Source organism: Mya arenaria, chromosome 9 (assembly GCF_026914265.1).
Source record: "Mya arenaria isolate MELC-2E11 chromosome 9, ASM2691426v1".
In the NCBI taxonomy this organism is placed as follows: Eukaryota; Metazoa; Mollusca; class Bivalvia; order Myida; family Myidae; genus Mya; species Mya arenaria.
Genome location: NC_069130.1, coordinates 19,209,120 through 19,329,466, shown reverse-complemented (window position 1 = coordinate 19,329,466; position 120,347 = coordinate 19,209,120). Strand labels below are relative to the sequence as shown.

General features: G+C 34.8%; 2 protein-coding genes and 1 pseudogene across 6 annotated transcripts; 1 reads left to right on the top strand and 2 right to left on the bottom strand.

The window, feature by feature from the left end:
* Positions 1 to 3,267: 3,267 nt before the first annotated feature.
* Positions 3,268 to 38,594, top strand: LOC128202735 (protein mono-ADP-ribosyltransferase PARP12-like; annotated as a pseudogene).
* A 5,301-nt stretch (positions 38,595 to 43,895) lies between these two features.
* LOC128202734 (protein mono-ADP-ribosyltransferase PARP12-like) lies at positions 43,896 to 84,475 on the bottom strand. 5 transcript variants are annotated; one of them, XM_052903816.1, is made up of 14 exons: positions 84,339 to 84,475; positions 74,162 to 74,362; positions 70,746 to 71,529; positions 69,173 to 69,478; positions 67,678 to 67,790; positions 64,572 to 64,701; positions 63,892 to 63,976; positions 62,995 to 63,167; positions 62,125 to 62,299; positions 59,758 to 59,975; positions 59,429 to 59,543; positions 58,697 to 58,836; positions 52,425 to 52,561; positions 43,896 to 51,543 (listed from the first exon to the last, which is right to left on the bottom strand). In XM_052903816.1, exons 3-14 carry the CDS (start codon positions 71,489 to 71,491, stop codon positions 51,254 to 51,256), a joined length of 2,628 nt encoding a protein of 875 aa, XP_052759776.1. In that variant the 5' UTR covers positions 71,492 to 71,529; positions 74,162 to 74,362; positions 84,339 to 84,475; the 3' UTR covers positions 43,896 to 51,253. The 5 variants fall into 5 exon arrangements, with proteins under 5 accessions (XP_052759776.1, XP_052759777.1, XP_052759779.1 ...); XM_052903817.1 differs by lacking the exon at positions 74,162 to 74,362 and having other exon boundaries at positions 84,339 to 84,417; XM_052903819.1 differs by lacking the exons at positions 74,162 to 74,362; positions 84,339 to 84,475 and adding an exon at positions 78,223 to 78,404.
* A 7,045-nt stretch (positions 84,476 to 91,520) lies between these two features.
* LOC128245824 (uncharacterized) lies at positions 91,521 to 91,880 on the bottom strand. The gene has a single exon (XM_052964049.1). The coding sequence runs from the start codon at positions 91,878 to 91,880 to the stop codon at positions 91,521 to 91,523; it is 360 nt and encodes a 119-aa protein (XP_052820009.1).
* Between the last annotated feature and the right edge of the window lie 28,467 nt (positions 91,881 to 120,347).

Below are 120,347 nucleotides of genomic sequence, written 5' to 3'. Positions count from 1 at the left end.
TCGTTAAAAATCTATCTAGCAGCGTTTCAGGAGATAAGGAAATGTAACAGGACATTCTGCCTATAAGAGAAAATCAATGAAATTTGGATCCATATACATGTACCCAGGACTTTCCCCATACAAACGTTCATGAAAAAAATCATGTTGATTGAGAGTTTGAGATTTTGTTAAGGTTTCTTTTGAAATTGGACCTATTTAAAGAAACATTTTTCTTCGTTGTGTTTTCCTCCTAAAATCATATAAGTTTAATTATTTTGATAATCATATTAGTTTTATTTATTTTGATTGATTCATCGTGAAGTCAACTAGAAACAAACTAGAAGTAAAGCTAAATAGGCAAAAGAAGTTGACGCCAGACTTAAAACTTAAAATCTGTTTACCCTAAAGTTACCTGGGTAGAATTAGTGTCATCGTCAATAGATACACAGATTTTATAATTATGTTTTCCAGAATAAAGACACATCTTACAAATGTTTAATATTTATGACAATGATTATTTTGTTTCTCGAAAAGAAATCACTTGCCACTCCGTTCTTTCGCCGTACGTCCGTCCGTCATACACTTGTCCAGAGAATAGCACTACCGATATGATTTAAATGAAACTTTGTACATAGGCAGAAGGCAATATGCACAGATGGAGTGTGCTAGCTCCATTATCTTAGCTTCAATCATGATAAAGGAAGCTGCTTGTTCAGACCACACAAAACGTACGATAGAGACTTAAATGCAAATGAGATACTAGACAGACAGCAATGTGAGAAATTTCAGTGTTTAATAACATTAATGCTACCTTCCATATTTACTGAATTATCTTCCTTTTGTCATATAATAATTCATCTTTTGTGCAAGCATAGCTCCAAAAGCTCTTGAGATATTGACTTTTAATTTCATAAATGTATATTATAAAAGGGAAATGCAGGGCAAAGGAACTTCAATTCTGTCTTTGGTATCATTAATTGCCCTTTGTTCATTTTCATAATTATTTTTTGTCTGGAAATTTACTCCAAAAGTTATAATGAAATCGAGAAGAAAATTTAGTGCAACGGAAACACTTCTGTGGTATGTTTAGGGTTTTCCCTTTGTTCATTTTATATTTAAATTTTGTCCGGGTCACAACTCTAAATGCTTTTTCGTTATTGACTGCAATATTGATATACAAATATATCTTATTGCAGAAAAGTGCTGTTCATAGGAACCATAACTCTGTCTTCTTAAACTTCAAAACGTGATAAAAACCAAACTCAAATAAAAAGCAATAATTTGCAATAAGCATACTATTCTACATTTTCAGCAAATGAAATTGCAGATAGGCAATCTTCAAGTACTGGGCTTCATGACATCTAAATATAAATTAAAAACGCCTTTCCAATGATGTATAACTCCCTATGTCTTTTTTTAATCTTACTGCCATATGAATTGAGTCAATATTTGTTGCTCTTTAAAGACTCGGTCAAAAATAAAATACTATCTACAGGCATCCATGACAGAAACCCGTCATGCAACTTTTGCTCGTGTTACAGAGTTGGAACTACGTTAACTACGTAACCAGGTCACCTGGTTAATTCTATGCCGTCTCTTTGCTTGGGTACTCTGGTGTCGGCATTTTGTTGACTTTTCCAACTAACGACAACACATGTCAATCCTGATTGGTGCATACCTGTCGTTAGCTTTTTGTCTAGGTAACAGAAGACTTGTACCTTAAATTACATTTGGTAAACAGTGTTTTGGAGAAAATCTAACCAGGTTACCAGTCTAAGTTAACAGCTGTTGATACAAACTACAAGCAGTGTGACTTCTCTTATAGTACAGTAATCAATACCGTAATTATATATCATTTTGGTAAAGAGGTTATCTTTATTTTTTATGTATCTTAACCTCAAAGCAAAACTTGGTTCGACACAGCGCAGTATAAATTTTATATGATATTGAATCAACAAACATATTTATAACTAGAAGAATTCTGATTAATGTTAAACATATAGAGCAGAATGGAAAATATATCGTAACTGTACACATCAACCGTCATGCATCGCTGACTTCCGGTGTAGTGAGTTGGTAGAATCCGTTACTGAAGATAACTGCTGACCATGTATTGAAAAATGCTGACAACATAGATAAATTTAAAAAAAAAAACTATTGAAATGTTTTGATGGGTAATATATTTGTCAAAAGTGATATAACAATATATTATAAAAGCGTTCAGTTAAAAAATTTATGACTTTTAAACATTAAAAGATATAAAAGTATGCATCTAAATCCAGGACACATCACGTGAAGGTTATCTTGTCATGGCCCGTATGTTGTTAAATGCGTAATGAGTTAATCGGTGAATTTGTGAGTGAGGGACTGATTGACGGAGTGCGTGAGTAAGTGAATTAATGTGTGGTTGTAGTCAGTGTATATGATAACGGATGATGAAATGATAAACAAATGAATGGATCGATGGACGGACGGACGGGACGGACTGACGGACGGACGGACGGACGGACAGACAGACAGACGGAAAACACACGCAAAGGAAATAATGGATGAATGAATATGTATTATTTATATAATAAGAGTGGGCAAATGAATTTAATATCAATATGTAATTGGTGTTTTAAGCAGTGTTTATGGTACCATTAGGAACACTTATTACACTGTTTTTGGTCTGGCTGGCAAGTTACATACACAATAGTTTTCAGTTGATGTTCTTATATCTTTCCGCCGTTCACTGATAGTCTTTGTTGTGCATTGAAATTTCTTATTGTTTCAAACATCATTAATGTTCTCGGAGTTTAAACGAATTAAATATACAGTCAGAACAAGGTTTTTGTCGAATACAGAAATATGTAGCATGTTCCATTGCCTAATTATTATCCACAACCTACTACATCGTTTTGTTTTTTAATGGTAGGTCTGAAGATATTTTTTGTAGTCCTGGTTCCCGTATTCTTAAATGATCATTTATACTAAACTTGAACACTTTAAACAATCTATTTTTTTGCCCTTCAAGTTCTCTTATTTCTAGAACTCGTCCATTGTGATCAAAGGCACACATCCAGGAGAGCGCATGCGAATCCCTCAAAACCCTTCCTAACAGTCGACTTGGTTACATACTTCCACTATTCGGACTAAATAAGTACATAATAGAACATAAAATAAGTCTTCAATAAATATTTTCATTTTACTAGTAAGAATATATTGACAGCAATTTTGAATATATGGTCAGCAGTTTTCCTCAATTTATATTTCGTCAGTTAAATTGTCAGCATTTTAGTATGGATAGGATAAGTCACATGAAAGTGTACGTGTCGTTTTCAAATCCTATAGGTAACAATATTTAAGATGAATTTTTGAAAACGATAAGAAAAATAATTAACAATGTTTGAGTGTAAATTAACGTGTCATGCCATAACGCATGCCTTGAAATATTGTTTGATGTCAATTCGTTTTCTTTAGGTATACGTTTGGGTTTTTTCTCCACCTATCTAAGCTACTTTTGATTTCGATGAAAGCGAAAGTAGCTTAAATATGTGGAAAAAAACACAACTAACGCAATTGACCTATACACCGATTATTGGTCAGTGTCAATGGTTATTGTTTTTTTTGGAATTCGATTCATTGTTGTTGTTGTTTTTTTTCAAATAACGGGTTCAGTTCAGTCTTGTACTGATAAATTAAATTTATGTTCAGTTGCTTTGTTTATTCATTCTTAGGAGCTATACATTTTTAGGAGATATCTCGTAATGGGCTGTCTGTCTCACGGAACATTCTTAGGAGATATCGTTTCAAATAATCAGTCTGCCTCACGTGACATTCTTAGGAAATATCTTAGTCAAGATGTTTGGTAACGTCAATGCACTCTATTCAATATTGTATCCAGTAAAGAAATGAGACAATAGCATTTAGTTATTGGACACAGATAATAGATTCATCTCATTTGATAGTCTTTAGGTCAGATAAATATTAGTTCAAATTAGTTGAATGTAGCCATAAGCTAGAAAAGAAGAGGAAATATAAAGACGGCTAGTATACATACATTAATTTTTCTGAGAGAGTTCTTTGTCCGATGGGACTCAGGAAATGTACTGGAAAGTGTGGGTACATAGCGGAAATTCACCAGAAAAGAATGGTTGTCCATGAAATTTCGAGTGATTTCCGCAGATTTCAAAACATTCTTCACCTTCAACATTTTCTGCTTATATTTGGGAAACATGTAAAAACTATATAAAAACTATATATGGTAAATTTTGACTTTTTTCTGCCTATTTTGCTCTGATAAAGAACTTAAATCATTTGTCTACAAAAGTTGGACTGACCTTTTTTCTGTAAAGACTTCTTTTTTAAAGTTTATCTAAGCAAATATGAAGTTATCCCGTACGAAATAAATGGGAACATTCTGTTAGAATTTGGCATGTATTGAATGCATAATGCCCTGACTATGGATGAAATAAGTTTTCCATTTAATTAAGACAACGCATAATTGCTTCGGGACCGAGAATCATCGACAGTTCCGAGCATAAAAAGATCCATGCGTGTTTTATACATATTTGCAGATTGTAAATTTGATCTTCAGTCAACAATTTATTTCAGAGACAAACCAAAAAAAGCTGGTCCAGGATTCTGCAGACACTGTACCGGGAATAGAAACACAGACCGAATGTCCATGTAAGTGAATACAGTATTACTGTTTAGAACTTATGTACGGTAATGCATGCCTTTGGTAAAATTCTGCCAATTTATTCAACATTAAGGTCATAAAAGGTATGTCTGATTTAATACGCTTAACATGCATGTCTTATTGTGTGTAGTCAATGACCTCACAAAAATCACAACCAGTAATGAGTAACTGACCTTGCACTTGCAACTCTTATGAAATTTTCGAGGAAGAAGTCTCGTATTTCATCCCAAGCATTTGATATGGTCATATTTCTAGCTGAAACTGGGCGTTTTATTTCCACTTTACCACACATACCTGTGTCGCACAACTTCCCGTCAGGAGTTGCTCCTAGAAACCTCATTATATATAATGAATCCAACTTCATTGAAATGCCGTAATATATATTTCTCAAGATACCTCTCCTTTGTGGGTTTTTCATGTCGTATTCCATATTCTAGAGACTGGGCCTTGATAGTTCTATTTTCAAACATTGAATTCAAAAAATGCTCAGATGGAGCAGACCTCCTGGACAAGACTTTCCCAAAGTTTCAGGCCGTCAAACGTTTTAATCTTTCCTTAATCCAGCACTCTGATAATGCCTGTGATCTTGTTGTCTTTTCTGTGTTACTTGGGTCTTCACAGTTTGTGTGGTCATTTAATGGTATGAACTCTTTCAGTAAATCAAAATGTGCTGCATTTAAAACAAAGGTAGTCCCACACTCTTGAAAATTGGTAGGCGTCTGTTTTACACATCTTGTCCAAGATATAAAAGAACTGCTATGCATTTGTTTTAAGGGACATCACCATTGGATATGTTTGCACTAACCGTTGAGAATGCTTCCCTAAAATCCTTTGTCACAAAAAAGTTCAAGTTAAAGAATAACAGTCTGCACTTTCATCAAAGTGTAGTGAAATTCAGAGTTAAAGGAAACTGGTGGGAATTAAACAAACTTTGATTGTCGATATAGCTCTGCTCAAAGAATCAAGAGTTAAAACTTTGTTTAGATATTATATAGGAATTATATTTACACGTGTTTTTAGCATTATTGTCATTTTTAAAACCAGAAGGTTTTGAAATGAAATATGAGTCTGGCAAAAGAGAGCTTAATGATTTTCAACCAAAAGATGCATTGTTTTAACAGACTGCGACATGGTTTCGGGTTAAAATATATGGCTACACGATTTGGGATTTCTACTATTGTAGTATAAAATGCATGGATTGATATTATTTATTTAAAGTTCGGTCAGTTATCCATTTGGCCACATAAGGACACAATTATAAAAAAAAACATGCCAGAAGACTATCGAAATGTCTTCTCATCAACATTAATAATAATGGACGGTACAGAGGTGAAAACTCAATAACCCAGTGCACTGTCATTACAAGTTCAACTGTACATTGACTATAAATCTTCAACAACTTTAAAAGGGTTTGATAGGTTGTGATCATAATGGTTGTTTGATGTTTGTGTCAGAGATATTCACTGGTTCTATTTTTGATAAGGCTTTAACTAAACAATCTTGCATTAAAAATTAACATTCCACCATTTGGTTTAAGTGGTATACAGTTTAATGTTTCAGAATCAACACTCACAAACAAAATAGCAAAACATAGAATTCATATTGAGTGTCACATTTGCAACCTTAACACGTACAAAATATTGTCACATTGCATTCCAACTTCATTATTTAAACGATTAAATAAAATCTGGACAGTTTGTTGTCCTCTCACACTCTTCCATGATACTTTTGTCAATGATAAGAAAAAATCCAACTAATACACTTTTGATCAACGAAACAATTGACCTGTAAAACGATGAATCTTTTGGTAAAAATCATGGGATCATAATATATATATTGTAATATGTGTGTGTTGAACCTTTTATTATCTGATATGTTATATTACCTGGTACATAGTAAAATAATATTACATTGAATAAACCTTTACTATTCATTACTGGTGTATTATGACAATTTTCACAATGTCACCAGAACATAGATGATTACCTGATATGATAAAGCTGATTCAATCTGTACATCACCAAGTGATGTTGAAACTGTAGGAATATATCGTAACATTATACACTCCAGCGGGGTTCCTTTTAGATTAGACAGATGTAGCGTGTCTTTAGGCTCTAGAGTTAACATATGAGGCTTGTCGTTTTTCTCATTGAAGATCAGCATCTCGTGGTTACATGTCAGATACTTTCCTCTTCTAAAACTTAAATATCATGAATATAACCTTGTAGAAAGTAATTTAATCCCTTTTCTATGACCTTTTCCGATAATTTGGCTTGATCTGGTAAAGATTTAACCGATTTATTGTCCGGAATCGGTATCTGATGCTTTCTTGGCTGCGAGTGCCGCCATTTTGATTTTACGCTTGGAGTGCGTAGTAACAATATCTAAGGGGGCGGAGCTTATCTTGGTACTTCGTATTGATGTATTCTGTTAATTTAGAACCATATTGATTTAAATTAAGGAAGTGGTGTTATATTGATATTACTATTAAAAAGGTAATAACTTAACACAAATAATCACCATAATTAAATTAGGGCATGGTATAACCAAGCTCTGTTTAAGGTCAAAGTCAAACTTAGAGGTCAAAGGTCGTTTGACAGCTTCATTTTCTTGAACTACTTGAATGATTTTAAAATAACTACCCACACATGCTCACCATAGTGAGACAATGTGCAGAGCGCATGTTAAAACCAGCTCGCTTAAAGGACAAGGTCACACTTACAGGTCAAAGGTCAAATGACAATATTCAACACATTGCTTCGATGTGCATAGGGGGAAACATCAGTTTTAGATTACAAAAACAATCGTCTTGTTTGTTATGATTTAAAAAAATAAGTAAAGTTTCCAACAACTTGAGGCTTGCAATAATATATTTTCCAGATTCATTTTATTAATTTTTTCTTTGAATAAAAATAATAGTACTGTGGAATGGCTAAAAAATCCATTGAATCTCCCCAGTATTCCGCAATGTCTTCCGTTTTGATTCCTGAGACATTTTCCATGGAATATCCAGGGTATTTAAGTACAATTTCTAGAGTGTTTCCAGCAGTACTTGTTTCGCATCAAATTCTCATATGCCCCGCCCCCCCTTTCCAGCATTTTTATCACCCAGACAAACGAAGTTTGAAGGATGTATATTTGAGTCACCTTGTGGTTGGCCGGTTGGATGGTCGGTTGCCCGGAGGAGAACTTGTAAACTACTGGCTGGAATTTAATTTATTTTTTAACTTCAAGCAATGACAGAACATAATGAGAGAAAGTGGAGTGTAAATGAACCATAACCCTATTTCAACTAATCACAGAAATTTGTTATTTTCCCTTTTCCGAAGCATAACTTGAAAACTACGGGGTGGAATTTAAATTATTTGTATACAACAGTAAAACTCTATTTCAGGTAATCACAGAGTTATTGACCTTTGCTATTTTTCCTTTTCCGGACCATAACTTGAAAACTACTTGATGGAATTTAATTAATTAAACTATATTCAATGGTAAAGCATAATAAGAGGAAGTGAAATGTAGTGTACACGAACTATAACTCTATTTCAGCTCAACACAGTTATTGCCATATGATAGTGTTTCTTGTCCGGAGAAAAACTTGAAAACTTATAGATGGAATTAAATCAAACATCATACATTGGTAAAGCACAATGAGAGCAAGTCCAGTGTACAAGGAGAACCATAACTCTATGACACCAATTTTACGTTTTCTTGTCTGCGTAACTTAATTACTCAATTAATGTTAATTATAGAACACATTTAGGTCAAACATGATGAATGGAAACAATCGGAGTTATGGCCTTTTTCAAAAAAAAAAAATAGTTCCCGTGTCCAAACGGCATTCGGGGTTATCCGTCACTCCTGTGACAGCTCTAGTTCCACTGGTAAGGACTGCGTAAAGTAAGTTCGAATACTCCGTTATTCCGCATGGAATTTCCAAGGTCAATCCGGAAAAAGTACAAATGTACAGCAGTTGCAAGATACTCATTTGTGTCTTCTTATGTTTTTGCAAGTAAATTATGACATTTCAATGATGTGATTGAATACATATTTCTAAAGTACATGAATATAAATGATCTTTGAAAACATGATAGTTCAAGGAACTTTTTAACATGGGTTACAACGCGTCATGACACTGTTTGGTGAAATGTACAAAAAGCATTTGCTACATCAATATGTACACAAATATATAATTCAAGGTATGCAATAACGAAATTCTTGATGTTTCCGGTCTTGAATTGAAAGTAGGTCCCTCCGCCATGCTGCATACAAGCTTTACTAACGTGCCCTTGGTGGGGTTATTTCGATCTGGACTGGAAACATATGATAGATTTCATTATTGAACTATAAATCCAAGGTCAAATTCGCTGAATTTTAAATTCCAGTCTTGAAGTTCAGAAAATTTTGTTCGCAAAAAAATAAAGCAAGTTCACAATTTATGTCTCTTTGAAGGCTTGAGAACCATTCATTTCTAGTTTGAACTAAGACCTAACAAAATCAATTGTATGTTTTGGAAATCCTGATCCAAATGTTCCATTTCTAAAAGGTCGAAAATGACTGATCTGTATTGCCTTAATTGATTTGCTGCGGAAATTCACTGTGCAATCGAAATCACACTTTCAGAGCCATACAAGATACGAAACGTGAAAGAAGAATCTAGCTATAAGTTGTTATTCTCTAATAAGCCCGAAATTTCTTTTAAACATCTCCTGTCATCAATAGTTGCCCGTATAAACAGCAATATTTGTAAGAAAAGATAACATTTGCAAGAAGATGATACAAAATTATAGTATTTCTTCTAAAAAGAAATCAATGCAAAAAAACCCTACCTTTTATACCTATAACTTTTGGATAGTTTACCTTAAACCGAAAAAAATGTTCTGCCTAATGGGAATCATCATTCTTAGACATATTTTGTTTCACGAAATATACGTCAGCTAAAATTGACCACATGCTGTATTATAAGCAAACTACTCACTTCTCAAAGACTACTTTATATATCCAATCTATGCCACGGTAATTTTGCAATGCACTTCCTATTTCGTATCTCTAGCAAGATTGTTATCTTAACCGACAGTTTTAAGTTCTGGTGTGAAAAATGATCTTGAAGAAAAGTTGTTCGTTACAGATATATTGGTTAACTTTCATAAGGTCTATTAAACATTCTCTTTATTTAAAACGTTATACATGTAGGAATTGGCATTATATTATAATATTAAAAGAATCATCTTATTGAATTCCCTGAGATCGAAAAAGGAATGATTTTTTACAATTATATATCGTTTCATAAAAGACAATTAGGTTTATTAGCACTTTAAACTAAGATGTTGAGGCTAGAATGACATGGCGCTGTTATTTAGTGTTATTTTTATATTCACAAAAGTATTTCTGTGTTTATATGTATGGTGGAAAAAAAATATTAATTCAGTTTCAGGTCACGCATAACTTGCATCATTCATCTAATGTTTGAAAATGGCGATGAAAATGGACCCAGAGTATGATGATTTTGTTCGCGATGTGATTGAAATACTGGTGTCACAATGCAACAAACAGATGAGATTGACAGATTTGCATCAATGTTTGAAGCAACATATGAACATAAAGCAACTTGAACTTCTTCTAAGAAACTATGGCGAACAATTTGAGTCGTTTGAAGATGAAGTTTTATTTGTCCGTCTTGTTATCAAAGTTACGTTATGTGAAATGCATTGTTCAAAACAGACTTGTCCCGGAAAAATCCCATTCTGCACAGGCTTACATGTTTGTAAGTTTTTTATTTTATCTGGAAACTGCAAATTCAGTTGTTGTCATTTTGGTCATGACCTAACAACTTCTCACAACATGGAAGTTTTGAAACAACACTTACTGGATCAGTTACCAACGTCTCTTGTAAAAGATCTCCTGAAACATTCCGACACAAGAAACGCTGCAGCCATTCCAAAGTTCTGTAAGTTTTACAACGTGGGGGGTGGATGTAGGAATGATGAAGCTGGAACACCATGCCCGCATCTGCATCTATGTAAACACTACTTAACAGGGGCATGTAAATTCGGAAAAAAACTGCAGAAGAAACCATAACCTTCTTGAACGTACAGTAACAAGTATCTTGGAAAAGCATGGTTTTGATACGAAAAGAACACCAAAGGAGATGTTACCGGAACTAATAGAAATAATGCAGTCAAATGACGGGAGTGACTCGGAATGTGTTGGATCTGCTCCTAAACAGATGTTTGCAAGGTTTGTACATTGGTGTTGGGAATCGGACCAAATTTAAGTATCGAATATCAAAGAATACAACCCATCAATGATCCATTGAATATCAATAATTTTCATGCCGGTAGAAACACTTCACAGTTTGAATTTAGCTTCATTATTTTGAAATTATAACAACAAATTTCGTCACTTGAATAGTTTGGTGGAACCTAATATTTAAAAATAAAAGTGATTTTTTTTTCTAAAATCATTTTTATGCCCACACATAAATGAGTGGGGAGTGGCATACATATTTGTTATTTTTGCCGTCCGTTCGTGCGTATGTGCTTGAGCCATGCATATGTTATTCCGTCCGAACTTGTATCGCTCAAATTTGCAAAACTATTTAACCAAGAGTCATAAAACCTTAGGGGAATGCCAATGTGGTTCATGAAGTTGTGCACCAGGGATTTTGTTTCCCGCTGCACTTAGTCAAACCTGAATAAATAATATTACCTAGAGGAATGTTACCTTAGAGGAATGTTACCTTAAAGGCATGGGGTGATGAAATAGTGCACCTAGGATTTCGTATCCCGCTGCACTTAGAAAACCAGAGTTTTAGTCTTTGAAATAACAGTATTTGGCGTTTCTAGACTTACGTCGCTCAAAACTCCAAAACTACGTTACCTACAGTCATAAAACCTAAGGGGAATGTAATTAGGGTAATGAAGTTGTGCACTTGTAGTATTGTTTGCCGGCATACATAGTTTATCCAGAATAATGGCTATTGAATAAGCAAAAATTGGCATTTTTTTACTTATGTCGCTCAAAACTCCAAAACTATATTACCTACAAAATGGAACCTAAGAGTAATGTAATTGGGGTGATGAAGTTGTGCACTTGTAGTATTGCAGCTGCACATAGTTTATCCAGAATTATGGCTATTGAATAAGCAACAATTGACATTATTGGACTTTTTGAATTTGTGTCGCTCATAACTTCAAAATGATCAGTCATTCACTCATGTGATCTTTAAGGGAGGTGTTTGATGCTATTAAGTTTTGGAACATAAATAAATTGCCCTTGCATTGTAACAAACGCGGCATATGGGGGCATCCGTGTCCTAATGACACATTTTTAGTTTTGTATATAATGTCTGACCAATAACTTTAGAAAACTTTTGTCCAATCATCAACAAATCATATTTCCAACAAGTTTTATAACCAGTCTGTCTTTGTATGGGCATGTCATCATTTAAAAGTTTGTAAACAAGCCATATGGCTCGATTTACTTGAGGGTTATCACCCTTTAACTTTAAAAATTACCATAGATCGGTCTTGTCCGATCAATTTCTTTAGAAGCCAGTGTCTTATCATCTTATTTGGTCAGAATGTGTATGGGCAAAATATCAATATACTGGTCAAGTTCAATAACCAACCATGTCGCTCTAGTCATCCCAGAGTTATGACCCTTGAATTTTCAAAAACTAAATTAACAATGTCCTCTCTCTAAATTGAGCTAACGTACTAGCAGTTATCATAAAAAATAGAATGAGGGTATTTTGCAACAGATTGCGCTCTTGTTAGCACTTCTATGAAAAACCCAGACCTCTCCGGAAAACATATTGTTCTAAGCAGACTAACATATTGGTATGTTTTATTTTAATTATAATATTGTGTTCTTGTTTGCACTTACATGAAATTCCTCCGATTAAGAAGCTAAAATACATACCATTAATCAATAAAAAAACAGAATTGGTTCCAAGCAATAACTTTCTATATCGGATATTTCTCTTTTTCAACAGAGGCAGGCAACTCCCGGATACCCTGACAAGACCGATGTCAGGCATGACTATACAGGGCAGTGGAGTTTGGCCAACTTTCAGAAGACCCCCTTTGTCTCCTGCACAATTAGGCGGAGGTAAGAAATAGTTGTATATGTCAATTTATTTCTTGATAAATTTACGTAGTCAAGTACCAAAGCAGTCAAGATATTTTAATATGTTTGAAGTCATGATTGTCAAGCAAAATCTACCCATGTCCAGAACGCTAATAAGGTCATGAGTTAAAAGCTACATTACTACGGCAAAAACATACCTATGCGCCTTGGTGAACTGAGAAAGGCGTCTGAGATGCAAAAATGCTGAAAAGGTTGAATTATAAAAGTAATCTTTCAACAGTATTCATAGATCTGGGGCAATATGCAATAATCTACTTATATTCAACTTTATTTTAAAAGTAAAAATTTCAGTGTTTTGATTGGACTGTAAAATAAATTTGCCAATTAACTGAAGTATAAAATCTATTTTGATTATGGTCCCTGATCTATAACATTTGACTTATATCATATATATCCAATAGTACGTGTGTCCCATGTTCTTCAATTTAAGCAGTACCAGTGGCGCCTGGCAGACGAATCCAAAACCCAGCGATACCTTTTTATTGGCAGAGGACTAGTTCAAGTCCTGTTGTCAGGTATGCCTTAGGGAGGTTGTATATCGTATTCGGGTTTATGGGCACATCCAAGTCCTGTTGGCAGGTACGCATAATGGGTACCTAAAGAGTGTTGTGTATCATTGGTCTTATGGGCACACACAATTCCGTAAATCGTATACGGGTTTATTGGAACGCCCGAAACCTGTTGACAGGTCTCCCTAAACGGTGTTGTGTATCGTACGCCGGTTTATGAGCAGGTACTGTTGGCAGGTATGCCTAAACGCTGTTGTGTATCGTACACGGGTTTATGATCACGCCCAAGTCCTGTTGGCAGGTCTCCTTAAACGGTGGCTGTGAATAGTATGCAGGTTTATTGACAAGTATGCATAACGCGTGTTGTGTATCGTACCCAGATGTATGGGCAGGTATGCGTAAGGGGTGTTGTGTATTGTATGCTGGTTATTTGGCAGGTATGCCTTAAGGGGTTGTGTATCATATGCAGGTTTATGGGCAGGTATGCATAACGCGTGTTGTGTATCGTACCCAGATGAATGGGCAGGTATGCGTAAGGGGTGTTGTGTATCGTATGCAGGTTTATTGGCAGGTATGCCTTAGAGGTGTTGTTTATCGTATGCAGGTTTATTGGCAGTTATGCCTTAGGGGTGTTGTTTATCGTATGCAGGTTTATTGGCAGATATGTCTTAGGGGTGTTATTTATCGTATGCAGGTTTATTAGCAGGTATGCCTTAGAGGTGTTGTGTATCGCATGCAGGTTTATGGGCAGGTATGCCTTAGAGGTGTTGTTAATTGTATGCAGGTTTATGGGCAGATATGCCTTAGAGGTGTTGTGCATCGTATGTATGTTTATGGACAGGAATGCCTTAGAGGTGTTGTTATCGTATGCAGGTTTATGGGAACGTATGCCTAAGAGGTGTTGTTATCGTATGCAGGTTTATGGGCAGGTATGCCTTAGAGTTGTTCTGTATCGTATTTAGGTTTATGAATAGAAGTGGCTTAGAGGTGTTGTGTATCGTGTACAGGTTTATGGGATGGTATACCTTAGAGGTGTTGAGTATCATATGAAGGTTTATGGATAGGAATGCCTTAGAGGTGTTGTGTATCGTTTGCAGATTTATGGGCAGGTATGACTTAGAGGGGTTGTGTATCGTATGCAGGTTGATGGGTACGTATGCGTAAGGGGTGTTGTGTATCGTTTGCAGGTTTATGGGTAGGTATGTCAAAGGGGTGTTGTGAATGGTTAAAGGTTTATGGGCAGGTTTGCCTGAGAAGTGTTATATATCTTTTACTGGTTTATGGGCACGCCAAATTCCTATTGGCAGTTATGCCGAATGAGTGTTGGGTATCAGGTTAGTGTTTATGGGCACGCCCTAGTCGTGTTGGCAGGTATGCCAAAGGGGGCTTGTGTATCGTATGCAGGTTTATGGGCACTTATGCCAATATTGTGTTGTTTATCGTATGCAGGCTTATTGGCAGGTATGCCTAGGAGGTGTTGTGTATCGTATTCAGGTTTTTGGGCTGGTATGCCTAAAGGGGTATTGTGTATCGTATGCAGGTTTATGGGCAGGTATGCCCAAAGAATGTTGTGTATCGTATACAGGTTTAAGGACAGGCATGCCTAAGGGGTAATGTGTATCGTTTACGGGTTAATGGTCTGGTATGCCTTAAGGGTTGTGTAAGGTTTGCAAGTTTATTGTCAGGTTTGCCTTAGAGGTGTTGTGTATCATATAAGGGTTTATGTGTAGGTAGCCGAAAGAGGCTATGAATCATATAAGAGTGTATGGGCAGGTATGCCTAATGGGGTAGTGTATAGTACCATATGTTATTGGCAGGTATGCCTGGGGAGTTGTGTATCGTATAAGGTTTTATGGTAAAGGGCATTGTGTATCGTGTTTGGGTTTATGGGCACGCCAAAGGCCTGATGGTGGGTATGCGTAATGGGTGTTGTGTAACGTATATGGGTTTATGGGCATGCCCAATTTCTATTGGCAGCTTTGCCTTTGGTGTGTTGCGTATGCGGATTTATGAACACGGCCCAGTGATGTTGTCAGTTATTTGGGGTGTTGTGTATGGTATTTGGTTTATTGGCAGCCCAAGTCCTAATTGCAAGAATGCATATGGGCATGTTGTGTATCATATACGGGTATATGGACACGCCAAAGTCCTTTTGGTTGTCTATGGGAGTTTGTGTATCGTTTACGGGTTTATGGGCATGCCCTATTCCTTTTTGCAGGTATAACTTTATACATGTGTGAATCGTATACGGGTTTTATGGACACACCAAAGTATACACATCGTGTGATATGTACTGTTTACGGGTTTGCAGGCACTCCAAAGTCCTGTTGGCAGGTATGTGTAATGAGTGGTGTGTATCGTAAACGGGTTTATGGGCACACCAAAGTCCTAATGGCAGGTATACATATCAAGTGTTGTGTATTGTAAACGGGTTTACGGCCAAGCCCAAGTCCTGTTGGCAGGTTTGCCTGTGTGATGTGTTTCGTATACGGGATCAAGGGCACGCCCAAGTTCCATTGACAGTTACGCCAATGGGATATTAGGTATCGTATAAGGGTGTATGTGGAGCCAATATCCCATTGGCATGTATACATATGAGGTTTTGTGTGTCGTTTACGGGTTTATGGGCAGGTCCAAGTCCTGTTTGCAGTAATCCCAATGGTGAGTTGTGTATTGTATAAAGGTCCATGGGCAGGTACGCCTAAAGGAGAGTGTGTATCGTATTTAAGTTTTTGGGCAGAATTAGAACTAGTTCTGGATTCTTATTGTATTTTCGAACTTGAATGTGATATCTCCTTTCAGGTTATAAGGCTCGTATGTTATTTTCTACTGCATTATTTTGAGAGGTTATAACTATTCTAACCAAAGTAAGAAAACATGGATTTGGCATAATTAGACATAAAAATCATTGACGTAACATTGCATACAGACAAATATCATAACGGCCAAACATTTGAAAATTTGAGACTCCGAGTTTTTATTCATGTCATCATGAATGTAGTCATTTCGAGACTAAGGGTTTTTAATCATTTTACCATGAAAATGAAATTGAGTTATTTCTATCCCCAGAATGGTATCAAAAACTGACATCCTTAACATGAAGATATGTATTTACAATTTGAAGGTGAGTGTACACATGTTTCTCTGATTTTAAAAGGGAAGAACTGCAAAAATTATTAGAAAATGAACAATAAACATGGTCATGAATAAGGTGCGTATTTTGACAAGGAATGTCATGACTAGAAACTGTGCCGGATTCACTGGCGTCATCACCCTCCGAGTCTCCCTAGATCAGGTCCTGCAACCCAAGTTGATTAAGATCGACATCCATTCCGATATGGAAAAGATCATCAGGGGAAGTGATAACGACATGCTTATCCTTGTAGGTACAGTGAACGTTGCCATCCTTTGTAAAGACCTTTGATGTGTCCAGATTTGATTTGACCAGCTCACGCAACTTCATTCTCAATGGTGTGAGATCATCGGTAATTAAAACATCACTAAGGCCCTCTGCATATTTAAGATATTTCTTTAACTTGAACACTCTCATGGTGGTAGCTCTTGAGATGAAACGGACAATGATCTGAAGTTTTTTGTTAGATGGATTTATTTTGCTTCAAGGGGTGGCAAGATTGATGTTGATAGTGGACGTTTTGACTAACAGTTTAAGAAGGTTATTTAGAATACAGATCTCAACACTTAAAAGTAATCAGAAGTAGAAACGACAAAACTGTTGTCTGCCGCTGAATGTATCGAATTACCAAGACAATACAGAGGAGAATACAAGTAGTTGGAGGATCAATTTAAAAGAAAATCAAGTATGACCGTATGTAAGATTTACAATAAAAGAACGAAATGATACTCTTATATAAAATTATATATTATATGTTTTTCATTACCTCTTTTTAGGACCCATAGCAGATAAGCTAATCTATTGATCCATAGCATGGAATTTGCCTAAATCAGACGAGTTAGATTAATTATTATTTCAGCTTTTGGTGAATAAGTGTAAACAGATAGTTCACTCTTACTGATGGTAGATAGCCAAGCATCCAATAGTTCGATAAAGGCTCGTTACACAATTTTACATGTTGATGTAAATATAGCCTAATTTTTACTGGTTCTATAAACTGTCAATACCAACTTTCACGTTCTGCGTGACTGTAAATAGCCTAACCATTAATGTTACAATATACTGTAGATGCCAACTTTCACGTTCTGGGTGACAATTAGAAGCCAAACGAAGACTTTTGAGTTGCAGCCAACAGTTTAAAAAATAGAAATCTTGATACTTTTAAGACTAAAATCTGTATACTCAATACCATTTTTGGAAAAGGTTACAGGAAAACCCCAGGGAAGTGTACGTTTTGTTTTTCGCATCATTTATTGGGAGCATTATCTAAAATAATTTTTCGAAGACAATATGTAAATAAAAAGCAATGTACTTGTCATTTATAAAGTATGCATTGACATCTTAAATTTGTTTTCTTTCGGTATACGTTTGTTGTTTTTTTCTCCACATATTTAATTAAGCTACTTTCGTTTTCAATGAAATCGAAAGTAGCTAAAATATGTGAAAAAATACGCACAACAAAAGCCACAGATCTATAAACCGTGTATAGGTCCGTGTAAACGTGTAAGCTACATGTTTGTTTTTTGAGTTAGATTCATTAGTGATTTTTTTCCAAATAACGGGTTCAGTTCACAGGGACAGGTTGCGTTGTTTTGACAAACCCCTTTGACCACGCCCTCACTCCCCATTTTTTTTTAAATCCCAGGCTTATTAAAAATGATGGTATTACCAGTGATAACTTACACAAACATTACATACCTTGTAAAGGAAGAGCTCCAGTATCAAATCTTATCACAGATGTAAATGGATTAAATATGGTTTTCAGGAACGTCAAATGATAGTCTTCTTAGTCGGTCGTCAGTCAAAGTCTGCCTCTATCCTTTTAGTTTGTTTCCTACATCAGCTTCTATAAGACCGATTTATTAAAATAGATAAAGTGATTTGTTCCCAGATCACTACAGTAAGTTATCACTAGTAACAGGTCCCCCATCATCATTTATAAGCCTGGGAATATTTTTTTTAAACTGGGGTGGGGGGGGGGGGGGGGTGGGGGAGTGGTTAAAGGGGTGTGTCGAAACAAGGCACCCCTGTGGTTCAACTTAGCCTTGCACTGATTAATTTAAAATGATTTTGATTTGCTTTGTTTCATACACTCATGGATGATATAGATTTTTAAGGAGATATCTTAGTAAATTATCAGTCTGTCTTACGGTATGTATACATTCTTAGTAGCCTAAAAATAATAGACGTTCAATACGGGAATTTTACCTGCTGGTAAGCCAAAATCTTTATGGGAAAGCCTATATTTTGTATCTGAACTTGACATTGCATTTCTTGATATTGGTAGCAATGATTATGTGACCATTCTTTGTCCACTGATCAATTAGTTCACAACGTAATCTTATTTGCGAATTCTTTAGTCCAAACCGGCAGCAAAAAGGTTGTCATTTCTGAGATGCTGGAGCGTTGTGATTAAGTTTTTTAATAAAACGGCAAAGTGTTGTTGGCCTAATATTTTGGTATCATTGCAGAAACAACTTCAGTTCACGGTTCACACAAGACTTTGTTGTCAAAGATGGGACCCTGGTATACACAATGACCTTGGCATGCCTCGATATTAAATGTCCATACGCTGTGCCCTATTTTGCAGAACGGCGTCTGAAATAATCTAGACGTTGTCACATTTCGGACGTCTGGCTACATTTCATAACAAATGTGTATCAATTTTTGCTTTGATTCATGCTTATAATTTGCTGTAAATACATTTCCAGAACACACCCAAAGGTTGATGCTGACATCTCCATTGTCTTTCGTACCCTCAACACGGTACAACAACTCCGTGAAGTCAATTTTGATAGACAGTGCCCTTGTTTGTGTGCCTGCATTGTTCATAATCCTAAGGGCAAGTATTTTTTTTTTGGTAATTATAATTACCAAGTCAGATGAATGCTTATCTTTATGCGCGATCGGTCAAGGGTCTTGTTACTCCCCCCCCTCCACCCCCAAAAAATTTCTGACCTTTTAGAGGGTTAATTTCGATGAAATTACTAACCTATAACAGTAAATTATTGCAGCAGCATCATGGGAAAAACAAATGCAAACACAGCGATTGGTGGAAAGAGAAAACTGGGACAGTCTTCACAACCTCTAGGAAAGAACAGCAGACTGGCTACTTTACTAGCAGGGTCTATAACTAAAGACAAGAGTGTGCTGGCGGAGCTCGGGAAGCTTATATCGACAACTAAAGCTGACGGTACGGCCAAATCAACCTATAATGTTTGTTCTTCTAACTCTTCTCAGGCTGATATGTCGTCTGTTGAGGAGAACGAGCACAAGAGCGCAAATATAACATGGCTCATTCCAACAAAAAATAAAAAAAAGTTTCAAAAAAATTCAATCTGTGAGAGTGCAGCTTTAAGTTAATTATAGGAGTAGAATCTGAGTGTTTTGATTGGATGAACTGTAATATTAATTTCCCAATAGACTGAATGCAGTTTGGGGGTTTCTGACCAATTCTCCCAGACCCATTTCGAATGTTAAAAAAATCCAAAAGGGGAAAATAAAATTCCCAATATTTATTTATCTTTTAAACTTTATAACAAGTTGGATCCTTAAACGAATTTTGTATGGAAGAGATGGCGTTGTCTTAAAGAAACTAACTTAACTCACAATATATCTTTTCTGTCTTCTTTTAGAAGCATTCTTGAGGCAGCCGAAATCGGATATGACATCAACATCTGCAGCAGGCAACATCCTTAACACGAAGATATGTATTTACCACTTGAAGGTAACAGTGTTTCATTATCACATCTGTTTTTGAAAGAAAATAAGTCGTGTAATCATCATTGCTTTTTAAATAATTAAGTTGTGTCATATTATTGGTTACTCAAAAACTGTAATCTTAGGTCATAACTCTAAAAATATAAGATCCTTATAAAAAAGTATAAGCATTGTTTGTGCGCTTTTTTACTGGGGAATTTGTGGTTATGTAGCTTTTAATTGATTATGAAATAAAGGCTAATAACTTTTCATCTGTAAACAAATCATATGCCCTTTTGCTTGATCATTAAAGTAAAATGAGTAAAACATAGTAAAGCATTGAATTTTCTTTTTTTATCTTTTTTCATCAACTAATATACACCCTGAGGTGTGCAATGTCAAAACTGCATACGTCTCTGTAAACACATTCTGTTCTATACTAACATATTTCATCAATGTTTTTTTCATGGTAATGTGAAGTCTTTTTATTTGTTGCAGAGTCGGTGCGTGTACGGGGCACAATGTTCGGATATCCACTGTGAATTACCGTACCAGTGGATATACAAGTTTGATGACAGTCCTAACTGGGAAACAGTCCATCCCCAGGAAAACGAATATATTGAACTACAATACAGCGATCCAAATAACGATGAATACGTCATTATAATTATTAAGTATGTTTGTCTCTTTAGTTTGACAAAAGTGTGAAAGAATATTTTAAAGAATAAAAAATGTTAAATTATGGAACTGAAACTGTTCTGTAAAACTGTCTGATTATTTCATCAGCTAGCCTGTCTTAACAATAAGAAAACTCTAAAATTTTGTGTTAACCTTAGTGTTGTTTTCAGCATTATTGTGTAAAAACCTTTAAAGGGCCTAGACACCGGATGTTTGAAAAATCGGCAGATTTAGTATTTTCTCAAAACAAGCCTAGAATGTTCAATGTTTTCTACTAGGAGGCCGATGATACATCACTTAACATGGTTAAAATAATAAACGCAACACTCGTGTTGCAGTCCCATCTGTGTTTACCGTTTAAAATAGCACATACCGGTTTCCCAGTTTAAATCATATCTGTTTAGATACAAGATACAAGAATCTTTATTTAAAGTCGCTTACATGTTTTTAGTACAGATAAATATACGGACGATATTTTAAAACTTACTGGGATTTACGTGGTAGTCAACCGTAGTAAATATCGAATTGGAAAGATGCGCGTAAACTGCATAAGATGCATGTGTCGTAAGCGATGTTATGCATCAGTAATTAAGATTCAACGATGGCAATGTAAGTTTTTGACAATGTACTTTTTCTCTTGCACTTGTATTATCTGGTGTCTAGCCCCTTTAAACCTTAGTCATAACTTTAAAGTCGTTAGTAAAATTCAAATGAAGGTGACTTAACATGTGGCCAGAGAGAATACACAAACATGTTCAGCAGGGGCCATATGACAGAAGCATCTTAAGTTCAAATTGAACATTTTCCTTAAATTAAACAATTTCATTAAATGTTTTATTTCACTGGTAGAAATTGAATTGTTTGTGTATATTTTGCATTTAAGATATTTAGATTTAAGTTAAATGCATTTTAAAATATAAGGTTTTTTATTCGGGAAATATAACAATTCCAATATTTACACTCTTATGAAGTTATGATGCTTCAGTTATACGGACCCAGGTCCGATAACTCTAGCTTTAATAATTGTGGATTAATCCGCCATGTTTGACTGGGGCGAGCATTGACGTTCAATCCGCAGTTCTCCTGTTATCATACATTTATCACTGAACTGCAGTAAAACGAGTGCGTAAATTTACAAACTACATTTTAACTGGCTATACCACCTAACCAAGTGTCAGCGTCAGCGCAACGAAAAAACATTTTTAAGTCTTTATTCTGAGAAAACCATTCATTTTCCACAGAACTGATCACTAAATCAATAAATTTGCAATACTTTCTAAAGCGTTTTATGCTGACTGCTAAACATGGCAGGCACATGTTCGTTACTTTGTCTGACAGCGTTGTCCTCGTGCACATGGTCATGGTCTTTGTCACATTTGCAAACAGTGTTTTTTCCAGTTTTAAGGAAATGGTGGTGTAACAGGGTCGTTTTGACAAAAAGAGGAAAATACTAAGAAGTAACAGTATTCATATAATGTTCAATTTGTGTTTAAAACTTTTAGTCAACAAACATACAGCATATTCATGAATGGAACAATATAGCTACATTTGCTGTTAAGAGGTCAAAATGGAATCACATATATGTTTTCATGAGGGGAATGGGGCTGAATGTTCTCTATAGATAATTGGGTCAGTTGGTCCAAGGTCATTGCGACCTATACAAGAACAATTATGATGTAAATTCTGGACATGCAACATATCCGATTCTAAATTTTGTAGTAACTATAGTTAATCTTATTACGACTCTATCTTACGTTATTTGTCTTCCGCCACAGTGGCGTGTCGGTGCAACTGAATTTCAAGACCATGAAAGCACAGGATGGAGACAAGCAACTAACATTCCTTCGGTTGTCAACAGAGACGTCGGCCATTTTGGATACACAACCCTTAGCAACCAGTTGGGAGTGGTTCTGGAAGGATCCGATGGGTGATTGGAAGAAATATGGTGATGTAGGTGTAAATTTATGCTTTATGTTTCCTGCTTAATGTTTGAATCCTATATTCAAGAGACATGTTAGCTTGACTATTCGAAGAATTAGGAAAGCTATATCACCTACCCTACCATCGGCGTCGGCGCAACACCTTGGTTAAAAATCTGCAACAAAGCATACTAAGTCAGCATCTCAATAAATGGAGTTTAAGACAAGCGTTTCCAACCATCCAACCCATTTAATTTATCATGTGACATAACTCTATCTTAAATTTAATGTAAATTCTTGACATTTATTATTCAATTTATAAATTTTAGTTTTGCTTGTAAGTACACATAAAGTAATCTCTCAGTGAATACCTTATGTATTGCATTGAAACCTAATACAAAAGTACTCAACTATCATCCCCACTTAAGCAATCAAGTAAGATAACTCTACTTTGCATATAATGCAAATTATGGCCTTTTGATATTTGACTTAGAAAGTCTTGTAAAATAATTTCAAATAACCACATTTAAGTCAATAACTCATCAAATACTTCATGTATTGGATTGAAACTTTAGCAATATGCTCTCAACTATTCTCAACCTATAGACCTACTTAATGATTCATGTTAGATAACGCTATTTTGCATCTAATGCAAATATAACCCTTTATATTATTTGACTTAAAATTCTGGTTACAGTTTTGCATGTAAGCGCACATAAGATTAAAAATATCCAGCAGCTACTTGATGTATCCATTGAAACTTTATACAAGGACCCCCAACCATCCAACATTCTTAATGAATCAAGTCAGATAATTATCTTGCATGTAATGGAAATAATGGCCCTTTATTATATGACTTAGGAGTTTTGGTTAAAAGCGGTGAAATAGTCAAACACATTGTCTGTTTGACAGCTCATCTTTTCTGTATTGCCTGCAAAGCATGGCGTCATCCATGGTGTTGGCATCACACTTTCGCTTGAGATAAATAACATATATTTACAATCGCCTAGATCTTTGTCTTGATAAAACTTGAAATTCATATTGTATAACAAACGAAGTAGTATGATGTCATTGTTTATTTCAATATCAAGCTCTAATTGGATTACAGCGCAATGTCATTTAACGAATAATATACGACGTTACAAAATCAGCTTTTTCTTTTATACAAACAGATGTTGTCGGTTACACCTCTTTGAATGCCTAGTTTAAGCCTTCTTTAAGTGACCCCCACCCCCCCCCCCCCCCCCCCAAAAAAAAAATGTGTTATACACAACTTCCGTGTACCGTGTATTGATCTTAATCTGTATTGCCTTATGCTGTCTATCAGAACTGCGATCTGAGTATCCTGCTGTGCAGTTCTAAAGATTTAATTATAGAAATAGATAATACATCTTGTCTTTTAGTTGTTGTATTTTACAAATAAAATTTGTATTATTATTACAATTCCTTAGAATAAGAATAAGAGTAATGTAATATATAAATAGGTCATTAATATGATTTAACCAGGATGCTTCACAATTTGGATATAACAATGGTGACCATACATTTAAAGTGGATTTAAATATATATGTTAAATGACTAGTTAAAAAAACTTATCACTTTTATTTTTTAATTATTTATTTTCAAACAGTTTGATGAATAAATAGATGAGCTATGCACATTGTTTATATATATTAGTGTGGCAATGAGATTATCTACTCTAAAAGTGTCAATCCTAAATCTCCCTGAGCCAATATACAAATACACAGGAAATTGGTCCCTACTGTGACACCAGAGCAATAAGCAGAAGATGCACAGCAGACCCTACCTATTAAAAGCCGCGGACTCTTGTATTTTTTCAAACACACAACATAAAAAATTAATCGGTCATCCCGCCATGAACGTTTTTCTTTTTAAACATAAAATTTCATTAATTTTTTGACAAAATAAAGCTTCATAACATCAGCAATATTTCTCCTACCTTAGATAAGTAGATCCAAAATTAAACAATGCTCGAAATTCTTATCTTGCCCACGAGCAAAGATAAAACAAGTACCAAAATGGAACTCCTTTTTAATGGTCATCACATTGTAATTACCTCCTTTGTTGAAGACTGTCGTCTGTAGCATCATGTCGTGTAGCAATATTTAGAATGCTAATTAATTATATCTGGCTTCAAATGTCACCATAAAAAGGTTTCCACGCACCTTTCAAGAACGATGCTTCACCCTCCTCAGTACTATTTAAAGACCGACTTGACTATTAACATTATCTGAATCACTGCGCGCATATTCATGACAACCACGAATTATCCCATCATTATCCATACGCATTTATTTTCACTATGCACAAAAGATTTCCAGCAAAAATACATTGTTACCTCAATTTTGTTGAACAGAGGTGGGAGAAAAAGCATCTTCCTTAGCCGCTCGTGTAAGATAGGTTCATCCCAACCCTCTCGCAGGGTGTTTTGCGGAAACACGGTAAACCTCGTTTCCGCAAAACACCCTACGCTCGGGTCGGGTTGTACCTATTTTTCACTCACGGTCATGGAAGATACTTATAATCAGGGATATTAGCAAGAAATAGCGCTATTACCCAGAAATTGATCCTGGCATAAAGTATATATATATTTGAAAATAATTATAAAAAAAATAAACCGACCTACCCTACCTTGTTCTTTTGGCGATGTTACCCAAAACAAATCAATGTTTAGGCCCTATATAAAAATGAATAGTAGCAGTGAAATTAATCTGATTATGAATTCACCGAGAAGCATTAAAGATGCATTATCTAAATCTGCAGTACCACAATTAATGCAATTGTTTTAATTTACCGGAAAGGATGAATAAATATCGAAAACAATGGTTCGTATGAATGATACCGTGTTTAATTTGAATGAAATGTAAAGAAACGCGGTACGACTACATTATGCGACGATAGTTTAACACTGAACATTTTTAAGGACCCACCAGCCATTTGATTAGTTGTTCGTTTTGATAAACCCCGGCATGCGTCGCTCCATACTGCATTTATCTTTATTAATGTAAAATATATGTAATTCATACTTACCTTTGTCTATTCATGGAAAGATATTTTGAAGTTTTCAAACCCGCAGTCCAACAGTCTTACTAAGTGTTCTCTCTCCCGCTGCGTACATGCTGAAAGGCTCTGCAGCGTATACATCCAGATCCAGATCCAGATCCAGAACCTTGGCATTTTAGGCCAGTGCTTAGCGCCATCCTGATATTACAGACGGGCTAGCCCTGTGTCCATCATGCCAAGATCATTAATAGTCACTAAGTGTTGTTAGTAATATTATCCTGGATAAAGTCCATTTTTTCAAGCATTGTTCATGCAAAATATTTAATAAGTACCAAGTTATTCAGTAAATTATTGATGTACAGGTTTAACATTATTTGCATAACATGTACTGATCTCAAACCTGTTGTTTTATGGCACTAACACAGCAAAACGTAATAACTCTTGTCGGGAATTTCACAAAGTTCACATATTTTCTTTGTAATTCAGCGTGTACACCGCCATTTTACCTTTGAATCTTGGGTAATCGTGAGATAGTTTTTGACCTTTCAAGATTTCAAAACTTGACAAGTTATTCTTACTTGAGCGTTTGAATCATGTCGTTCCACAAGGTGATAATGTCTCTTAGTTAATAATCCATTATTCACATGAAATGCACTGATAATTTATTGTTGTAATCCAGTGTGATGTTTTAAATCCTTTTTCGGAAACTTCACGGTCATTTGACAGTTTGTCCGCCATCTTGAATATTTTACAATGGCTGTCAGCCAATCGGGTCATTTGACCCGATTCTGGGTCATTTTCGGTCGGGTCAATTTGGGTCAGGTCATTTGACCGAGATTTTCGGGTCATTTAACCATAGGAGTATATAAGGCCGTAAATTTTCAGTCTCAGGACAGTCGAATTTGGATCATTGAACAAGCTGCCTGCATATTATTCTTAAAAGGTTAAAATCAACCTAAATATTTAAATAGACAATAAATAAGTAAATAAACTACTTACAAGTAATAAATTAACAGGCAACGATTTTATATTGAGTTTGTAAACAACTTTATACTGATAATACTATTTTACTGTCTTACTTCGACGTGCTGTGCCAACGTTCATATAAGCCAACACGTTTTGCTGTGTACGGTGCCGCTGATTACTACCGTATATTATATCTGATGTTTGATGTCTTGATGCATATATTTATTTGCTCCAAAAATAAAACGTAAAACGTTCATTGCGTCGTCATTTTGGCTAGGTCGTAACATTTATTGCTTCAAATACTTGGTCACCCTAAAAGGGACAGTTGATAGCGTTGACGGACCACGGGGCTAGGTCGTAACATTTATTGCTTCAAATACTTGGTCACCCTAAAAGGGACAGTTGATAGCGTCGACGGACCACGGGGCTAGGTCGTAACAGTTTTCACCTATGAAATACACGGTTGATCACTCAAAATTTATGTTTTTGTCTAGATTTTAAATACGATTGTCTCTGAATTTTCACGATGCATATGGATTCCGTTCCACAATCTCGAGCCAGGACATAGAACAAGCTTACATCTCAAACCCTGATGGCCAGCTTCAGTTTAGTACTCAAGGGAATGTGTATGTACTAGACTTTGTAAGAATGTTGCAGTGTAACCTTATCTTCAAGACCGAGCGAGAAGTATCAAGGCGACCAAAGTTCGTTTCAAACCATGAGTTAGAAAGTCGCAAGAAACAGTAAGTCACTTTTCTTTTACAATAAATGTACATTTGGTATTTTACTTCAGACATACATAGGTATAAAATGAAATAAATATGATCAAAGTTTGCCGATCATCTATGGGATAATCAGCAAATTCTTAAAATCGATTTTCTCCCACCTCAGATAAGTAGATCAAACAAAAAAACATGCAAGAAATTCTATTCTTGCCCACGGTCAAAGAAAAACTAGTATATTTAGGATGCTAATTAAATATTTCTCGCTTCAAATGTCACCATAAAAAGGTTTTCACGCACCCTTCAGGAAATAATGCTTAACTCTCCTCTGAACTATTTAAGACCGATTTGACTATTAATACAACCTTAAACACTGCGCGCATATCCATGACAACCACGATTTATCACATATCTATAAGCTTATATTTTCACAACGCACAAAGGGGTCCAGCAAAACATACATTTGTACTTTATTTTGTTTAACTACTATTTTATGTTTGTTGAATGCAAGAAAGAACATGTATTAAATTTTAAGTACACGTTAACACTATCATACATACCCTTAATTTCCTTTAATAGCCTTGGTTACTTGCAGTTATCAAATTGAAGAGAAATGTCACCTAAAGCATTATACAAACACATGTATAACAAACATAGATTTTAATTGATAAACATTTAACGACTTACTAAAAACATTTGTTCATCCTTTTTGGTATTTAAACAATTGCATTAATTGTGGTAAATCTTATTTGGGAGTAAGAGTGCATCTTTAAGATATATGTCCAATAATCAATTATTAAAAAGAAATGATTGATAGTGGCCGATGATCGATCAGTTTTTCTATTTTCATCAATCATCAGAATATCACAATATAATTACAATACCTTAATGTCAAACACTTCAAATTAATGATATAGAGTTTAACAGCATCGTTTGTCCATGCCAGACAAGAAATACAGAAGCCTGCAGAAGCTGCTACATCAGAGTTTGTTCCTGTCGCTCCGCCACACTGGAATCTGAGACCGACTGATGAACTGTTGAGCCATTGTAGGCTCGTTCCAGTAAGTTGTTATTTGCTTATGAAAAATTGAATTGAAGAGAATATTCTTGACATTTGGATCTCAAGACATTGTATCTGGTAAGACTTTAAGGTAAACTAAAAGTACAGTTGACTGGTGGCTTGCTGTACTCATAATTTGCATTGTATGATATGACTTGATGTTATTGCTGGCATTGTCGTCGTTGGTGTGCGAATTCTTTCAAAGTGACCATAACTCAAAAACAGTTTTTGACGACTGTTGAAGGAAACTTTGTACATATGTTGTCAGAGACGATTGCTCATATACAGCAATGCTCATTACTCTGGAAGTCGAGCCAGCTTGTGGTGAGAGACATAGTTGCCACAATGGTGTTTCCGTGCGTGTGTGAGGGTCTGTCAGGACTGAATTTGTCCGGGCTGTATCTTGGCAATGAATTTTAGGATTTTCAAAAAATGCAATAAAGTTTCACCATGATAGGGTGGTAGACCCATATCTTTACCTGAAAGGTCATGGCCATGCTTAGAGGTCAAAGGTTCAAATAATTCTTGTCCAGGCTGTGTCTTGATCATGCACTATATAAAAAAAACTTCTCCATGATGAGGCAACGTGTCATGCACAAGACCAAGGTCTGTACCTAAAAGATTAAGGACACACCTATAGGTTAAATGTCAAAATGAATACCGTTAATAGGACTGGTCTGGATTGAGATTACCCGTTTAAAAATAGCCCATAAAGTTTATAGTGTGCACATTTAGCATGTAAATGTCACGTGATTAGTAGATAAACCCAATAAATTGCGAATTAGAAAAAAATCACACAAAAACTTCGAAAGATATATGCGAAAGATACATCAGTAATTTTTATTAAATGTGTTGTACACGATATCAAGTTATGTAATCTTTTGAATTTTTCTGTTTTTATTGCAGCCATCTGGTGTCTAGTCCCTTTTGACCTTTGACCTTTAAGCTAAACATATTTAAGATATACTCATAACCGTACTACTCATTTTAAAATTAAAAACATGCATAGTGCTAATACCTCTGACTTTGTTGAGTAATACCGCTTTAGGAACTAAGAAAAACAGCTTGTTGTGTTAAATGTAGTGCTATGTGGAACTGAAGTCTGCAAAGTCAAGTGTGACAGTGTCGTGATTAGCTGAGTGAGATGGTTCATATCATAATTATACTTAAATTTATATTAGATATCTCTGTTTTCAGCTGGAAGAACGGAATCCAAGTATGAAGACTGAGTACAAAAAGATTGAAAGCATGTTTTCTAAAACCATGCCTAAAACCGTGACTATTGTGTCGATCTCCAGGGTGGAAAATGGTGACCTTTGGCATAACTATCTGAGGTATTGACAAGTTATGGCTTGGTCGTCCGCCTTTCAAAACTTCTGTAATGACAAAATGTATTTATCACCGGGATGAGTTTAGTATGCATGCAAAGCCCTTTGTTAGAACACCACATAGGACTAAAGCCTAAAAAACCTACTGGTTCGGGTTACCAGAATCTTCCTACGAAATAGTCTCCGACCCTACATGTTTTTAATTTGCCTTATTAACAACTTTCTCAGGTACGAGTGGGTTGTATAGCATTCAATAGTGAACAAATTTAGCAACGCATCCCTGATTTTTCTTTTTAATTACACTAAGAAATGCATTATGTTGTTAAAATTTGAAAGTACATGTCTAATCTATGAGGCATATACAGCTGAGGCTGCATCATTTATTTTAAATTATATCTCATTGCTGCATCTTATGCTGTCTGTGTTCAGACAAGACTCTCTTATTATAATGTGATTTTTACTACATTTATTCGAAAATCTCTATACCTATTATCTACATTTACCTCAGTGATCTCCATGCCTTACTATCCAGATTTACCTCAGTGATCTCCATGCCTTACTATCTTCGTTTACCTCAGTTATCACCATGATTTACTATCTACATTTACCTCAGTGGTCTCCATACCTTACTATCCACATTTACTTCAAAGACCACCATGCCTTGCTATCCACATTTACATCAGTGATCTTCATGCCTTACTATCTACATTAACCTCCATGATCTCCATGCCTTACTATCTACATTAACCTCAGTGATCTCCATGCCTTACTATCTACATTAACATCAGTGATCTCCATGCTTTACTATTTACATTTAACTCAATGATCTCCATGTCTTACCATTTACATCTACCTCAGTGATCTTCATTCCATGATTTCTACATTTACCTTGGTGCTCTCTATGCCTTACCATCTACATTTTCCTCAGTGATATCCATGCCATACTATCTACATTTACCTCAGCGATCTCCATGCCTTACTATCTACATTTACCTCAGTGATCTCCGTTCCATGCTTTTACATTTACCTCAGTGATCTCCATGCCTTACTATCTACATTTACCTCAGTGATATCCATGCCATGCTATCTACATTTACCTCAGCGATCTCCATACCTTACTATCTGCATTTACATCAGTGATCTCCATTCCTTACTACCTAAATTTACCTCCATTATGTCCATGCCTAACTGTCTACATTTACCTCAGTGATCTCTATGCCTTACTATCCACATTTACCTCAGTGATGTCCATGATTACTTTCTGCATTAACCTCAGTGATATCCGTACCTGACTATCAACATTGACGTCAGTGATCTCCCTGCCTTGCTATCTGCATTTACCTCAGTGATAATCATCCTGACAATTTACATTTACCACAGTGATTTCTATGCCTGACTACCTACATTTACCTCAGTGATCTCCATGCCTTTCTATCTGCATTTGCTGCAGTGATCTCCATGCCTTACTATATACGTTTACCTCAGTGATATTCATGCCTTACTATATACGTTTACCTCAGTGATATTCATGCCTTATTATATAAGTTTACCTCTGTGATCTCCATGCCTTACTATATACGTTTACCTCAGTGATATTCATGCCTTGCTATCTAAATGTACTGCAGTGATCTCGATGCCTTGCATTCTAAATGAACTGCAGTGATCTCCATGCTTTACTATCTACATTTACCTCAGTGATATCCATGCCTTACTATATACATTTACCTCAATGATCTCCATGCCTTAATATATGCATTTACCTCAGTAATCTCCATGCCTTACTATGTACATTTACCTCAGTGATCTTCATGCCTTACTATCTACATTAACCTCAGTGATCTCCATGCCATACTTCTTACATTTACCTCAGTGATCTCCATGCCTTACTATCTATACTAACCTCAGTGATCTTCATGCCTTACTATATACATTTACCTCTGTGATCTTCATGCCTTACTATCTATACTAACCTCAGTGATCTCCATGCCTTACTATCTACATAGACCTCTGTGATCTCCATGCCTGACTATCTGCACTCACCTCAGTGATATACATGCCTTACTATCTACATTTACTTCAGTGATCGCCATGCCTCAAAATCTACATTTACCTCAGTGATCTTCACGCCTTACTATCTACATTTACCTCAGTGATCTCCATGCCTTACTATCTACATTTACCTCAGTGATCTCCATGCCTTACTATCTACATTTACTTCTTTGATCTCCATGCCTTACCATCTGCACTCACCTCAGTGATCTTCACGCCTTTCTATCTACATTCACCTCAGTGATCTCTATGCCTTAATATCTGCATTTACTGCAGTGATATCCATGCCTTGCTATCTACATTTACCTCAGTGACCTCAATGCCTTACTATCTACATTTACTTCAGTGATCTCCATGCCTCACAATCTACATTTACCTTAGTGATCTTCACGCCTTTCTATCTACATTCACCTCAGTGATCTCTATGCCTTAATATATGCATTTACTGCAGTGATATCCATGCCTTGCTATCTACATTTACTGCAGTGATCACTATGCCTTGCTATAGATCTGCATTTACACCAGTGTTTAAAAGGAGAACATGCCCGTATTCACAAACAAATCTAGGGCATGTATAAAATGACTATATTTTGTTATATGTTTATACGTTAATTGTTGTAGGTTCTTAGGATAATATGTTACATATTGGTGAAAATGTTCGTCGAACTGGCTCATGCTAGTTTTTCCCAGTTTCTCCTGGTCTTGAGGGGTCGTTTTTCCAAAACATGTAAATACAGTAAGATTTTCAGAGAGAGGGGGGGGGGGGGTGTAAACAAAAAGTAAGATTTCTCAAACTATTTTGAGCGAGATTAAAATGATCTCGCAGGTGCTTGTTACAGCGTATGTATGTTTTATTTCGTTTACGGGAGATCACAGATCTTTTTGTTCGATTCCGAATATACATATCTTGACGAAAATCTTAATTAGATAAGTTTGACTGTTTCAGTAAAAAAGCTAAACTGAAGAAGAGGAACAAGGGCGTAGATGTGGAGGAGAGACAACTCTTCCACGGTACCAAGAGTGACACCGTGGAGGCCATCTACAGACAAGGGTTTGACTTCAGGTTGAGTGGAACTGCATCAGGTAGGAATTCATATTGTAAAAGTTCGCATGCTTTAAACAATAAGTGTCATACTTTTTACAAACATTTTCATGCTTTTATCATTAACAATAATTCCATGTTGAAAATATTGGCAGAAATTGTCATTGTTAAAAGACGATCATGCTTAAAATACTGATTATATTTGAATCAATGGCCTATGTAGTTGTGCATGAAATATTGGTACTTTTTTCTGCATGAAATATGGTCAAACTTTATCCAAATTAGTTAAAATTTCCATGCTGGAACAATTAGTTAGACTTGTTAGAAGCATCGGTCAAAATTGATACAATTTTGAAGCATCGGTGTAAATTTGTTATTCTTGAAGCATTGGTTGAAGTTGTCATGCTTGAAGTATTTGGCAAAAGTGTGATGCTTGAATGATTAACCATACTTATCAAGTTTGAGACATTGGCTTGATATTGAAATATTGTTCATAATTGTCTGTTTGAAACATTGTTTGCAATTGTCATGCGTGAAGGTAAACACTGAACATAAGCAATAACTGTTATGCTTGAAGCATTGGTTATTTATAAAATTCCTATCATGCTTGACGGATTAATTTTATTGTCATGCTTAAAAGATTGGTTAAAATTGTCAGGCTGGAAAGATTGGATTAAATTTGCTGGAAATATTGGTTAAAATTGTCATGCTGCAAAGAGTGTTTACTTGAGCGTTCATGTACACTCCTTGACCCTCTAGTGACTAAGACTAGGAGTAAAATACTACTTACATATTCATTCACAGGTACAGCTTATGGGAAAGGCAGCTACTTCGCAACCACTGCATCTTACTCTGACTGGTACTCGGACGTTCAGAACGGAACCATGCCGATGTTCATTGCAAAGGTACTAGTGGGAGATTACACAACGGGACACGAATCGTACACCAGACCCCCACAGAAAGATCCCCGTGATATGGCCAGTCCGTTGTACGACTCTTGCGTTGATATTGTTACAAATCCAAATATTTTTGTTATCTTTGAACTGTGTCAGGTGTATCCAGAGTACTTGATAAGATACAAGTATAATTTTTGAGTAAAAAAAATGTTTCATAGAATCGTATTTTGAGTATTTATTTTATATTTATCACATATTTTATCAAATCTCAAATAAGATTCTCTTCATGATATTTTTACAGTTATAGATTTGTGTAAGTGGTGTTTATTTGATTGTTTTAAGTTCATTATAGTTTGGGTCGTGACGTGCGCCTCTAAACGTGGTCTTTTTTATGCCCCCACAAAGTGGCGGCATATAGGGTTGCCCTTGTCCGTACGTACGTCTGTCTGTCTGTCTGTCTGTACGTACGTACGTCCCGAAGATTGTTTCCGATCTAATTCTTGAAAACTGTTTGTCCAATCCTCACCAAACTTTAAACACATGTTTGTGACCATAATATCTTGATCAAGTTCGATAGTCATGGAAATCGCTTTAGTCATTTAGGAGTTACGGCCCTTTTTTGCCAAAAATACTTCAAAAATATATGTTTCCAATCTAATTCTTGAAAAGTATGTGTCCAATCCTAACCAAACTTTACATACATGATTGTGACCATAATATCTTGATCAAGTTCGATAGTCATGGAAATCGCTTTAGTCATTTAGGAGTTACGGCCCTTTTTTGCCAAAAATACTTCAAAAATATATGTTTCCAATCTAATTCTTGAAAAGTATGTGTCCAATCCTAACCAAACTTTACATACATGATTGTGACCATAATATCTTGATCAAGTTCGATAGCCATGGAAATCGCTTTTGTCATTTAGGAGTTACGGCCCTTTATTTGCAAAAAAAGACTTGAGATTATCCTGAATAATCATTATGGCTTATTTTCTGTGACAAAAAATCGAAGTGGGGGCATCCGTGTCCTATGGACACATTTCTAGTTTTTATTTTTTCATTGTTTTAATGTTTATGTTTTTGTCTCGACAATAGACTGTATAATACGGGTCCATCTTTTGTTGACTTTTTGTTAAGATTTTAGTAGTACTTCATAGTATATATGAGTTACATTAGATAAAGTGTGAGTGACAACAAGCAGAAGTTGATGAAATTATAATAAATATGACATCAAAGTTTTCTATGAATGAAAAAAATAAAGCTGCACTCTTACTCCCAAATAAGCAGTACCGCAATAAATACATTTGTTTTAATTTACCAAATTTACCGATTTATTGAAAACAATGTTAATTATGAAGGAAACAGTGTTTGATATATACGAAAGGTGCAGAAAACACGGTATTTTCACCTTATGAAATGATATACTTTCAAATTGCCTGCCATCTTCCGACCGTATTTGGAAAATGCTCAATTGCATAATGTATGCCAACCAGAAATTACAAAGCGAAACGACAACACACACGAAACATACAAAGCAAAAAGAAAGACATTGATACATCGCCACGATCGTCGGTATATATGTTTTTGTATGTTTCTTTGTATTTATGCAGTTTATATAAAGATGTTAGAATTTGCGTTGTTATTTCCAAATATTACGTTGACTTTCCTATCTTACTTCGAAATCAGCTTTCAGCGAACACAATTTTAGAGACGTCATATCTAAAATGACGTTATGTTGCATACAGTTTGGATTGTTTTTCTGCAAAACTTCATGTAAATGTCATTTCCCAGTCTTTTTAGACATGGTATATCAAGAATAATTGTTGGTTTCAGTGTAATATTGGAATGCATTTAAACTCCTGATCACCAAAAAAATAAAATTATCGCATGTGAATATTCTTTCTAATGATATGATATTTCACTGGTTCAAAGAGTGATATTACATTTTGATATTTTTCACTGTTTTGAAATTTTAGCCCGCTCTTAATTCTAAATCAAACATCAGCGGGTACAGGGCAGGGAAAAAACAATGACATCCTTTTCATATGATGTTATGTTCGCATCTCATGGAGCGTTTTGCTGAAAAACTACAAAAACTGTCATTTAAAATCCTTCTGAACATAAAATAAAATTGAAAAATTGTTTGTGTTTGTTACAGTGTTTTATCACATGTATATTTCATCTCGTGAACACCAAAGGTAATCGTGTCTATGCCACTCATGAAATATAGCTTTTGGTGCTCACTCGGTGAAATATATTACGGTTTTACATTGAAACAAACAATTAACCTCTATATCATTCGTGGCTAAGCTGCTCGTAAAATATAACTTTTGGTGGTTACTCGGTGATATATGTTATGATCTTACACTGAAAGAAACAATAATCCTCTATTTGTTTGTATGTGAAATAAATTTTAAATGGTGTCTAACTGGTGTCCAACATAGAATTTCAACTTAGTAACTGTTAGACTTATTTTAACTTGTTGCTGTTCAATTATTTATGTTATAGCCTTGTGTGTATAGCAAATAATATGTAATTATGCAATATTTATAAAATTATACAAATGGCAATGAATATATCATATATTATTTATTTTTTCATTATATTGAGACATTGTAAAAAGCAACGCATATCAGTAACAAAACGTATGTGTTCAATTGATTCAGCCATAGCCTGTTTTTTAAAGACAGGTACACAAATAGCTCCATGTAAATTCAGGTACACTTTACAATACCAGGTATACGCCACATATATCATTGATTTCGTCCTATTGTATAATACAAGATTTGCATATAACACCATGTTTATCATTGATTCTGTCATATTGTGTTATTTATACCAGGTATGTAAATGACACCATGTAAGTCGTCGATACTGGTATATTGTAAAATTTAAGGTTTGTATATAAACCATGTGTACCATTGATTCTGTCATATTGTTTAAGATCAGATATGTAAATGACACAATGTAAGTCGTCGATTCTGTCATGTTGTAAAATACAATATTTCCGTATAAACCATATTTGTCATTGATTCTGTAATATTGTTGAAGACCAGGTATGTAAATGACACCATGTAAGTCGTCGATTCTGGTATATTGTACAATTCAAGGTTTGCATATAACAACATGTTTATCATTGATTCTGTCATATTGTAAAATACCAGGTGTGTAGATGACACCAAGTTAATCATTGATTCTATCATTTTGCAAAATACCAGGTATGCAAATAAATATATTTAGCATGTGAAAGTCACGTGATTGATAACGCATTACCATTTTTCTTCATGTGTTTATCAAACTTCACATACATGTCAAACATGCCATTCATGCTTTCCCCTCAAAGTTCAAGGTCATACATAGAGGTCGATTAGCTATCACTCTGACAGGGCCTGATCGAGCATTTTTTGCGTTCCTACATCCCTTGTTTTATCAGATGTCTCATTTTGCACAACAGTCTAGTTCTTTCGTAACAGTTGATTTTCAGCCCCAGTTTCTCAAAAATTAACTATTAATTACTCGTTAATTTAGTCAACCTATTTAACCACTTTACAATCTGTGACGGTTTAAAATCTTAAAGCTGCACTCTCACATATTTAAGGTTTTGACACTCTTTTGTCCTGGAATGAGCCAATTTTGCGTAAATATCTTACTACCAGTGCTATGCGACTGCTGACAAAAGATCAGATCGCAGATTTTCATATTTCCGTTAGAAACATTGACTGAATATTGAAACAGGAAGGTGGTCTAATACTCCACGAAATGAAAGACTCTGTAGTATATGTAACACATTAAAAGATAAAAATCATTTTCTTTTTGAATGCAAGTTATACGATGAATTACGGGTAAAATATATTAAGAAGTACTATAGATTAAGACCGAACATGTTCAAATGTACTGATATGACACTGAATATACACAGCCACTCAAATTTAAAATAGAATGAAACACAAAGAATCGCATTCAAATAGCATTTTGAAAATATTTTTTTCTTATACAAAATAATAGTATTTACAGTATAATTATAAATATAGTTTGTTCTTTTACTGGTTATAACATCTGGGACCTATCCTACTCCCAGTTAACATTCAATAAAGACGGGTTATTAATTATTAATAATAACATATAAACATTTTAAATTATCCATTTTAATTAATGTCATTTATCTCTGACTACCATATCCTTCAATTCTGAAGAATCTCATCATTAAATGTTGTATTCAATGATAGACAACTGTACTAAATTCCTTTTATCCGCTATTAATCAGTTTATAACTTATCTGATTATACATCGTAAACTGAACTGTATCTACTGTCTCGAATTGATAATAATCCTTGTTAAAACGGAATTGCACATCTCCCTTTGTTTTCCCTGGAATTCATTTTTACACTTTCCATATTTTTGTATCTATTATATACACATGACACTTATTATTTGTTGCGTTTTGAATAATCTTTACTTTACCACATGTGTAAACATCCTGAATGTAAACACACAATGTAACCCAAAGAACTACTTACGAAAAGAAGGTCGAATTTAACTCATTGTCAACCAGAAATTTATATAAAAGAATAAATCATACACTGTACAACTATTAAATTTATAGAAAAAAAATATATAGAAAACGTATTTTTAGATCAGTAAGGTACAATAAGCTATTTAATCGAGTCCTGTAATAGTCTCAAGAACTTTCGCTTTCGATTTCAAATTTAGACTATAGTGAATGGATCGTTAACTTTCTTTTTCCTACGGTGCGGGCGGGCGTTTGGGTGGGCGGTTTCCAGTACAGTGTCCGATATTTAACTTAGAACCTTTTGTCCAATCGGGTGATTGATATAAGAATCTCTTGTTTGTTATGTTTTTTTCATGTTTGTAAATTATTTACCATTATTATGGCTAAAATATTTCAAAAGTATATATATCGATGTGATTGTTTCAATCTTGATTTGTGACACAACTAGTGTTATATTATACCTGTTGATCCCGTCTAACTATTTAAGAATCGTTAATCATATCATTCTTAAATGGTTCTCCACATACATTCCATGTGCTTTTTGCCTAACACTATTTCTCCCATTTCTAAAAGCCAAAATGATTATGATTTATCTGCTTAGACAAATATATACAATTTATTATAATCACGATAAAAACATATCACTTAAATGTGGCATGACATAAAAGGCTGTATTGGCCATAATAAGAACTTATTCAAGATTTTAAGAAATTAGCAAATGGTGATTTTCTGATCTTGATATTCCATATACATGAGCGATTATTCCAATATTTGTGTTGAGTTCAATGTCTTTTTATACAACAAAAATGGGTTTAAATGCCAGCGGTATTCCTAAATGTAAAAACACGTATCGTTAATAGTACATTTAGATATTTATAGACTCTCCTAAGTAAAAAAGACGACTCAAATAAGGAATATTGAGGAATTGTTTGTCATAATTGATGCATATAACCAACATTAACTTTATGATATCATAACGAGGTTATGTAGGTCTGTGAACGAACTTAACATGTGTGACTGTAAATCGTTTGGACTTCGGTGACTTCTGTCTTTAACTTGCTTTTACTTTGGAAAAGGCTGGTGGAATTTTGACAAGCTTCGCGAAGAGATTGAATAAGTGAAAAGTAATTTCAGCTATTCTATCAAATATGGCGAAAATGAAATAGGACTTCAATTCAATTTACTTCAATGATTACTTCGTAAAGAATTAGATCATGTCTTTGTTAAACACTTTGGAACTATTTAGCAACAAAAGTTAACTTTTGAATGTAATTCGGTATGCAGTACCGGCCAAATATATACGTTTTCAATATATTTTATATACATGTACATGATTTTATTTGCATTAAGGTTAATATTGCCCCCTCTCTCCACCGCTCCCACTGTTTATCAATATATTTTTTGCATATATGTGTAGTATATACAAGATATATTTTTGTCCTGTTGAACAGAATATTAAATATAAATCACAACTTTCCTTGAACATGTACATCTTTAGTGAATTGTTGAAACCCCAAAACTTAGTGAAGGCTTAGAAAGAAAGCTTTTTATACAGTTTGTCAAAACGGTGATAATCAATACTTACTTTCTAGCCCAAAAGTCTCTATTTCTTGGATAATTTTAGTGCACTATTGTAAGAAATCATCTTTTAAAAGGTGATTGATCCCGATGTACTATCTTACCTGTTTGGTCATGCTCGTGAACACTACAAGACGGAATAAAACCATTTCGAAATAGATAAAAAACAGTCGGAAAAAGTTATTCGAAGCTGATCCAAAAGCTTCCCGCCTAAGGGGGTACATACACAAAGTGTTATCACTGCCCTGAACAAGTAAGTCACGTCACTATATAACTATATATGATTCAATGAGGACTGTACATTGCCAGGGAAGAAACTTATGTGGTTGAAAAATGCTATCAAACAAGTGATTCCAAATTTCCCATTCATATATAAACACCTTGCAATCATTACAGAAGTGGGTAAAGTAAACGGCCAAACGGTAGCATCAACATTGATTCATGTTAATAACGAAACCCATCACGTCTCAAAAAGCATCGTTAAAGTTGACCTGAAAGAAGATTACCTGTGGATCGTGAAGTACAAAAGAAAAACACTTGATAATGAATCTATCTAAGAAGTGGCTGAAAGAGAGAAGAGCCAGGGCAATATCAATTATTGAAAAGAACAGCGAACACTTTGCGACATCTTGTTTTTTAGGCGAAGATCAAAGTGTACAGGTAGAAAACCTTTTTAGTGTTGAAGATGTACATATATCTAGGCTTATACCAGGATGCTAAGGTCTGTTCAGAATCATCACAGCGATTCTCGACGAAATAGGCACAATAATATTTGGATCAGTGGCCTTTGCTGGTATTGTCCTTAGTGTCGCTGGTTAAGCAAATGTTCTGTTTACAATTCTTATGACAGTTGGCTATCGACAGATGGAAAAAGAAAACAAGCTTTGTCCATGTTGTTTCAGAAGAAAGATGCTAGGGTTATGGATAAACTTGGCTGTTTTTATCCCAACATCGGCTTTAACCTTTGTCTTACGTAACTTCGCTGTGCCACCAGCCACTTTGCCTGCCATCGGAATATCCATCGTTGTCAGTTTGCTTTCTTTGTATACGCAATGGAATATGTCTAGAATAATAGGTGCGATTTACAGCCCGTTTGCCACTAAGGGATCCTCTGTACAAATTATTGCCGAAATCAATTCTGGCGACGCTGTGTCATGCACGTACTGAAGCAAAATCTTCCCTTAAATGTGTGTATTATGCTACTAGCCACCTATTTGCAACGCGAGAAGTCGTCGAAGAGCAAGTTGAGTTTTCTAAAGGTTCGATGAGTAGGTATGACTGTAGCCTTTGGGATACCTATTCGCCAGATGAGACGGTTGAACGGACCAGGTTTAGGATCAACGAGAAGAACTGGGGTCCGTGGGAGAATAGATCAGATCACATGTGCTTCTGGGCCAAGGTACGGGATTTCAAACCGAGTGGTGCAAACCTACACATGATTCGAAGCGGATATGATGCTCGGCACAACTTCTATCCATCTTGCACACGAGATTGAGTTAGGAGACCATGTCTTCCTGCACAAAATAGATGGCATAGTCATTGAAAAAAAAAACATACAAAAGCAAAGAAAGTTTTACCTAAGAATGGTTTGTTTTATGACTTTGTATTGCATAATACATAGGTTTTGTGTCAATCTTGATTACAATTGGGTTAAGGTTCAACATTACCATCCATCGAAATGCAGGCCAAAATCTGAACGTGCTGTTATGGCTATGAAGATGCTTGGACAAATGATGCAAAAAAATAAATAATTCTGGCAACCGTTGTGAAACAGAATGCGTGATCATGGTTAACTGAGGTAAAGTTTCGATAGATTTGGGGATATGTTTATTCCCCATGTAATTATTCCTAAAGGAATATATTGGTACAAATCCGTTGGTAAACGCTTTATTGACGTTTCTCTATGAGTACCATTTTCAAATTTCTAACAAAGAAATTATTGTTACATTTTAGGCTTTGCATAACAAAGGTAATATATGACGAATGACGTTATTCAGAAAAAGACGTCATAATATAAAAGTACGAACAAAGACCTAGAAAACAGGCCCTAGTTCCATGAAAATCATAACAACATACTTAAATATCTTATTTCATTTACCTCTATTACTTACACTTATTTAACAAAATGAAAAATGGTTTATATTGATTATCAACAATCTTAGAAGATTTTTAAATACAAATATTGCACATAATTTACTAAAGCAAAACTAAAACTAAAGATATTAGCTTGATGAGAAGAGATAATAAAATAATTAGAGATCGTGAAATCAGGGCCAGTTTAAAACGTTCGCTATGCTAGTATTTTTCATAAATTGCTATACATTGGTAATGTTGACTATAACATATATATTTTGATTGCAATTATATTTTTTTAAATAACACCCAAAACGACTTTATATTATGATCAAAAAGTCGAATCTTGTGTTCAATCAGTCATTATAAGCCGGTTGGTTTGCGGAAATGGGAAGTTACTGCCGCCTTATTGTTTTCTTTATTCGTAAAGGAACTTGAGTTGTATGTTGTGAAATCGTCATCTTATTATAATTACTAATTGCTGATGATATGGCCATTGAAGGTAAATTGCATGAGATAATTCAAAGCAATTGGGATATTTTGGCAAATGATTGCAATGCCTGGGGATGTAAAGTAAATATTAAAATGGCTTCGATGATGGTGTTTCCTAAGATGTTCATAATTGCCCCATGGAAGATTTAAAAAGGCTATGGTATACACGCTTTTAATGATTTTGATGTTGATTTATTTTAATTATTTCTCACTTTAGTATAGATGTAAATACTAACAAAATACACTTGGAATTTAACGTTTTTGTATATAAATATATGAACTCATTTATATTTGTTTGTGTTTTACTATAATGTTGTATAAACACGTTGACGTTTTTTTAGCGTAAACAGTGTTGTCGACGACGTGCATTGCCCAAATCGGAAATAAAGAAAATATCTTTCAGCCTGTCTGTCTGACTGACTCTCTTTACGATTATCTATAAGGCAAACTAACACTGTGATAACTAAAGAGTTAAAAATACTGTTTGTAAATATTTAAATGCAGTACTGAAGCATTCATTAACTGAGGTAGGAAATGAAACATCAAACAACTTCTACATTTGTCACTAATATATAATAATAAATGCAAATAGTCGTATAAGGAAATGATATTTATAGTAAACATGTATTAGGCATTTGAATGAAACAATTGATACTATAGGACAAAAATTAAACCAATACACATATTTTTACTATAAAAAAATACATTAGTTTGTCGAGGTAATTGCCTTAGAATGGTCATTGAAAATTAAGTAAGAACTCAATTGAGGTTTCTCTTAAGTCGTCTACGTTGCGTTGAAGATTTGATAAAGATAATCAAAATAGCGCGCATGCGCAGCTAGGAAAACAATATGCTACTTGTGATATTACTACAGATATATGCCTCAAGTTTGAAACGGGAGGATGATAAGGTTAGTTGGAATATTGGTAAAATTTGGCCAAAATTAACAATATTCTAAAGGAAAACATTTGATTATACTTATTCAGTCTACGATAGAGTCCAATACAATTAAAATGAATAATAATGTTGCTGTGACTGATGTTAAACTGATGCGAACTTGTAATAGGGGTTGTGTGGATCCTATTAGTTACAATAATATCACGGGGTTGTTATAAGTCATGTAGTACATCTTGTTACGCATGTGCGTGGAATGTATCCTCTCCGGACATGTAGAAATTGTATAAGTCACAATAATATCACGTGGTTGTTATAAGTCATGTAGAACATCTAGTGACGCGTGTGCGTGGAATGTATCCTCTCCGGACATGTGGAAATTGTATAAGTTACAATATTATCACGGGGTTGTAATTATTCATGTAGTACATCTAGTGACGCGTGTGCGTGGAAGACTTTTGGAAGGACATAACGACTAAGGGAATAAAACTTCTCATCAACAGTGTTATATTTTATTTTCACTTCAAAGGCATTAATAAGCAATAAGTGCAAATATAGAGAAACGTATGGCATCTAATGGCTAACTAGTAAATACAGTGCATAAACCTTGCTTTCAGTGCATCAACAAATACAAAACACGTTTAAAACAAGTTCCTTATGGCGAGTATAGTGGTTGATCACTTACGATGCTTTAACTAAGAAACAATTCAATTTTCAAAACTGACCACTTCTACAACTACTTAATTTGTCATCGCATTGTATAAGCTAAAAAGTGAATAGATACATTTAACGCAATAAGTCGTGAATGTACCTTTAAAATAAAACTTTTTTGGATGTACTCGTACTTTAGGTAATCAACTCCGTTTATTACTAAAGCCAGGATGGCAACGGCGATAGCGCATCGAACTTATAATCGCCAATATCTATAGTTATGATTTCAAGTTCAGTGTGTATATGTTGTAGATTAAACTTTGCTTTTTTATGTTTGTTTTTTTTTTAAACTGAAAGATTTATGTTACAAGACAAAGACACCCGTGAAGATCTATAACGAACTTAAGCAATTGTGTCTGCAAATCGTTTGGGTGTAGCAAACCAAACCTGTTCTTTAGAGCTCCTAAGTTTAGTCAAAGTTTGAACATTGCTTTATTGGCAGTCTGAAGTCTTATTCCGACACAAGTAATCGGTCTGAGACAGACACAGCCTCAAAGGATGCAGTTTTGAATTAAGTGAAATGAAGAATGTTTCGCGATAAAATAAAAATCAAATACCAGCAAATACCCCAAACACCTCCAACACTATAAATAAACTACTCACACTTTACAATAACAACAACAACAACATCAACAACAACAACAACAGAAAAAGAGCTTTAGAGCTACATGGTTTCGAACCAGTTTCCTTCAGGTTCATAGCCCGGTACTTTGACAACTGTGCTATATCAGTTACTGGCAACACAGGTCATGCACTTAGTTTAAAAAAGTATGTTCGAAAGGGAAAGTAACTCTTGAAGCAAAATGACGTTAAAACGTGACTTTACCCAATACAGGATACTACTTTAGATAATACAGCCTTTTATTTCATGTCATTTTTTTGTTTAACGATTTTATCGATTTAATAATAATTTGTATTTATTTTTTTAAACAGGTGAATCATGCTCATGTTTTTTTTCAATGGGAGAAATTTTGATAGGCAAACACACACGGAATATACGTGTAGAACTATTTAAGATTGCTATAGATGAAATAATACAAGTCACAAAATCAACAATAAAACAATCACATCTAAATTTAAATTAGTTAAGCCATAATTATGGTAAATAATACACACACATAAAACCCCACAACCTTTCACTACAAAAGCATTAGTAGGTGTACACAACATAGATATATAGGATCTGACTTGAGTTGTCATTTAATACAAGATTTTATTAAACGAGTTTATGAAATTTGTTAGTAAGCGAGCCTCTGACGAGTTTAATTAAATTCTTGTATAAAATGACAACGAGTGTCAGATCGTTTTTATCACATGCTTAAAACGGTGTATGTATTACCAATTGAGTTCCACTTTCTTTTGTTTGACAGCCAAAGTACTCAGAGTAGAATGTCAACGATGCGCCATATAAATAGTTCCAAATTAAAATTACAAAAGTAGCTTCCAGTTATCAAATTTTAATTCTGATAGAGCTTACCAAGTCACAACTATAAAAATGTGTAGTAAAATATTCAACAGCATGAATAAATAACGATTTTAACCAAAACCCCCCAATAAGTACACAATTTGATGACGTCACACTCAGAGTACATGCATTTACGCGGTTCATGTGACCTACATCGGTCTGTCAAGTTTTACTGTGTGCACGGATTTAAAAGTTATTCGCTGTCGCTTTCTACGATGATTTTGCAGCGTTTTCTTAGTGTACATGGAGTTTCACAACATGCAGATGTTTACGGCGAAGCCTTTCTCTGTACTGCATAGATGTTGATGTTGAAAAAGTTCCACCAAGAATGTTTCCAGAGAACATGATGTTCTAGCCGCCATGGGATGTGTAAGGAGATGTCTGTGCTGCGGAATTTGTATTTGTGTTTTCGGTAACCGACAGCTGATTAAACTGGCAAGCAAATGACATTGATTGCATATTGCTTGTGTTGGTCAAGTTGGAAATATTTGAAATGTGTTTGTGGTGTTTGTCACTAATGTGGCTGTATTTGTTGACTGACAGGATATTTCTGTGACTAATGATCTTCATTATCTGGTTGGCGGAACATTGTTATCAGAAATGTTTTGTACAAGATGCTTTCTGGCACTATGATTCGTTAGCCATTTGTCCCCCCGAAGTCTTACAGCTTCATTATTGAGGTAAGTATTTGTTGGCATTTAAACCATTTTGTTTACAAAGAATGCGGAGGGATATCTAGGTTGCGTATGATTAGTCTAGCCAATAGAAATGTCTGATAGCTTATCTTACACATGTGTAAGATAAAAATATTCGTAATGGGTATATTACACGGAAAACAAGAGTAAGCATGTGATAAAAATGTATGGCATATATCGACTTATGAGTAAATACAGTGCAACAACATTCAGTGCATCAACAAATACAAAACGGTTACGTTTAAAACAAGTTTCCTATGGCATTACAACACCATAAAAACAGACAACACTTAATAAAAATAAAAACAACAGCAGCAACAAAAGAAAAAGAGCATTAGAGCTACACGGTTTCGAACCAGCTCCCTTCAGCTTCATAGCTTGGTTCTTTGCCAACTGTGCTATATCAGTTACCGTCAAAGCAGGTTATGCACTTAGTTTAAATAAATCTGTTCGAAAGGGCATGTAACTCTTGAAAGATAATCAAGCAAAATGACCTAAAAAGTGACTTTACCCAGTACATGCTTCTGCTTTAGATGATACAGCCTTTTATTTCATGTCATTTGTTGTTAAACGATTTTATCGATTTTGTATCTCCTCTTTTAAACAGATGAATCATGCTCATGTCTTTAAAACGAGAGAGATTTGATAGGCAAAACACGCATTTAACATATGATGAGAGCAATTTCAAAACGATATGATATGAAATAACACTTGTCACAAATCAACATTGAAACAATTACAATAATGCATACAATAGTTCAGCTATTGACAGGTTGTTGCTCCAGGGACAACGGATCTAATGACAATGGTAGCCGACTGTTGCTATACATGTATGCAAAATTTAAGGTATATTTTGTAAGATAATGATATATTCACTGCTCACATGTTAATATAAAACTGTTAGTATGCACAAACTGTTACAAGTTCTTGAAAATAGTTTTGTACATTAGTGAAGGTATGGTTCACAATCTGAATTAAATTGAAATCTTGTACTCTCGAGTATGATTTCAACTCCAAATGGACTCAACCATGTTTTACCCCAGGAACATGATTTGAACAATATTGGTAAAGAACCACTACATCAGCATACCAAATACCAAAAGTCTAGGCCATGCGGTTTCAGAATTATTTTTTTTTACTTTAAACGTATATTGAAAACCTGGGACCCCCATTAAACATGTGACCGTCGGAGCGGGGCTAATTTTTACCACAGGGACAGAAGTTGAACAATCTTGGTAAAGCACCACTACCTACGGCATCAAGGCGGTCTATGCTTTGCGGTTTAGGAGATGATATTACTATTTAAGTATATAGAGTACTGTTGCCCGGGCGGTAAAACTTTTGACACCACGTTCATAATTTGAACAATCGTGGTAAAGGACCATAACGTGAGGCTGCATTCCAATCAACAAGGGTTTAGGCCATGGAGTTTCAGAGACGAAAATGTTTAAGATTAGCTAATGTTGATGCTAGACGAAGGTCGGCTGATATATGACGATCACAATAGCTCATCCTAAGCACTTCATGCTCAGGTGAGCTAAATATTAGCTATACGTTATTAAACTAGATATAAGTATAACAGTTCATGAGATTTCAGCCTAAAAATATGCACATGAAACAACAATATGACATATTTAATAATATATAACACACATTGGTACTTACATCAAACACTTAGCAAACAATAGCTGTTGCTGAAAAGCCTTCCACCGTGTTTTCGTCCAGTTTAAGAAATGTATTCGCATTTTAATAACCAGGAAATGAATTGAATTCACTATTTTTTTAATATATTTCTTTTTTGAAAATATTATTAGGAAATCATAATATATTGTTGACTGGGGAGTTTGAAGCATTTCGACACAAACATATAATTATATTGTATATCAAAATCAGATAAAAAAAGTATTTTGTTAATATTGCTCAACTCCTTATCACACTAAACATGTTGTTAAGGATGCATGTTTTTTTCTCTTTATAACAGTTTAAATTAGTTAAGCCATAATACTGGTAAGTTCCTCAAAACTAAACAAAACAAGAACTCTTGAAAGGATATTTACTTTTGGCCTTCCCCACCCACTTTTGCACTGTGGAAAGCCCTTAAAATCAACACATTTCGTGTAACACATGCCGTTTGTAATTTAATTACAGTCAAAATAAAACTGCTAAGAGTGCTAATAAGTACATGACACATGAAATAATATTTCATAAGAGTAAAATATACATCATGTTATCTAAAGCTACGCTTCACAAACACAATAACAATATCAAAGAGAAGCGTCAAACACTCGTCTATTGTCTATTGTTTAAATGATACACGCATTACTCAACAACTATCAAATTCAGTTTTATTTGCCCTGCTTGACCATACATGTCATTTTTATTCAGAACATACATTTTATTGAATATACATGTAATATATTTGTATAATTCAGTTCACTTTATATATTTAATTTCTTCTTTTTTTGTAATGAAAGTAATGTTTTTCAAATAGAAAGGGAAAACTATTTAAAATTAAGAGGTTATATTATGCTTAATTTCAATTTCTAGCTGATGACAACTGAAATGAATGATTGATTAATTTTAAAATGAAATGATCTGTCATTATGATCAATGCATTGATTTAAAATTAACAGTTTTCACATCTGAGCAGATTTGACTCAATATATTTTTTTCCCTACCTTTATGTAAATGAGTATAATTAGATTTTTTATCTACTTTTTACGTATTTTAATTTTTAACATTGAAAAATAAGTATTACTGATCCTATCCTTTTTAAACCGAGTATGGCATAAAGTTTATTATTTTTTTTTGCATATTGAATAAGGGAAACTTTTACATATTTCATGGTTGCTTAGCAACACACTTATAAAATGCTACGTTCCTAAGAAACTAATGTTCACTTCTTAGTTATTCACTTAAAAGCTGTATGAGTCAAGTACGTAAATGAGTTGTTAAATTATATTTATCATATTATCACTAAATAATTTTAAAAACAGGATTCTTCTTCTAAATTTGGTTAATAATCCAATCTAACAATTCTTTGTTTTCCCTAACGTTTCACTGTAGTTAGAGATTTTTTAAACATTTTAGCTTGTGTACCCTGTTCATATATTTAAATGATGGCAAACGTATTCCATCCATATTGTTAATGCGTTTTTTTTTCTTGGACATGGATGTGGAATATTTGCTTGGTTTTGAAAAAAAATATTTGGTTGCCTAGCAACAACATCTTCCAGAAAATATGTTTTCCTATCAAAGCATGTGTTAACTCTTAATAAAACTTATTAATTACGTTCAATATGTCTTTCTTTGTGAGTGTTTAAATCAATAATTACTTAAGCACATTTCATGCTCTTAAACTTAATCATTTTATTGCGCAAAAATGTATTTAAACATGAGCAATTTGATAAAAAAAGCTATCACAGGAATGTGATAAATGCCACCGATCAGGTCTAGTCCGAGTGAGAGCCAGTTGACATCAAAGTATAACATTGACCATTGAGGCGAGAGTATAAGTGTCATGTGAGAAGCACCATCCCATACTGCTGGACATTTATATGAAGTTTGGTCCAAATAGGTTAATCACATCTTAATCCAAGTGAAACGGGCGTAGACACGGACGAACAGACAGTGTGACTACTTAGAATGGATGGGACCAATAAATTAGCTATTAGGAACAACAAAACCATAATTATTGACAACAATCACCCAATGTTTTAATATTAAAATGATCATTAATTACACCGACTGCTAAAGATTCAATATGAAGTCAAACATGATGAGGTTTGATACACTCATATATATTACCATATGAATAAATCAATGATATACATAGAGGATATATTTTGATTTCAGTGTACGATCGTATTTTATATCACGAGTGTCATAGAAAATATTGTTTTGCCATGATCACGAGTGAAATTAAATACGATCTTACACTGAAATCAACACAATGGTCTATTTCTTTTAGGGTTATTTTCGGATTTTTTCTGTATACCACCCCCCCCCCCCCTTGAAAAGAGAGTTGGTTACGCCGTTACCCATGGGACGCCCCTCAATCAAAGTCAACAGTTGATAACTGTCATTTTTTTTATTTTCGGTTCGTGGATAAATAGTTCCGTAAAAGTGTTTTTTATAGTTTATTGTTGAGTCGGGTTTTTGTTTTAATATAAATTGTTAATGAACATTAAAAATGAAGTTTTACTAATGCAACTATGTTCCAAAATATAACAGTTAATGCACGACTTTTAAATTAAACTGGGTATGAATACATGACCAAATTACTACGCCGCCATTTATTGAATGAAAATTTGAAAGTTCAAACGTGTTAGCAAAAGAATTGCGGGTTATCATTGGATTTAAAAGATTTTTCATAGTTTTAGAGTTTGTTACATGATACATGAGTATTCATTTATTATTCACTGTCAGATACTAGTCTAATTTGCTTGAAGACGGGTCGTTCACTGATAAAGAGTGAAGACCACGCTAGGTTGGTGAAAAAATTTGAGGCGTGGGGGGGGATAAAAATCATCAGTGAATATTGTGTTTATCTTAAGGGAAGTTCGTATTACAAAGTCAAACTGTTTGAATACATGTGATAGATAATATATTTTTATAACATAACAAATGTTCGAGCAGTTGTTTTCATTTGTAATTTGTTTTGTACGAAAACAAATGTTCGAACATTCAGCTTTAAAGTTCAATAAAACGTTTGAAGAATAGGATTACAATTTTTCTAATAAAAGGTCATTTTTCCAAAAAAAAAAACGTTATTTAAATTTAAGCAACCTTTCATAAATATCAAATTATTGGCAACATTTTCTGGTTTTAAAGTGATGTGTTACTTTTGATCTAGGGAAAGGTACTACAATGGATTTTCAATAAGGAGTGCTTAAAAGTGATATTTTCATTCCTTAGGCTAAATTCAAAAGATGCTTTGGAATCGATCAAATGATATTTGTCATCTTGAAATATAGCACAAAAACTACGGGGAGAAATCAGACTTTTTTAGAGTATTTTATCAAGTATTCCGGGTACACCTGACCAAGTTCGAAGATAACAAAAATCTTTGGATCTTTAACATTATCAACGCAAGAGTCATACAAAGGACTCGACAGATCAAGGGGGTCTTTCTGTGGTGGTCTAGTGTATGATTTATCTCCAATTGTGTAATCTCCAACTAGCACCTTAGCAATGAACATCCCCATGGTTTCCTTCTGTCTGTCTGTGTAGCAGTTTGAGTATTTGGCAGTGGTTGCAAAGTAGCTGCCTTTTCCATAAGCTGTACCTGCAAAGTAATAGGTAATATAATAATCACTTATTAAGTGTTCTTCAAAAAACATACCAATAATGCAAAATATGAGTACAACAGGCCAACCGTCAACTATATTTCGGAGAATTCTTTTAAAGGTTTCAAGGGGGCTAATAATCAAAACCTGTTTCAAGAATGTCAATTATGGCCAATAATTTTAACTTATGTTTCATGCATGGAAGTATTTGACGATTCTAGTATGGCAATTTTGGTCAATGTTTCAAGCTTCAGACTTGTAACCAATGTTTTAAGAATTAGAATTGCAACATATCCATCTAGCATGACAGTTTAAACAAATCTTTTCGGCATGACAATTATAAGGATTTCAACTTTGACAAATACATGAAGCATGAGAACTTCAACCAATGCTTCAACAATGACAAATTTGCACCAATGCTTCAAAAAAAATTTTTTTTAACAAATGCATCTAGCTGAACATTTCTGACCAATGTTTAAGCATGATTTTTAATATGGCAAAGTTTGACCAATATTTCATGCACAACAGTATTAACCAATGTTTAAAGTATATACAATATTTCAAACATGACTTTCTTTTAACCATGCAAAATGACAAAGGTTTTTAGCATGACAATTGTTGTCAATGTTAAATGCATGACAATTTATGCCAATGTTAAAAGCATGACGATTTATGTCAATTTTAAAAGCATGACAATTTATGTTTATGTTAAAAGCATGATACTTTATGTCAATGTAAAAAGCATGACTTTTTTTATAAATTTCGGCGGCATGATATGTTTTATCAATGTTTAAAGCATGGCAATTTTTAGTCTATGTTAAAATATGACATGTTTAAAAAATGTAAAAAACATGCAAACTTTTACAATATGAATTTCTACCTGAAGCAGTTCCACTCAGCCTGAAGTCAAAACCTTGTCTGTAGATGGCCTCCACGGTGTCATTACTGGTGCCATGGAAGAGTTGTCTTTCCTCCACATCTACGCCCTTGTTCCTCTTTTTCAGTTTATCTTTTTTACTAGAGCGGTAGAAGTTTATATACTTATATAAAAAGTTATATAAACTACAAACGTGAATGTACAAACATATTACATAACCTAGACATTTTTGGCATGCTGGCATGTTCGATTTTGATGACTGCGGCAGATATAAATAGTAGAGCATGACGATTTTTACTACTACAATAACTATAATAAGTTAGTCATGTTTGAACTAACTTTATTAGCTGCAGTAATGGGAAATCATTTAAATAAATAAAGCAACGGCGGCGGAACATGTGTCAGTATACTTATATTTTCAAATTGCAATTAGGTCATGTCCAAGTATTACTAACATAATCGACAAATAATTTTAAATTTTGATGCCAGGTGACCACATGTAATTGTGGTCTATTTTGAAAGAGTACTACTTGCTGGGCACTAAAAATGGGTAAATAAAATGACTAAAATTACATTACAGATAAAGTTAAGGCTGTTTGTCATTTTTTTCTTTAACTCAACTCAATTGAAAGTAAAATGACTGAATTTTCAATGTTTCATGGTCAAAAAAGCATGTTTGCAATATGTTTATTGGTATAATATTTAGATATTCTTCCTCAACACATTAAATACTTTAAACATAAGCAGAGAGTGCCACCTACATCTATTTTGATTCAGAAACTTACTTAATTAGTGGTACTTGTGGTACTCTCACATAGGGCTATGCATGCCGACACTAATCACCACAGTGATTATTATACTGGTCATTCCACAAATTTTAAAAAGACCGCCAACTGTCACAAAATACGCCCATTCTAATTCAAGGACACCAAGTTTGAAGAAAAGTGGTTGTATGTTAAGCCTAATTTAAGGAGCGGACCCTGTAAAGACAGTTTTCCTAATTTAAGGGTCATAACTATTTAGCGACATGGCTGGTTATCGAACCTGACCAAGATATTCTGCCCACAAACATTCTGACTAAATTAAGTGATTATTGGAAAAAAAGGCTTCTAAATTCATAGATTGGACAATAGATTGGGCAATGCAAGTTTTAGGTCATTTCTATAATTAAAGGGTGATTACTCTTGAGTGACTCAGCTATATGACTGGTTGACAAACTTGTCAAAGATATTATTCCAATAAACATTTTGACCAAATTTGTTGATGGTTGGACAAAGGCTTCTAAAGTTTTTGATCGGACAAGTGTTGCGAATAACGCGATCTATGAATTTGACACATTAAATGTATTATGTTAAATAGTTTTTTTTATTACAGGTGTTGTGCCGTTCAATGGGTTCATTTATTATGTATTGCTTCGTTAAAACCTTCCCGCCAAAACTTTATTCTCCACCTAAATTGACTCAACACTCAACGCATCAGTGTGTTTTTTTACTATTGAAAAGTATCGATGCGGTTAAAAGTTGTCCTTAGCCTTAGTTAGTTTTGTTATAACCTTTGGTTTTAGATAAGGTCGCCACAACAAGACTAATTTGAGGTCACTCTCGAGTGGCTTGAGCGATTTAGCTTGTAATCGAACTTATAACATATACTAATACCGCACATATTCAGACCAAATTTGGTGATGATTTGTCAGGGGCTTCTAAAGTAATTGAGAGGACAAGCCAACATTAAGTCTTTTTTCTATAATTAAAGGGCAATAACTCTTGAGTGACTCGAGCGATATACATCGTTATCAAACTATGCCCATTCACATTCTGACTAAATTTGCGGATGATTAGACAAAGGCTTCAAATGTTATTGAACGGACAAGACAACTTTGAGTTGCTTTCAATAATTTAAAGGCTATAACACTCGAGTACCTTTAGCGATATTGCTGGTTATCATTTAAGATATTAGGCCAATATACATCCTGATCAAATTTGGTGATGATTGAGCAAAGGCACTGGCACCGGATTTACAAACTCAAACATTTTTAAAAAAAAAATCAAATAAAATCTTATAATTCCTCACTAAAAATTACAATACCGAATATGTGAAAAAATATTGAAAAAAATATTTTTTTAAATATGCACTTTGTACTGTTTATTATACTAACATGGTATTGGACGTTTCTCTACCCGGGTCACGTAATCATCTTATTACTCAGTTCAAAAGTACTTCTGAAGATTAACAGTCATCGGAATTTAAGGATATGGTTTCTATCTTCAGAACACTCCACCTTAGCCCGCGAAGAAATTTGCCTATCATACGATTTTTTTTTACTTTATTCTCATTTTTCTGTTTTCCTAGATGTTCTACCACCCTTGACTTCCGGTTATAGAATAACGTTTTATAACGGCTCATTTCATTGGTCCATAAACTCCGCGAGACATTTCGCGTATAAGTGTCAACAACTGTAATTTTGGACCGAAAGTGTTAATCACAGAGAAGTCTTTGACATAAAATTCCACTTTGAGTTGACTTGAGCGTGCTTATTTCGGGTCAGACTGGTTTTGGAATTACACATACCATCAAAGCCGAATATGAAATTGCATGAGACAGCGGAAAGTGGCTTAATATGTACCACAGGATTGACTTGTTTCCTTGACATCGATCTCATCGCAAAAACGTTTCACAGGAAAGAAGTGCAAATTGTTTCATTTATAATAAAGAGCTGTTTACCAATACGCCGTGTTAACTAATAGAAACATGCATGTATTTTGTGTGTTTAAGTAACATTATATTTATTTATATATTATACTAATTTTCTTTCATGGACAATTGTGGAATATTTTAAATGACATATATTCACTATTTTGACAAAAAAAAATATTGATAATAAAAAGAAAAAAAAGAAATGTATTACTGTATCCATGCAGGCAATGTGACGAACAACTTTGATTATTTCATTTCGTACTTTAACTTAATGCTTTGTGTTTTATGCATGCGTACAGAAATGAGTGCCATCTCAAATTCCTTTGCAATTGCCAAAATGCTTTTAAAGGGACTTGGTCATGTTTTGTGGTAAAAATTTTTTTTGCTGAAACTGAAAATGATTAATGTTAATATCTGTATCACAATCACATGTATATATATTTCAATGATTGATATCATAATTGTAGAAAAAAATAGAAAATAAGTAACAAAAGAGACTGATCCCAAATTTGATTCGAGTCTTCTTGTGGAAACCAGTAAATTATTAGGAAAATGGATAAACCACTCAACTATACAGGCACATACCTCAACTTTTGCTGAAAATTTGAATATCAATAAATATTTTCAAAACATTTATTATAATGCAGATGCTACAAGTCTATGTGTACATTGATTAATAGATTTAAAATGAATGTACAGTTGTAGCTAGGTTAAAATAAACCTTTAAAATCAGTTTTTTATATCTTTGCAGGGAAGTGATGGATGGCAACACCGGTATCCGTGACGGTCATATGTATTAAAGTGTAGGCTTGTGGGCTGTAGTTCCACAGAGTGAGACACACCGGCACTATCTCCTATCCCACCGCCTAGATCTGGACTCAGTGGAGATGTTACATTGCGCTATTAACAGTTTTAACATGATATCGCTACAACCTGGAAACAATGACTTATATAATGACAATCTGCTGTCTTTATCTTTGCAAGAGTTGGGATTTTGTCCAGCTTTGTGTACTTTCTCTCAGTAAAAGATACTTACAGTTGCTGAAATAGTATCTTTAGAAATGCATGAAATGTTATTTAGGAATAATGCTTTGTAGGTATATAAATGTATGCATTTCACCTCAGCTCAATATAGGGATAGTAAATGTTTAGTTTCTCAGACCATTTTGTAACATTTTAGTAGGGAGCACATAATGCTATTGTTTTTACAGGATAATTGCTTTCAATTTGTATTACCAATTTGGCTTTAGAGCTGCACTCTCAAAGTTTGACACTGATATGAAATGTTTGGGGGGTTTTGTCTCAGAATACGCTCATGTTGGCATTAAAGCCTTCAATTCAGTTATCAATATAAAGGTAACTTACAATAGAACATATCTCAATTGTAAGAAAGTACGCCAAAATCTAAAAAAAAATAAGCGTTAATAATGCTTTTCACTATAAAACATCAATTTTCTAACATAAATATGAAAAACTACATTCAAATATTACCATAAAACATCAATTTTCTGACAAAAACATGAAAAAAACTACATTCAAATCTTTTGTTAGCAGTCTTATATCACTGTTTACCAGACATTCACTCAGCAAAATAAAGCATTTTTAAACTTCTTAAATGAATAAACGCCATTATAGAGCTCTATTGGAACTAATAGTGATGTATTGACTTTTAAATTTGCTATATTGAAACTTTTAGTGATTTGTTACCTTTTTAACTAGTTTTTATCAATAAGGAAATAAATTATTTTGCTCTCTCTATAAATTGTGACCAAGTCAGAAGTCACTATAACCATTTCATGTTTGTTTTTAATGTAGTTATGTTGTAATATTGCTTAAACTTATATTGCAAGATTTGTCTAATAAAACATATATATATATTAGAATAATTTGCTTGATTGTGATGAAATATGATAACTTAACAGCCAAGTCTGTTTGTAGGTAGAAACCAGGCGCGTAGCTGCCTATAAGCGAAATACACGGCTGAATCCACATGATTCTGACAAAAAATAAAACAGTTTAGCCAAAGCTACAGAATCACTATGTTTGTTTGAGTACATGATGTAACAGACACATGGACATTGTCAGCGATTATGTAATTATACAGTTCAACGGCAAAAAGGACAGACAATTAGACTTCTGTAAGACTATCTGAGTGTTTTTCACATTATCGAACCTAATTTGTTTGCTATTTTGTAGAAAAGATTTGCCGAGAAAATAAATTTGTTGATTTATTATCCTTAAACTGTCAATTTACAAGTACTAAAGGACCTAAGAACGCCCAGAATACACCAGATTGCTCCATTGTTTTCAAAATGTTCATATCCACCACCCCGCACAATCATGAATCCACATGAATAGAGGGCTAGCAACGCCCCTGGAAATCATTATTGTGTACGTTCAAGAGCCTCATCACAATGTTCCATTTGTCACCAGGTTGGATATAACCAAATAACTCTTGGATTGGAGGCAGACATCTTAATCCACCAAACCAGTCTCTCACCCTTCTTGACTAGTACATTTGAAACGTTATCAGAAGATGAATCCCTAGAACTTTTTATCCAATTATAGCAATATGTATTTATTTTAATTTTATTTATTATAGTTTAAAAAAAAAAAAATTTCTTTTAATTTCTTTTCTTTCTTTTTTTTTTTTTTGGGGGGGGGGGGGGGGCTCCAGGTGCGTTCCCCTATGGCTGTTAATGGTTAGTAACTTAAATACCAAGAACAACAAAGTTTCTTCATTATATTTATCGATTTTACTTCGTTTCGAACAGTAAGAATTTAGCAATACAGTGAACTCGTAAATAAGAAATGTATTGTTATGTTGAGTGCAGAGTGACCGTTGTTTTTTGTTATAAATATGCCTTAATCTGTATAACCATTGCATTGAATCATTGCAAATTCATATATCGTGTAGACTTTCATTCATGATTTGCTTGATAACGGAGAAGAAGGGCCAACATGTTAGAGTTTCAATTTGTTAACGATTTTAAATACGCCGCCTTTTCATTTGACCACTCAAATCACAAACTGAGCGAAAAAAACAACAACAAACCGGGAGTCAAGGGTGGTAGAAAATCCAGGAAAACAGAAAAATGGGAATAAAGTTAAAAAAATCGTATGACCGGCGAATTTCTTCGCGGGTTAAGGTTGAGTATTTTGAAGATGGATATCATGTCCTTAGATTGCGATGACTGTCAATCTGCAGAAGTTCTTTTGAACTGAGTAATAAGATAATTACGTGACCCGGGTAGAGAAACGTTCAATACCATGTTAGTATAATATACAGTACAAAGTGCATATTTAAAAAAAAAAAATTCAATATTTTTTCACATATTCAGTATTGTAATTTTTAGTGAGGAATTATAAGATTTTTTTGATTTTTTTAAAAAAATGTTTGAGTTTGAAAATCCGGTGCCAGTGAGCAAAGGCTTCTAAAGTTATTGAGCGGACAACATACTGGACGCCGAGCGAGAAAACGCCCGCCCGCCCGTATGCCGCTTGTAGAACTATAATAAATCTCGTTTTTTATTAAACAAAGCGTATAAAAAGATGACAAACCAGCTCTTACTCGTCATTACCTAAGATAGTTATACCAAAGGTCACCATTTTCCACCCTGGAGATCGACACAATAGTGTCCGTCATTCTAGACATGGTCTCAAAAAACATGCTTTCAATCTTTTTGTACTCAATTTTCATACTGGAATTCCGCTCATCCAGCTGAAAACAGAGAAATTTAAATATGTGATTAATTTTAATTCTAATATGATTAATCTCACTGAGTTATCACAAGAATTTCACCCGCAGGAGAGTGTTCAATTCTCAGCAGCGTCACACCAAAGGTGTTAAAATGCTACAGGTAAAATAGCTCTGCAAGCTTATGTTGTCTTTTATCAGAACAGAACAGTTCTGTTCTGTCTTTTATCAAAATTTTAAATAATACAATTTATTTACATGGAAGTTGAAGATTTGTCCTTTATGTAATGATTGTAATGAAGATTACGAACACTACATTAAACATCCAGTTCAATTGACAAATTTGTTGAATGTATGACATGATGTTTTGAAAAGAATGGAAATGCAGAAAGTAATTAAGAATATAAGATATATTGTTATAGGTGACACAATAAAAAATAATACACTATTGTAAACATTGTTTTAAATCAGATAACCTATTGTATTTACAAGACCTACCGTTAAATTGAAAGGAGAACTAAACCGATAAATATTATATACCATATAATATGTAATGTGTTGATAGTGCTTCAAACTCATTTGTTCAATACATTTTTATATAAAAAGAAATCCTTACTGGAATGAGCTTACAATGGTTCAACAGTTCATCGGTTGGTCTCAGATTCCAGTGTGGCGGAGCGACAGGGACAAACCCTGATGTTGCAGATCCTGCAGGTTTCTGTATTATTGGTCTGGTATGGACAAACAATATAGTTTATACTGTATACAGTATACCATAAGTTTGAAGAGTTTAACACATAGGCATGATAAATATACTGTGTTGTTTTGATGATTGTTTATAATAGAAAAAAATAATCGAAATGGTCAAGATCAGGCACTATCAATATAGTTTTTTAATAAGTGACAACATTAATTATATTGGCAAATTGGACAAAACAGACTTACTGTTTCTTGCGTCTTTCTAACTCATCTTTAGATACGAACTTTGGTCGTCTTGATACTTCTCGCTCCGTCGTATAGAAAAGGTTACGCTGCACCATATTTGCAAAGTCTAGAACATACTCATGCCCTTGAGTAGTAAAATTTAGCTGGCCATCGGGGTTTGAGATGTAAGCTTGTTCTAGATCTTGGCTCGAGATTGTAGAACGGTATCCATCTGCATCCTGAAAATTCAAAAAAAAATAAAAATAATGAACGCGTCTCGGTCAATTCTTTTGTTTATATCACTACTGTAAGTCCTTTTTATATTTTCACTGATTTGATATATATATTGGTTTCTGTATTGGATTTTAAAATTAATTTCAGCTCGCCAAGGTTGATTCTTTTAAATGGTGTCACAGAAATCATTTATGTGACATCATTTGAAAAGCAATGAACCTGAGGACTCATAATTCTTGAAACCTTGGAGCTTTCCCCGACTTTCGATACTTTGAAATACCCAGAGGGAACCCGGGAACTATTTTGTTCTGCAAATGCATCGTATTTATATTTCAGTATATGATAAATACTCACCACAGTGTATCATTAAAATATAAGTGAACTATATAGAAGCTGGGTACTAAATAAGAACCGACCTATATGGACGGTTCAAATGGCTTTTGGGCCGGTTCAAATTTGTCAAAAAAAGATTAGTCATCACCTTTCGCTATTAGGGGTACATTTTTGCTGATTATAGTATCCTTTCGCATCTTAATAATTTATCTTATCTATCTTATCTTAATATGCACCGACGGACTGGTTTAATTTATCTAATATTTTGATATTGATCTCTAAATCTGACGCTCTCTGTGCCCTCAGTCTGAATCGGATTGAAGCAAATCTAAGAAGTATAAATAAAACACTTTTTGACGTCGAAAACAATGAACTGATGCTCGTGCGAAAGTTATAAATGTTGATGGAAAAATATCCTCTAGGGCCGTATTCATAAAGCATGTTAGTGAAAATTGTCAACTAAGAAAACATGAGTTTTTTTCTAAGCTGATATTAAAGAAAACAAAAATGTTTTCACACTACAAATATGAAAATAAGCAAAAAAAAAAAGTAAAAATGATTAAGGCAAATGAAAATAAAATGTATTTAGACTATTCGTTCTTAAAAAAAACGGAAGTTAAAAAAAGCATTATGGAAACGGCCCCTGGTCTTATGTCATAACCCACAGCAGTTCTTAAAAATGTTCCAATTCCCTTGAATGGCCAACATAAATATTGAATGCATTGAAATAATGTCATAGTATTATGTTTTTCCTGATTTTTTTCCAATTACGCCAATCAAATTGTTATTATGTAATTTCAAAATTTCTTTCACTCGTGTAACAGAAAATTATACTTTCACTTGTAGCTGTGCCACGTGCAGACAAGACTGAACGAATTGCTTTCGGTGATCACATAGTGGATTTTTTTTTGAGATCTGACAACCAAATTAAACAAGTATTTACTATGTTAAAATACAAGGGTGTAGAAAAACAGTTCAAGCAAAACACAATAATCTTAATCAGAAATTAATTTTCAAAATTTTCTAAAACTCCTGAGGAGTGTACATGTCGAATTTAAGGAGCCAACAATGTGTTTACTGTAACAATTTTATGCTACCAATATTTCATATACAAGACAGTTCACAACATAAGTATTTACACATTTTAAGTATGTGCAAGTTTCAGCAAATTTAAGAGATTAATTTCGAATTAGGACTTTTCAAATCAGATTTATCACATGTCGTGAGAGCTCATTTTCCAGTAAAGGACTCAATGACCCTAACTTTTGACCTTATGACCCCCAAATCAGTAAGAGGCATATCTTATGGCCATGACTTATTATTGCACGCAAATGTTATTGATCGGAAACGAAAGTACGATGGTGACACCCGACAAAGTAAGCCTGCCATGCTTTTCAGGCAAAACAATTAAAATTGGCTCTTAAGCAGGAGCTACAAACATAAAACAAAGTTTGTGTAAAGGACAGGGTGCTGTAGAAGAGGGACCGGGTGTTAAGAGGGCACATTGTGTTGGGCTGTGAAAACTTGAACGTTACGAATTTGACAGAAAATATTAGGAGTTGTGTTTAAATGAAGTCATATTTAGTTTCAACTGCATAAAATATAATTACTGTATGCATTTATTATCATACTAAGTTAAATCAAAACAAAATAAATATTTAATTATCTTAAGCAATTATTTCTACAAAGGCAGACAGGTTCACATGCTGAATTAAGGGCAAAAGTGTGCTACCAAAAAAGGACAGATAGCAGCACCCTTCCATAACTCTTATACTTAAACGCTATAAAACATGAAACATAAAGGTTTACTATGACACTTACATCACCATATTTATTCCAATCCCCATTCCCTCCCATCCAAAACCACTGCCAGCTTGTTGCAAGGGGGTGTGAATCCAAAATTGCCGACGTCTCTGTTGACAACCGATGGAATGTCAAGTGCTTGCCTCCACCCTCTGCTTTCATGGTCTTGAACTTCAGTTGCACCGACATATCTCTGTGGTAGAGAACAATAAACATAAGATAGAGTAGTATTAAGTTTAGAATTTCGAAAACCAAATTTGTCACATGTCTGGAACGCCCATCACAATTTTTCTTTTTCTAAACGTCACAATTACCATCATCTGACCAAAATACTTATACAAGACATGCTATGACCACGACCTAGTGCATACCAAGTTTAAACATTCTATAACAATTTTTGAAAAATTATTGATCATAAACGCAATGTGACACAGACTATGACGCTGTTGACGATAATAACACTGTCTAGTGTTGTTGCAAACATATTTAATAAGTGATTTATAGAATGTAGATTGATTATCAATGGTTTTCTCGAATTGTAGACTAATATGTGCTACTGTTGTTGTTTTAATATTTACGCAGTTATTTAGCAACTGTTGGCTTTTGTGTTTTTTTCTCATTCTAACAATCTACAATTTTTAAACCCAGAGTGATGGCCCTTGCAACACATATGTTTCATTTAACTATCTTTAACAGTTTTTGAGTTATGACCAATGGTCTGCATAAATAACGCTAATAGACCCTTCAAGTCTATCACAATACTTAGACCTTTTATCTTAAAAAACAGAATAGCTTATAAAACGATCAGATAATTTCTTACTGCTACAGAAAAATATTCCATTAAATTTAAAGAATGCCAGCTTTGTCAAACTAAATAGACCAACATACTCAATAAACAAATTGTATTCAACGTTGGCTGGATCGCAATAGTGCAGTTCCATACGCATGTTTTCCTGGGGTTCGACTGTTTCCCAGTTATCACTGTCATCAAACCGGTAGAACCACTGGTACAGTAGTTCACAGTGGTAATTAAAACACCTTTTAAAGTACGCGCATCGACTCTGCAAAACAAGAAATCATCGAAAACTCAACGTTAAAGTTCAAGGCGCATGAAACTTGCTAGAATGTATATAGATGTGTTAACAGAGGTAAAGCCAATTTGGATGTTGCAAACTAGGGATCTTATTCATAAAGAATCATAGTGTATTGTTTTGCTCGAAGTGATCATTTTTTCACCAGATTTATTTTAATTTTCATATTTTGGTGTACAAACATTGTTAATTTTCTTCAATTCAACTAAAAAACGGCAATTTTCCTAAATGAAATAGTTAATCATAACTTCTTTTGGAACACAGCGCCATGAACAGGGCCCAGTCAAAGGCCCTTACCCACTTTTTATTTATTTTTTGAAAAACATTTCTATCACTTTTTCAACTAACGTACACAATGTGAGTGTCAATATAGCTGATTACCCCCTGGAGCTTTAATACGTGTTTATGTCAATATCTTAAAGGTTTTTTTTAAACAATGACCATTATAAAACTTTTGTACCACCAAACTAGGACAACAATACCACACTGTTTTTTATCTCTTATTTACATACACTAGTCTGTCGTGTGTTTTTTTAACAAGAATTAGCAAAGCCAGAGTAATGGGCTTCACCGCACAACGCCAGCGGCGACACCAAAGCAATGACAATAACTCAGCTTAATTATTTAAAAAAACCCATTGATGTTAACTTTAATAATTTTGTTCCAAAATTATACAAACTAATGGAACACTCACCTTCAAGTAGTAAATGCATATCTTCTTGTTAAGAATGTTGTTTGCCGCAGTTTCTGATACCATATCTGATTTTGCCTGCTCCATTCTGGAGAGAGAAAACAGTCTCAAAATTTCAAATGTTTGCCGTTATGACATTTTTCTGTATGCAACGTGGTATCAATGACAAAGAAAATAGGAAAGAACAAAAATATTCTCTGAAATAATAAAAAATGAGAATAACACAAAGTCCTATTACCTGTAAAGAGGTGTCCTTTTCAAGTTCGAAAGTACAATCAGTACACCACTTATAAGGTTGAGCATTTACTCCGCCCATAAACCCATTTACGATACACAATATCCGTAAGACATACCCGACAACAGGACTTGGGCGTGTCCATGAACCTTTATACAAAGCATAACACCCATTAGCCATACATGCGAACAGGACTAGTCATTTCGGCGTTCCCATAAACCCATATACAATACACAACACCCTTAAGCACACCTGCCAACAGGACCAGGACTGGCGCGCGCCCATAAACCCGTAAAAGTTAAACAACATCGCGTAGACATACCTGCCAACAGGACTGGGGCTTGCATACACATGTATGCGAAACACAATACCCCTTAGGCACACCTGCTAAAAGGGCTTGGGCGTACCCATAAACCCGTATGCGATACACAACACCCATAAGGCATACCTGCCAACAGGACTTGGGCTAGCCCTCCTGATATTGAATGGCACCACTGGGCTTTGGGATCGCATGGTTCTAGCTGGAGTCGTCGGGTAGGCAGACCTTGTGGCTCGTTTGCCTGGAATGACTGCTTCTGCTTAAATTTAAGAACATGTACACTCCTACTATTGGATATATATATACTAGATCAGTGGCCATAATTAATACAGTTTTTATACTTCAGTCTATTGGTAAATTGATTTGACAGTCTAATCAAAACCACTAAGATTATACTCACAAAATTAATTTCAATCTAAGTCGGTTATTCAATATGACCTCAGATATATGTATAATGTTCAAAGATATATTATCACATTCAAAATGTTCAGCAATTTTCACATCTCAAATGCTTTTCTCTGTTCACAAAGATACATACGTATGTTCCTGGCAGAGTTATGTGACTTATTTGTACTTATTGTCATTGTGAAAATGGTGTTCCAATTTTTAAGTTATCTTAATTAGATGTTTCATGACAATGATGCCTCCAAAAGATATAACAATTTCGTTCATGCTTTTCGAAAACATATGGAGTTTTATCAGTACAATAACAACAGTGAAAATATCAGGAATGAAAATATCAATTTACAGAACTACTTTTGAAATTCATTGTAGTAGTTACTTCCCTTTAATCAATACAGAACAATTCTTTTTGAACCAAAAAATGTTGGCAAATAAAATATCTAAAATTGAAAGAAATGTTACAGTAGTTTAATTTTTTTTTTTTATTTTTTTTTGGAAATTAAGAACTTGTTTATTAGAAACAGGAGCTGTCACAGTATGTGACGAATGCCCCCGAATGTGACATATACCTATGAACAAGGTTAGTACATGAAAAAATAATCTTGCCTTTACGTGTCAAATACATATGGCAAGTTATTTTATATTGTCTCGGAACATAAAAAATACCACCCATATTTGACAACCTACACTCTTATGACCTTATATTCAGCATTCCATTGTGAATAAACACTAAGTGTATCTTTCACCTTAGAGGTAGGGACATTGGTCTTGAAGGCGACACGTCGTCTTGGTATGTTAATAAACACTAAGTGTGACACATGTGGCAAGTTATTTTAAAATCTGTCAATACAAGGGAAAGTTACAGCCCAGACACAACGACCTACAATCTATGTCCTTATATGCAGCACTCCATTGTGAATAAACACTAATTTGACCTTGACCTTAGAGATAGGAAAACCGGTCTTGCACAAGACACGTCGTCTTGGTATGTCAAACACATGTGACAAGTTATTTTAAAATTTGTCCATAAAAGAGAAAGTTACAGCCCGGACATGACAACCTAAACTCTATATCCTTATATGCAGCACTCCGTTGTGAATAAACACTAAGTGTGACCTTGACCTTAGAGATAGGGAAATGGGTCTTGCACGCGACACATCATCTTGGTATGTGGAACACATGTGGCAAGTTATTTTAAAATCTGTCCATACAAGAGAAAGTTACAGCCCGGACACGACAGCCTATGCTCTATGTCATTATATGCAGCACTCCATTGTGAATAACCACTAAGTGTGACCTTGACCTTAGAGGTAGGGAAACGGGTCTTGCACGCGACACGTCGTCTTGGAATGTGGTACACATGTAACAAGTTGTTTTAAAATCTGTCCTTAGAAGGGAAAGTTACAACCCGGACACGACAACCTATACTCTATATATCCTTATATGCAGCACTCAATTGTGAATAAACACTAAGTGTGACCTTGACCTTGGAGGTAGGAACACGGGTCTTGCACGCGACACGTCGTCTTGGTATGTGGAATACATGTGGCAAGTTATTTTAAAATCTGTCCGTTCAAGGGAAAGTTACAGCCCGGACACGAAAACCTATACTCTATTTGCTTATAAGCAGCACTCCATTGTGAATAAACACTAAGTGTGACCTTGACCTTTGAGGTAGGGATACGGGTCTTGCACGCAACACGTCGTCTTGGTAAGTTAAACACATGTGGCAAGTTATCTTAAAATCTGTCAATACAAGGGAAAGTTACAGCCCGGACACGAGTTATTGAGCCGGACACACGGACGGACTGACGGACGGACAGACAGACGGACGGTGCGATTTTAATATGCCCACCCTCGGAGGCATAAAAATGGTTATCCCGTTTTTTAAAACGTTTTCTTGATCTTGAAGCTGAATGTTTGAACATTGGCTTTCATACCAAACAAATTACAGACAAAAACAATTGTTCGAACATAAATAGAATGTTATATCATCGTTCAAATGTCTTTTGAACTATTTGTCGTTGTAATACGTAATACGAACTTCCCGGAAAAATAACACAACAATTTACAGCTTTACTGATACTTTTCTACCCCACCCACGCCTCAAAATTTGTCAACAGACAAGCGTGGTCTTCATTATTACCTGAAAATCGACCTGTCTTCAAACAAAACAGACTGGTCTCTGAAAGTAAGATGACTTAATATCCATGTATCATGAAACTAATTCTAAAACTAAGATTTGTTTTCGACCTTTCCAATTTTCATTCAATAAATGGCGGCATAGTAATTTGGTAATGTATTCATTCCCCGCTTCAAATAAATGTGTTTTTGTTATTTTTTGGAACATAGATGCACCACTAAAACATCCACTAAAACAGCTGTCCATAAAATCTTTTCACGAACAAACGAGCGAATAATCAACTATAAAATGAGAAATCAGAGAAATTTTTCCCACAAACCGAAAATAGAAAATTGACAGGTACATCATCTGCTATTACATATATGGAGTTTGCATTATGGGCGTCCCACGGGTTGAGGCGTAAAAACACCATTTTCAAAAAGGGGGGTAATTAAGAAAATAAATTAAAATACTAATAAAACTCCAAAAATAAGCATAAAGGAAACAGAAAATATGTTTAATTTAGTGAGAGATCGTACATTTCACTCGTGATCATAGAAAAAAAATTCACACGATATATATCTTATATTCTTTGACACTCGTGCGAACTTACACTGAAAAAAACAAACTTCTCAATATTGACTGCTTTGGTTCTTGACAACGTAAATTAATCAAGATATGATAATTTGCAATAGAAAAACAATTTCTCACCTCCGCCTTGTGCAGGAAACAAAGGGGGTCTTCTAGAAGTGGGCTCAACTCCACTGTCCTGTAAAGTCATGCCTGACATCGATCTTATCAGTTTCCCTTGAGGTGGCCTACCTCTGTTGAAAAAGATATATATCTTAGCTAGACATATGGCTTGGGTAAAATTATGTTGTTGTTTTTTTATTTATTTATAGTACGTATATAAGCTTCCATACCGTAGATTTTCATGTAAGTGCAAACAAAAGCGCAACATGTCGCAAAATAAAAGTGTTCTATTTTAAGGGCACCAAGTTTGATGATAAATGGCTGTACGTAAGCCCTATTTAGAGAGCCGATACCGTTAATTTAGTTTTTTGCAAATTCAAGGGTCATAACTCTGACTAAGGCGTTGTAGCTGGTTATCGAACCTTACCGAGATATTGATATAATGCCCATACACACACTGACCAAATTTGATGTTGATTGGACACAGGCTTCAAAAGATATTGAATGGACAAAACGCTTTTAAGGTGATTTCTAAAATTACAGGGCGGAAACTCTCAAGTGGCTCTAGCCATATGGTTTCTTTTCGAACTTGTTCATGATGATATACAAATACTCATACACAATGGTTATGAAACTTATTGGAGATATTACTTTGTAATGATTGATCAAAGGCTTCTTAATTAATTGGTCAAACATTATATACAAAACTGGAAATGTGTCCATAGGACACGGAAGCACCCATATGCCGCGTTTGTCACAAAAGCAAGAGCAATTATTTTGTACATTCTCCATAAATTTGCATCAAAATTTAGTCTTCCACAACCTTATAACATCAAAGACATTCATAAAAGATCTCATGAGTCTATGACTAATAGTTTGAAGTAATGAGCGACACAAGTTCAACAAGAACCAAAATGACAAGTTTTGCATATTCAAAGGCCATAACTCTGGTTTTACTAAGTACAGCGGGAAACGAAACCCCAGGTGCACAACGTTATCAGCCCCATTCGTTATAGGTTTCCTGACTCTAGGTAATATAGTAATGGAGTTTTGTGTGACACACGTCCAAAAATGCTATTTTTTAATAATTCAATGGCCATAGCTCTGGTTTTACTAAGTGCAGCGGTAAACGTTTTATGACTCAGTGAAATAGATTTGGAGTATTGAGCTACACAAGCTCTGACGGAATCACACACGCATGGACCCATGCACGCACGCACGGACGGACAAGGGCAAATATATATGGCCCCCATTTATTTGTAGGCATAAAAAATAATAATATTTTTATAATATTGTTTTTCACTTTAATTTTACTTTAAAACAAAGTTCATTCAAGTAAGGAAATGCATACGTAATTTGTAGTATTAATTTAAAAATAATGAAGCCAAAATTCAAAGAGTAAAGTGTTTGTACAGGCATGAAAATTATTGATGATTAGTCGATCATTGTTTGGGATTTATTATTAATATTCGATAGTAAAATTGGGTCCGATTCCAAACACCAATGTACTAACCTTCCAAACATCGGTTCAGGAATAGGTCCATCTCTTCCGGAGTAATTCCCGTCATTTTCCCGCAGTATTGTTCTGAATACTGCTAAATTCTCCTTTGGTATTTTTCCCATACTGATATCATGCTTCTTTAAGACATTCCTTACCGTACTCTCGTGGATGAAATGGCTTCTTTGGCATTTCTTTCTTTTACATTCCCATATTATGTAGTTTTTACATAGATGCAGATATGGGCATGGTTTTCCGGCTTTATCTTTTCTGCATCCCCCATTCTTGTTGTATGACTCACATATCTCTGTGGCAGCGTTTCTGTTGTTTAAACAAGAGACATTGGTAACTGATCAAGTAAGTGTTGTCTCAGAACTTCCATGTTATTGGAAGCTGTTAAGTCGTGACCAAAAATGCAATGGCTGAATTTTGCAGTTTCCATATAAAATATATAACCTACAAATATGTAAGCCTATCCAGAACGAGATGTTTCCCGGACAGGCATAGGTTCATAACTCTGGGCTGACTTAAGCGACATGGCTGGTTATCGAACCTGACCGAGATATTGATATCATGCCCATACACAATCTGACAAAACCTAGTACTGATTGGACACAGGTTTCTAGAGTTATTGATTGGTCAAGACGGTTCTTAATAAATACTATATTTAAAGGGTGATAACTCCCACGTAACCCGAGCCATATGGCTTGTTTACGAACTTGTCCATGATGTTATGTCCATACACATCAGACATGGTTATAAAACTTGTTGGATATATAATTTATTGATGATTTGACAAAGGCTTCTTAATTTATTGGTTAGACATTATATACACATCTGGAAACGTGTTCATAAGACACAGATGTCCCCATATGCCGCGTTTGCCACAAAAAGTGCTATGTTTTCGCCCATTCTCCATCAATGCGCATTTAAGTTTGTGCTCCACAACTTAATAACATCAAAAGCCTTCCTAAAATATCTCATGAGTGTATGATTAATAATTATGAGTTTATGAGCGACACAAATTCAACAATTCGATTCCTGCTTATTCAAGGGCCATAACTCTGGATATTCCATGTGCAGCTGCAAAAAAAAAACACAAAACCATTTACATTCCCCTAAGATTACATGACTATTAGTACTATCCCCCCATGAATATACCACTAAGGTTTCATGACAGTAGGTAATGTAGTTTTGCAGTTTTGAGTGACACAAGTCCAGAAACGGCATTTTTTGATAATTCAAGGGACATAACTCTGGATTTACTAAGTGCAGAGGGAAAGGAAGTCCTAGGTATACAACATCAGCCATTATCATTCCCGTAAGGTTTCATGACTCTTGGTGAAATAGTTTTTAAGTTTTGAGCGACACACGTTAAGACAGAAGTACACACACACGGCTTCACACACGCACGCACAGACAAACAAGGGCAAATCTACATGCCCATACCCTAATAACGTTTGGGTATAAAAATGATGTATTTTATATACAACAAATATTTTTATTTTATTAAAAAGAGAATTTCTTCAAACTACTTATTATATTCGATAGCAAAATTTGGTTCGATTCCCAACACCAATGTACTAACCTTCCAAACATCGGTTCAGGAATAGGTCCATCTCTTCTGGAGTAGTTTCCGTCATTTGACCGCATTATTATTCTGAATATTGCTAAATTCTCCTTTGGTGTTCTTTCCATACTGATGCCATGCTTCTCTAAGACATTTCTTACTGTACTCTCATGAATGAAATGGCTTCTTTGGCAGTTTTGTGTCATACATTCCCGTGTTATGTAGTTTATACATAGATGCAGAAATGGGCATGGTTTTCCGGATTCATCATTGCTGCATCCCCCATTCTTGTTGTAAGACTCACATATCTTGGTGGCAGCGATGGAATGTTTAAGGAGATCTTCAACACAAGACATTGGTAACTGATCCAGTAAGTGCTGTCTCAAAACTTCCATGTTATGGGCAGTTGTTAAGTCATGACCAAATTGACATGTGCTGGATTTGCAGTTTCCATATAAAATATAAAACTTACAAACATGTAAGTCTGTGCCGAATGGGATTTTTCCGGGGCAAGTCTGTTTTGAACAATGCATTTCACATACCTTAATTTTGATAACAAGGCGGACAAATGATAGTACATCTTCAAACAATTCAAACTGATCGGCATACTTTCTAAGGAGAAGTTCGAGTTGTTGTTTTTTCATCACTGAACTGAAGTTAGCATGCAAATCTGCCAATCCTAGCACATTGTTAGGTTGTGATGCTAGTAGTTCAATCACTCTGCGAACAATGTCATCATGTACTTGGTCCATTTTCATTGCCATTTTTAAGCACTAGATGTATGATGCAAGTTTTATGTGAACTGAAAATAATAAAACACACAGATAAAGACCGAACGACTTGTTCATTGGGGATATGAAAACTACATGATAGAAGTTTCAATGCCATGTTAGCTACATTTATTATTATACCTTAATGTTTAAATATACGATATGTAATAGTACATCATTTTTTATGCGATCACAATGAATTCAATTCCTTTTTAATACAATTGTAAATATAAGACGACTTCATGAATTTAAATTAATATGGTTTTAAATTAACAGAATATTGAAGAGATCTAATAAATGTATATCAGTCGTGAACTTGTCTCCGAAATACTTTTTCAAACAAGAACTCAAAACTATCGGTTGGGATAAAAAAAAAATCTTGTTAGAGATATGAAATAGGAAGTACATTGCCAAATTACCGGGGATAGATTGACTCTAAAAAGTAGTATTTCAGTGAATAAGTTTGCTTATAGTACTGTATGTTGTCAGTTAAGCTGAAGCATATTTCATAAAACAAAATGTTTGTTAAAATTATGATCCACATAAGGCCAAACATCAGTTTTTTTGGTTAAGGGTAACATCCCTAAAATAATAGGTATGGAAGGTAAGGATTGTTTTATTGATTTCTTTTGGCAAAAATATATCAATATCATTCTTGCAAGTTGTACTTATTCCTGCAAATATTGATGTTTACTCTGTCAAATACTGGCAAATGTTAAAAATAAATTGCTGGTTTATTGCCGAATACCAACATATATATATATTTTCTTTCACATTTCGCATCGTGTATGATTCTGAAAGCTTGATTTCGCTTAGAGATAGGTATTTCAACAGCCAATCAAATTAGACATTGCAAATGCAGCATGCCGAGGGTCGGATTTTTCATTCCAGACCGGAAACACAATCATGTGTTGTTGTTTTTTCCTTTCTTGCATTCATTCAATCATGAATTCGTGACGTAGAAAAATATATTTTTTGTATATTTCACCAAACAGCGTCATGACGCGAAGTCGCTTTAGTTACATACTGAGGTAAAAATGTTCCTTGAAAAGTCGTATTTTCAAAGATCATTTATTTTCATATTGTACTTAAATTTCTTGTAGAAATATGTATTCAATCACGCTCCTTTTAAATGTCACAATTTACTTGCCATAAACAATACAGTTACATATATAAGAAGTGATACGTTGCGCTTGGGATACCAGCACAGCTAAATTGGCCGGAAATCCAGGGTGTTGCTTAAACCTGGTGTTCGATACCAGGTATCTGATATCACTTGTCGATATCAGGCTAGATGATACCGGGATAAAAACAGATGCTACATCTCAGTATCCCATGAAATGGTATTTATTGCATATCGAAGGCATCTGTAGTGGAGTTATTATCATGAATTATTGTTTTCTTTTGTGCCTCTATTGGTTTGAATGTTCTAGTAATAATGTTAAAACTGTTTTGATATTCCCGCTATTATATTTCTAGAATTTTACAAGTTTGATAATACTTATATCATCAAGTACGTGATACTGAACCTTCTTCTTTTGTTCAAATTAGTGCAAGAAATGATACCCATCGGGAATTTATCGGGGACATTAACACTAATTCTAATATTGCTTTCCTGTATGCATGCTTACTGTTTTATATATGTTCAATCGCTGTCATTGCTTGCGAAAAAAATTATAACAAAAAAGTAACAGATATACATACGATTTAAAGAGTTGCTGTATTATAATTTCTTCTTATCTAGACATGACACTCAGACTTTTTAATCTTCAATTACGGAATGCTAGCTCCATTATTAAACATACCAAACAATATTAATCACGGACAACGAACAAAAACATTTAAAGTGTTTTATATTTGATCTGATTTGGTATTACACTGAAGAAATGCAAAGGACAAAGTATAATAAACAATAACACTTATGTAAAACCAATTTTATCATGAAACGACATGATAACACTTGACAAACACAAAATCGTACTAATAAATATTACGAAAATTATTTATGAAACATCTTTTAAGTAACTATTACATTAAATGACTGCGGAAGCCCTCACATGCCACACAAGTTTTGAGTGACACAGATCCAAAAAATGTCAATTTTTGGTAATTCCACAAACAAACCACAGCCTAAAGAGCACAACCAGCAGTATTAAAAGTCTTCTTCACCACTCTTGTTGGCTTTAACATCTCATCAGTAATGCCATTCAGGGCAGCTGTCAAATCAATGTACTACTCAGAATTTAGGAAAAAAAGATCCATAAACATGATACACACCTCAGTTTCTCTCAGTCCTAAAGAAAAAAATAGTTCCACAAACTTTTCATCATTTTTTTAAATTAATTGACAAAGGGACATAATCAATCAACTGAAAACTGGAAATATTGTGTTTTCTACGCATAAACGTAAACAAATGCAGTTTTCAGTTAGCATTGGCATGTATTGGTTGACGCTTATCTTGCACTCAGTTAAATGTTAATACACTGAAATTGTTCAAGCAAAAAAAAACGATGTCAATGTCAGCGCCAGCACCAAAGAAAGGACAAAACTGCAGATATATTCTATAAGAGATATTTAAAAATAACAATGTATCAATGAAATATTTTCTTTCTATTAGACAAACAATTGACACACTTAGTGTTATGGCGAATATAAGATAAGTACCTTATATTATATATTTTTGGTAAGGTCCTCCTAGATAGGCCTCCGATCATACTTCATATTCGGCCGGCATCCTGTGAGTGTCCTGCCCTTGTATTTTGCCTCTTTATACAGTAGTCTGGATAGAAGTTATCAGTCATGGAAAAGTCTTCAATCCCCTTTATTTATTGTTTCCGTGTGTAAATAATTATTTCGGAAGTTATCCTGGATTCCAAAAATTCATAACCTTTGTTTTCCTACCTTTACTTTCACTTTCCATGTATAACAACACTTAAGAAAAATATCAGAACTTATCTGCAAACACACTGGTGTTTGAGAAAATAGTACAATATCATCGGCATATATTAGCAAACACCTTTTCAACAGATTCATCTCAATCCCTTCGTAGCCAATTAGTTAAAGCATTTCCTCAAATTCGTATAATGAGAAAAGTAAAGGAGATAATCATTCTCCCTGTCGCACTCCTAACAAACAATAAAATAATGTATAAGAGTATTGCGTACTTCAAGTCTTGATTTGATATTATCAACAATGGACGCAAATGACATTACTGCCCTTGAGTAGGCACTGTATAATCGTGTGTATAGACTATCGTAATCTGATACATAGTGCTTGTTAGGAGGTGCTCTTGCAGAGAGTAATTCATTATATAAAAACAAACATGTCATTAAGAGACAAGAGGTTCAAAATTGCTTTACAAAATTTTGAGTTTGTTAACACAAGTTAGAGATAGAAATTGGAAGATACAAAAGTATTGCTCGAAAAGAAAGATTTTGAAACGACAGTCTCACTGGGAAAATTGAAGATGAAGTCCTCTTTATCACTTCATGTAAGGCTTATAATTGTCAAAGAAATTAGTTTATATGGCTGTTTAGTAACGAAGATAATGCTGTTATCACCCAGTTAGCCGACATTGTAAATGATTGTTATCAGTTAAGGTCCTATTTGATTCATAATCGTTCTAAACACCAATATAGATCAGTATTTTTATCTTCCTCTAGGCACACCAGTTCATATACTAGAATACTAATATGAAATAGTTTGTGAATTGGTTTTGAAAATATTTCAAGTTCAAACAACAACTTACTTAATAATAATGAAATAATGCTATTTCATGTGGTTCTAATTTTACTGTTACTGTTTTATGATTATAACTATGTCCGTGAATTAATTTATAATCATGGCACCCATTAATACTGCCTTCCTCATCATACCACAGATAACATATTATGATGCATTCACTAAAAAACCAACCTTTCGCATGAAAATAAGATCATTAACAAGTATGATCAACCTTTATAATGCAAACAAATCTCTTTTATGATAGGATTTTAATAAAGCAGAAAAAAAACTTATCTTACATTCTTCCTTTACCTTAAGATATCACCTCTAACACCAAGTCTTATTAAATTTTACCAAAGGTTCTAGGTCTCGCCACAATGGCAATGCTTAAATCTATAAAACCGCAACCTAACTTTTTATTATTGTTTATTATATTGGCAATAAGTCCATGATGTACAAAAACATTGTCGACAGTGCGCATATTTTCTTAAAGCCATCCTGAGGTTCAATATATACAAAATGTATTTTGAAAGCATTTGTGTGTGGTCGGAAAAAAGTTCTGAAATGTTGATAAAACAATTTTTCAGAATTATATTTAAATCACATCAATGAAATATTATTGCACAAGGTGTCCAATTCAAATCATAAATTGAAAACTTTATAAAGCTGTATATATATAGAGCTGTCACCGAGACAAGCGCGCTCTACCTTTCCGCCGCAAAACCTTAGCCATAATTTCTAATAATAAAGGACCATAATTAACATTATATGTGAAAAATAGAGTTATCCAACTTGATTATTTCTTAGATATTAACATATGTGTGCTTACATGCAAAACCTAAACCAAAATATAAAGTATAAATATAAATAATAAAGGGAAATAATTTGCATTATTGCAAGATGGAGTTATCTTACTTTATTAATCAAGTCGGTTATATAGTTTGGAAGACATTTCAATAGTCTCTATGTAATACATTATGTATTTGCTGAGATACTGACTTAAATTTAGTAACATGCAAAACCTTTACCGGAATTTCTAAGTTGAATTCATGTTCAAGTTTCATCTCTGCGAAAATGTTTTAGTATAAAAACATGCATGGACCTTTTTTAACACCAAAACTGTCGGTGGTTTTGTCCTTATCACAGGCGTAATGTATTCATTACATGCCAGAATCTCCCCTTTTTTTCGTAATGTTTGCTTAGAAACACGAAGAAAAAAGTTATATTCACAGAAAAAGCTTACTGCATAGTAAAACATGCAGAAAATATTCTAAGTCCAAACTTTGCATAATTATCTAGTTTCCAAACGTTTCGAGTGTAATATCGGAAAATATCAACAACGCCAATATGTTGACCGCACTGTTTTCCAGAAGTGACTGTGGATACTATTTTGAAATCTAAGGAAATCACTGTAAATTCCATGGAAAACCATATTTTTCCAGGGAATTTCCACAACATGTATGTACTCACAAATTACCTGAGCCCCTCTGTAAGATATACATACGAGCTATACACTCTCGCAGATGTATGTATGTACGTACGTACGTACGTACGTACGTACGTATGTATGTATGTATGTATGTATACTAGATTACATTTCTGTTTCCTTGTTATCTTTTTTGCGTTTTCAGTTTCATTCCCGAAATTTGATTTAACAAAATTGTTACCTATGGGATTTCTAAAACGACACGTACATTTTCCTGTGACTAATCATACCCGTTCTAAAGTGCTGATAAGTTACAAACGATATGGAAATAGAGTGAAACTGCTGACCATATATTTAAAAGTGCTGTCAATATATTCTTATTAGTGAAAAGATAAGATTTTGAAGACTTATTTCATGTTCTATTTTGTACTTACTAAGTGCGAATAGATTGTTGTTAGTTGTTTTAAAAGGGAATTTGTTAAATAGTACAATAATAATGATATAATAAGAGATCATGTCTGTAGAGTACATTTTTTAAAATTGTTTGGCTATATTTTAGGGGCTAAACTACTAATTATCTCAAATAGATGAACATGAAGAAATAATTAATGTAGTTGGACCTACCATTCAAAAACAACAATGTAGTAGAGTGTGGATTATATGCCATTGCACATGCTACATCTTTCTGAGTCGGCAAAATCCGTGTTTTGACTGTATACTAACTCCAAGAACATTTATCGTGTGTAGAAAAGGAAGAAATCTCCAATCACGAAAAAGAGTGCCAGTGGACGGCGGAAACAAAACATTACAACATCAACTGAAACTTATTGTGTATGTAACTTGCCTGCTAGACCAAGAACAGTGTTGTAGGTGTCGTTCGTGCGGTCTGTCTGTTTGTCTATCTGTCGGTTGGTCGGTCCGTCTGTTCACTCACTCACTTACTCACTCACTCACTCACTCACTCACTCACTCACTCACTCACTCACTCACTCACTCACTCACTCACTCACTCACTCACTCACTCACTCACTCACTCACTCACTCAAACCCAACCAACAATAAACCCAACCAACCCAAAACCCACCCAACCATAACACACCCACCCACCCACCTCACTCACTCACTCACTCACTCACTCACTCACTCACTCACTCACTCACTCACTCACTCACTCACTCACTCACTCACTCACTCACTCACTCACTCACTCACTCACTCACTCACTCACTCACTCACTCACTCACTCACTCACTCACTCACTCACTCACTCACTCACTCACTCACTCACTCACTCACTCACTCACTCACTCACTCACTCACTCGCTCGCTCGCTCACTCACTCACTCACTCACCCAAAAGCATCACAGCGTAATGTGGTATGTATTTGGAAGGATACTGTTTATGTACAAATGTCATCCACCTTCAACTCAACGCTTTTATAAAATATAGAAATATCGATTTTCACAAATAAAAAATCCATCAAAACATTTCAATAGTAAATTTTGTTATCTATATTTTCAGCACTTTTCAATTAATGGTCAGCAGTTTTCTTCTGTAACGGATTCAATCAACTCACTTTACTGTAAGTCAGCGATGCATGCCGGTTAATGTGTACATGTAGCGTTATTCTTTTCCGTTCTGCTCAATAAGTTTATGACATTAATCTAAGTTTTAATAGTTATTACTGTTTTACAATTTATATTCAATCCAATATCATATACAATATAACTTTTACTGCACCCATTTAATTTATTTGAGAGGTTATCTTCAGCTAGCTTAATAGCTTAATATGCAAATCATGTTCAAGATTTGGATTTTTACATTCAGTTCGAAATATCTCTCACGCATATTGAATTTCAAGATTATACAATCACAAATTCTTATTTTCTGAAAATGTTGAATAATTTCCGAAACATGATATCTTCATTTTTCGATAGACTTGTGACTCACTTTTAAATTTACATTCCAAAATTAAAAAGGTTTTTAATTCATCAAATTATTATCAGATAAACATTCATAATACTTGTTAGACATTCCAATACATGTATTAAAATTTGTGCATCTTAACTGAAACTGTCAGTTTGTCATAACGTATAAAATCATGCAACTTAGCACTTGGAAGAAGGACACTAAAGAAATTAAAACTTCTTATCAACCATGTTTATATTTTATTTTCCCTTCCAAGGCATAAACAACAAGTACAAAATAAAAACCTTACGACATCTACTTACTTTTGTATAACCAATGCATACTCATTGTTTTAATCTCATTAACAAAGACAAAACTCAGGTTTAAAACTAGTTTATATGGCAATAACAGTGCTTGATCACTTAAATGTTCTACATAAAAAGCAATTCAATGTGAAAAGGTGACCAATTATCAATTGTTAATTAGATTTCCACCACAAAATTAATTCAAATAAAACTTGTGCATGTTATACTTAAGTGTGTTGATCATGGGAATGCATCATTGTCTAATATCAAATGTCCAGAATACTATAACAACCTATTTAAGAAGCATATTGTTTACACTTGTGGTGTTCTGTAGTTAGAGTCATAGTAGAAAGATATTTAAATATTCGGCATGATTGCTGATCATGTAATATATGGGGTATTTTCCTACAGAAAGACCAAAATATATCCGTCCGCCCGCTTGACATGGAAACGATTTGGTATGGCCTTATTTGAAGCTGTGAATCATGACTTAAAGTGCCAGTTTGTCATAACTTCTAGAATCATATAACTGAACACTTGGGAGAAGGACCTAAAGATTAGGCAAGTAGAACTGTCATCAATGTTTATATATTATTTTTACTTCCAAAGCATTAACAACAAGTACAAAATAGAAAACTCAATGGCATCTACTGACTACAGTAAATAAACATTTTTTTCATCTCATTAACAAAGACAATACCAAGGTTTTAAAGTTCCTAGGATGATTACAGTTCTTAAACACTTAAGATGTTTTACTTAAAAGAAATCCAATATATTAGCCATTAAAGTTAACTCATAATAAATGTAGCCAAAAAAATGTATTGCTAGCAACTAGGAAATCAAGTGAACTGCTCGTACGAATATCTTTAGCCAATTACGTGTACTGCTAGTGACACACGCCAATCAAGTGAACTGCTCGTACGATTAACTCTAGCCAATAAAGTGTACAGCTAGTGACATACGCCAATGTATTGAACTGCTAGTACGTGTAACCCTAGCCAATTAAGTGTACTGCTAGTGATATACGACAATCAAGTAAACTGCTAGTACGAGTTACTCTAGCCAATAAAGTGTACTGCTAGTGACATACGCCAATAAAGTGAACTGCTCGTACGAGTTGCTCTAGCAAAATAAGTGTACTGCTAGGGATATTAGCAAATAAAGTATACTAGTAGCGACTACAATACGCCAATACAGCCTTTTTTGTTGACACAATTTAGTAATAAATATGATTTCATTATGTTTATTATAACTTTTATCCATTTGCCTAAGCAGATGAATCATACTCATGTTTTATTATTTGTTTTGTTTTTTAAATGAAAGAAATTATGATAGGCAAAAAACACATGGAATATATGTGGAGATCAATTCAAGAATGCTATGTAAACAATTAGGCGGATTCATCAAGGATAAAAACACTTCTGTTACAATTCAACATTAGAACAATCACAGTTGTAGATATGCTTCATTTTAGGCATAATTATGGTAAATAATCAACATACATGAAAAAACAACATCAAACAAGAGTGCCAAGATGGTCCAATATCGCTCATTCGATTGGACAAAGAGTTCTTAAGTTATAGATCGGACAACGTACATTTATTTGTTTTAAAAAATACAAAGGGCAATACCTCTAACGAAGAAAATAAAAATAAAAATAGCAAGAGATGTTTGACAAACATAATGCCCCTCTCCCCTGAGCGGCAGGTTGTGAAATATATTTGGACAATAAAATGAAATAAACCAAAATGACTGCTGATTTGTTATTGACATTGGATGCCCCTAAGGCTGTTTAAAGATTATTACCATTTAAAGTGTGAGGATAGTAGGCACAGTTTTTAATCATGTTCAGAAGTTTTTAATTATGTTCAGATGATGACCGATATTTGCAGACAATCATGTATCCTCTTAGTAGCATGGACCAAGTAAAATTATTTTAATTACCATATTTGTTGTGACCTTGACCTTAGACTATATGACCTTAAAATCCAAAGGGGTCACCCAGAACCTAGATGTCCAGTTTGAGGGCCACGGGTGCAGGCATTGTCGAGATATCATTTGGACTCACTCATTTTCAGCATTCAAGGTCACTTTGGCCTTGACAGTTGACCCCCTTAAATCAATAGGGGCCATCTACTAGTCAGGCCCATCCCCAATATAATGTTTGGTGACCATAGGTCCTGGCATTGTATCTCTCGGAGAAGCTTCGTCAACCTTTTCACATTAAAGATCACTGTGACCTACACCTTTGACCCTTAATCATTATGGATTATCTACTGCTCAGGCCAAACCTTCAGGTAAAGTTATATGACCATATGTCTAGGAATTGTCGAGTTTGCGTTCGAGGTCACTGTGACCTCGAACTTTAAACCCTAAATAAATAGGGGTCATCTACAGGTCAGGACTTATGTTCAAGTCAAGTTTGAGGGTCATGGTTGCAGTCATGGTTGAGTTATCACTAGCACAACGTTTTGAAATAGAATGTCAATGTGACCTTGACCTTTGACCCGAGGACCATTTAATCACTAGAGTTCATTTTCTGTTCCTGCCAACCTTCCGGTCAAGTTTGATGACAATAGGTCCAGTAATTGACGAGTTATTACTCGGGCAAGCTTTGGTTTACCGAAGGAAACGCCGGCTGACTGACATGTGCAAAGCAATATACCCCCTGTTCTTCGAGGGGGGCATAATAAATTTGATAAAAGGGTCACATTAGGAACTGCTCTGTGTAATTATTTTGAAATGAGGTCTTCGCTTTAGTTCAGTTTTCCCTGGAGAGGCATTTCCAAATGTTTCTACCGACCAATTTAACTTAATCTACCTGGGTAGTGGGAGGGGACTTAACTCCATATTTGTATTTGCCTATGGACCAACTATTACCCCGATTTCATTATAAAGGGCAAAATGTACTTGTATATCACCTGTATCTCTTCAAGATACTTTTTTAACAGAAAATGATTCTGAAAAGCACAAAGCACAAAAAGTATCTTAAGATAAATTCCATTTTAATATCCTAAGACTGCGTTTGCTAGTGCTTAAATACACCTGTTATAGTTTAAAAACAATGTCTAACTCAGAAAGGGGGGAGGATACGTCTCCATATCCACTCCGCATGAATATTGATAGGATGAAACTCCTCAGGTAGGACCCGAACCTCCCGCCCGCCATGAAAGGAACATTCCCATCACCCTCCACAATCGAGTTTACGAAAGTTTGGCCTAGCTCCGCTTTGGCTAAAATATAGTTTTGTTTGTCAGTAGCACGATTTAAGGAAGATCATATGGTATAACCAAGTAAGTGCAGCTGCAACAATAACAATATGATTATGTGGAAAGTTCAATATAGTTAAACATGACAAACTAGAAAAACTTGCAGGGGACAGCTATGCAGTGATTAGTTTTGAACAGTTATTGGTATCTAATGTGGCAATAACACGTGAAAAATATACAAGTTATACATGCACAAAACACTATAATCACAACAAACCCGTTATAAATCTCAATTTTTTCTTCAAGAAGGCAATCAATCAGTATTGATTAAGAAATGAATTTATACACCAAATATACCAATTAAAGCTTTCAATACATCGATTATTCAGCGACGATCTTGTCAAATGCTTCATTGATTTACTAAAGAGTGTTTTCTTCTAAGCATATGCACCACAAAAATATAAAGTACGTTAAAATAGGGTCAAACCAAAAGCGCTGACTGCCAAAGTATACTAATAATAAACAAAAGTATATAATAAATTGATTGGTAAACAGTTATACAAGAATATGAAAAAAAAACTAAAATATATAACTTTATCCCAACAATCAGTTAAAAATGAAAACGTTATATTTGACTTTATTTTGTAATAGTAATATTTGGTATAGATTTAAAATTGAGATGGACAATATTCTAATTTGTAAAGAACCTGTTAAGATTGTTTAATTGAACCATAAACGAGACATGATTAAATAATTTAAATCAAAGAATTCTCAACTGAACACTGTTTTGGGTTTTAAAAAAAAATGGAATATTTTTTTTCAGATTCTTCTTGTCCACAGAGCTAATAACAAACACTGATTGTAAAACTGAAAGCTTCTTCAAATGAAAATACGTTTAAATCACCTAAATGAAATAATGAAATGTTGACTTATTCAGCCGTAATTCAGGAACATTATTTTCAAACAAACAAAAAATTGACAGTATATCCAACGTGGCGCAGTCAACAGACCCAGCAGTCCTGGGTTCGAAGCCTGCTGCCGACAAAAGTTTCATTTATCTCAAACATTAACAAGCAAGTTTCACTTTTAACCGTGTTGCCTATAAAATATGTTTCCAAATTTTGAGAGATATAAAGCATGTAAGATAAAAACAAAAATATAGCTTATTGGGCTTTAACAAATAGAGTTTGCATTATCTGAAAATACAATTGATCTGAAAGTTATGATGACACACATCGTGTTAAGATCTTTTAGAGAAGTTTCGAAAATGAACTGAATGGAAAATAATTTTTAAAAAATGGTCTATTTTTAGGCATTTTCAACGAATCGAACTGACGCGGTTTAGATCATTGTGCAATAGTTTTGAAAATCTGGCGATATATCAAGGACATATTATGCACCGAGCTCATTCATTTCGCAAATGTTTACAAAATAACAAAACCACTCATGATAAATCTCACGTAGTAAAGAATAGCAGTTTTATTGAAAATCGACTGACGGATAAAATTACATGTTTAAATATTCAGTAGAAGAGAAACACAGCAGTTTTAGAAGATATTGTTTATTATATGGAAGATCAATTGACGGATAAAATTATATGTTTCAATATTCAGTAGAAGAGAAATACAGCAGTTTTAGAGGATATTGTTTATTATCATGCGACAGCTTAACTTACACAAGCCTACTCCAAAGTCAATATCTATAACGCAAGGAGTCACCAAATTCCAAAACGGTTGGCAGTCACAGATGTAAAGCATATTCACAGACCCCGATAACGTTGTCGTATTGTTACAAAGTTTATAATAGTTCTCTGCCTCAATATTGTCAAACAATTTCTCAATATTCCTTAATTAACTCGCCTTTTATATACACTCTAATAGGAGATCTATCAATAATTATAAATACTATTTATGATTTTATTTTTACATTCAGTTGTTGAGTTAAAACTATTTTTCTCATGCAATTATAAAAGAGATTCCCAAGTGTATCGAAAAAGGAAAATATCATGTTTCGAAAAAGATTTTCAGAAAATAACATTTTGTGATTTTGTAATCTTGCAATTTAATTTGCGTGAGCGATTATTCCAATTGTGCAATAATGAAACATATTTGTATGGTTATAAGTATCTTAAAATACTAAATAATGGGTTTTATAATTGCATCAGAAAAACAGTTTTAACTCAACAACTTATTATTGGATAAACATTGTTCATAATGCTCGTTTAGACATTCAAATACATCATTTAATACTTGTAAATCAGTTAGTCATACCTTAAGTCCACTCGTTATAAATCCTATTCATATTGTACACTGAGCTCATTTATTTCGCAAATGTTACAAAATAACAAAAACAATACCTGTCGGGTCTCACATGAACTTATCAATACGAGTCAAATAGTAGCTCAAAGCGTACACATAATTGATAGAAATGTAAACACAATGAGAATACAGTGAAACATGTTTTGATGAAAGGTATAAAAGGGGCGCTGAGAAGTATATCAATCTATATCCGTCAAATGTGTAAAATAATCAAGAATAGACAATTTGACAAAAATATGTTACTCAATGGGACCTTGCAAGAAGCAAGGTGAAACTGTTATTTGTCGTTTTCCCTGTTTCTACCGACCAATTTTACTTAATCTACATGGGTAGTGGGAGGGGTCTTAACTCCATGTTTATATTTACCTACGGACCAACTATTACCCCGATTTCATTATAAAGGGCAAAATGTACTTGTATATCACCTGAATCGATGCTAGATACTTGTTTAATAGAAAATGATTCTGAAAAGCACAAAGCAAAAAACGTCTCTTAAGATAAATTCCATTTTGATATCCTAAGACTGCGTTTGCTAGTGCTTAAAAACACCTGTTATAGTTTTAAACAATGTCTAACTCAGAAGGGGGCGTACGTCTCCACATCCACTCCGCATGAATATTGATATGATGAAACTCCTCGGGTAGGACCCGAACCTCCCGCCCGCCACGAAAGAAACATTCCCTTCACCCTCCACAATCGAGTTTACGAAAGTTTGGCCTAGCTCCGCTTTGGCTAAATTCTTGTTTTCTTCGTCAGTAGCACGATTTAAGGAAAATCATATGGTATAACCAAGTAAGTGCAGCTTCATCAATAACAATATGATTATGTGGAAAGTTCAATATAGTTATACATGACCAACTAGAAGAACTTGCAGTGGACAGCTATGCAGTGATTAGTTTTGAACAGTGATTGGTATCTAATGTGGCAATTACACGTGAATAATAGACAAATTATACATGAACAAATATATAATTACAACAAACCCGTTATAAATCTCAAAATTTTCTTCAAGAAGGCAATCAATCAGTATTGATTATGAAATGAATTTATACACCAAATATACCAATTAAAGCTTTCAATACATCGATTATTCCGCGATGATCTTGTCAAATGCTTCATTGATTTACTAAAGAGTGTTTTCTTCTAAGGATATGCACCACAAAAACATAAACTACGTTAAAATAGGGTCAAACCAAAAGCGCTGACTGCCAAAGTATACAAATAATAAACAAACATATCAAATAAATATTTGGTAAACAGTTTTACAAGAATATAATGAAATAACTAAAATATATCACTTTCTCTTAACAATCAGTTAAAAAATGAAAACGTTATATTGGACTTTATTTTGTAACTATATTATTGGGCATAGGCTTAAAATTGAGATGGACAATATTCTACTTTATAAAGAACCTGTAAAGATTGTTTAATTGAATCATAAACGAGAAATGATTAAATAATTTAAATCAAAGAGTTCTCAACTAAACACTGTTTTGGGTTTTAAAACTAATTGAATATTTTTTTCAGATTCTTCTTTCCCACAAAGCTAATAACAAACACTGATGGTAAAACTGAAAGCTTTCTTCAAATGAAAATACGTTTAAATCACCTAAATGAAATAATGAAATGTTGACTTATTCCGCCGTAATTCACGAACATTATTTTTTAACAAACAAAAAATGACAGTATATCCAACGTGGCGCAGTCAACAGACCGAGCAGTCCTGAGTTCGAAGCCTGCTGCCGACAAAAGTTTCATGTATTTATTTCAAACATTATCGAGCAAATTTCACTTTTAACCGTGTTGCCTATAAGATTTGTTTCCAAATTTTGAGAGATTTAAAGCATGTAAGATATAAACGAAAATATAGCTTATTGGTCTTTAACAAATAGAGTTTGTATGATCTGAAAACATAATTGATCTGAAAGTTATGGTGAACAAACGTCGTGTTTTTTAAGTGAAGTTTCGAAAAAGAACTGAATGGAAAAAAATGTCTAAAAAATGATCTATTTTTAGGCATTTTCAACGAATCGAACTGACATGGTTTAGATCGTTGTGCAATAATTTTGAAAACCTGGCGACAAACCGAGGACATATTATGTACTGAGCTCATTCATTTCGCAAATGTTTACAAAATAACAAAACCACTCGTGTTAAACCTCAGGTAGTATAAGAATAACAGTTTTATGGAAGATCGATTGTGGATAAAATTACATGTTTAAATATTCAGTAGAAGAAAATACACCAGTTTTAAAAGGCATTTAAAAAAGGCAGGTTTTATTATCAGGCGACTGCTTAACAAAAAACAAAAAAACTAGGAATTACTACATGGGACGGTTGACGTGACGGTAAGTAATCAGGATACCAAAGCACCTGAAATATTGTACAAAGAAATCAATTTTAAAAAAAACAGCATATGTTTGGCTTATATCAAGCTGATTAACAAAATATACAAAAAGATGAAAGTACTCTCTAGAAGATAAAACACCTTGTTAGTCTTTGCAATAAGTTTTTTTTAAATGTCAGGATTGATTAATAAATAACAAACAGCAACTTCCTACACCAGTAACATATAGTATACCGTTTACCCTTATTTAAAGGAGCTTTTGTCCGTGCTTTATTTTACATACCACAGTTATGAGAGCATTTAAACATGGGAGTAGGGTACTTATCAAAAAACCCAAAAAAGATTATCTTCCGAGACAATGCAGTTGTCATCTCTCAACGGCTCTGCGATCGATATGGCTAGACTCTTCAACCTTTCTCCATTGGTCTCCAACAATATTTTCTGCCCTTCTGTTGTTGTTTGCCCTCACCTCAACAAATCTTTCAATGCTTCTTTCATAAGCTTGTTCCATTCATGCTCAGCTTTTCATTTAAGCCATTGTTTGATTTTCTTCGTTGAGAACTTGACAAATGTTTCAGAAGCTATAACAGATTTCTTTCGTCATAAGAAGTGTCGAAATATCCAAACACAGATTCTGCAAACTTGCCGTGTTTGGCAGCTTCAGATGTCCTTTGTCGCATTTCATAAATTATATTAAACCCAGCGACAACCAGGCAAGCGCTCAGCGAAAATCCTTTTGCACAACTGGGTGAGAGCAGGCAGCTTGATGTTGAAACTCACAACAAACTTTGTCATCATATATTCAATCTACTAATAGAGAATACAACAACGGGTCCTATTTTACAGCTGTTTTCTCGCATATGCTGTTGTTCTTACTGATAATAATCGCATATGTCAAGACCATGTGCTGCTGATCTTACATCGCATATGTCAAGACTATGTGTTGCTGCTCTTACATCGCATATGTCAAGACCATGTGTTGCTGCCCTTACATCGCATATGTCAAGACAATGTGTTGCTGCCCTTACATCGCATATATCAAGACCATGTGCTGCTGTGTTGCTGCCCTTACATCGCATACGTCAAGACCATGTGTTGCTGCTCTTACATCGCATACGTCAAGACCATGTGTTGCTGCACTTACATCGCATACGTCAAGATCATGTGTTGCTGCTCTTACATCGCATACGTCAAGACCATGTGTTGCTGCTCTTACATCGCATATGTCAAAACCATGTGTTGCTGCTCTTACATCGCATATGTCAAGACCATGTGTTGCTGCTCTTACATCGCATATGTCAAACCATGTGCTGCTGCTCTTACATCGTATACGTCAAGACCATGTGTTGCAGCCCTTACATCGCATACTTCAAGACCATGTGTTGCAGCCCTTACGTCGCATACGTCAAGACCATGTGTTGCTGCCCTTACATCGCCTATGTCAAGACTATTTGCTGCTGCTCTTACATCGCATATGTCAAGACCATGTGCTGCTGCTCTTACATCGCATATGTCAAGACCATGTGTTGCTGCTCTTACATCGCATATGTCAAGACCATGTGCTGTTGTTCTTACATCGTATACGTCAAGACCATGTGCTGCTCTTACATCGCATATGTCAAGGTCATGTGTTGCTGCTGTTACATCGCATACGTCAAGACCATGTGTTGCTGCTCTTACATCGCATACGCCAAGACCATGTGTTGCTGCTCTTACATCGCATATGTCAAGACCATAAGCTGCTGCCCTTACATCGCATATGTCAAGACCATGTGTTGCTGCTCTTACATCGCATATGTCAAGACCATGTGTTGCTTCTCTTACATCGCATATGTCAAGACCATGTGTTGCTGCTCTTACATCGCATACGTCAAGACCATGTGTTGCTGCTCTTACATCGCATATGTCAAGACCATGTGCTGCTGCTCTTACATCGCATATGTCAATACCATGTCTTGCTGCTCTTACATCGCATATGTCAAACCATGTGCTTCTGCCCTTACATCGCATATGTCAAGACCATGTGCTGCTGCTCTTACATCGTATATGTCAAGACCATGTGCTGCTGCTCTTACATCGCATTTGTCAAGAATATCATTAAATTACATATTTTTAATGAAATGAATATATTTATCTTTCATTAAAATGTTGTCACTGAAATTTTGGCGGAAATCAAACACGGAAATAGTCTAAATCAATAAATTGCATAGCATAATAAGCAAACAATTTTTGTACATAATCTCATATTAAGGTCGGAAATTTAATGGTATCTGTTTTTACGTGTATACAATTAAAGAAAACTTAGTGTTTCAAGTGTCTCAGTTTATTTCGATAGTATTTCAAATGTATCGATTGATTATACTTTCACACCCGTGTAGTAAAATGACAATTTTGGCCACAATTTCTTTAAATCAACCACAGCAACTGTTTGCCATGTATTTGTCACCCACGCGAAATATAAATAATTTTGGGTCTTAATCGTCTGAAATTGTCTAGCCATCAACAATTGCCTTAACTAACCTGTCCTTTATATTGTAGCTCAACTTTATTTATAAAAAACAAAAAATGCTACAAAACTTAAATACTCCCATTGGTACGTATTCCGATTTATTTAACAAACATTCATTCATGTATTTTCACTCGCACCTCACTTACTGACCAAATTTACTTACGCCCGGAGCTCTCGCAGCTGCCAGCCAATCAAAACCCAAAACAAGCTCATGGTAACCATTCTAAATATATTTTGTCTACGTATCTTGCATATCCCGGGCAAATAATCTAAACAATCGGTCTGATTAATTTGATCTATTATTATTACAATGAATCTTACTCGTTAGCGACCCACAAAGCTTATGAATTTAAAAATAAACATATTCCTAGCTGCGGCACATCGCCCCTCAATGAACCTTCATTTTGGAGTTCATTCAATAATTTACCTAAAGCAACTAGGAATTAAATGCTCCAAAACAAAATATGATCTTAAGGTTATACAATACCTGATTATAAGACGTACACAAATGCATGTTTTATACTTACCAACCATCAAATTGTTCGTGACCAACGGCTTACTTTAAAACAACTTCTACCTTTCTCTAGTTTTAAGCAAACTGTCCGTGTTTATAAACTGTTTCCAAGCAGACATAATTTCGTAACAGGTCTCACCTTCACTGATCCATTCACACATACCTTACACGAGCGAACCAAACCGTCTCGTCCCTTACTTACCTCTTTTACCAGTCCAAGAGGCCAACATCCACGTGGTAGTGACTCATCACACACAAGAACAAGATCATTTACCTCGATATTTCGTTGAACATCTTGCCATTTTTGCCTCTCAAGAAGATTTGGTACGTACTCTTTTACCCAACGTCGCCATAATACGTCTGCAAGATACTGAGCTTGACGCACCAACGCCTACAATAATTGTCATTCTTGCCAAAGACACCAAGTGGCATACACGTATTTGGGCACAAAAGCAACAGTTGGCTCGGCGATAGTGCTTCTGGATCTCTGCTATCACCACTTACCTTTTTAATCGGTCTGTTATTTACAATCTTTTCTGTCTCCGTCATGAGAGTATTTAGTGCTTCGTCTTTCAAAAGCTGCTCTTTGACTACCGATTTTAAGGCTTTCTTTACTGACTGAACCAGTCTTTCCCACACTCCAACCATATGACTCGCATAAGGAGGAATGAACTGCCATTCTATGTCTTTCTGCACCAATTCATTCATGATACGACTCTTGTTCCATTTGGCAATTTCTGCTCTTAATTCCCTTTCTCCGGAAGTAAGATTAGCACCATTATCGCTGGAAATCTTCTCTGGTTTTCCCCTTCTACTCATGTAACGTTGCAATGCACATACAAACGAGTCAGTTCCTAAGCTATGTGTGATTTTAATATGAACTGCTCGTGTCGTCAAGCAGGTGAACAGGCAACCGTATCGTGCTTGATGGCTACGACCGACCTTGACATACATAGGCCCGAAATAGTCCATACCGACGTACGTAAACGGAGGTTTGTCCGGAGTAAGCCTCTCAACTGGCAACGGTGCCATTTGCTGTCGTTGTGTTTTCTGGAAGCGCCGCTTATACTCAGGTTCAGGTTCATGTGGCCAATTATCTTTCTCCATGTTCAGAAAATTTGGTCCGTTTAACCATATAAAATGTTTCCCTCTTTCCTCTGGATGTACACCAGATGGATTCATGTTTGGAGGCACGTATCTCCAATCATTTGGGGAAGTCAATTCGTGAAAAAGAGCTAATCTGTTAGCAACATACGTCTTAAAACGCCGTGATGTATTTCGAACATACCCTAGAACAATCATTGAGTCGGTCCAAACATAGCAGTTGTCGACCTTTGTGTCCAGTTCTTTAATCAGCATCTGATACAATCTTACCGATACTACTGCAGCTGCTAATTCAAGTATCGGTAGTGTAACTGTCTTGATGGGCGCTAACCTAGATTTCCCCATCACAAATGAACATTTTCCGTTTCCTTGTCTGTCATATATATGTCGTATCTTCATGCTGCTGCTTCATAGGCATATTGTGAAGCATCACTGAACATATGCAGCTCTTCATTGCATGAAGAGTTATCAAGGTCACCCGCCTTAAGACACCTTTCAATTTGAACAGATGACAACTTTCGCAAATTTGTAAGCCAATCACCCCACTTTTCTATGTCGGCTTCATTAAGTTTTTTGATCTCACGTTATTCCTTGACGACATGCGTTCTGTAGTATCAACTTCGGAATCAATGTCACTGAGGCTACGAATCCTAACGGATCTTATAAGGAGCTTGCTACAGATAAAACTCCTCTTCGTGTAGGCGCCTTTTCTTTCAGATGTACCTCAAAAAAGAAATTATCATCTCTGATGTTCCACTGAAGACCGGGTGTTCTTTCGAACTCGCTGCCATCTTCTAGGTTAACAGTTACAGACGGTTTTGCTTGCTCTTCCGGTGGAATTGAATCAACTACTTCTTGGCCGTTCGACATCCACTTTGTGTGTCTGAAGCCACCTCGACCTAGTATTTTTCGGAGATCCTTACAAAGCAATACTGCATTTTCCTTGTTGTTTGTTGACTTTAATAGATCATCTACATAGAAGTCCCTCTCCAGTGTTAAGGTTACCTTCGGTGAATACATTTCTGCATTGTCAGTCGCCGTTCTTTTTAATGCATACGCTTCACAGCTCGGCGAAGAAGTTGCGCCAAACAAATACACTTGTATCTGGTGGCATTCAGGTTGTCGAGTTAAGTCCCCTTCGGGCCACCACAGAAATCTTAGCGCTTGGCAGTCTTAATCCATCACCCACACTTGGTGAAACGTAGTTTTAATATTTCCACTAACGCAATCCTTTCCTCTCTGAAACGCGTAAGTACTCCGACTATACTATTTACTAAATCGGGACCTTGAAGCAGCCGATCATTCAGTGATATACCTTTGTATTTTGCAGTGCAGTCAAAAACTACTCTTACCTTTCCTGGTATCCGTGGGCTTACAACTGGATGATGCGGTAGGTACCAAATCTTGTCACTTTTACACTCTGTCCCATTTTCGCATAATCGTTTTGCATGACCTTTCAATATATATCCTTCTATTGCATCACTATACATTTGATGCAAATTATCATTACCTTGCAATTTCCTTTTAAGGCCTGCTAGACTTGTAAGTGCCATGTGATTGTTATGTGGAAAACATTTGTCATCGCGCCTAGGTAGTCCGATTTTGTAATGTCCATCCTCTTGAGATATTGTCTTCATCATTATACCTGACGATCTCCCGTTTAGCGTCATCTGCGAACTCCGGAAAGTCTGTAGACCAGAGTTGGTGCATTTGCTGTAATACATCGGCTTGTTGATAATGCACATTGACATTTAAATTTGTGGACAACTTACCTGTAGGCCCAATGATCGTCCAAACTAAAATCGATGATATGGCATATGGTTCGCTGCGCTTACCTCTTCTTTCTTTTTCCACCCAGAAGGCTTTCGGTGTGTCACTGCCAATCAATAGCCCAACTACATCTGCGTCTATATTAGGCAATTCAATGCCAGCTTAGTGATCCCACTTGGCCATTTCCGGACTTTTCGGGAGTGAATCCAGAGACACAGTCAAACGTTCTACAGACCACACTCTTGGAAGGGTCAAATGCCCCTGTCCGTCAATAGAACTTACCTCTGCATTAAACTATATGCCCTTTTCTTCTCCTTACTTCCATTAACTGTTGTTGTAGAAAATCTAACGACTTACCTTTGGCGTTTTGTCTTTTAACTAAGGAATCGCTACAAAGTGTGACGTCTGAAGAGGTTTGCTCTGTCTTCGATCACTGATGCACGGCTACCGGAACGATTCGTAGACATACATTTTTGCCATAACCACTCCCATTCGTCGATGTACAACTGCCCGTCGCCATACTCTGGTTACCTCGATGCAGCATGGCATGATGTTTTATTCTGCATCTCGGTACGTCACATCCGCTCTGCTTCCTACAAAACTTTGCAATATGCTTGAAGTTTTAACAATTGTCCCACATTTTGTGCTTCCTTACAAATGCTATTTTGTATTCAACATCCTTTTGTTTAAATTCATTGCAGTCGATTAGTTTATGCCGACCCTTACAGAATACACATGACAAGATACGCGCTGCTGGCTCAATGTCATTATTACTTGCTGATATGGCTAAAATGGTAACTCTCACTTTTCGGCCCATTCACACAAGCTCTATCTCTCCCTTTATTGACCCCCTCATCAGCTAGATCTTGCCCATACATAGTATTTGCAACGGTAGCCCGCTTCTCAACAAACTTCATCAAATCATAAAAGTTTTGTTCTCGGCCTCCGTCAATAATTGAACTAGCCTTATCAACCCATTTTGTTTTAATGTGCATAGGCAGGCGTTTTACTATTTTTCTCAAATTTTCAGAGCTATTAACATCTGACATAAAACCTAACTGAGATAGTGTAATCTCTCATTTTTCCATATCTAGGGATAATCTAATGAGACCCTGAACATCATTTTCTTTTAACGGCTGACCATTAACTAAACGATCTACATGGGACCGCGCGACAAGATGCGGCTTACCATACCGGGAAGCCAAAATTGCCTTTGCTCTTGAAAGGCCATTTTCAGATGAAAGTACAACGCAGTCCTCAATAGATTGCTTAGCCTCACCTTGACAATATTAAATGAGATAAAACAGACGTGACATAAAAACAGTAACACTACTCTCAATGTTTGTTTCAAAAGTTCTCATAGATCTGCAATAATCTGCCCGATTACCACTAAAAGTTAAAATGTCAGGTCTCGGTAAATTAAAACTCTTCTGGATGGTATTGGCCATCGCTCGTAACCCCTGGAAAATGCCTCAATCTCCGCCGTCTCCTCGAGGTGCGTATCCACTTCAACGCCTAGCCGTCAGTTCGTCGGCACCGCTGTTCTACTGCCCTACAACGTCACCACTCCCCCTTGATGGTTGCTCAGTGAGAGGTAACGCTGCAACAGAGTGGTTCTTCTCATCGGTGTCATGGTGTTGCTCCGTGAATATTGGCAATTAAACAACAGGTTAAATGTCTGTCAAACTGCGCAAATCATCTTCGTCACATAGATTCTTCAAGTTTTGAACGTTCTATTTCATTGATTATTTCTTGTTCTTCTATTTTCATGTTTAACTCCTTTCGTTGTAACTCAAGTTTTTGACTTAAAAAATAAACGCGTAAATACTCAAAATAATGCTCATTTAGTTTTTAAGTTTACTCTTAAATAATGGTTATTTTTTAAACGTTTCGTTTGATTTTATCTCTAAGTTCAAATCAAGTTAGTTGTCTTACGCGGCGGCACATATTTTCTCTGCAGGAAAAGGGATATCACTCTGTAGGAGATTGTCAATACGCGTCTAACTCAATGTAACTGTTGACTGCTACTCCGAGGTCAATTACTTTCATTATCGCTGATTTAGGTAAAAAAAACTTCAACTGTTAAATGAAAAAAGGATACAAAAGGCTTGAAGCGTTTTAATTCAATTCGATATTTCTTGAGTGAACAGGAGAAGAAGAAATATCGGTCATACAACTTAAGATCTTGTAATAAATGACAGTCAAAGCGAGGTGACATACAAGTGGCTGAATCTTCGGATAAAACTATTTTTGTGCGCCACAAGGATTATTAAACTGAAAGTACTATTATATCTAAATCGTAATAAGTGATTGAACGTTTTATTCGATTAATATCAGTTTAACATCGCATGTCTCAAAATAAAGCAAATATTTTCGGATAATAAAGTAACCATTTTAGCAATAAATTTAAGTGGAATATCCGGAGACCTACATTCAGACAGGAAAACAAAAGGTTTAATGAGTGAATCGTAGCAAAATAGAAAAGAATGCCTTGTTGTATCTAGATTTTTTTCCTGCGTCATTCACAGGGAAAAATGCGATAAGGCATTTTAAAGTCTATGTAAACGGGGATATTGTAAGCTCTGGTAAGTATTTAAACTGTCAGGCCAAATAAAAAATAGGTATGTTTCAGGTTACCCGACCGACCCTATTTTTTCCCGCTGACCCTGATCTATTTTCCCTGAAAAAAATGTGATTTGGGTACGAAAAGCATTTGTTACGAAATGTATGTACGTAAAGTTGACAATATTAGAGTTGGATTTCTGAATGTATTTACCGTTCTTCACCTTAGAGTTTGAACACCTTAAAATAATGATTTTTTCGCTCTCCGAATTCATAGAAAATAACCATTTTTACATTATGGTAAACCTGCATTTTTTCTTCATGTGACATGAATAAAAAAGGCAGGTTTACCATAATGTAAAAATGGTTATTGATGTCTGCCATTTTACCACTTATTAATGTATCCGTAGTTGTCAATGGTTATTACGCCTATAAGGATTAAATGGTAAGCTGGGTTAACTCCAGATCAATATTAGGGAATATTTTATTTGTTTAAATTCGTTTTCTTACGGTGTACAGTACGGTTTGTATCCACATAATTAAAGATACTTTTGTTTTCAATGAAATCGAAAGTAGCTTTTAATTTCATTTTTAAAAAATATGAGGGGAAAAAACAACAAACGTCACGGACCTAAAAACCGTTTTATGTTTTTAATAAAAATATATATTATTTTTTTATTTAATTTTATTTGTACAAAGATTATAGAATATGAAAATATAAGTTATCACTAGTAACAGTTCCCCCATCTGACATTATTAATAAGCCTGGGATTTTTTGTTAAAATGAGAGAGTAATTGGACCAAATGAATTTAAGATTTGTTAGGTTAAAAATATTGGACAGAAATATATATTGGCTAAGGTCACAAATCCGAACACTTTTTGATGTTTTTTACAATTATCTTGGAGAGTTTATGTTGTAGTAAGTTAACTTTCGTATGAAACACCTTTGGTTCATGTGAAAACAGCTGTCAAAGTACATATTCACGATCTCGTCAATTTTATGTCGAAAATCGTTCATTTTATGGACAGTAAATCACCCTTCAAATTATGCTATGAAGGGCACATATACCGAACACTTGAAAAGTAAAAATACATGGTCATACAATTATAACTAAAAAGTATGCTATATTAAATAAACACTTTTAAAAAGATGCAAAGTAATTTATTGTTTCCGAGTTTTTTTCAAAACATTCACTTCAAATGTAAACCGTAATGTATGTCAACATAACTGCAAAACCTAAAGATGCGCGTGCGCCCTCTGACCTCATTCCCCCATGCGCTACATTTTGATCTTTAAGCGTATAAACATTGAATGGCATTTTTTAGAAAAATACTTAACAAAACAAGATGAAACTTTGCAAGTGTGACCAAGGCAAGCCTCTGTATTGATCTAGAACATCGAATAATCGATCACGGTAAACAAACGCGTGTTTTAGCCGGTGTTCGGGAGTTGTGCCCTGTTCGGAAATGTACCGTCTATCAGTAAGCGAATTGCTAAACCAACAAAGGCTGTATGATTGATAAATTTAGTTAAAATAATGTTCAGTGGCTTTATATATGCTATCTTCTGTATTGATTATCTTGTACCTATCTGGCATAAAAATATTATAACAACTTTACCAAGATAGACAGCACCAATAGTAGTTTGTTTTGGTGCGTTAGGTCATGGGTTCGAATCCTTGCCGCCTCACCGAATAATACAAACTTACATCTTGTTTGCAAGGCTTGGTGACCCCATATTATTTTGGTATCAATCAAAACAAATTATTCTATTGAAAAAAATGCAAATATTAAGTAGAAACATTATGTATTAGGCGCTTGGGATTGCAAGTTCGTATACAAGGTATAGCTTATCATAGGAACAACATTCAATTTTCTGGTTTGTGGCAATTGAACAATTTTATTTCTGCTGATCATTAAAGTGCTGTTTTTCGTCAAGAAACAATGATAAAACTTTATTAAACATTCAAAATTAATCTCCTTTTTACAAAAATGTGACAAAATATGCAAAATACCCTTTTTTCTGCGAAAAGCGTTACAGTTCTGTAGTGTTTAATTATTGCATATATATTTTCAAAGCTTTTAGGTTCTGATTGACAGTTTTGTTCATAAGCAAATTTGCTTATTTATGCATACATTTGAAAACAAGTGTTACTTTGAACAATTTTAAATGTCGAGAATTCCCCCATGGCTTTGGATAAAAAATATAAATATACAATATTTTTAAGCGGACTTTCATCGATAGCTGTCATCTTTAAGACATAAATACATTCGTATTAATGATATGAAACTACTACCATGTATTGTATACTGTGGGAATAACTGCATTACAAATAAAATATTTGTAAAACATGGACTGCATGCTGAAGGTGTCATAGAAAACTCGTACGGCAATAGATACCTGCTTGGAGATGCGAACTGGTGGACAGTGTGCCACTTGGCGGTAAGAAAGCTTAACTTGTCTGTAATTTTGTCAACAAAAATGTCCGTGAAAGGAGGGTCAAAAACAATACTTGCAGATGCCATATCATACAGTATCGAAATGGCAGTTAACAAAAATCATAAGGGATGAAATCGAACATTTGCTGAAACTGACAAGAGAACAAACTTCTACTCTGTGCACTGTAGCTCATCCAATGCTAACTCTGTATATTGATTACATTATCGTAATTCCAAAAAAAACGTGTTAATTAATTAATTAATAACTAAGAGACTTTACCCTGGTAAGACATCAGTTTTTAATACTTCTTTTTGGTTTTAATTTTTCAATTTTTCAAACCAAGTGTACGCAAGTGCACATGCCTATGCACGTCCCTGCATAATATTTAGTTTTTGTAAAGCTTTATACACATACTTATGGGGTATTGTTTGTGTACCCCCGACACTATTCAGCATTTATATGCAAACTAATGGGGTATTGTTTGTGTACCCCACAGTATGCAGCATTTATATACATACTAATTGGGTATTGGCCGTGTACCCACATTATTCAGATTTAAATACATACTAAAGTGGTATTTGCAGTGTACCCACACAGTTTTCAGCATTTAAATACATACTAATGGGGTATTGGTTGTGTACCCCCCCCAGTATTCAGCATATATATATATATATATATATACATACTTATAGGCTATTGGTTGTGTACCATCACAGTATATAGCATTTATATACATACCTATAGGGTATTGGTTGTGTACCCCCACAGAATTCAGCATTTATATACATACTAATGGGGTATTGTTTGTGTACCCCACAGTATTCAGCATTTATATACATACTAATGGGGTATTGCTTGTGTACCCCACAGTATTCAGCATTTTTATACATACTAATGGGGTATTGTTTGTGTACCCCACAGTATTCAGCATTTATATACATACTAATGGGGTATTGTTTGTGTACCCCACAGTATTCAGCATTTATATACATACTAATGGGGTATTGTTTGTGTACCCCACAGTATTCAGCATTTTTATACATACTAATGGGGTATTGTTTGTGTACCCCACAGTATGCAGCATTTATATACATACTAATGGGGTATTGTTTGTGTACCCCCACAGTATGCAGCATTTATAAACATACTAATGGGGTATTGTTTGTGTACCCCACAGTATGCAGCATTTATATACATACTAATGGGGTATTGTTTGTGTACCCCACAGTATGCAGCATTTATATACACACTAATGGGGTATTTTTTGTGTACCCCACAGTATTCAGCATTTATAAACATACTAATGGGGTATTGCTTGTGTACCCCACAGTATGCAGCATTTATATACATACTAATGGGGTATTGTTTGTGTACCCCACAGTATACAGCATTTATATACATACTAATGGGTATTGTTTGTGTACCCCACAGTATTCAGCATTTATATACATACTAATGGGGTATTGTTTATGTACCCCACAGTATGCAGCATTTATATACATACTAATGGGGTATTGTTTGTGTACCCCACAGTATTCAGCATTTATATACATGCTAATGGGGTATTTTTTTTGTACCTCCACAGTGTTCAGCATTTATATACATACTAATAGGGTATTGGTTGTGTACCCCCACAGTATTCAGCATTTATATACATACTAATGGGGTATTGGTTGTGTACCTCCACAGTATTCAGCATTTATAAACATACTTATGGGGTATTGTTTGTGTACCTCCACAGTATTCAGCATTTATATACATACTAATGGGGTATTGACTGTGTACCTCCACAGTATTCAGCATTTATATACAGACTAATCTGGTATTGGTTGTGTACCCCACAGTATGCAGCATTTATATACATACTAATCTGGTATTGGTTGTGTTCCCACACCGTATTCAGCATTTATATATACTAATGTGGTATTGGTTTTTTACCCCCACAGTTTTCATCATTTATATAAGTACTTATGGAATGTTGTCTGTGTACCCCCACATTATTCAGCAATTATATACATACAAATGGGGTATTGGTTGTGTACCCCCACATTATTTAGCATTTATATAAATTCTAATGAGAAAGTGGCTGTGTACCCCCACGGTATTTAGCATTTATATATATATACTGATGGGGGTATTGGCAGTGTACCTCCATAGTAGTCAGCATTTATATACGTTATAATGGGGTATTGGCTGTGTACCTCCACAGTATCCAGCATTTATATACGTTCTAATGGGGTATTGGCTGTGCAACCCCACGGTATTCAGTGTTTATATACATACTTATGGGATATTCGCTGTGTACCTCAAAAGTATATAGATGTATACATAGCGTATATATATATGTTAATGGGGTATCAGTTATGTACCTCCAAAGTATTCAGAATTTTTACATCTGTATAAACTTAAGAGACATTGGCATTCAGATTTCGATGAAATAACTAACCTATAACAGTTATTATTGCAGCATCATCATGGGCAAAACAAATGCAAAAACAGCAAAAGGTGGAAAGAGGAAGCGGAAATAGTCTTCACCACCTCTAGCAAATCACAGCAGACTGACTACGTTACTAGCAGAGGCTATTTCTAAAGACAAGGGTGTGCTGGCGGAGATTGGGGAGCTTATATCGACCACGAAGGCTGACGGTATGGTCAAATCAACCAATAATGTTTGTTCTTCTAACTCCTCTCAGGAGGCTGATATGTCATCTGTTGAGGAGAACGAGCATGCGAGCCCACTTATAAAATGGCTCATTTCAAGACGAAAAAATATAAAAAAAGTTGTCAAAACGGTCTATCTGGGAGAGCGCTGCTTCAAGTCGATTTAAAGAGTAGAATCTGAGTGAGTTAAATAGACAGGCTGTACTGTTAATTTCCAAATAAACTGAATGCAAGGGGGGGGGGGGCGGGGGTTCTGACCATTTTTCCAGCCCCATTCCCAATGCTCACAGTAATTGTATTCCCAACATTTTTTTTTTACTTTATAAGTTGGGCCTCTAAACGAATTTTGTATAGAAGAGATGGCGTTGTCTTAAAGAAACCAACTAAACTCACAATTTTATCTGTTCTGTCTTCTTTTAGAAGCATTCGTGAGGCAGCCGAAATCAGAAATGGTATCAGAATCTGGGACAGACAACATCCTTAACACGAAGATATATATTGACCACTTGAAGGTAAGTGCGCTTCATTAGCATATCTGTTTTTGAACGAAAATAAGTAATGTTATCGTCTTTGCTTTTTAACCAGGTTTTCACATAGTGAAACCTGGTTATTTGAATGGCGAACGTCGTTGTTCGGGCGGTCGGGCGGGCGGGCAGGCGGTGGGGCGGCGTCAAACTCACCTATGAAACTGAATAACTTTATTAAGGGTTAACTTATCTTGGCCAAACTTGGTCTATAGAAAAAGTTGATGGGTACTTTTCATGGGTTGCTTTTGATGTCCCTAGGGTTAAGGTCAAGGTCACTTACTAAAAATAGAAAAACGGTTGAAACTGAATAACTTTAGTTAGGGATGACATATCTTGACTAAACTTGGTCTATAGGAAGAGTTTATGGAGACCTTTCATGGGATTGCGTTTGGAGTCCCTAGGTCAAGGTCAAGGTCACTGTTACTAAAAATAAAAAAATAGTTGAAACTGAATAACTTTAGTTAGGGATGACATATCTTGACCAAACTTGGTCAATAGGAAGAGTTTATGGAGACCTTTCATGGGATTGCGTTTAGGGTCCCTATGTTCAAGGTCAAGGTCACTGTTTCTTAAAATAGAAAAAAGGTTGAAACTGAATAACTTTAGTTAGGGATGACATATCTTGACTAAGCTTGGTCTAAAGGAAGTGTTTATGGGTACCTTTCACGAGATTGCGTTTGGGGTCCCTAGGGTCTACGTCAAGGTGACTGTTACCTAAAATAGAAAAACGGTTGAAACTGAATAACTTTAGTAAGGGTTAACATATCTTGACCAAACTTGGTCTATAGAAAAAGTTTATGGGTACCATTCATTGGATTGCGATTGGGGTCCCTAGGTTCAAGGTCACTGTTACTTAAAATAGAAAAACAGTTGAAACTAAATTACTTTAGTTCGGGATGACATATCTTGACTAAACTTAGTGCACAGGAAGAGTTTATAGATACCTTTCATGGGATTGCGTTTGGGGTCCCTAGGGTCAAGGTCACTGTTGCTAAAAATAGAAAAATGGTTCAAACTGAATATCTTTAGTTAGGGTTGACATTTCTTGACTAAACTTGGTATATTGGAAGAGTTTATGGATACTTTCATGGGATTGCGTTTTGGGGTCCTTAGATTCAAGGTCAAGGTCACTGTTACTAAAATTAGAAAAACAGTTGAAACTGAATAATTTTAGTTAGGGTTGACATATCTTGACCAAACCAGGTATAAAGGAAGAGTTTATGGATACCTTTCATGGGATTCCGTTTGGGGTCCCTAGACTCAAGGTCAAGGTCACTGTTACTAAAAATAGAAAATTGGTTGAAACTGAATAACTTAAGTTAGGGTTGACATATCCTGACACAACTTTTTATAAAGGAAGAGTTTATGAATACCTTTCAATAGATTGCATTTGGGGTCCCTAGGTTCAAGGTCACTGTTACTGAAAATAGAAAAACAGATACAGGCTGGAGTTCTTCTGTCAATCATTAAAAACCTGGTTTCGTCGCATTGCGGCGTTTCTTGTTAAATATTAAAGTTGTGTTGCTCTAAAACTGTAACTTTAGGTCATAACTCTAAAAATATAAGATACCAATAAAAAAGTATTAGCAATATTTTGGCGCTTTTCTAACTGGGGATTTGTGGTTAGGTAGCTTTAAATTGATTATAAAAAAATATATATAATATCTTTTTAACTCTGCACAAATCATATGCTTTTTTTGCTTGATCATTAAAGTGAAATGAGTGGAATACAGCCTGTGGTGTGCAATTTCAGAATTGAATACGCCCCTGTGAACTCATTCTGTTCTATACTAACAAATTTCATCCATGTTTCTTACATGGTAATGTGGAGTTTATTGATTTGTTGCAGGGTCGATGCTTGTATGGGGCAAAATGTTCCGATTACCACTGTGAATTACCGTACCAGTGGATTTACAAGTTTGATGACAGTGCTAATTGGGAAACAGTTAAACCCGACGAAAACGTGTGTATGGAATTGCAATACAGCGATCCAACCTACGATGAATACTTTCTGTTTATTGAGTATGTTGGTCTCTTTAGTTTGACAAAGCTGTATTTAACTGTGACATGTTCTGTCAATTTCAAATGGAAGATTTTAAACAATAAAAAAAAAATAATTATGGAACTGAAACTGTTCTGTAACTTTAAAAAAAATATCTGCAAATTTGTCAGCAAGTCTGAATTTAGTATAAAACAGTTTAAGTTTTTACAACTTTTGTGATAACCTTAGTGTTGTTTTCAGCATTATTGGTTTCCCCCACAACACAAGATCACACTCTCGCGCAACATTGTGCCAACGAGAGTGACTTAGTATAAGCTATTTAGCTTTCTTTACAATCGTTGTTAAATATATAATGTTTAAACTAATCCGTTCATGTTCTCTATAGATAATTTGGTCATTTGATTCAAGGTCATTGTGACCTTTACTAGAAAAATTGTGATGTGCATGCTAGACATGCGACACATCTGATTCTATTTTTTTGTTAGAATAGTTCATTTTTAATACTACTCTTTCATATATTATTTGTTCTCCACCACAGTGGCATGTTGGTGCAACTTAATTTCAAGACTATGAAAGGACAGGGTGGAGACAAGCACCTGACATTCAATCGGTTGTCAACGGAAACGTCGGCCATTTTGGATACACAGCCCCTAGCAACCAGTTGGGTGTGGTTCTAGAAAGGACAGATTGGGGAATGGAATCAATATGGTGATGTAGGTGTATATTTAAGCTCTATGTTCCATGCTTGATGGTTGTAGCCTATGTTTAACAGACATTTTAAGCTTGACTATTCGAAGAATAGGAGAGCTATTCCACCTACCCTACCGTCGGCGTCAGCACAACACCTTGGTGAAAGTTCTGCAAGAAAGCACATCTAAGTCAGCCTCTTAGAATGTGGAACTTAAGACAAGTGTTTCCTACCATTCAACCTTTTTAATTAATCATGTGACATAACTCTATCTTGAATATAATGCAAATTCTGAACCTTTTTAATTCAATTTATAAATTAAGGTTACGGTTTTGCATATAAGCACACAGTTTTATTTCAGTTGATACCTTATGTTTTGCATTCAAACATAATACAACGGTACTCCACTATCAAATCAACTAAATCAATTAAGATAACTCTACTTTGCATATAATGTTAATTATGGCCTCTTGGAATTTGACTTAGAACGTCTTGTAAAAGCTTTGCAAAAATCCACATTTAAGTCAACAACTCATTAAATACGTCATGCATTGCATTGAAACTTTAAAATAGCAATATGTCTTCAATCATCCGACTTACTTAACTATTTAAGTAGGATAACTCTATATTGCATGTAATGCAAATATGGCCCTGTATTATTTGACTTAGAAATTCTGGTTTTGCATGAAAGCGTGCAAAACAAAATCTCAGCAACTACTTGATGTATTCATTGAAACTTCATTCAAGGACTCCCAACCATCCAATCTTCTTAATGAATCAAGTCAGATAATTATCTTGCATCTAATGGAACTGATGATCCTTTATTATTTGACTTAGGGCATTTCCAGTAAAACACATTACCCACAGGGGAAAGGCAATCATTTAAATAGTGTTTTGGTGGGTGTCTTTTACCGCTAATTTGCACCCCGAAAGAGTAAATTAGCTTCTGTTGGGGAGTGGTATATTTTAAAAGTGCCCCCCCCCCCCTTGGGGTTATGTGTTTAAATGGAATAGCCCAGGAATTCTGGTTAAAAGTGGTGAAATAGTCAAACATACTGTCTCTATGACAGCTCTTGCTTATTGTTTTGCCAGCAAAGCATGGCGTCATCCACAGTGTTGGCATCACACTTTCGTTTGAGATAAATATATTTTCAATCGTCTAGTCCTTTGTATAGATCAAAACTTGATGTTCATATCGAGGGGTGAATCCTAAAAGGTTCTTAGTGACATTAAATAAAGAAGAAGATAGAACCATTTCGCTTTCACCCCTCGATATTGTATAACAAACAAGATGTTATGAAGCCGTTGTTTATTTCAATAAATTGCGCCCTGATTGGATTATAGTGCATTGTTTTGGCACTGTATAAAAATGATTAGCAGCAATGAAATTAATATTGACAGACAGACATACATTTTTATTAAGACTTGTACAATGTACATCATGAACATAAACATATATATTTCCATATAACATGTTAACGTGTATATACAACATGTAATGGTAAATACGTTTTTTTATATAACACAACATACTATGTGTAACAAAAGCAACATACTATGTGTAACAAAAATTGGAGGCTGAACTAAACATTTATCTTTTAACATTCAACAAATTATTTCGAATAACAAGAGCGTCTTTAATATACAAACTAGTTTAATTAATTCATTGCTATCATTTGATTTCAATAATCGTAGAATTTTGTATACAGAAGGGTGCATGTAGTAACAACGTTTTAGATATTTCTTTCTAACATCGGAATAACATGGACATATGCATATAAAGTGAAATTCATCTTCAATATCATTAGTATTGCAGGTTAAACAATAACGTTCCTCTCTATGTATTCGGTTTCTGGCATATCTACCAGTCTAAATTATCAGGGGAAATACAGATAGCCTTAGTCTGGAGAAATACAAGCGTAAATTTGTTGGTAAAATATCGAGATTTTTTTCGTATTTTAATGAATTTAATTAATTAATTAATTAATTAATTTAATGTATTTTCATTCAATTGTTGAAATGTTCTTGAAAACATGGCGCTCTGGGGGCATAATGTTTGACAAACATCTCTTGTTAAAAAATAGTATTGATAGTAGCCGATGTTCGATCAGTTTTCCTATGTTTATCAATCATCAGAATAACACAAAATAATTACAATACCTCCATGTCAAACATATTGTTTGTCCATGCCAGACAAGTAATGCAGAAGCCTGAAGGAACTGCTACATCAGAGTTTGTCCCTGTCGCTCCGCCACACTGGAATCTGAGACCGACCGATGAACTTTTTAGCCATTGTAGGCTTGTTCCCGTAAGTTGTTTTTGTCGTTATGTAGAATTGAATTGAAGAGAATATTCTTGAAATTTGGATCTGAAGACTTTGTATCTAGTAAGAGTTTAAGGTAAACCTTAAGTACTGTTGACTGGTGGCTTGCTGTACTCATATTTTGCATTTTAGGTTTTGACTTTATTAACTTACCAAAGAAAAATGTCATAGACTTGATGTTTTTGCTGGCGTTGTCGTAAAGCAGTTAGTTAACGACCTTTGAAGGAAACTGTGTACATATGTTGCCAGAGATGATTGCTTATAAACATCAAGGCTCATGACTCTACTTGTCGAGCCAGCTTGAGGTGAGAGACATAGTTGCCACAATGGCGCTTCCGTGCAAGAGTGTGGGTCTGTCCATGCATTTTAGGATTTTCAAAAAACTCGCCGAGAAGGTTCACCATGATATGGCGGAGGACCCAGATTTGTACCTCAAAGGTCATGGTCATGCTTAGAGGTCAAAGGTTGAACTGATTCTTGTCCTGGCTGTATCGTGATCATGCACTATATAAAAAAATCGCCATGATGAGGCAACGTGTCATGCTCAAGGCCAAGGTCTATAAGGACACACGCATAGGTTAAATGTCAAAATGAGTACCGTTGATAGGACTGGTCTGGACTGAACCTTATCAGGGCTGTATCTTTATCGTGCATTATAGGATTTTCAAAAAACTTGTCATGGAGGTTCACCATGCTGAGGTATAATGTCGCAGGTTCTACATATTGTTCAACTCCATATTATTCTGTAATGCATTTGCATGATGGAAGAGCATTTGGTGTCTTGTTTAATTAGTTTGAAGTTATGCCCTTTTTGGAGTGGAAATAGAACAGATAAGCGTTGACGTTCACTCCGCAACTCGCTTGTTACTAAGGCGAGTGATATTTATGCCTCCCTTGAAGAAGAGGGAGTGTATTGCTTTGAACATGTCGGTCGGTCGGATGGTCGGTCCTTCGGTCGGTCCTTCGGTAGACCAAAGCTTGCCCAAGTGATAACTCGACAATTCCTCAGAGTATGGACATCAAAGTTGACATGAAGGTTTGGCCTGACCAGTGGGTCAAAGGTCAATGTCACAGTGACATTTAATAGTGAAAGGTTGTCAAAGCTTGTCCGAGTGATACCTCAACAACACCTAGACCTATGGTCATCAAACTTAACATGGAGGCTGGACCTTACCAGTAGATGAACTCTATTCATTTTAGGGGTCATCGGGCCAAGGGTCAAGGTCACAGTGACCTTGAATGCAAACTCAACAATTCCTAGACCTATGATCATCAAACTGGACATGAAGGTTGGGTCTGACCAGTAGATAACCCCGATTGGTTATAGGGGTCATCAGCCCACAGGTCAAGGTCACAGTGACCTTAAAAAAGGTCAACAAAGCTTCTCCGAGTAATATCTCAACAATGACTGGACCTTTGATCATCAAACTTGACTTAGAGGCTGGGCATGGCCAATGGATGACCCCTATTGTTTAAGGATTTATTGGGTCAAAGGTGGAAGGCACATTGACCTTGAATGTGAAATGATTGTTTGAGCGATATCTGAATAATGCTTGCACCCATGGCCCTGTTACAGGACTTTGGGGTTAGGCCTAACCAGTAGATGACCCCTATTGATTTGAGGGGTCATCGGGCCAAAGGTCAAGGTCAAAGTGACCTTGAATGCAAAAAGCTTGTCTGTGTGATAACTCGACAGTGCCTGCACCCATAGTCCTCAAACTTTGCATGTAGGTTTGGGATGACCGGTTGATGACCCCTATGGATTTTGAGGTCATAGGGTCAATGGTCTATTGTGTCGATCTCCAGGGAAAATGGTGACCTTTGGCATAACTATTTGAGGTAATGACAAGTTAAAACTTGCTCATCCGCCTTTCAAAACTTCTGTAATGACAAAGTGTATTTATCACCGGGATGAGTTAAGTATGCATGCAAAAGCCTTTGTTAGAGCATCACATGTGACTAAAGTCTAAAACAATACAACCGGTTCGGGTTACCAGAATCTTTATACGAAATAGTCTCCGACCCTTCAGGGTTTTTAATTTGCCTTATTATCAACTTTCTAAGGTAGATGTCGGTGGCACTCTCTGTTAAATTTCAAATGCATAGGAATGGTTGTATAGCATTCAATAGCGAACAAATTTAGCAACACATCACTGATTTTTCTTTTTAATTACACTAAAAAGTGTATAAATGTTGTTCAAATTTGAAAGTACATGTCTATTTAATGAGGCACATACAGCTGTGTCTGTATCATTTATTTTGAATTATATCTCATAGCTGCATCTTATAAAGCGTGTTCAGACATGACTCTCTTATTATTATGTAATTCCATTAGCACTACATGTATTTGAAAATCTATATGCCTTACTATCTACATTTACCTCAGTGATCTCCATGCCTTTCTATCTACATTTACCTCAGTAGTTTACATGCCTTACTATCTACATATACCACAGTCATTTCCATGCCTTACTATATACATTTACCTCAGTCATCTCCATGCCTTGCCATCTACATTTACCTCAGTGATCTCCATGTCTTCCTATCTACATTTACCTCAGTGATCTCCAAGCCTTACTATCTACATTTACCTCAGTGATCTTCATGCCGTACTATCTACATTTACCTCAGTGATCTCCATGCCTTACTATCTATACATACCTCAGTGATTTCCATGTCTTACTATCTACATTTACCTCAGTAATCTCCATGCCTTACCATCTACATTTACCTCTGTCAGCTCCATGCCTTTTTATCTACATTTACCTCAGTAATCTCTATGCCTTACTATCTACATTTACCTCAGTAATCTCCATGTCTTACTATCTACATTTACCTCATTAATCTCCATGCCTTACTATCTACATTTACCAGCGTCATCTCCATGCCTTACTATCTACATTTACCTCAGTCATTTCCATGCCTTGCCATCTACATTTACATCAGTGATCTCCATGTCTTCCTTTCTACATTTACCTCAGAGATCTCCAAGCCTTACTATCTACATTTACCTCAGTCATCTCCATTCCTTACTATCTACATTTACCACAGTCATCTCCATGCCTTACTATCAACATTTACCTCAGTCATCTCCATGCCTTGCCATCTACATTTACCTCAGTGATCTCCATGTCTTACTATCTACATTTACCTCAGTTATCTCCATGCCTTACTATTTACATTAACCTCAGTCATCTCCATTCCTTACTATCTACATTTACCTCAGTCATCTCCATGCCTTACTATCTACATTTACCTCAGTAATCTCTATGCCATCACTACTAATTGAAATGGTTTTGTTATATGTTTATACATTTTTAGATGTCGGTTGTTATTTAAGGAATAAATTTGCGGGGTTGATGTCATTATCGGGGTATGAACGCAATTAGGCTGGTCAAGGACCCCAATCGTACTTTTACCAGCCCAATTGCGTTCATATCCCCGATAATAACATCAACCCCACAATTCATTACTTATATTTACACCAATAGTCCATTATTTCATTCAAAATTGTTAAAACAATTCTTCATTTCATTTAAGAAACATTTCAGTTATCATTTCTTACATATTCTGTAAATGGAACGACCCGACTGTAACCGGAAACATTTTATCAAATGACGTCACAATAACGGGAGAAAAGATCAACCATTTGAAATCACTTTTAAACGTAAAATTGAAACACTAATGAAAACAATACATTTAACATATCATAAATTGACACTTTATAAAATGTTGATTTATACTGTACGAGACTTGCTGTGGCAATACAATCAATGAACAGATTTTCCGATTTCCCATGGTCTCGAGGATTTTTCTCAAACATGTAAATACAATGAGATTTTAAGATAGGGGCGTAGAGGGGTATGACCAAACTAATTCTTCAGAGTAAGATCGTATTTTACTTTACGAGTGTCATAGAAAAACATGAATTTCACGAGCGGCTAAGTGAAAATATAGTTTTTCTATGATCACGAGTGAAATAAAATACGGTCTTACATCGAAATAAACAAATGAACTGTTTCTTTTGTGCTTAATTTTGGAGTTTTATCAGTATTTTTTCAAAAAAACTTAATTATTCACTTTTTTGAAAATAATGTTTTTTACGCCACTACCCTAGGGATGCCCCTCACATAAAATTATAGTTGATGACGTTTTTGTCAATTTTCAATTTCCGGTTTGTTGAGAAAAACATTTTTACAGTTTATTATTCGCTCGTTTTTTAGTAAAAACACTTAATGAACTTTAATCAATGGCGTTTTATTAGTGCATATGTTCCAAAAAATAACGAAATCACTATTATATTAAAAAGAGCATGAATATAAAACCAAATTACTACGCTGCTATTTACTGAATGGAAAAAAATAAGGTCGAACGTGTAAGAAAAACAATTTCGGATACTTATTGGATATAAAACATTTTCCTTAGTTTTAGAGTGTGTTTTATGTTACATTGGTATTGTGTTATCTCACTGTCAGAGATCAGTCTGTTTCGATTGAAATCAGGTCGTTTTCCAGGTAAAGAGAGTGAAGACCATGCTAGGTTGTTGACTAATTTTGAAGCCTGCCGGGTTGGATAAAAATCATCAGTTAATCTGTTAAAGTGACACTCTTATTCAATATCAATTCATACACATGTATAACAAACATATATTTTGACTGATAAACCTTTAAGAACTTACTTTATAATGCATTTATGGAAAACATTAATTACTGATAACAAGATTGTAACCGTGTATTTAATAGCTGAAAAAACAAACATATTAAATGATTGGTGAGTACTAAAAGATTAAATGTGATCTACTATGATCTTGTATTGTAGAAATACTGTTTGTTATGCACATTTCTTTAAAATTAAAACAATGATAATCTGTATTAGAAACGTTGTTTTCGATATTTATTTATCCTTTTTCGAATTATAAAACAATAGTATTAATTGTGGTAAATCTTATGTGGGAGTAAGAGTACATCTTTAACTGATGTTTGTAATTTCCGAGAAATTCGTATAATATATTACAACTAAAAATACAACTAAAAACAGTTCAAAATATACTTGAACGATGCTTTAACATTATATTTATGTTCGAGCAGTTGTTTCCATCTGTAATTAGATTAGTATTTATTTTGATCAAGGGGAAGTTACTACAATGCATTTTAAAAAGTAGTTTCTTATTTTGCAGTGAAAATATCATTATGATATATTCACTGTTGTTATTTCACTGATATAACTCCATATTTCATCGAAAAGCATGAAAGTTTACCCTGATCTTTTACGGGAGATCACAGATCTTTTTGTTCGATTCTGAATATACATATCATAGAACTCCGGCTTCTTAACGAAAATCTTAATTTGATAACTTTGACTATTTCAGTAAAAAAGTGAAACTGAAGAAGAAGAACAAGGGCGTAGATGTAGAAGAGAGACAACTCTTCCACGGTACCAAGAATGACACTGTGGAGGCCATCTACAGACAAGGGTTTGACTTCAGGTTGAGTGAAACTGCTACAGGTAGGAATTCATATTGTAAAAAGTTCTCATGCTTTTAACAACACATATCATACTTTTTTACAAAATGTTGCATGCTTTTATTATTAACAATAATTCCCAGTTGAAAATATTTGCAGAAATTGTCAGGGTTTAAAGATGATCATGCTTAAAACACTTCTTACATTTTAAACTATGGCCTATGGTGTTGTGTATAAAATATTGGTCAGTTGAAGTTTTTGTCAAAAGGTGTCATTCTTAAAAACTTGTTCAAATTTTTATGGTTGATACATTGGTTCAAAATCTCATGCTTGAAACATTGGTTAAATTGTCATGCTTGAAACATTGGTGGAAATTGTCATGCTTGAAACATTGGTTAATATTCACATGCTTGAAACATTGGTGGAAATTGTCATGCATGAAACATTAGTTAATTTTCTCATGCTTGAAACATTGATGGACAAGGATAATTGTGTTAGTTATTATCATGCTTGAAGTTTCATATTAGCAACAACTGTTATGTTTAAAGCATTGGTATGATTATCATGCATGAAGGATTTGCCTGATTGTCATGCTTAAAAAAATGGTTCAAATTGTGCTGTTGGAAAGATTGGTTAATATTCGCATACTGGAAAGATTGGTTAAAACTGTCATGCTAAAAAACGTAAAAATAGTCACCCTGGATAGATTGGTTTAAACTGCCATGCTGAAAAAGATTGAGTCAAACTGGGTCAAACTGTCATGCTTCAAATTATTGGTAAAAACTGTCATCTGGAAATATTGATTAAAACTAGGGATGCAAACGAATGGCAAAATCGATATTCGAATATTCTGTAATTCTTTCGATCGAATATTCGAATATTCGATAAAAATTGAATCTTTAAAAAGTTATAGTTATCTATTAATTTTAGTTATAAACCACGATACCCTTTTCTTTATCTGTCGAATGTTTCTAGTGTTATCGTAATACACTACAATACATAGCAGCGTGTCGAATATTATTACGTCGACATAAGAAATACATATCTAGCACATAACAAGCACATAACAAGCACATACAATTCAATGAAATCACTCATCAATAAAATCATCACATATGATGGCCTTGTTCTTATTCAGAAATATTATCTTATCAACAAGATCACATGACAGTCTGTTTCTAAGTTTGTTAACAATGAGTCCGGCGCAGGAGAAAATTCTTTCTGATGGCACAGACGTCGCAGGTATCCCAAGCAGTTGGCGAGCAACATGTGCAACGCGAGGAAAGCGTCCCTCGTTCTTTTTCCATCATGCAAGTGGAGTGGCCTCCTCGTCGGAAGGTTCGTGCCGGTACCGACGCAGCTCGTCGTTAGCCGTCTTGGTCGTCTTTGGAACCATGAAGCTAAGACGGGGTCGTTTGGAGGGTGTTGACGCACTCTCGTCGGGGTTGGCAACCGAAATGGAACATCGTCCAATCTACTCTCGAGCGCTGTCTCCGTTGACATATACGAAGTCGTCTCAGTCAAATGACTGAGTACGTCACTCAGCTCGGAGACGACGGTCCACTCGCCGTCCTTCAACGACAGGTGCTGGTCGGCCTTCCGGGTAACCCGAGTGTCCAGCATGAGGTCGGACAGGACGCGGCGTTGCTCGTTCAGCCGGGCCAGTATAGCATGCGTGATGTTCCATCGGGTTGTAACATCCTGCACCAGCTCGTGTTTGGGCACCTTTAGAGTAGCTTGGCGCTTGCGCATTTCGGCCGTCAATGTAGTCGAGTGTTTGATGTGCCCGACCAGCTTACGACATCTGGAGACGACCCTGTTGACATCCGGGAGAGCAAATGCCGGCTTGATGGCCAGCTGCAGTGTTTGCCCAAAGCACCCAGAACACAAATCATGTTTAAGACCAAAAACTCTAAACTTTTTCATTGATTGCTGTTTACTGCTTTCACTTTGAGAACTCGGATGCTTAGCCTTCACGTGATTCCAGAGATTAGTCGTCGTGCCCATGTACGACAACCTCACACTGCATAGTTTGCATGTGACAGATTTCTTGTCAACAGAGCGCGTGAAATAAGTCCATACTTCAGATGTGGCTTTCATCTTTTACGTTGTTAAGAAATACAAATCTAATATATAATAATAATAATAAGTTTAACTTATAATGTTTTGCGAACATATATTCTGAAGGAATGAAGTGGTATCTACTTTCAGCGTATAATATCAATCACCGATTTGAGCAATATTGCTCAGCTTAATTGGCAGGCAAACTGACAAGAGGGTGTAAAGGCCGCTTCCTTAAATTCTTAATTGGCATGGTCATTTAAAAGAACTGAAAATCAATTAAACTTGTTTGATGTTACTTCCTAATAGCCAGTTATTTTACAATTATGGACACTGTTTATAGTACCCTACGATCGATCCCTAATTGACACATGACGCACACTCGATTGTCATCTCGTTAACGCCTCAGGCACAAGATGCGTATTGTTGTAAAAACAAGACAATATAATTTTAAACACAACAACTGCCTTAAAGACTCAAGGTTTATATCATTATTTTTTGAAAAAAATAATCGAATATTCGAATACCGATTTTAACATTCGAATACTAAACGTTCGATCGAATATTCGAATATTCGAATATTCGTTTGCATCCCTAATTAAAACTCATCCTGGAAAAGATTGGTAAAATGGTCATGCTGGAAACATTCGTTAAAATTGTCATATTGTAAAAAAAAATGTTTAACTTGTCATGCTGGAAAAGATTGGTTGAAATGTAATGCTGGAAAATATTGGTTAAAAATGTCATGCTGGAAACATTCGTACATATTGTTATCATGGAAAATTGGTTTAAACTGTCAAACTGGAAAAGATTGGTCAAAACTGTCATGCTGGAAAAGATTGGTTAAAACTGTCATGCTGGAAAAGATTGGTTAAAACTGTCACTCTGGAAAAAATAGTTAAAACTGTCATGCTGGAAAAGATTGGTTAATTTGTCATGCTGTAAAAGATTGGTTAAATATGTCATGCTGGATAAGATTGGTTAAAGTGTCATGCTGAAAAAGATTGGTTAAAACTGTCATACTGGAAAAATTTGTTAAAACTGTCATGCTGGAAAATATTGATTAAAGTGTCATCCTGGAAAAGATTGTTTAAAACTGTCATGCTGGAAAATATTGGTTAAAGTGTCATGCTTGGAAAGATTGGTTAAAACTAGGCGAGAAATGCTTGGTATAAACTTTCATGTTGGAAAAAATGTTTAAAATTCTTATTTTCAAACATTGGTTAAAATTTTAAAGCTTAAAGCATTGGTTGAAATTGTCATGCTAGAGGCATTCATCAAAACTGTCATATTAGAAGCCTTGGTAAATATGTTTTTTTTATGCTGGAAACATAGGTGGCTTACTGTAACTGTCAGACTTATTTCTGCATGTTGCTGTTCAATTATGTATATTTGCTTAGCCTTGTGTGTATAGCAATTAGTATGTCAGTATGTAATATTTATAAATATTATAGGTATACAAATGTCACTGAATATATCATATACTATTATATATATATATATATATGTGTGATCAAATATATTGCCGAATATTTTAATATCTTTTAACTTTAATGAACTGAACACACATGTAAACAATACGTTTTTAAATACGTTGTACTAGTCTTCTTTGCATTTGATACCAAAAAATGATGCATTCTGTGCGATCCCCATGATCAGCACTCTTAAATACAACATGTACAAGTTTTATTTGAACACATTTTGCTGTGTAAAGCTATGCAACAATTGAGAATGGTCCAGAATGGACTAAGGAGACTTTGGTGTCCATATTCTACATATAATGACATTTAAATTGTATTCGTTTTTTATGGTTCTTTTTTCAGGATGGCTAGATAGGTTTTCCTACTAAGAGTTGAAACTACATTGTAAACATAAAAACATTCGGGTATGGCCTAAACATATTTGAAGGTCTAAAGAAGCACTCTGAATAACGTTGAATTTATTATTGTTTATAATTTGGACATAAGTAAGATTTTTGTTTCTTTTATTCTACTGGGTTTGTCATGTTTCAACTAAATTGCCCTATGTCAGCATATTTTTAAAGTGAGTCCCAAGTCAATCAAAAATTAAGATATCAATTTGAAATTAGCATTTGTTGTGTTGACACTGTGACAATCGCCACAAAAATGAAACGTGCGTTTAATAAACCAAGTTTTGTACATGGGACTCAGAACTTAAAACCTCCAACATTGGAAGCAACTTTCTGGGGGTTTTTTATTTGTAATATAGACGTTTTTATTATATGGTATATAAACAATATCTGTCATGTGTTTCCGTTCCGGATAGAAAAATCCGACCCGAGGGCACCTGTGTTGCCAAGTAACGAGGCTTGCCGAGTTACCGGCAACGCAGCGTGCCCGAGGGTCGGATTTTTCTATCCGAAACAGACACACATGATAGATATTTTTTTCTAGCATACATTGAATAACATATTTTGAAGAAAATATATAAAAAGGCGCATTTTTGTACATATCACCAAAAAGCGCGAGCGATGATGTTTACTGACGTCATGACGCGCAGTAATTTGTATTCACTGCATACGTGTTCACCTTAGTTCCTTCGACATTACGTCTTTTGAGGCTTATCTTGTTTTGTTTTTTAGAGTTTATTTTTGTCAAGTTAATGTCAATGGAACTAATCTATTTAAATTATGATTACATAACGTGTGTTATAAAAGAAATTGAAATTATTACGTCACAGCGCGAGACTCATCTGGCATGGGGGGATGCCAGATGGAGTTTTCCAGCACGGCTGAATTCACTGGAAAAGCCTATCTGGTGTGATTTTATATCCACCTCAGATAAGTAGATCCATTAATTTAACCATGCTAGAAATTCTTATCTTGCCCACGGGCGAAGATAAAATTCCCGTATGGAACTTGTTGAAGACTGTCGTCTGTAGCGCATCATGGAAACCTTGTCGGGTGGCAATATTTAGAACGCGAGTTAATTATTTCTCGCTTCAAATGTTACCAGAAAACAGTTCACGCACCTTTCAAGAAATAATGCTTCACTCTTCTTAAAACTATTTAAAGACCAATCAGACCATTTACATACTCTGAATCACTGCGCGAATATCCATGACAACCACGAATTATTGCATATCCGTACGTAATTATTTTCACTAAGCACAAAAGAGTTCCGTCAAAAAATACATTTTTATGTAATTTTGTTTAACTGAGATTGGAGAAAAAGCATCTACCATAGCCGCTTGTGTAAGATAGGTTCAGCCCGACCCACGCGCAGGGTGTTTTGCGGAAACTCGGTAAACCTCGTTTCTGCAAAACACCCTACTCTCGGGCCGAAATTAACCTATCTTACACTCTCGGCCATGGAAGATACTTATAATCTAGGCTTATACCAGGATGTCCAGGTATTTTCAGAATCCTCGCAGCGTTCCTCGACGAAATGGGTACAGAACTATTTGGATCAGTGGCCTTTGCTGGTATTGTCCTAAGTGTCGCTGGTTTAGCAAATGTTCTGTATACAATTCTTATGACAGTTGGCTATCGACAGATGGAAAAAGAAAACAATTGTGTCCATGTTGTTCCAGAAGAAAGATACAAGAGTAATGGATACAGTTGGCTATTTTATCCCAACATCGGCTTTAACCTTTGCCTAATGTAACTTCGCTGTGCCTTCAGCCACTTTGCCTGCCCCCGGAATATCCATCTTTGTCATTTTGCTTTCTTTGTATGCGCAATGGAATATGTCTAGAATTATACGTGGGATTTGTAGCCCGTTTAACATTAAGGGACCCGTTGTACAAAGTATTGCCAAAATGAATTCTGGCGACGTTATGTCATGAAAGTACTGGAGCTTCAGTCTCTATCGTATAGTTACGGAAAGGGAAAATTCTTCACTTAAATGTGTGTTTTATGCTACTAGCCACCCATTTGCAACGCGAGAAGTCGTTGCAGAGCAAGAGGTATGACTGTAGCCATTTGGATACCTATAGCTTGTTTATTTAAATTTCACATTAAATAAAGAAAATTAATGTCTGACCATATTAAAAGAGTTTTAATTTGTACCATTTTGGTTGGATTTTTGTTTAAAATATCACCACAAAACGACATTATATTAGATCAAAAAGTTTAATTTTGTGTTCAATCAATGCCATCATTGGTTTGCGGAAATGGGAAGTTACTGCCGCCTTATTGGTTTCGTTATTCGTAAGGGAACTTGAGTTGTATGTTGTGATATTGTCATCTTATTATTATTATTAATTGCTGATGGTATGGCCATTGAAGGTAAATTTCATTAGGAAATTCAAAGCAATTGGGATAATTTGTCAAATGATTGCAATGCCTGGGGATGTAAAGTAAAGACTAATATGTCTTTAATGATGGTGTTTCCTAAAAGAGGTTGATAATTGCCCTATGAAAGATTTAAAAAGGCTATGGTATACACGCTTTTAATGATTTTGACTATTTTGGTGTTGATTTTGTTTGATAACTTCTGATTTAATTATAGATATTAATACTGACAAAATACACGTTGATGAACTGCGTGGAATTTTAAAGTTTTTGTATATAAAAATATTAACTCGTTTATATTTGTTTGTGTTTTACTATCATTTTGTATAAACACGCTGGCGTAATTTATTATATTTACATCCGTACTTGATTATCTGAACGATAAAAATTGAGTTCATTTTGCATTAACCAGTCGACCTTTCGTGACCTTTAAGGCGGAGCTTGGCAAAAAAGCAGCGCTCTGATTGGGCGTTGGTAAATCACCGCGCGTAGCGATCTTATTTCAATCTACTTTATTGTTAAATATAGCTGGGCGCCTGTTCTGTTGAATGCCGGCTTGTTTACAAGTTTCTTTTGATGTTTTACGAAGAATTTAAATGAAAGACATTATTTTCTAGAAGTATCATTTGAAAAATGCTTGATTTTGCATTTGATAAAAAAAGAATACGCATTGAACAAATAATAAAAACAAATTAAAATTGACGCGGTTTTACTACGGTTCGTCTGCAACAACTGTCAAAAAACATGGCTGATGATTCCGAGTTCGGCGATTTCTTTCTAGGACAAATGAATGATCCATAATATGATTCAGACAATGAATATCTTTCTACGATATACTTAGGCGATATCTTCGTCTACATTTAAATACATGAAAAGATTGGAGACTGCCAATGTGTCATGTATTTTCGCGAATTCGAAAAAAACGTCTTTATATTGACAATTCGAAAAGACTAGCTCATCACAACACTTCAATATCTTTGCAAAAGTTAAAAGGAAACAAAAAATGAAATTATCACGTTATAATTACCTTGAACTGGAAGTTATCCATTAAATCACCATGACCACATTTTTTTGCCCACTCACAAGGGTCATGCATATGTAAAACAGGAGTTAAAATGTATCGAAAGTTCTCTTGATTAAAATGAACATATTACAACAAAAATCATTATAACCTCCACATATTTTACAGAAACTACCAAATGATTGAAAAAAAAAAATATTATTTATTTATTTCTGCAAATTACTTATGGACTATTTATTATGCGGAGGATAAAAACGCCCAGCTAAAACACAAAGGGCGACAAGTTATCTTACCATTTACATTTGCTCTACACGTTTTGTTCCCCTTTGTTGTAATTAAAGACTCGTTCTCAAACACTATAAGTTTGAAAAAAAAGGGAAAATGTAAATATAAGTATTGATTCTTTTTTATGCGTTCATGCAGTAAGAATAAATCCTTAAGTAAACATTTGTGTTGTTCACGATGTTCATTGCATAGATCGGAAATAAACAAAATATCTTTCAGCATGTCTGTCTGACTGACTTTCTTTATGTTTGTCTATAATGCAAACTAACACTTTAATAACTAGAGAGTAAAACATAATGTTTGTAAATGTAAAATTGCAGTTCCGTAACATTAATCAACTAAGGTAGGAAATAAAACATCAAACAACTTTTACATTTGTCATTTGATATCGAAATATGTAATAATAAATGCACATAGTCGTATAAAAAAATGTTATGTAAAGAAAAAATGTATTAGGCAATACATCACTATAAAAGTTCACCTCTTGCCTTTGAATAAAACAATTTAAACTATAGGACCAAATCTAACATCTTTTTACTATAAAAAAACCCATTAGTTTGTCGATGTAATTGCCTTAGAATGTTCATTAATAATTAAGTAAGAACTCAATTGAGGTTTTATTTAAGTTGCGACATTGCGTTCAAGAATTGAAAAAGATCATCAAAATAACGCGCATGCGCAGCTAGGAAAATAATATGCTACTTGTGACAATACTTCAGATATATGCGTCAAATTTGAAAATGGTGGATGATAGGCTTTGCTGGAATATTGGTAATATTTTGCCAAAATTAACATTATTCTAAAAGAAAACAGTTGAAAAGACTTATTCAGTCTTCGATGGAGTCCAATACAATTAAAATGAATACTAATGTTTTAGTGACTGATGTTAAACTGGTGCGTACTTGTAATAGGGGTCGTGTGGAAATCGTTCAAGTTACAATAATATCACGGGGTTGTAATAAATCATGTAGTACATCTTGTTACGCGTGTGCGTGGAAGACTATTGGAAGGACATAACGTTTAAGAGAGTAAAACTTCTCATCAACTGTGTTATATTTTATTTATACTTCAAGGGCATTAATAAGCAATAAGTACTAACATAGATAAATGCATGGCATCTAATTACTAATGAGTAAATACAGTGAATAAACATTGCTTTCGGTGCATCAACAAATACAAAACACGTTTAAAACAAGTTCCTTATGACGATTACAGTGCTTGATCACTTACGATGCTTTAACTAAGAAACAATTCATTATTCCAAACTGACATTCCAAACTGACCACTTCTACAAACACTTAATTTATCAATCCAATGTATAATCTAAAAAAGTGAATAGATATAGTCCCTATTTAACGCAATGAGTCGTGAATGCACCTTTAAAATATTTATTTTTTGGATGTATCCGTACTTTAGGTAAATCAACTCC

Bases quoted from the DNA above. Each gene is read 5' to 3' on its own strand.
- LOC128202734 (XM_052903816.1), bottom strand. From the start codon at position 71,491: ATGGCAATGAAAATGGACCAAGTACATGATGACATTGTTCGCAGAGTG. The intron at 69,479-70,745 runs GTTAGTACATTG...TTTAAACAACAG, and splicing joins CCTGAACCGATGTTTGGAAG to AAACGCTGCCACAGAGATAT. The intron at 67,791-69,172 runs GTTAGTACATTG...CTTTTTCAACAG, and splicing joins CCTGAACCGATGTTTGGAAG to AGGTAGGCCACCTCAAGGGA.
- LOC128245824 (XM_052964049.1), bottom strand. From the start codon at position 91,880: ATGTATTCACCGAAGGTAACCTTAACACTGGAGAGGGACTTCTATGTA.